The sequence below is a fragment of the Eleutherodactylus coqui genome, chromosome 7 (genome assembly GCF_035609145.1).
Source record: "Eleutherodactylus coqui strain aEleCoq1 chromosome 7, aEleCoq1.hap1, whole genome shotgun sequence".
In the NCBI taxonomy this organism is placed as follows: Eukaryota; Metazoa; Chordata; class Amphibia; order Anura; family Eleutherodactylidae; genus Eleutherodactylus; species Eleutherodactylus coqui.
In genome coordinates this window covers 34,667,254-34,811,432 of record NC_089843.1, presented here as the reverse complement: position 1 = coordinate 34,811,432, position 144,179 = coordinate 34,667,254, and the positions used below count along the sequence as shown (strand labels likewise).

Here is a 144,179-nt window from a genome sequence, read left to right as displayed (position 1 = left end):
AGATGGGAAGGCCTGGTAAAAAAAACTGAAAAATTGGGAAAAATATAGTTTTTTTTTTCGTTTTTTTCTAAAGGCATTTTTTTCTAGAAAAATTGAAAAAAGTGTGTAGAATATGTTCTTTCCAATGATAAATAATATATCTATGACATGCAGGGGCGTAGCTAAAGGCTCATGGGCCCGGGAGCAAAAAGTTTATCTTGGGGCCCCTCCAACTTCTCTTAACCCCTTAACGCAGAGGTGTAACTTGAAGCTCCTGGGCCCCAATGTAAAACCAGTAACAGGGCCCCCAACTATAATGCTTTATTCATAGTACTGGGCTCCCTTTATGGAGAGGAGAGGCCTCATGGGCCCCCTAAGGCTCCTGGGCCCGGGTGCAGCCGCATCCCCTGTAGTTACGCCAGTGATGACATGGTATTCAAACTATGTAACATAAAAAATAGCTTTGGAAAATAAAACTGGGTCTTTTTCCCAATTTTTCCAGGCCTTCTCATCTCTAGGAAGGAGGCATTTTCAATTATCACATGTGCAGCGCCATGATAAACACTGTCACATGTATAATACATGGATGGACGCAGCAGACATGGAGGTCACAATACTTGCTGTGGTACAATGGTGATAAATCAGAATGGTCTCCGCCTGTAGAACCGTCCATACTTCTGGACACCATTCATGTATAGTGATGGTTGTCGGCAGCAGTAAGCTTCTTTCAGGTGAATAGAACAGGAATGGGACTAATTCAAAAACTGTTCCTAAATATCCCTAAAAACTGCATCACCCTAATCAGCGACATGTGGGGCGATCGCCCTGAAAAGAGCGACTCTGCAGAAACCCTGTATACTACAGAGCCCTATTATGGCCCTAATAAAAGTACCAAGAACAGGGGGTAAAGGGATAAAATCCGCAATGACATGGGGACCCAATGCGTTTCATCCTACCCACGGACCCATGAGGTGACCAATAAAGGCATAAACCGAAAAAAACCAAAACAATGAATAACCAATCAGTATTGCTAAATATATGCAGTAAAAAACAGAACTCGCATGTGGTGATATTGCTATAATTGTCAGGTCCAGTGGCTCTGGGGGTCTCCGTGTCCACACTACCGGTCCGATCACCCCGGCTGTGGGGCTGCCGTGCAGAGGAGCCCCGGTCTTGGTGACCTCCCCTGGCCGCCGTTATCCGGTACGCCGGATCCGGGTGCGCACTCCTGTGCGCAGGGGGCGTGTGCCTAGTTAGCCGGGTTGCTGGAGACATGGCGGGTTACTGCGTCTCCGTTGCCATGACACCTGGGCGCTTGCTCGGCACTTGTTGCTTGATGTCTGCTCTCTGCTTGGCACTCACTACTTATGTCTGGGTCCTGCTGCTGTCAGGCTCCCCGCCAGAATCAGCTGCTGGGGCAAACGTTCTGACAGCTTGGACCCCTGCTTCGCCTGACCCCTTGTACTGTGTAGCATCCTGTTGCCGACCCGGATTACTTGACCAGCCTCTGTGTTTTGTTTGCCGTCTGACTCCTCGCCCCTTTTCCCTAGAGAGTCTAGGGACTGATGCCCAGTTGTCGCCCTGGGGCTTAGCCCAGGGGGGCATGCAGGAAAAGACAGAGGTTGAGGGTAGTTATAGGGACTTCCAGTTACCCGCGGACCTCTGCCCTTGACAGTAATAAAGCGCAGTCATTCAACATTCAGCAAACGCATGATTACAAAATGTCATTTTGCAAAGGACACCCCTCAAGGCGTTCATCTAGGGGTGCAGTGAGTATTTTGACTTCACAGGTGTTTTTCAGAAATCAAAAGGGTTGTGCAGTTGCAAACTATTGATTGCCTATCCTTAGGAAAAACCATCAAAGGTAGATTGGATGGGGTCTGCCACCCGGGAACTCTGCTGATCAGCTTTTTGCCAAGCTATTGTGCTTGTACATCAGGTTTATTTCTACAAGAAGCCGACAGCCCCGTTTTCACTGCAGTGGCCAAGTTTGGTATTACAGGCAAAGTTTCCATTCACTTCAATGGTGACTTTGTCAGTAATACCAGGCCTGGCCACTGCAGTAAGGACAGAGCTGTTTCCTGCAGATATCATCTCACCGACAAGGCAAACAGCTGATTGGTGGGTTCTGGGTGACAGACCACATCCAATCTACTATTGATGGTCTTTCCTAAGGATAGGCAATCAACAACTGCATAACCCCTTTAACTCCTTGAGTGGCACACCTGGAAATGGGAGCTGCAGAGCACGATGCCAAAGGCTGTGGCATTGTCCTCTGCCTGCACAGTCCCACAGAGAACCAGTGCAGGACTTTTAAAAACAGAAGCTGGGAGATATTACCGATCTGCCCGCAATCTCCCGCTTCTGAATTCAAATTCCTGCACTGGTTTGTTTACAAGTTGCCATAGAGACCATCGGCTTGTCAGAAGCAAGCCTATGGTCTCTGTGACAGGAAGAGCTAGTGCTTGGCTGTCAGAGGACAGCCAGGCACCAGCTCTTACAGCAGAGATCAGAGAAAACCTCCGATCTCTGCTGTGTTAACCCTTTACATGCCGCGGGCTATGTGACTGCAGCATGTAAAGGGCTGTCACCATCTGACCCCTGGGATGTGATCAGGGGGTCCTGATGGGTCTCTGTGGAAGTCCCCTAAAGGGTCAAAAAAAAAAGTTTAAAAAAGGTTTAAAAAATTATTAAAAAAATAAAAACAAAAACACTTCTCTCCCTTTACTTTGTAAAAAAATTAAAAATAAAATTACACATGTGATATCCCTGCGTCGTAACGACCCAGAGGAGAAAGTTGGTACATTATTTAACCCCTTAATGACACAGCCCCTTTTTTTCTATTTTCTCCATTTCTTGTTTTCCTCCCGCCATTTAAAAAATCATAACTCCTTTATTTATCCATTGGCGTCGCTGTATGAGGGCTTGTTTTTTGCGGGACGAGTTGCAGTTTTCAATGGTGCTATTTAATGTACCATATAATGTACTGAAAAACTTTAAAAAAAATTCAAAGTGGAGTAAAATTAAAAAAAAAAAAAGACTTTCCGCCATCTTTCAGTGCGTTTTATCTTATGGGTCAGTATGACTACTATAATACCGAACTTGTATAGTTTTTTTTTGCTGTAGTAACTTTTTTATTTTTCCGTCGACGTACTTGAGCAACAGCTCATTTTTTGCGAGATGTTCTGTAGTTTACGTTACTGCTAATTCGGAATACATACGACTTTTTGATCGCTTTTTATTGCATTTTTTCTGGGAGACACGGTGACAGAAAAAGTGCATTTGTGGCGTTCTTTTTTTTTTTTTTGGACTACGTTCACCGTGGGGGGTAAATAATGCAGTACTTTGATAGATCGGACATTTATGGACGCGGTGATACCAAATATGTATTTTTCTTTTATGATTTAGATTTTTTTATTATAGATATGGCAAAAGGAGGGTGATTTGAACTTGTATTACTTTTTTTTTTTTTTTTTTTTTTTTAAGTGTGAAAAAGTCGTGAAGTCGTCAGTAGGAATAGTGTCCCCTATATCGGTCTTAGTAGTAATAGTGCCCCCAACTTTGCCCCCATAGTAATAGTGACCTCTATATTAATCCCAGTGGCAATAGTAATGCCCACAGTGGCCTCAGTAATAATAGTGACCCCTATTTCAGCCCCAGTATTAAAGGTGACCCCCACAGTGGCCTTAGTGGTAATAGTGACCCCTATATCAGGCTCAGTAGTAATAGTGACCTCCACAGTGACCTCAGTAATAATAGTGACCCCTATTTCAGCCCATAGGCGTACCGGCAGGGGGGTGCCGGGTCGCAACGGCGACCCGGCCCTGCGCTTGAGGGGGCCCAGAGGCCGCCCTCCACCATACACGTTCACTTCGCACTGTACTGTCGGCTGCCGTGTGCTTAGTGTGGTCTATCTATCTCTCTCATATCTCTCTCTCTCTATTTCTGAATCTCTCTCATATCTATCTATCTATCTATCTATCTCTGAATCTCTCTCATATCTATCTATATCTATCTCATATCTATCTCTATCTCTGAATCTCTCCCATATCTATCTATCTATCTCATATCTATCTATCTCTGAATCTCTCTCATATCTATCTATATCTATCTCATATCTCTCTATCTCATATCTCTCCATCTATCTATCTATCTATCTATCTATCTATCTATCTATCTATCTTTCTCTGAATCTCTCTCATATCTATCTATATCTATCTCATATCTATCTATCTCATATCTCTCTATCTCATATCTCTCCATCTATCTATCTATCTATCTATCTATCTATCTATCTATCTATCTATCTATCTACCTCTCTATCTATCTAATATCTATCTATCTCATATCTATCTCATATCTATCTATCTATCCCATATCTATCTATCTCATATCTATCTATCTATCTATCTATCTATCTATCTCATATCTACCCATCTATCTATCTCCTATCTTTCTCATATCAATCTATCTATCTCATATTTATCTATCTCTCTCTCACATCTATCTATCTCTGAATCTCTCTCATATCTATCTATCTATCTATCCCATATCTATCTATCTATCTATCTATCCCATATCTATCTATCTATCTATCTATCCATCCATCTATCTCCTATCTTTCTCATATCTAACTATCTATCTCATATTTATCTATCTCTCACATCTATCTATCTCTGAATCTCTCTCATATCTATCCATCTATCTATCCATCTATCTATCCATCTATCTATCCATCTATCCATCTATCTCTGAATCTCTCTCATATCTATCTATATCTATCTCATATCTATCTATCTCTATCTCTGAATCTCTCCCATATCTATCTATCTATCTCATATCTATCTATCTCTGAATCTCTCTCATATCTATCTATATCTATCTCATATCTATCTCATATCTCTCTATCTCATATCTCTCCATCTATCTATCTATCTATCTATCTATCTTTCTCTGAATCTCTCTCATATCTATCTATATCTATCTCATATCTATCTATCTCATATCTCTCTATCTCATATCTCTCCATCTATCTATCTACCTCTCTATCTATCTAATATCTATCTATCTCATATCTATCTATCTATCTATCTATCTATCTATCTATCTATCTATCTATCTATCTATCTCATATCTATCTCATATCTATCTCATATCTATCTATCTATCTATCTATCTATCTATCTATCTATCTATCTATCTATCCCATATCTATCTATCTATCTATCTCATATCTATCTATCTCATATCTATCTATCTATCTATCTATCTATCTCATATCTACCCATCTATCTATCTATCTATCTCCTATCTTTCTCATATCAATCTATCTATCTCATATTTATCTCTCTCTCTCTCACATCTATCTATCTCTGAATCTCTCTCCTATCTATCTGTCTATCTATCTATCTATCTATCTATCTCATATCTATCCATCTATCTATCTATCTCCTATCTTTCTCATATCTAACTATCTATCTCATATTTATCTATCTCTCACATCTATCTATCTCTGAATCTCTCTCATATCTATCTATCTATCTATCTATCTATCTATCTATCTATCTATCTATCTATCTATCTATCTATCTATCTATCTATCTATCTATCCATCTATCTATCCATCTATCTATCCATCTATCCATCTATCTATCCATCTATCTATCCATCTATCTCTGAATCTCTCTCATATCTATGTATCTATCTATCTCTGTCTCTTAGGCCTCATGCCCACCTGCTGAATCCCGCAGTGAAATCCGTACATGCCCGCGGACATGGAGAGGGAAAATACATTATACTCACCTCTCCGGAGGCTGCGGGGCTCCCCTCTGTGCAGGCCTGATCTTCTTTCTTCTGGTCGGCGGACGTGCTCGACACACCGGCAGCATGCCACGTGCATGTGCACCAATATTTTAAAAAACCTCCTGTTCTCCCGCGTATCCGCGGAACAGCACAAAACAGCTACGGCTGTGCCGCGGATGCGAACGGCTTCAATAGGCTTCAATGGAAGCTGCGGGAGCCGTCCGTGTGGCAGATCCGCAGGAAAATGGAGCAGGCTGCGATTTCTTCCTGTGCGTGTGACCCACCCTCCGGGAAAGAATCCCATCTGCATGCTTTTAGCTGCCCTACCGATGCCAATGCATCCCTATGGGCAGTAGGATGCACGGATCTCCCGTGCGGGGGCCACGTGCAGATAAATAAATAAAATAAAATCTGCATGTGGACATTGGCCCTCAGACATAGGTACGGGGCGAGAGGGAAAAAGGGCTCGGGGGGGGGGCCGAGCTGAACTTTTGCACCCGGGCCGCTGAGCCTTTAGGTACACCCCTGTTTCAGCCCCAGTAGTAAAAGTGACCCCGACAGTGGCCTTAGTGGTAATAATGACCCCTATATCGGCCTCAGTAGTAATCGTGACCCCCACAGTGACCTCAGTAATAAGTGACCCTTATTTCATCCCAAGTAGTAAAAGTGACCCCCACTGTGGCCTCAGTAGTAATAGTGACTTCCACAGTGGCCCCAATAGTAATAGGGACCCCAACATCAGCCCCAGAATTAATAGTGACTTCCACAGTGGCCTTAGTGGTAATAGTAACCCCTATATCAGCCTCAGTAGTAATAGTGACACCCGAAATGACCTCAGTAGTAATAGTGACCCCCCACAGTGACCTCAGTGGTAATAGTGACAGTTATATCAGCCTCAGTAAGTAAAGTGACCTCCATAGTAACCTCGGTAATAATAGTGAACCCTATTTCAGCCCCGTAGTAGTACTGTCCCCCACAGTGGCCTCAGTAATAATACTAACGTCCACAGTGGCCTCAGTAGTAAGAGTGATCCCCACAGTGGCCTCGGTAGTAAAAGTGATCCCCACAGTAGCCTCAGTAGTAATAGTGATCCCCACAGTGGCCTCAGTAGTAAAAGTGATCCCTACAGTGGCTTCAGTAGTAATACTATTACTACTGAGGCTGATATAGGGGACACTATTCCTAATAGTGTCCCCTATATTGACCCCAGTAGTAACAGTGACCCCCCCCCCCCCCCCCCCACAGTAGCCCTAGTAGTAATACAGCCTTCCACTGAAACCATTATACTTAACTTCTTCTGGTCTTCAGAGTGCCGCTGCTGCGGGCGGAAGTGTGTGCACCTGGATGCCTCCTCCCTTCTCCTATGGAACCAATGAGGCTAGGTTAGGGGAGGCAGATCCCGGATGCACACACTGCTATCAATGTGTACATCCCGCAGCAGTGCCAGTGAGTGATTACCAGCTGGGGAGCCGCAGCACCCCGGCTTGTAATCGCGTCAAGGTGAGCCCGCATCCCGAAAGCAGGACAGACATCCCGTAATCAGGATAAATGGCTGTCCTGCTAGGGTCCTTGGGGAAAGCGGGACACACGGTCCCAAAGCGGGACTGTCCTGCCTAAATCGGGACGTCTGGTCAACATACTTTTGTGTCTACATTCTCTTGCAGCTTCCTATCCCCTTCCACAGGGGCTTCTAGGGCAATGTCACCATCTCTATCGCTCTCCGGCTGCCCAACAGTCTAGTCGTAGTGGTTTTAGGCAATGGCTGTGCGCCTACCAGAGTGCTCACAACCTGCCTTCTTCAGTGCCCTGATTCATTGCACATATATGTAACACACACATACACCCCTCTGTTCCTTATCACAATGGGGCTCCTCTCTGCCTTATCGCTTGTCCTCTGCCGGTGTGTCCTGGGTTCTCCATCCTATAAAGGCTCCTTTAATGTCTGCTGGCTGCAGAGAACTCACACGTCTGGTTTTGAAGTGGCTCCACATTTAAGTTTGCAGGGATTCAAAGAGTTTCGATCAAAGGCCGCCCTTTATCCCGCATCAAAATGACTCCTGTAGGGCACAGCGCTCTTGAAGGGCTGCCTGACACGCTGCTAACGTGGGATACGGCCGCCGGGCGTCTTACATCCGCCTCTTGTGAAGATTGTCATTGATTCATCTTCAGTCAGTGTCACGGGAGCCCAGAATAGAGGCGAACTGTTAGCAGCGGAGAGAAGTTACCCTGAAGAATCGCAGCATCCGCAGTCCTTGACTCGTCCTCTTCTGTCAACTTAGCAACAAATCCAACACGCTTTATTTTTGTTCTTGGAAAGCTGGGTGGCGATAGGTGCAGCTCACACAGGGGCTTCACCCAGCTGTCCTCGGGGTCTGAAAGACAAGTTAGACATGTAGGTAGAATGTTAGGGTAGCAGAAAGGCAGTTCTAAGCTCTCACTCACAACCTGAAGGTTGCGGGTTCAATCCATTCAGGTAGCCGGCGCAAGGTTGACTCAGCCTTCCGAGGCTGGTAAAATAAGCACCCAGCTTGCTGGGGGGGAAAGAGACGACTAGAGAAGGCAATGGTAAGAAAATGTGGTGTCACCGTAAAAGTCAGTCATGACTCGGTGCTTGCACCAGGGGACTTGACTTTAGCTGCAGTCTACCAGCAGCTGGGGGTGGTCAGATGAAGGAACGGGTGGCAGAAGCAACACTAGTACGGTATGAGTGCCTCAGAGCAGAAACACAAGTGATGCCCCCTGTGGGGGTCGTGGAGGGAGACCCCGCTGTCCCTGCTCATTGATTTACTGTTGGAGCATTATATGGTACTAATATATGGGTATTGTATGGCAGTATTATTTCGACACTGCATGGATTTACCTACTGTTTGAGCATTGCATGGCACTATTATATGCGCACTATATGGCGGCATTGTATAGATTTGCAGTTTGAGCACCGCATGAGGTCATTATATGGGGACTGTGTGACAGTGTTATTTGGGAACTGTAAGGCCCCCTGTCCAGGGGTGGGGTGGATTCTCGCGAGTGGATTTCCGCCGAGTTCATTTAAAGTCACCGGGATAAACCTATCATTATGATTAGAGATGAGCGAACGCGTTCGTCCGAGCTTGATATTCGTGCGAATATTAGGGTGTTCGGGATGTTCGTTATTCGTAACGAACACCATGCGGTGTTCTGGTTACTTTCACTTCCCTGAGACGTTAGCGCGCTTTTCTGGCCAATTGAAAGACAGGGAAGGCATTACAACTTCCCCCTGTGACGTTCAAGCCCTATACCACCCCCCTGCTGTGAGTGGCTGGGGAGATCAGGTGTCACCCGAACATAAAAGTCGGCCCCTCCCGCGGTTCGGCTCAGATGCGGTGTGAGTTAGATGAGGGACAGTGCTGTTTATACCGGAGCTGCTGTAGGGAAAGAATTGGTAGTTAGTGTAGGCTTCAAGACCCCCCAAAGGTCCTTATTAGGGCCACTGATAGCTGTGTGTTGGCTGCTGTTAGCAGTGGCATTTTTTTTTTCTCAAAATTGGCTCTGCAGAGCGTTGCACCTGGCATTAAGGACAGAAGTGCTGCATAGGCAGGGAGAGTGTTAGGAGTGAGTGTAGCCTTCAAGAACCTCAACGGTCCTTTCTAGGGCCATATTTAACCGTGTGCAGTACTGTCCAGGCTGCTGTTAGCTGTGCTGCATTTTTTTTGGGCTTCTCAAAATCGCCTCTGCAGAGCATTCCACCCTCCATTGATACTGCAGGGAAAGAATTGTATAGGCAGGGCCACAACACAGTTATTATTCATACAATATACTCATTGCTGCCTTTTGGTGGAAAAACAAGTGAAAACAAATCTATTTGTCCAGCCTCTGTCCGTCCTTACGGGCGGTGGAGACGTGTGAGCTGCGTGAAAAACATTGCTAAATCATACGCACCCAGCTACGCTTTACTGCTGGCTTCGCCATTTGCTTTCCTTAATTGGGAAAAAAAATACCTGCTCTGCCAGAGTTATAATAACTCTGCTACCCTCACGTTCTGTGACACATTAGCAGGGACACAGCACAGTTATTAAACTTCTCATGTTCATTGAATATACGCAGTGCTGCCTTTTGGTGGAAAAACAAGTGAAAACAAATCTATTTGTCCAGCCTCTGTCCGTCCTTACGGGCGGTGGACACGTGTGAGCTGCGTGAAGAACAGTGCTAAATCATACGCACCCAGCTACGCTTTACTGCTGGCTTCGCCATTTGCTTTCCTTAATTGGGAAAAAAAATACCTGCTCTGCCAGAGTTATAATAACTCTGCTACCCTCACGTTCTGTGACACATTAGCAGGGACACAGCACAGTTATTAAACTTCTCATGTTCATTGAATATACGCAGTGCTGCCTTTTGGTGGAAAAACAAGTGGAAACAAATCTATTTGTCCAGCCTCTGTCCGTCCTAACGCCTGTGGACACGTGTGAGCTGCGTGAGAAACATTGCTAAATCATACGCACCCAGCTACGCTTTACTGCTGGCTTCGCCATTTGCTTTCCTTAATTGGGAAAAAAAATACCTGCTCTGCCAGAGTTATAATAACTCTGCTACCCTCACGTTCTGTGACACATTAGCAGGGACACAGCACAGTTATTAAACTTCTCATGTTCATTGAATATACGCAGTGCTGCCTGTTGGTGGGAAAAAACTGAAAGCAAATCTATTTGTCCAGCCTCTGTCCGTCCTTACGGGCGGTGGAGACGTGTGAGCTGCGTGAAGAACAGTGCTAAATCATACGCACCCAGCTACGCTTTACTGCTGGCTTCGCCATTTGCTTTCCTTAATTGGGAAAAAAAATACCTGCTCTGCCAGAGTTATAATAACTCTGCTACCCTCACGTTCTGTGACACATTAGCAGGGACACAGCACAGTTATTAAACTTCTCATGTTCATTGAATATACGCAGTGCTGCCTTTTGGTGGAAAAACAAGTGGAAACAAATCTATTTGTCCAGCCTCTGTCCGTCCTTACGGGCGGTGGACACGTGTGAGCTGCGTGAAAAACATTGCTAAATCATACGCACCCAGCTACGCTTTACTGCTGGCTTCGCCATTTGCTTTCCTTAATTGGGAAAAAAAATACCTGCTCTGCCAGAGTTATAATAACTCTGCTACCCTCACGTTCTGTGACACATTAGCAGGGACACAGCACAGTTATTAAACTTAGATTATTCATTCACTAGAGGCAGTGGGGCCTTTCGTTTTCCAAAAAGGGAAAAAATTATATTTGGCCTGCAGTCTTGCGCCAATTTATTTCCTGCCTGTGAAATCAAATCACTGGTAATACAGCATGCTGAGGGGTAGGGGTAGGCCTAGAGGACGTGGACGTGGCCGAGGACGCGGAGGACCAAGTCAGGGTGTGGGCACAGGCCGAGCTCCTGATCCCGGTGTGTCGCAGCCGACTGCTGCGCGATTAGGAGAGAGGCACGTTTCTGGCGTCCCCACATTCATCGCCCAATTAATGGGTCCACGCGGGAGACGGTTATTAGAAAATGAGCAGTGTGAGCAGGTCCTGTCCTGGATGGCAGAAAGTGCTTCGAGCAAACCTATCGTCAACACGCAGTTCTGCGCCGTCCACTGCTGCAAATCCGAATCCTCTGTCTGCTGCTCCTCCTTCCTCCCAGCCTCCTCACTCCACTACAATGACACCTGCTCAGGAGCGGGAACACTCCCAGGAACTGTTCTCGGGCCCCTGCTTAGATTGGGCAGCAGCGGTTCCTCTCCCACCAGAGGAGTTTATCGTCACTGATGCCCAACCATTCGAAAGTTCCCGGGGTCCGAGGGAAGAGGCTGGGGACTTCCGCCAACTGTCTCAACAACTTTCTGTGGGTGAGGACGACGATGACGATCAGACACAGTTGTCTTGCAGTGAGGTAGTAGTAAGGGCAGTAAGTCCAAGGGAGCAGCGCACAGAGGATTCGGAGGAAGAGCAGCAGGACGATGAGGTGACTGACCCCACCTGGTGTGCAACGCTTACTCAGGAGGACAGGTCTTCAGAGGGGGAGTCAAGGGCATCAGCAGGGCAGGTTGCAAGAGGCAGTGCGGTGGCCAGGGCCAGGGGTAGAGGCAGGGCCAGACCGAATAATCCACCAAGTGTTTCCCAAAGCGCCCCCTCGCGCCATGCCACCCTGCAGAGGCCGAGGTGCTCTAAGGTCTGGCAGTTTTTCACAGAGACGCCTGACGACCGACGAACAGTGGTGTGCAACCTTTGTTGCGCAAAGCTCAGCCGGGGAGCCAACACCAACAGCCTCACCACCACCACCATGCGCAGACATATGATGGCCAAGCACCCCACAAGGTGGGACGAAGGCCGTTCACCGCCTCCGGTTTGCACCGCTGCCTCTCCCCCTGTGCCCCAACCTGCCACTGAGATGCAACCCCCCTCTCAGGACACAGGCACTACCGCCTCATGGCCTGCACCCACACCCTCATCTCCGCTGTCCTCGGCCCCATCCAGCAGTGTAGTTCAGCGCACCGTTCAGCCGTCGCTTGCGCAAGTGTTCGAGCGCAAGCGCAAGTACACCGCCACTCACACCCGCACGCTCAAATGTTAACCGTCCGCATAGCAAAATTCATCAGCCTTGAGATGCTGCCGTATAGGGTTGTGGAAACTGAGTCCTTCAAAAGTATCATGGAGGCGGCGGCCCCGCGCTACTCAGTTCCCAGTCGCCACTACTTTTCCCGATGTGCCGTCCCAGCCCTGCACGACCACGTCTCCCGCAACATTGTGCGCGCCCTCACCAACGCGGTTACTGCCACGGTCCACTTAACTACGGACACGTGGACAAGCACAGGCGGGCAGGGCCACTACATCTCCCTGACGGCACATTGGGTGAATTTAGTGGAGGCTGGGACAGAGTCAGAGCCCGGGACCGCTCACGTCCTACCCACCCCCAGAATTGCGGGCCCCAGCTCGGTGGTGGTATCTGCGGAGGTGTATGCTTCCTCCACTAAAGCACCCTCCTCCTCCTCCTCCTCCTCTGTCTCGCAATCAAGATGTGTTAGCAGCAGCATGTCGCCAGCAGTCGGTGTCGCGCGGTGTGGCAGCATAGCGGTGGGCAAGCGTCAGCAGGCCGTGCTGAAACTACTCAGCTTAGGCGATAAGAGGCACACGGCCCACGAACTGCTGCAGGGTCTGACAGAGCAGACCGACCGCTGGCTTGCGCCGCTGAGCCTCCAACCGGGCATGGTCGTGTGTGACAACGGCCGTAACCTGGTGGCGGCTCTGCAGCTCGGCAGCCTCACGCACGTGCCATGCCTGGCCCACGTCTTTAATTTGGTGGTTCAGCGCTTTCTGAAAAGCTACCTACGCTTGTCAGACCTGCTCGTAAAGGCGCGCCGGCTCTGCGCACATTTCCGCAAGTCCCACACGGACGCTGCCACCCTGCGCACCCTGCAACATCACTTTAAGCTGCCAGTGCACCGACTGCTGTGCGACGTGCCCACACGGTGGAACTCTACGCTCCACATGTTGGCCAGGCTCTATGAACAACGTAGAGCTATAGTCGAATACCAACTCCAACATGGGCGGCGCAGTGGGAGTCAGCCTCCTCAATTCCTTTCAGAAGAGTGGGCCTGGTTGGCAGACATCTGCCATGTCCTTGGTAATTTTGAGGAGTCTACCCAGGTGGTGAGCGGCGATGCTACAATCATTAGCGTCACCATTCCTCTGCTATGCATCTTGAGAAATTCCCTGCAAACCATAAAGGCAGCTGCTTTGCGCTCGGAAACGGGGGCGGGGGAAGACAGTATGCCGCTGGATAGTCAGGGCACCCTCCTGTCTATTTCTCAGCGCGTACAGGAGGAGGAGGAGGAGCATGAGGAGGATGAGGAGGAGGGGGAAGAGACAGCTTGGCCCACTGCTGACGGTACACCGGCTGATTGCCTGTCATCCTTTCAGCGTGTATGGCCGGAGGAGGAGGAGGAGGAGGAGGATCCTGAAAGTGATCTTCCTAGTGAAGACAGCCATGTGTTGCGTACAGGTACCCTGGCACACATGGCTGACTTCATGTTAGGATGCCTTTCTCGTGACCCTCGCGTTGCACGCATTCTGGCCACTACGGATTACTGGGTGTACACACTGCTCGATCCACGGTATAAGGAGAACCTGCCCACTCTGATTCCCGAAGAGGAAAGGGGTTCGAGAGTGTTGCTATACCACAGGACCCTTGCAGACAAGCTGATGGTAAAATTCCCAGCCGACAGCGCTAGTGGCAGAAGGCGCAGTACCGAGGGCAAGGTAGCAGGGGATGTGCGTAGATCGAGCAGCATGTACATCCCAGGCAGTGCAACAGTCTTTAAGGGCCTGGCCAGCTTTATGGCTCCCCACCAAGACTGTGTCACCGCTCCCCAGTCACGGCTGAGTCGGCGGGAGCACTGTAAAAGGATGGTGAGGGAGTACGTAGCGGATCACACGACCATCCTTGGTGACGCCTCTGCCCCCTACAACTACTGGGTGTCGAAGCTGGACATGTGGCCTGAACTAGCGCTGTATGCCCTGGAGGTGCTTGCTTGTCCTGCGGCTAGCGTCTTGTCGGAGAGGGTGTTTAGTGCGGCTGGGGGAATCATCACAGATAAGCGTAGCCGCTTGTCAACCGACAGTGCCGACAGGCTAACACTCATCAAGATGAACAAAGGCTGGATTTCCCCAGACTTCTGTTCTCCACCAGCGGACAGCAGCGATACGTAAGCAATACGTAGGCTGCACCCGCGGATGGAAGCTACGTTCTCTCTCACCATCCAAAACGGGGACATTTCTGCTTCATCAATCTGTGTCTAATATTCCTCCTCCTCCTCCTCCTGCTCCTCCTCCTGAAACCTCACGTAATCACGCTGAACGGGCAATTTTTCTTAGGGCTACAAGGCTCACTCAAATAATTTTTCAGAACAATTTTTATAAGTTTCAATGCGCTTAAAAGCGTTGGAACTTTAACTTGAACCAATTTTTCGTTACACTGGGCTGCCTCCAGGCCTAGTTACCACTTAAGCCACATTAACCAAAGCGATTAATGGGTTTCACCTGCCCTCTTGGCTGGCCATGGCCAATTTTTGGGATGTACATTAGTATTGTTGATACAGCAATTTTTGTGGGCCCTCGCCTACAGTGTAATCAAATGAATTTTTAGGCCACCTGCATTACAGCTGACGTTACCTCAGCTGTGATGGGCAATGCAATGGGATATTTTTGTGTACCGCCGGTGGGTTCCAGGGAGCCACCCATGCTGTAGGTGCACACGGAGTTTTTAATACATGTGTCCACTTCTAAAGAACCCGTCTGACTGGGGCATGCAGTGTGGGCCGAAGCCCACCTGCATTAAGCACGACATTACTACCTCAGCTGTGTTGGGCAATGCAATGGGATATTTCTATGTACCGCCGGTGGCTTCCTGGCACCCACCCATGCTGTAGGTGCACACGGAGTTTTTACTACATCTGTACACTTATAAAGAACCCCAGTCTGACTGGGGCATGCAGTGTGGGCCGAAGCCCACCTGCATTAAGCACGACATTACTACCTCAGCTGTGTTGGGCAATGCAATGGGATATTTCTGTGTACCGCCGGTGGGTTCCAGGGAGCCACCCATGCTGTGGGTCGACAGGGACTTCACAATAGGGAGTTGTACCTGCCTGTGTCTATGAATTAAAAAGCCCGGTCTGACTGGGGCATGTAGACACCTTGACAGAATGAATAGTGTGTGGCACATAGCTTCCCCATTGCTATGCCCACGTGTGCAGCTCCTGATGGCGGTGGCACAGGATTCTATTTCTCATTGCTTCTGTACAGCATTGTGGGCTATCGCTCCGCCACTTTTAAAGAGGGTCGCTGCCTAGCCATGCCAACCCTCTGCAGTGTGTGCCTGCGGTCCCTCGTCATGGCAGACGCAATTCTAAATAGACATGAGCGTGGTGTGGCATGAGGGCAGCTGAAGGCTGCCCAGGGACAGTTTGGTGTGCGCTGTGGGGGGGAGGGGGTGCGGTTGGGCAGCATGTAACCCAGGAGAAGTGTCAGTGGTGTGTCATGCAGGCAGTGATTGTGCTTTGTTGGAGGTAGTGTGGTGCTTAGCAAAGGTATGCCATGCTAATGAGGGCTTTTCAGAAGTAAAAGTTGTTGGGAGGGGGGGGCCACTCTTGCCGCTATTGTGGCTTAATAGTGGGACCTGTGAACTTGAGATGCAGCCCAACACGTAGCCCCTCGCCTGCCCTATCCGTCACTGTGTCATTCCCATCACTTTCCTGAATTGCCCAGATTTTCACACATGAAAACCTTAGCGAGCATCGGCGAAATACAAAAATGCTCGGGTCGCCCATTGACTTCAATGGGGTTCGTTGTTCGAAACGAACCCTCGAGCATCACGGGAAGTTCGTTCCGAATAACGAACACCCGAACATTTTGGTGTTCGCTCATCTCTAATTATGATAGGTTCATCGTGGAAAATCGCAGCATGCCGCGATTTTTAGACGCGAGCGGAAAATCGCGATGGATTTCCCGCTCGTGTACATAAGGCTGCGCCTTCCATAGTTATCCAATGGAAAGTGTTTCAAGTGTGATCCACGTGCGATTTATCGCCGCAAATCACGCTATAAACCATCGCCCGTGGACAGCCAGCCTAGGCAGTATTATATGGGCATTGTATGGATTTGCCATTTGAAAACTGCATTGCACTATTATATAGCCACCATATGGCAGTATTATTTGGGCATTGCATGGATTTAGCTACTTTTAGAGCATTGCATGGCACGATTATTAATTGGGCAATGCATAGCACTACTACCCGTATGTGGGCATCATATGGCAGTATTTGGATTTGCAGTTTGAGTATTGCATGTCGCTATTTAGCTAAGTTCACACCGGCAAGTACGATATGGGAATGTGAATGCCGCCCCCATATCGTGCTCCCACCGTTTGAATTCCACTTCGGTAAAGAAGGGAATCCTCCGCCGCGGCTATCAGTGGTGGATCGCAAAGTTTCTCCCATTGTTTTCAAAGGGACACCTCGCATGGTGTGCGCCTAGCATGTGGTGTGACGCTGCCGCCGGCTCCATTGGCATCAATAGGCGCTGCGATGCGAGAGCACAAGATAGCACATGCCGCGATTTGTTTCCTGCATCACATCGCAGTGCCATGCAGGAAAACATCGCTGCTGTGTATGACCCCATTCAAAAGAGTGGGGTTCATATCTGTACGACTCACAAAGCACAAATCTCTTGCAATTTTATCGCCCGTGTGAAGCCGGCATTATACTCTTTTTCTAAAAAAAAGTCAAGCCCCTAGTTGTCGTTTTGCTGCAAAAACCTGGGAAGGATATCATCTCTCCTGAAGGAGATCACCTAGAAGGTGTGAGGAGACTTATAAGGCCATGCATGCTCCTCCGGGAAATATATGCAAATAAGGAAGATGGAACAATACCTCTGCTGCGCCACCTATTAGAAGGCAGCATTACTGCAAGTCAATGTCAGACTCTTTATTGAGTCTGACACTGACGTCAGGCATCTAACTAGCCAAGAAAACTCCTGCACACTGACAAGGGGCAAAAATGTGAGTGTATGGTATATGGTATTCAGCTTTTGGTTCTTAACTCCCAATTATTGTTATAAAGAGTTGTGTAAAAAGCCCGACATTGACCTGCAGGAATGCTGCAACAGGTACTACAGCCTCCATGCCCGCCTGTATCACATCTTGTATCCAAGCTAGACGCGGTACAACAGGGTACTAGAGCCTGTATGTCTGCGGTATCACATCTTGTATCCAAGCTAGAGATGGTACAACAGGGTACTAGAGCCTCCATGCCCGCCCGTATCACATCTTGTATCCAAGCTAGAGGCGGTACAACAGGGTACTAGAGACTCCATGCCCGCATGTATCACATCTTGTATCCAAGCTAGAGGCGGTACAACAGGGTACTAGAGACTCCATGTCCACCTGTATCACATCTTGTATCCAAGCTAGAGATGGTACAACAGGGTACTAGAGCCTCCATGCCCACCCATATCCCATATTGTATCCAAGCTAGAGGCAGTACAACAGGGTACTAGAGCCTCCATGTCTGCCCGTATCACATCTTGTATCCAAGCTAGAGGCAGTACAACAGGGTACTAGAGCCTGCATGTCTGCGGTATCACATCTTGTATCCAAGCTAGAGGCGGTACAACAGGGTACTAGAGCCTCCATGTCTGCCTGTATCACATCTTGTATCCAAGCTAGAGGTGGTACAACAGGGTATTAGAGCCTCCATGCCTGCCCGTATCACATCTTGTATCCAAGCTAGAGGTGGTACAACAGGGTACTAGAGCCTCCATGCCCTCCCGTATCACATCTTGTATCCAAGCTAGAGGTGATACAACAAGGTACTAGAGCCTCCATGCCCACCTGTATCACATCTTGTATCCAAGCTAGAGGTGGTACAACAGGGTATTAGAGCCTCCATGCCTGCCCGTATCACATCTTGTATCCAAGCTAGAGGTGGTACAACAGGGTACTAGAGCCTCCATGCCCTCCCGTATCACATCTTGTATCCAAGCTAGAGGTGATACAACAAGGTACTAGAGCCTCCATGCCCGCATGTATCACATCTTGTATGCAAGCTAGAGGCGGTATGTAGTAGATATTGTAATCACCTTCTTAGATCAATGTTGGAATCACACATATAGAGTTTCATTCGGCTCTAAGAGCTCCTAGTAAGTACTATATGTGTATATAGGCAGCATATGGCAGTATTATTTGCACACTGTATGCATTTACAAATTGAGCGCTGTATAGCAATATTACTTGGGAACTGTTTGGCAATATTAATGTGTAGTTTGAACACTGCATGACACTATTATATGGGCACTGTATGGCAGTATCATATATACCTTCTAATAGATATAGTAATCACAGCAGGGCACTTTATGTCGGAGGGTTTCGGTTCCTCTACAGCATTCTTATGGTACAATAGCAGTTTATTATGGATCTCAGTAGAACAAATGATCCATTCAACAAGGACCTAGAAAGTGCGAACATCAATGCAGCAATAATATGCTGAGACATTACCGAAATGCCTCCTCATTCTGCATACAGCCAGGAGAGAAAATGAAATGAGGATAGACAAAAATACCGCGACAAGAAAAAAAAAGAGACGGAAGCGGGGAGGGAAAGAATACAATGGCGGTTAATTAGGGCTAGTAGCTGTGATTTAAAACCCAGCAGGTTCTATGTGGTGTAGGTGTGTTGGACGCCAGCGGCTCAGTACACCGCAGCCTCCGCTGTCCTACCACCGCAGCCTCCGCTGTCCCACCACCGCAGCCTCCGCTGTCCCACCACCGCAGCCTCCGCTGTCCCACCACCGCAGCCTCCGCTGTCCCACCACCGCAGCCTCCGCTGTCCCACCACCGCAGCCTCCGCTGTCCCACCACCGCAGCCTCCGCTGTCCCACCACCGCAGCCTCCGCTGTCCCACCACCGCAGCCTCCGCTGTCCCACCACCGCAGCCTCCGCTGTCCCACCACTGCAGCCTCCGCTGTCCCACCACTGCAGCCTCCGCTGTCCCACCACCGCAGCCTCCGCTGTCCTACCACCGCAGCCTCCGCTGTCCCACCACCGCAGCCTCCGCTGTTCCACCACCGCAGCCTCCGCTGTCCCACCACCGCAGCCTCCGCTGTCCCACCACCGCAGCCTCCGCTGTCCCACCACCGCAGCCTCCGCTGTCCCACCACCGCAGCCTCCGCTGTCCACCACCGCAGCCTCCGCTGTCCACCACCGCAGCCTCCGCTGTTCCACCACCCCTACATTGTAGTCACACAGGAGTCCTACTATTTGCTGTGTCATTTGGGTCTTATTCTGGTAACTCAGAAATGTCTCTGGTTGCTGCACAATCTGCCTCACACTCTTGGGTTGTGGCCGGAGGCAGAAAATGAACGGAGTCCTGACTGAGAGTTCAGTAATATACCTTCTAGGTAACAGCAAGCCCTCGTACACAGAACTATCAGCCCCCACTTCCTCTTTACAAACAATGCACTGTTCCGGACTTGATAATTGCTCCGGCTTTTATAAGCTACTAGCTGCCATGCTGATTCTTGTGTTTCTGCATAGATTGGAACAGGGTTCTCTTCAGTTGGAGAAAAACACGAGAGTGTTATAGGGGATAAAAGCTTACCTGTATCTGGGTATAGCCCTACCAGGACCTTCCATATCACCACCGTAGAACACAGTTCCATGCACTCTCTAGTATGGGGGCTTCAAAAGAGAGCTCCAACACTGCTGTTAGAAGTCAACAGAGCTATTAGATACATGGATGTGATATAAGGATTGATGCAGTATCAATCAGCTGCCGTTCAGGACACTGGGAAAGTTGAACTGACATCCTCCCCCCTTGTCTCCCCCCTCCGTCACAGCTGCCAGGCTTTTGATGACCATGTGGCCTTAGGAAGTTAATTACTCCCCTGCCAGGAGGGTGTGACACCTTGGATGGATCCTGCAGACTCCCTGGCTCCAAAATTTTTATTAAGGGAAAATCTCTTAATAAGGGTTATCAGTCATGTGAAGGTCCAGCTGTATATATATATATTTGGAATCAGATGGGCCAGCTGAATGAAACACATCTATACATGTTGCGGTATGGGCCCCGTATCACCACCAAATAGTACATCCGTGTACTTGGTTATAATTTATGTGTCATGCTTGATATCACTGAATAGATAAAATCATGACCAGAAATATGCCGGACATATATTCCCGATTGGAGCATCTCCGGTGGAGATACGGGCAAATGGGGAATTATGGTTTTTCCAGGTAACTATGCCTCTACCCTTCACTTCTCCCTGAATGACCTCAGAGAGGGTGGGGGGCAGTGTGTTCTAAGGAAACCGTTAAGAACTAGGGGCTCACAGAGACCAAGTTGTCAGACTTCGGAGATACGCTACTGCCTAAGACTTTCCATTTGCTTCAGTCCATCCACGAACAGAACCTTGGACGAATATCCCAAATCTGGTATGTTTCTTTATTTTCTCCTTGCTTTATTTTAAAATACTGTCTGTTATGAATGCCTGTAAACCTTTCCTCCATTGTAACATCCTTTTCTGTATATTTTTGTATACATATCGATATTGAGCACTGCTAGTCTCTTTTAGAATAAATCTGCAATTTATTAGTCAAGCCTTGTCCGTTTTCAAATGAACCATAACTTCAAAAAAATTGTGTTCGTAGTAAATAGCAGGACTGAGAGGCAACGCAGAGCCTACTGAAGTGGGAGTAGCCAATGCCAGGAGAGCATCCAGGAGAGGCATTCACAGCCACAGGAGTCGAGTGGCCGGCTGCAGCAGGGACTGAGAATAGTGCCAGCTAGGAGAACAACCATTCCCCAGGCTGAGAGGGCATGGCCAAAGGCTAACTGACCAGAGGCTGAGTGACGCTAAAATGGCCCTGATGACCTAAGGTCTGAAGATGATGAAGCATGTGGAAGGAGACAGAGTCTTTCTTCACACATGGGACTTGGTCACAAAAGCCACTAAAGGTGCCATGAACCAAGAAAAAGAAGTCACAGCATCAGGACACGCGGAACCGGTCTCTGACAATTAAGTGGGCACATTCTGTAGGCACATTGACAGTTTGACAAATGTGGACTGGGGAGTACCTCCCCAAAGGGACTATGGATTTTGACATATTGTTATGTTGACACACTGTATAATATTTAACCAGGTATGAGGAAGTAAATAATGTCATTGATGTATAGAGCTTTTGTACTGGGGTGACAAGGCAACGGTGTGGCATTATGACCCATCAGAGGTTATGTGAGACAGGAGTGAGGAATCTCCATTAAATCCGCAACGTAACTGACAGCCTCCTATGGAGTGGAACAAAGCCACAAGTTATGTTCAGTAAAGTTCATCTTTGAGAAAAAAATCCTGCCTTTGTCTCCATAGGGCAGCTGCTGTGCCATCACATACCCTGCCACTTGGGCACCCAACCCGCAACCAGTTTCATCTGTGCAGTGTGAACTGTGCTTGCCTCCCCACCTTTATGTCTTGCTAGACCAAATAGAAACAGGGGAGCTGACCGGGGTATGAAGAGACTAAAACGCAGAGAGGCGAGCCGAGGGAACATGTTGCTGACTTGTAATTCGACAAATGACACTGGGAGACCGGACTGCAGCCCATGAGATATCAAGTGTGACACCCAGGCGAGGGTTTACTAATTAATACACTAGAATTTTGGCACAATTTGTGCTAAAAAACACCTGTCGTACATGACTTGCCCCATACTTGTTGGGTACCTGCACAGGTGAGAGAGTTGACTGAGTTGCTGAGTTATGATGCAGCTGGCAGACACACATGCACTTAGTCAGTGGAGTGACTGTAGGGGCATTGGGCATTGTGGGTCACGGGTGGTCTTCCAAGTATTCCCAGAGGGGTGTTCCCTGGGGAGGAAAAGGTGAGGGCTGAGCCTGAAGTTTGTGAGACGAGTTTGAGTCTGATCAGCCTGTGAGCTGTTTGCTGCCACAGGTAAAGACTGTAACGTTTGTGAAGGTGACCGTGTTCAGTAAAGTTCAGCAAGAATGCCGCCTCAGCCTCTTAACTGCCGCCAGCACAGGATACATAGTATGGCCGTCATGACTTAATATGCTTTCCTGCCTGATTGTATCAGACAAGCTGTAGGCCCCGTGTACCTGAGGCATGTACCTGCAATCCCAGGGTATGTAGAACCTGAGCCTGCAGATCGCCATACTGTATGCCGCTTATTATACTTTGGCGCTGTTTTACTTTGTCACTCACAGCACAACATATGCAGGTGGAGCACCAACAGAAGGTACAGCACATCATCCACAATAGGGTCATCTAGACAAAATTTCCGATGAAGAACAATAAGACAGGTAGGTTCCCTCAGGTGATGTCCATGCAACAAAATGACAGATATGATACTACTATGCAAAGCTGTAACAAGCTGGAATGCCCTAATGCCAGAAGCGCTAGACTCCAGCCCTAGTCATATATAGAGGGACGCGTGTTCTTCACAAATGTTGAACTTTATATGTAGACTTAGCTATGGCATGTAAATACATACAGATAGTCTGCAGAGGTGGGGATCCCTTTAGAGGGGTTATCCAGGCACAAATACTACTGATGACCTATCCTCAAGTGCTGAGAGACTTCATGCTGACCGATTACCAGCAATTCCTTATACTGCATAAAGCCGAGCGTCCCACAGATTTATGCCTCTTAGGCAAATAATGCTGATAAATAAAAGTCAATTTCGGTCACTTTTAGGGTGACTACCCACTACAGTTTTTTTTTACTGTGAAATTCGCAGCATTTTTTTTCTCCAGGGGTCTATGGGACTTGTAATGTTAAAATCGCGATCGCGATTTTAACATTACAAGTCCCATAGACCTCTGGAGAAAAAAAATGCTGCGAATTTCACAGTAAAAAAAAACTGTAGTGGGTAGTCACCCTTACCAAAGGGGATCACTAAGGCTGGGTTCACACAGGACGGATTTGGCATGGAAATTCAGATCGGAATCTCGATGCGGCAAATCCACCTGCAGCCGCTAATCCCTAAGTTAGCCAGTCATGTGGACGAGATTTGTCAAAAATGGACAATCCGTCGTAGCACAGCCAGAGCTGCGACGCAGATTCTTTTTTTTTGTATTTTTTTTTCCATTGCACCTGCGCTTCTCTCTATGGAAGCGCCGTCCGAAATGGAAAGGCATGCGGTCAAGCTGCTCCAAAACCCACGGCTAAGTGCCACTGGTTGTGAAGCTGTGCTTTCCTGGTGAGAATCTTGCGTTTTTTTGCTACAGAAAAACTGCAAGACTTCCAGCGGGATTCCACCCTGTGAGAACCCAGCCTAAAGGGCACAATGATGGGATACAGAGGGGGCGGCTTAGCATAAAAGCGCTGCTGTTAGCCATAAAGATTGGCTGTGGCCACTGTCCCTCTTTTTGTTGGTTAAAAGTTGGGAGGTGTGCGGCTGTGCGCAAGTAATGACACCTGCACCTCCATGGAACGTGTCACTGCTTTATGTATTCCACAAGTGTACATGCAGTGTCGCCATCCGATGGCTGGACTGCGTACCTATATACACTATTCTAGTATTTAGTCCCCACTATCAGTAGAATGGATCTAGTGTTATTAGCATGTCTTGTCCTAAACCACACTACATAAGGTGTAGACCCCTGGAGATGTCAGCCATAGTTTGTGACCGGACGGCACGCTATTGAATATATGGGTTATGATGCTGCAACAAGCCATCCATCACTAAGTGCATCGGCCCGTCTACAAGGGTGCAAGGGGCATCGTCATTGGACAGTAGAGCGATGGAAGAACGTTCTATGGAGTGATGAATCACACTACTCCATCTTCCCATCAGATGGATGTACCCGGCTGTGGAGGATCCTGGGGAAGCCTTCTACCTGAGCGTGATGTGCCAACAGTTATGTATAGTGGAGGTTCCGTTACGGTCTGGGATGTGTTACGTGGCATGGTCTTGGTCCGTTGGTTGTAGAAACAAGAACCATGAACATGGAGGTGAACCCTGACATTCTAGACAATAATGTGCTGCTGACAATGTGGTAATACTCTGGGAATGGTCGGCCATACTTCCAACAACACTAACCTGCCAGCATTATAGACAATGGAGTTATTTCATTTCTCTCCATCGTTTCCAGCTGCCGTTCCACCAATATTTCATGTTCCAGGATGAAGTTTGGATGGCATCTATATAACTACAGGGACTGACGCCTTCCTGTTGTCCGAAGATAGGTGCCATAATACCCAGAGCTGCTACAATGTAGAACCCATACTGCAACTGTGGCTACCGGGAGCACAAAGACTTTACACTGTACTCCCATTCACTGTCAGCAAGCAGAGGATTATAATATGAAGTATATTAAGAAGTTGCAGAACGGGTCGGGACAATGGAGGCGCAGCAGGGTGTGCGGAAGCAATCAGCATCCATCCTATATAGTGAAAATCCGTGCAGTGGGAATATCTGAGGCAGCGACCGACTGACGGCTAATTCCATCCACCCATCGCTGGAGAGGTGAACAGACCAGCGACTACACCCAGTAGGGACTCCACATACTGAGGCTCGTCCGTCACTCAAACACATCCTCCCTGATCTTCACTACTCCGCGCATCATGCAAGGAAGATGATGGGACAATTGTCCCAGGCGATGGGAAATGGATTATGTGGGGTGAGGCAGGATGATGCAAGAAAGCTGCTAATATTAACCCTTTAAAGGGGTTATACCAAATAGACTTTTATCCCTTATCTGTAGGATAGGTGATAAAAGTCTGATCGGCAGGGGTCTCACTGCACAGGCCCTAACCGAACAGGAGTCCGATGTTCCCCTCGTATCATCACTGTGGAGTGATTGAATGGATCACTGGCCAAGTATGTGTGGCCTCCACTACATTCATTTCAATGGGGCTGGCGGAAATAGGCGCTCCGTGCAATTACCTCTTCACTGTGGGGGTTACAGCGAGCCTCCAGTGAAGAAGACAGGGAAAACAGGACCCCCATTATCAAGATTGGTGGTGTCCCAGTGGTGAGACCCCCATCGATTAGCCTTATATAACCTATCTTGATAAAACCCCTTTAAGAACATGCCCAGTTTTGCTTTCTCTTACCCACTTTTAAAACAATCATAACTTTGTATTTTGTTTGATGAGGTAGTGGTCTGAGGTTTGGTTTCTGTGACACAAGCTGTATTTTCCACTGGTAACACTTAATGTATTATATGATGTGCTGAAAACTTAAAAAAATTTTAAGTGGGGTGAAATGGAAAAAAACCCTAAATTTCATCATTTTTGGGTGGTCTTGAGCAAAACTTTTTGCTCAATGGCGCTGCTCATGGGCTTCTAGTAGAACCATTTTGGGGTATATATGACCTTTTAATCATTTTTTATTACATTTTATCTTGGAGACAGGATGACCAAAAAGGCACAATCCTGGCGTAGTGTATTTTTCCCCTACCGTGTTCACTGTGCAGGAGAAATAATGCAAAATTTTAAAAGGTTAGACTTTTATAGATAGAATATGTTTATTTATTATTTTCTAATGTAAAAATTTGGATAAGGGAAGTTTTTTTAAACTTTTTATTTTTTGCAATTGAAAAACTTTAACTTCATTTAAACTTGAACTAGTGATCATTTCTTCAAAATGCTGCAATACTTCAGTACTGCAGTAGGTTGTATTCCTGCAGGCATTCTTTTAGGTCCTGTCAGTGATGGCTGCAGGCAGACAGAATTGTATCATTGAAAACTATAACTGTGTGCAGAGAAGAAAAAGACGTGGAGCTCCAAGCCTGCATGCAGGACCCCTGTCCAATTGGAGGAGCCCCGATCCCTGCCACTCCAATCCCAGAAGTAGATGGTGTTCATTGTACAACTGACTGCTCAGCCAATCACAGGCATCAGCGGTCACATGACAATCATGTTAAATCCCCACTGAAGATTGGCTACTGATCCTAAAGATGACATGTTGTCTAAGAGGGATCTCTGTTTCAGCTGAGAAAAGCAGCATGAGAGTTGTCAGCAAGCACTTATCTCTCTCCCTACAGAGGTACCGTATCATTATGGTGTCCTCTCATGTGGCAGAGGGGTATTGGCCTCCCTCAGATACTAGGGCCTAAGTGCGAGTGCAACCTTTGCGCCCCCTAGAGCTCAGCCCCTGGCTGATAGCAGTTGTTTATCTTATTCAGAAAAAGTTACAAAAATAATTATTGAACGGCTTAACAGACTTTTTAACAATCTGCCACAAGAGGGCGCTGCAAGGACTCATATTTACTGGTGAGTTTCTTACTTTTAGAGGCAATGCCCTTTAGGCCACAGTAATGGGTTAATGCGAGTGTGGCTGCTCATACAGATAGTAGACAGGGCTCCTACGCTCCGGTGGCATCGCGCGTTGGACATGATGTGAATGTAATAGAAGGCAGAACAGACTTTTCTATTGATCATTAACTGCCTGGCTGTGTATTATATTGTGCATGAAGGTGCGAGGAGGCAGCGGAAAATGCTAAAGTTTCTAAGAAAGTTTCCAAACTAATGAGATGGAGTCACCGCCAAGCGTCATTGGGGGAGACTTGTGACCTCCACCAGACTTGTACTCATAAAAGCAGCCATGCGCTGCCAGCCTGGAGAGTGCTTACCTGGCATCCCCTGCCCCTTCATGCAGTCATTGTCTGGATGCATCATGAATATTCATGCCGAGGTCTGCAAATGTATTGTGCAAGTTGTAGGAAAATCAGTGTCAGCCAGAAGAGCTGTTATTATGGCGGTAGGGTAGCTATAGGGGTTGGTGCCCACCCGGGGCCCTGACTCTCCTGTCCCAGGACGATGAGTGATGGTCGCAGGGCCCGCTGCAGAGTCTGTATCGGGGCCCGGGAGCTTCAAGCTACTTAGAACTTTCGTTGTTTCTGCATATCGTTGCAGTATCTTGTACATTGGCATGGATATGGACCAGAGGAGAGAACATGGCTGCCAGCCGCGGATGTCAGTGCCCAGCGTCTGATTAAAGGCGATTTCTGGGCACAACATGGAAATTCTGGAAATGCTGCAATCTAGGAGTCACAGCTAAGTGGAGGCAACCTGTATGTTCTATCTGTCACTCTGGACCCTCTGTGCAGCTGCTGATCTGCATCACTTCCACAGTAACGACCACAGACTGTTACCTACAACTCCCAGCATGCATAGAGCTCGTTTACCGGCCCGTAGCTCCGCCCACAGCTCATGGGTCCTACAACTTACCACCCTCCCAGAGTGCTGATGAAGCAGACAGACAAGACCTGAGCTGCACATAAGAAATACAGCTCAGTGCTTCCGCTCCTGTCCTCCCATCATGCACTGCTCACAGGATGTTAGAGGCTATGGGGAGGGGAGGAAATAGCAAATGCAGACAAGATGTCAGAGGAAGTGGGGATATTTTTCAGGTGAGATAGATGGAAAATGAAGAAAGCATCTAGACCGGGGAGAGTGACCCTATTACAGAGTGACTTACTGTGGTGATGTACATTAGACTCCTATATGTCAGTCTGTGCCCGGAATAGCCCTTTAAAAGTCTTCATAAAGGAAACTCTTTGAAGGAAGGTCTGAGAGTCTGACCGCATCATGACTTCCTGCTTCTCAGTCTGGCCAGGGTGACATCACCACAGCACCCCGGACCACCCGGCACACCGGGATTCAGCAGTGGAGTAACATCTCCCTCTGGTGCCGGCACTGATAGGCTGACTGGGTTGTCTTTTAACCCAGTCAGTGGTTAATGTGTGATATATAAGCCGGCCCCTTAGTTCTAAAGACATCAGTTATACTGCTTGTATTGCTGGACACTTGCTGTGCTAAAAATTTGTTATTACAGTATCTAGTGGTATTGTTGTACCTTGATGCCACCGGAAGTGGTGGGTGTAGCCAACAGTTAGGGAGCTTGACAGCCAGGTCAGGCCCCCAGTGTCTGATTGGCTGCACTGACCACTCCGGCGCGCGGCTGATAGCCTGGACTCGCCCCTCCGCCGCTGTGGATTCAGCTGGCCTACACTGAATGTTCCCCGGCGGCAGCGGTGAGTAAGGCCTGCGCTCAGCTGCTGTTCTCTCCCCTTAAGCCATGCATGGGCTCCAGGGTGCGGCTACTAACCCCCCCTACTTTCTGCCTCAGTAGCTCATGGACGTGCCCCATTACCTGATGGCGCAATGGGCAGGGCCCCCCGGGTGCAGCACTCCCCTCCTTCCTTTCCGCCTTAGTAGCAGACGGCTGTGTCGGGAGGGGGGGAGGGCTTCACACCTCAGGGGACATTACTTCACATGACCGACAAGGTGGTGGCGGCAGCGCCGCAGGCTGCCGGGGGTTCTGTATGCAGGGGAAGGCTGCACGGACTTTTGCCGTGGGATTGAGGGTTAGGGGTAGTTTCAGTGTTAGGCTTACATTTTTAGGTGTAATCATGTAAGTCTAACACTGAAACAACTGCTAAGGCCTCCTGTCCACGGGTGTAGCGATATCCCGTGGCAGATCTCCACTGGGGGAGCCGCCGCTGGGAAGCAGGGGAGTGCTAACAGCTCTGCGCTCTGAGCCTGACACAAAGGATGACCAAGGAGAATCGCGGCAAATCACAGCATGCTGCGATTTAAATCCTGCGAGCGGAGAATTGCTATGATGCTCTGCTCGTGGACAGCGGGGCTATGCTTTCCATAGTAAGTCTATAGAAAGCATTTACTGCATTTCCCACGGCCGGATTATTACCGTGGGAAATGCAGTGAAAAAAATAAATAAATAAAAATTGCATGTGGATAGGAGGCCTTACCCTCCATCCCACCTCAAAACTCCTTGCACGCTGCTCTCGGCCCCCTGCTGGGTCGGCAGCCAATCGGAAGCTAGGGGTGTGACAGGGTCATTCCTCCATGTAAGCCCTATCAAACCCTTAGCTTCCAGTGGCGTCAAGGTACACCAGTACCATATCCAGTTATTCCAGGACTCAGGGTTTAGTCAATATATTACACCCGTTCAGTTAGATCCAGAGGTTTAGGGTGCAGGGTGTAGTTATTGCCAGTTTTTTTCTGACACATAAAAACTTCAGGCGTGCTCTAAAAATGCACCTCTTCAGGGAGGCATACCATATCTCCCAAACCAAACCCCTCTGTACGCCGCCTCATATCATGCTCCCTTTCCTGCTGACTGCAATCCCTGCCAGACGCAATCAACCGCCCCCTGCAGTCATACTGAATCAGCCACCACACCGCTTAAGTCTGACCATTGTCTATGTGTATAGCATCCCTCACTCTCCACCTTGCCATACCGCGCACATCTCCAGACCCTTTACCTTCTGTATCACCCCATTATCTGTAGTATGTAAGCTCGTTGGAGCAGGACCCTCACCCCTACTGTCTCCATCAATTGATTACTACATGTAACCGTGGTCTTGTGTTATTTCCCCAGTATTGTAAGCACTGCGGAATATGTTGGCACTATATGAATAAAGATATTATTACTGGTTTCCAGTCTCTCTCCCATGGCGGGGTCACCCTTTTCAGGGAGGGTGCTCTGCTTGAGGGACCAGTCTGGTTCAGATGAATCTGACAAACTGGTCCATAAAGTCCTCCATATATTATCTTGGTATTATTTGCTAGTGTGAAAAGACCTGTATTATCGGTTACTGGTTTCATCCTGTCTATTTCTCCATGACTAGGCACCTTCAATTATGCAAACCCTTCGAACCAGAGCTGACACAAATCCATCATGGCTCTGCTAGAAACAGAGGTCCTGACAACAGTGTGTCACAGTCAGTCACTGACTCACTCACTGACTGACTGACTTGCCACTAATTCTCTAACTTTCCGATGTCATACAAATGTGAAATTTGGCAGGCGCATTCTTTAGGTCCTAGATAGGAAAAGTAAAGGGTTTAGAACTTGATTATTCAATGCTAATTGCAAAAGTATTGGCACCCGTGTAATGTATCTAATCTAATTCTCTAACTTCCCGATGTTGTACAAACATGAAAATTGGCATAACCATTTTCTAGGTTCTAAATAGCAAAAGTAATGGGGTCGCAACTCGATTATTCAATGCTAATTGCAAAAGTAAGTGCACCCCTATGTAATGTAACTTCTCGGTGTCGTACAAGTGTAAAATTTGGTGCGATCATTCTTTAGGTCCTAAATGAGGAGAATGGGAGGGGTGGCACACTCTGCAGAGAGCCATAGGTACATGCAGCCTGAGGAGAATCTAACGCTCCTCTATGTGTATACATATTTTATTCCTCGTGTCCTCTGAAGTAACCTTGACTTCATAAAATTTTCTGTGCAAACAACACATAAACACCTGTATCGAATTAACTTGGACGAGGTCGAGTATATCTGCTAGTGTAATTATATATGTACAGCTAGTATAAGTTATACATCCTACATATACTGATATGGACTATACTAGTATAACCTGGGTATCTCCTGTATGTAAATATATATGTACAGCTAGTATAAGTTATACACCCTACATATAGTGATATGTGCAGACGGCTTCCATTGAAGTCAGTGGAAGCTGTCCAATCCGCGGCCCATCTGCAATGACACTGCGGAAAGGTTGCAGATTCCGTGTCATTGCTAGGCGATGACGCGGGAAAAGCAGGAGTTAAAAAAAATCTGTACTGCGCATGTCCGACAGCGAGCCGTGCGGACCATCCACAGTACAGATGAAGAAAAGAGAAAGCAGGTGCTCACAGGCGCCCCTACTGACAGGGTTGGGTTATTGCACGGCGGGATTTTGTATTCAACCCAGCCGTGTGCAAGTGGCCTAACACACAATAAAAAAAACGCATCAAAAACCTGCATTCGGTTTTATTGTATTGTTTAAAACCACATGCAATCTCTTTTAATACCGCATGCAGTTTTTTGGTGTCTTTTTTTAATTGTTGTTCGAAAATGCAAATAAAAACCTGAACGCAGCCTAAAGGGCTACAAACAGATTTTCATGTAGTCCAGGAATCGAGTCGTGTTTGGAAAGCTTATGCCAAGTGGCAGATCATGTATGTCAATTCATTTTGCAGCTGTATGCAGCACGGTTTAGGTACGGGTACGGGTGCAGAGGGGGCTGAACTTTTGCACCTGGGCCCCTGAGCCTTTAGTTCCACCTCTGCTTAAGACAAGAGCCTTCTCCCCATAAGATGTCCTATTCATGCTAAACCTTGCAGTGTAATTATTTCCTTCCCTCTCTGAGCCGGGCACATTGTAATTCCCAGCATCATCAGTCAGATGCCCACTGGCACAAGCAGGCAGACTTTACAAGGAGCTGCAGACACATCTTACATTTGTATTGCAGTGTAAAGCATTCCTAGACTCGTTCGTCATATCCAATGCTGCATTCACAATTCTTCATGTTTCCAGGTTATAGACTGCAGGAACCTGGCATGGTTGGCAGGGTATCTGTAAGAAGTATGCACTGCTCTGGTGCATTGTGGGAAGTTTCATAAGTACACCAGTCACTATCTTATAATGTGACAACATCTGCAAAAGAGTTGAATGCATTTGGGCATGCGAGTCATGTCTGTCTGCCAAGTGCTGTCAGATTTCACTGGGAACGGGAAGAATAGTGAATGTACCATCATGTGCAAAGTGGAGTAACCCTTTCATGTATGACGGGAGGAATGATGGGAGTGCATATACACACATGAAGCTGCCTCGGTAGTGCTGGCATGGCGCTCCTGTCCAGTTGGGCTCCCGCTGGCAGCAATGCCCACTCGTACAAGCTGTATCTTTTCATTCACATTAGCGTATATCCTGTTCATGTGCTGGCTATGGATTTCACGGACTCACACATTATAGCTAATTAAGCTACAGAAACTAACAATGTTAAACATGGACCATTGGAAAAAAATCACAGCATGTCCTATGCTGGTCCGTATTATGAACCAGGGTCGCATGCGCAATGTCCGCTGATGCAGGTATCGCGCAGCACGCAGTCATGTGCCTTTGTGCTATCTAATGCATGTTGCATCAGAGAATCCCTGGTACAACTAACATAGACACACGTGAATCAAAATAAGGTAATCTTGTAGATATGATACCTTTCAATGGCTAACAAAAATATATAATGTTATAGCGAGCTTTCAAACCTCTCAGGGTTCTTCTTCAGGCAAAATACAATTGATCTGAAGATATTATATATATATATATATATATATATATATATATATATATATATATATATATATATGCATACTGTCACAGTGCAGTAACAAGAGTGGCCTGTAGAGGGCCTCTGAGCACAGTCACTGTGTTTGGGTTAGTTAACCTGCACCTGCAAGGGCGCGGCTACACAGTTTAAATTTCCCCTCCCTCACAAGCTCAGGGTCCTTGAAGCCTGTGGAGCTTAGGTCCATGGAGGCCTGAGGTCTATGTAGACCTGGTGCTGGTCTGTGAGGGACCTGGAAGCACGGAGTGGACAGGGGGTAGTTGGCCCCTCGCTCATCACCTGTCGGGGCAAAGTCCCCTTCCTGGAAGGTCCACTTGAAGAAGCGGTACGTGTTGCTGTGTACACTGTGACGGACAACAGTGTGAAGTTGTACATGACATGCTGGACTGTATGTTTACTGAATATGTTGCTATGCTGAAATAAACGCTGGAGGAACCAGAATTTGGACTTTACCTGGTGTTTCTGGACATCATTGCGGTGCTGCCACCCATGGGCAGAGGAAAGTAAGCAGGAGATCCTGGGCAAGTAACTCCAACTTGCCACAATACACACTTACTTATGAGTATGTGTATATATATCAAGGCACAGTCATGATGTGATTAATTCACACTTCAAAGGATACTACCACAGGATGAGTAGAGGAATAGAAGCATACTTAAATAGTCCACTGATGGACATGAAAGTTTTATGGTCCCTGAATTAGTGTTGGGGGGTTACCAGGCCAGCAGTGTTATCTGTGTTATAGATGTCTCGTACTTCCCAGTCACGCATTAATCGTCTTGAGGAGTTTAACCTTTTGTTGAAAGAGTCACAAGCTGTTATAAATTTATATTCCCAAATTCTTCTATGGCTTTGTGATTTGAAATTGCCTTTAAGTATAATAACTTTTAAATCTTCTATGTTGTGCCCGAGACTAGAAAAGTGCTCCGCCACAGGGAATTCTGTCTTTCTCTAGCTAATCGTGTGGTGATGAGACCTCATCCTCGCTTTAAGTTTTCGTCCTGTTTCTACAACATAAAGGCCCCCAACAGGACATTCACTGCACCGGATCAGGTTCACAACATCGGATCTTAAAGGGGTTCTGACACAAATAATGTTTTTATGCTTTAGCAGCCATTGTTCCCTGGTCTGCCTAATGGACCCAGGAAACCCATGGTTTAATGGCTGCTAAAGCATAAAAAGATAACACTTACCTGTTCTTCTGTTGTTGTTGACATCGGGGGGTAATCTCCCGGCAGGTAGTCTTCTTCCTCTACGAGCCGCGCCGCTCCGGGATCGCGCGCATGCGCAGTGGAGAGGTGCCCTCTGACAGGAGTCAGGACGGGCTGCGTCTTCACTGCGCATGCGCAGCACTCCGGAGTTCAGCAGGACAGACGGGCCGCCCACAGCAAGCACTGTGCGGTCCGTCCGTTCACCTCGGAAGTGCCGGACGGACCAGAGCAGGAAGCTGTCTTTTTGACCGCTCCTGCTCTGCTTTAAAGGCACAGGAGAAGATGCCGGCTGGAGGGGACATGCCTGGCGATCGGGCCAGGCCAGGCAAGGTGAGTACAAATTTTTTTTTTTGATGTCAGAACCCCTTTAAAGTCCTGTTGTGTGTGGGGATTTGTATGCTCCAAAAAGCCGTGATGTCAGCAGTACTACATATGAACCCAATACGGGGAGGCACATAAGCTTGCACGCTTGGCAATAGATTGCACTCCAAAAAACCATAGAAGTCCTACAAGCAGAAACCTGGGCTGAGCAGCAAACAAGTGCAGGAAATTCTTCACATCACCAATAGGACATTTTATTTGCTCCACATAGACAAGCGCTTGTGTATGAGGGGCAAATAACATTTCCTATTGGTAATATGAAGAATTTCCTGCACGCATTTGCAGCTCATCCCGTGTATCTGCTTATGGGGATCCGTATCCTGTCGTTGGTCCGTACATGTCAGCAGGTCTTACAGCTCCTTACATTACAGGGATAGGTTCTTTTTTGTGTGTCAGAGGGCAATGCACTCCTGATTATAAGGCTCCTCAAATTTGGGTGTTGCCTGTAACACAGAAGGGGAGGGTCCAGGAATATGGTCTTCAGACGGTCATCCTTGTGTAGGGCATGGTGGAGTTTCTTTGCAGAGTTCCTTAGTACCTCCAGCTGTGAGTCGTACGTCCCTACTAGAGGTACACAATCGTTCCCTTCCTTCTCCTTGTATCGGAGTAGTTGATTCCTGGGCATCCTGGTGGCTCTGGTGATTTGGTCATCAGTTGAGGTGGGATGGTAGCCCTGATTTAAAGATGTCCTTTTAAGATGGTATAAAAAATTCCTCTCTGTCTGTTGGGTTGGAGCCGATCCAGTTGTATCTGATGGCCTGGCTGTAGACAAACCTTTTTGATGTGCTTAGGGTGGAAACTGTCCCATCTGAGGTATGTGGGCCGATCAATCGGTTTTCGGTATAGGAATGTCTGTATTGAGTAGCTGTGTTCTTGTACATAGGAGCAGTATTATAGAAGTTATATTTTTGTACATAGGAGCAGTATTATAGTAGTTATATTCTTGTACATAGGGGGCAGTATTATAGTAATTATATTCTTGTACATAGGAGCAGTATTATAGAAGTTATATTTTTGTACATAGGAGCAGTATTATAGAAGTTATATTTTTGTACATAGGAGCAGTATTATAGTAGTTATATTCTTGTACATAGGGAGCAGTATTATAGTAGTTATATTCTTGTACATAGTCGGCAGTATTATAGTAGTCATATACTTGTACATAGGGGGCAGTATTATAGTAGTTATATTCTTGTACATAGGAGGCAGTATTATAGTAGTTATATTCTTGTACATAGGAGCAGTATTATAGTAGTTATATTTTTGTACATAGGAGCAGTATTATAGTAGTTATATTCTTGTACATAGGGAGCAGTATTATAGTAGTTATATTCTTGAACATAGCGGGCAGTATTATAGTAGTTATATTCTTGTACATAGGGGGCAGTATTATAGTAGTTATATTCTTGTACATAGGGAGCAGTATTATAGTAGTTATATTCTTGAACATAGCGGGCAGTATTATAGTAGTTATATTCTTGTACATAGGGGGCAGTATTATAGTAGTTATATTCTTGTACATAGGAGGCAGTATTATACAAATTATATTCTTGTACACAGGAGGCAGTATTATAGTAGTTATATTCTTGTACAGAGGGGGCAGTATTATAGCAGTTATATTCTTGTACAGAGGGAGCAATATTATAGTAGTTATATTCTTGTACATATGAGGCCACATTATACAAATTATATTCTTGTACATAAGGGCAGTATTATAGTAGTTATATTCTTGTACATAGCGGGCAGTATTATAGTAGTTATATTCTTGTACATAGGAGGCAGTATTATAGTAGTTATATTCTTGTACATAGGAAGCAGTATTATAGTAGTTATAGTCTTGTACATAGGAGGCAGTATTATACAAATTATATTCTTGTACATAGGGGCAGTATTATAGTAGTTATATTCTTGTACATAGGGGGCAGTATTATAGTAGTTATATTCTTGTACATAGGAGGCAGTATTATAGTAGTTATATTTTTGTACATAGGAGCAGTATTATAGTAGTTATATTCTTGTACATAGGGAGCAGTATTATAGTAGTTATATTCTTGAACATAGCGGGCAGTATTATAGTAGTTATATTCTTGTACATAGGGGGCAGTATTATAGTAGTTATATTCTTGTACATAGGGAGCAGTATTATAGTAGTTATATTCTTGAACATAGCGGGCAGTATTATAGTAGTTATATTCTTGTACATAGGGGGCAGTATTATAGTAGTTATATTCTTGTACATAGGAGGCAGTATTATACAAATTATATTCTTGTACATAGGAGGCAGTATTATAGTAGTTATATTCTTGTACAGAGGGGGCAGTATTATAGGAGTTATATTCTTGTACAGAGGGAGCAATATTATAGTAGTTATATTCTTGTACATATGAGGCCACATTATACAAATTATATTCTTGTACATAGGGGCAGTATTATAGTAGTTATATTCTTGTACATAGGGGCAGTATTATAGTAGTTATATTCTTGTACATAGGGGGCAGTATTATAGTAGTTATATTCTTGTACATAGGAGGCAGTATTATAGTAGTTATATTCTTGTACATAGGAAGCAGTATTATAGTAGTTATATTCTTGTACATAGGAGCAGTATTATAGTAGTTATATTCTTGTACATTGGGGGAAGTATTATAGTAGTTATATTCTTGTACATAGGAGCAGTATTATAGTAGTTATATTCTTGTACATAGGAGGCAGTATTATAGTAGTTATATTCTTGTACATAGTGGGCAGTATTATAGTAGTTATGTTCTTGTACATAGGAGGCAGTATTATAGTAGTTATATTCTTGTACATAGGAGGCAGTATTATAGTAGTTATATTCTTGTACATAGAAGGCAGTAATATAGTAGTTATATTCTTGTACATAGGAGCAGTATTATAGTAGTTATATTCTTGTACATAGAAGGCAGTATTATAGTAGTTATATTCTTGTACATAGGAGCAGTATTATACTAGTTATATTCTTGTACATTGGGGGAAGTATTATAGTAGTTATATTCTTGTACATAGGGGGCAGTATTATAGTAGTTATATCCTTGTACATAGGGGGCAGTATTATAGTAGTTATATCCTTGTACATAGGGGGCAGTATTATAGTAGTTATATTCTTGTACATAGGGGGCAGTATTATAGTAGTTATATTCTTGTACATAGGGAGCAGTATTATAGTAGTTATATTCTTGTACATAAGGGGCAGTATTATAGTAGTTATATTCTTGTACATAGGGGGCAGTATTATAGTAGTTATATTCTTGTACATAGGAGCAGTATTATAGTAGTTATATTCTTGTACATAGGAGCAGTATTATAGTAGTTATATTCTTGTACATAGGGGGCAGTATTATAGTTGTTATATTGTTGTACATAGGGAGCAGTATTATAGTAGTTATATTCTTGTACATAAGGAGCAGTATTATAGTAGTTATATTGTTGTACATAGGGAGCAGTATTATAGTAGTTATATTGTTCTACATAGGGGCAGTATTATAGTAGTTCTATTCTTGTACATAGGAGGCAGTATTATAGTAGTTATATTCTTGTACATAGGGGGCAGTATTATAGTAGTTGTATTCTTGTACATAGGGGTAGTATTATAGTAGTTATATTCTAGTACATAGGGGGCAGTATTATAGTAGTTATATTCTTGTACATAGGAGCAGTATTATAGTAGTTATATTGTTGTACATAGGGAGCAGTATTATAGTAGTTATATTCTTGTATATAGGAGGCAGTATTATAGTAGTTATATTCTTGTACATAGGGGCAGTATTATAGTAGTTATATTCTTGTACATAGGGGGCAGTATTATAGTAGTTATATTCTTGTACATAGGAGCAGTATTATAGTAGTTATATTGTTGTACATAGGGAGCAGTATTATAGTAGTTATATTCTTGTACATAGGAGCAGTATTATAGTAGTTATATTCTTGTACATTGGGGGAAGTATTATAGTAGTTATATTCTTGTACATAGGAGCAGTATTATAGTAGTTATATTCTTGTACATAGTGGGCAGTATTATAGTAGTTATGTTCTTGTACATAGGAGGCAGTATTATAGTAGTTATATTCTTGTACATAGGAGGCAGTATTATAGTAGTTATATTCTTGTACATAGAAGGCAGTAATATAGTAGTTATATTCTTGTACATAGGAGCAGTATTATAGTAGTTATATTCTTGTACATAGAAGACAGTATTATAGTAGTTATATTCTTGTACATAGGAGCAGTATTATACTAGTTATATTCTTGTACATTGGGGGAAGTATTATAGTAGTTATATTCTTGTACATAGGGGGCAGTATTATAGTAGTTATATTCTTGTACATAGGAGGCAGTAGTATACTAGTTATATTCTTGTACATAGGGGGCAGTATTATAGTAGTTATATTCTTGTACATAGGAGGCAGTATTATAGTAGTTATATTCTTGTACATAGGGAGCAGTATTATAGTAGTTATATTCTTGTACATAGGGGGCAGTATTATAGTAGTTATATTCTTGTATATAGGGGCAGTATTATAGTAGTTATATTCTTGTACATAGGGGCAGTATTATAGTAGTTATATTCTGGTACATAGGGAGCAGTATTATAGTAGTTATATTCTTGTACATAGGAGGCAGTATTATAGTAGTTATATTCTTGTACATAGGGGGCAGTATTATAGTAGTTATATTCTTGTACATAGGGGGCAGTATTATAGTAGTTATATTCTTGTACATAGGAGCAGTATTATAGTAGTTATATTCTTGTACATAGGAGCAGTATTATAGTAGTTATATTCTTGTACATAGGGGGCAGTATTATAGTTGTTATATTGTTGTACATAGGGAGCAGTATTATAGTAGTTATATTCTTGTACATAAGGAGCAGCATTATAGTAGTTATATTGTTGTACATAGGGAGCAGTATTATAGTGGTTATATTCTTGTACATAGGGGGCAGTATTATAGTAGTTATATTCTTGTACATAGGGGGCAGTATTATAGTAGTTATATTCTTGTACATAGGAGGCAGTATTATAGTAGTTCTATTCTTGTACATAGGAGGCAGTATTATAGTAGTTATATTCTTGTACATAGGGGGCAGTATTATAGTAGTTGTATTCTTGTACATAGGGGTAGTATTATAGTAGTTATATTCTAGTACATAGGGGGCAGTATTATAGTAGTTATATTCTTGTAAATAGGAGCAGTATTATAGTAGTTATATTGTTGTACATAGGGAGCAGTATTATAGTAGTTATATTCTTGTATATAGGAGGCAGTATTATAGTAGTTATATTCTTGTACATAGGGGCAGTATTATAGTAGTTATATTCTTGTACATAGGAGCAGTATTATAGTAGTTATATTGTTGTACATAGGGAGCAGTATTATAGTAGTTATATTCTTGTACATAGGAGGCAGTATTATAGTAATTATATTCTTGTACATAGGAGGCAGTATTATAGTAGGTATATTCTTGTACATAGGGGGGAGTATAATAGTAGTTATATTTAGTGACTATAATAATGCCTCCCATTTTACAAGAATATAACTGTACTATATTATTCACATAGGGGGCAGTATTTATGTATTTATATTTTTCTCGGTCTGATTATACAGAATGTGAAGTTTATGCAGTATCATTAGCAAACTTAATGTGGGAATATTTATAAAAATAAATATCTATCTAGAACTCCTCAACTGCTGCTGTTGAATCAACTCTGCAAATTTCAGTTCAATCGTTTTCAAAATATGTATGATTTAGACTATTATTATTGGCACAACATATGGTAACAAGCTGCTCATGTACTGAAAATATGCCTCCAAATTGGCGCTGCTTGTTATAAATATTGATTAAATAAGTCACTTTAATGAATAATCTTCTTTTTTTAATATGGCAGTGAAACCTGGTTTCTTTCCTTTGCTACCACCTAGTGGCCACTTTCTATATTTCTAGGTAAGAATCTCACATGAGATGACGAAAAGTATGTGCAATCCCCGACAATCACACCCATGCTCCCTTGGTGTTCGAAAAACATACATATTATTAATTATAGGGAGTTGTTCCCTTCTCTGTTGGAATGACGGCCTCTGCTCTTCTAGGGATACTTTCCACATGATACAGGACATGGCTGCCAGATGTGCCCATTTACCCACCCTATGTAGGTGAGGATGGGCAGTGAGGCTGGGTGCTGCATCTATTAGGCTGAGGAGGTTTTGTTCAGGCTTGTCGGGTACTAGAGAAAACCATGCAGCATTAGTTATGGCCCTGGCGTTGTGCATTGCGTGCTGTACGGGAACAGCCTTCACCAAACTATCAGTACTTAGTATGTAAGAAGGTTGGAAACTGTTGTGGACTGCCAGTATGCCAACCGCCCACCGCTGTGTGCCCGAACTGTGACTAGCTGACACTTGGCACGTTTGCCACTGTGATATGCCGCCACTCACATTGACTTGTAGTGTTGATATCCTTGCAGTCCCAGCGGGCACCTTATTGCAGACTGGGGGCAGAGGAATGATGATAGTTTTACAATGTACCCTTCATGTATTTGTGACACATCCTGGCTGGGTGTCTGCCCACACCTGTGTACATACTAGGATAGTGCGGCATGGCATGTGACAAGGGCAGTTATATACGGAGGTTGTGCCTTCTGATAGTAGACATAGTGAAAGGGAGAGAGGAGATGCACGGCTACCGGATCGCCTGGGAGTAGCAGCGACTTCTGTGCGTCAGACTGTAAGTTAGGCCGGCCTCAGCTGAGACTCTAGATGGGCATGCAGAATGCTCTATTTCTCTGCTCATGCACACAGTGTGAGCGCTATATATTTGTATAGGCTGCGTATGACACGCTGTCCATACACAATATATTAATTTTTTTTTTATTGCACTGCGCATGTTGGTAAGCGTGTGATGGGCATGGGCAGTGCAATGCGCGGACTATGCCAGCAGGGTGTATGGCTGTAAAATACTGCAGGGAGACTCGCAGTGTCGTACACATACTGCCATGGGCACGAGCCCTCAGACTAGACCGTAGTAAAACGCCCCACAGTTATCACAGTACGCTGAGTGATAAATAGGTTGAGTTTTAAAGCACATTTGACCCCCTACTTTATATCCCCCCCTCTGCTTCCTGTCACTGACCGGGTACTCGCCCACTTACACACATTCTCACCCAGACCAAGCATTCTCATCTTATATACCAACCTATGATGTGGGTCAGAAGGGGTGTCGTGCCTCCTTAAGAAGAGCACCCAAAAAGTGTGTGGAGACACCTAGGAGGTGAGTGGGTCAGGGGATGGTATAGCCCCTCCCCAAGGAGAGCACCCAGAAGGGCACCTAAAAGATGAGTAAGTAGACCTAATAAGGCAATGCTCCTCTGGGAAATTTATGCAAATAAGAGTGATTAAAAAAATACCTCTACAGTGCCATCTATTGGATGGGAGCATTCCTTCAGATCGTTGGTTCATCAAGCTCTGCAGTGATTAGCTGAGCCATGGCGTTCGAGAACCAATCAGAGCCAGCGCTTCCTGGAGGCGGGATTTTTGAACCTCCAAACCAGGAAGCGCTGGCTGGAGACAGAGGCGTAGTGCGGGGAGCAGACTGCACCTGTTAGGTGATGCAGTGTGGTTTTTTTTCATGCAGATAGGGCTTATTTTTGGGGAAGGGCTTCTATTTCAAGCCCCCCCCTCATGAAAATCTAGGCAAAGAAGTGCTATAACATCGTGCGACTTTGTAGCGACACAAAATTGCGGTATCGCCGTGAGAAAACGCAATATCGCACAGAACACGCTGCAATATCGCTGTAGGCCGTGAGAAAGAGGCCTGAATCTACAGCTCAGATATCATGCCCTCAGATGGAGGGGTGAGAGCCGCAGCAAAGACACACCAAAATCCACAGCAAATCCTCAATATGTGAATATCCCCTTGTAGTAAATACCGTCCCTCACCACTAGGGCTTATTCAGATGAGGGGGGCTGATTTTGGCTGAAGAGGCGCCATTTTTTCTCCTATTGCACAGCAATAACCCATGAAGAATGGAGCAATACTTTACACAGTCCATGTAAAGAAACACGTTTGTGTGGCGCCATTGTTTGTACTGGGTCAGTGCGCGGTCCGTGTGCAGGTGTGATTACCAACACTACTGCCGGCTGCAGACGGCCATGTCCTGTCTACTACTGCCCAGTAGATCAGATGATACTTGGATCTGCCGTGGTCATTGAGCGCTGGGTGTAATATATGGACATACTCTATGTCTTACTGTGATAGACATGATGATTAGTCAGTGTAAAATGTCTATTGATTTGTATAAACCAAATGTATTATGCTATTGTAATGACTTCAGCCTCATGTGGAACTCTGCTGCATAAGGAAAGAGTTAAATCACAGTGTTATATGTTATTGCTTGTGTTCATCTTGGATCTTTCTCCAGCCCTGCCCCCACACAGAAACTTCTTAAATAACACAGAGACCTCTCAAACAATGACTTGTCACGAACACAGAAATTCCTTCAGCTAGGACAAAGTCCAAGCTACATTGGACTTGAGAGAGGTGTGGGGAGGGGGAGGCGGGGGTTCTATATGATCCGACAAATGAGAATCTTATATGTTACTGATGTAATCTGTTGCACGCCCATTAAAGGGCGGTTATCATGTGTTATAATAAAAGCCTGAGACTCTACACATTTGGGTAGAGACTCTCCCGGTTTAGACCAGCATTTGTGTCTGATCTGGTCGATGATGTGTGCACACTATACAATTTGGAAGCTACAGAAATACCCCGAAGCCTGCTGGAGAAAATATGATCTAGCACATTACTAGGATGATAGAGGGGTCTTCAGCCCGTGGGACCCCCAGCATTGGCTGTTTTTTGTGTATGGATCTACAGTGACGTCGTGGTCATATGTTATGGCCACTACAATAACACCGTATACCACAAGGCCGCTGTCAGACCAGCGTATTTCACCTCCATGTTTTGCGGACTGTAATACAGAGATGATATAAGTCCGTGTATCTGTTCACATGGCTTTAGTTTCACACTGTTTTCTTAAAGACGCAGCATGACCTATGTTTGGGGTCCTTACCTCCGTATTGGTATCCGGCTCTATAGGGAAAATACTGATCAGTAGACATTAAAAATAATACGAAGGCAAATATTGCAGAAATACGGCTGTAATGATATATGGATCCATATTACGGACGGGTTACAATATGTACATTTGAAATTGGGGAAAAAAGAGTCAACTGGATGGCTGTACAAGTCAGATTGGGAGGGGGTGATCCCTACTCCATCCCTGCCACATACCGGTGGATATACAGTCCATCCCTGCCACATACCTGCAGATATACAGTCCATCCTGCCACGTACCTGCAGATATACAGTCCATCCCTGCCACGTACCTGCAGATATACAGTCCATCCCTGCCACGTACCGGCGGATATACAGTCCATCCTGCCACGTACCGGCGGATATACAGTCCATCCTGCCACGTACCGGCGGATATACAGTCCATCCTGCCACGTACCGGCGGATATACAGTCCATCCTGCCACGTACCGGCGGATATACAGTCCATCCTGCCACGTACCGGCGGATATACAGTCCATCCTGCCACGTACCGGCGGATATACAGTCCATCCTGCCACGTACCGGCGGATATACAGTCCATCCTGCCACGTACCGGCGGATATACAGTCCATCCTGCCACGTACCGGCGGATATACAGTCCATCCTGCCACGTACCGGCGGATATACAGTCCATCCTGCCACGTACCGGCGGATATACAGTCCATCCTGCCACGTACCGGCGGATATACAGTCCATCCTGCCACGTACCGGCGGATATACAGTCCATCCTGCCACGTACCGGCGGATATACAGTCCATCCTGCCACGTACCGGCGGATATACAGTCCATCCTGCCACGTACCGGCGGATATACAGTCCATCCTGCCACGTACCGGCGGATATACAGTCCATCCTGCCACGTACCGGCGGATATACAGTCCATCCTGCCACGTACCGGCGGATATACAGTCCATCCTGCCACGTACCGGCGGATATACAGTCCATTCCTGCCACGTACCGGCGGATATACAGTCCATCCCTGCAACGTACCTGCGGATATACAGTCCATCCCTGCAACGTACCTGCGGATATACAGTCCATCCCTGCAACGTACCGGCGGATATACAGTCCATCCCTGCAACATACCGGCGGATATACAGCGCATCCTGCCACATACCGGCGGATATACAGCGCATCCTGCCACATACCGGTGGATATACAGTCCATCCCTGCAACATACCGGTGGATATACAGTCCATCCCTGCAACATACCGGTGGATATACAGTCCATCCCTGCAACATAACTGCGGATATACAGTCCATCCTGCCACATACCGGTGGATATACAGTCCATCCTGCCACATACCGGTGGATATACAGTCCATCCTTGCAACATACCGGCGGATATACAGTCCATCCTTGCAACATACCGGCGGATATACAGTCCATCCTTGCAACATACCGGCGGATATACAGTCCATCCCTGCAACATACCGGCGGATATACAGTCCATCCCTGCCACATACCGGCGGATATACAGTCCATCCCTGCCACATACCTGCGGATCTACAGTCCATCCTTGCAACATAGCGGTGGATATACAGTCCATCCTTGCAACATACCGGCAGATATACAGTCCACACCTGCAGTATCTTTACTTTGTGGGCTGAGCTGTATCCACCCGGGTCATCTGTGAGCACCAGTCAGTATATAAGATCTGTTAGGCGTTATTTCCATGCGAGTGCCTCTAGTTACGATATGATTGGACCCACACGGGAGAATACCGCATTGATCTTAATGGGCTAATTTCCATGAATGATTCTCCGCTCACGCCGATCGTACGAGATCGCATTGTGTCGGGTCGTGTTATTATATTGGCGGTGATGTGAAGATGCCCGTACAGACAGGCCGCTCGTATAAAGGCCAGCGCCATATCCGGGACCGACGGGCCGTACGTATAAAGGCGAGTGCGATATCCGGGACAGACCGGCCGCACGTATAAAGGCCAGTGCCATATCCGGGACCGACCGGCCGTACGTATAAAGTCCAGTGCCATATCCGGGACCGACGGGCCGTACGTATAAAGTCCAGTGCCATATCCGGGACCGACCGGCCGTACGTATAAAGGCCAGTGCCATATCCGGGACCGACGGGCCGCACGTATAAAGGCGAGTGCGATATCCGGGACAGACCGGCCGCACGTATAAAGGCCAGTGCCATATCCGGGACCGACCGGCCGTACGTATAAAGTCCAGTGCCATATCCGGGACCGACGGGCCGCACGTATAAAGGCCAGTGCCATATCCGGGACCGACCGGCCGTACGTATAAAGGCCAGTGCCATATCCGGGACCGACGGGCCGCACGTATAAAGGCGAGTGCGATATCCGGGACCGACCGGCCGCATGTATAAAGGCCAGTGCCATATCCGGGACCGACGGGCCGCACGTATAAAGGCCAGTGCCATATCCGGGACCGACGGGCCGTACATATAAAGGCCAGTGCCATATCCGAGACCGACGGGCCGCACGTATAAAGGCCAGTGCCATATCCGGGACCGACGGGCCGCACGTATAAAGGCCAGTGCCATATCCGGGACCGACGGGCCGCACGTATAAAGGCCAGTGCCATATCCGGGACCGACGGGCCGCACGTATAAAGGCCAGTGCCATATCCGGGACCGACGGGCCGTACGTATAAAGGCCAGTGCCATATCCGGGACCGACGGGCTGTACGTATAAAGGCCAGTGCCATATCCGGGACCGACGGGCCGCGCACTCGTAAACCTGCCGTATATTGCTGCAGTTGTGATGCGTTTTCCTGAGCGCGGACGTTACATACGGCTTCGTTAGTAGAGCTGGAGAACACGCCGCCATCGCAGACGTTACATCCACAGGCCGCGCCATATTTATGGCTCCCAAACAAAACGATGGGCGACTCCGGAAGAGAATGGCCACTAGTATAACCGGCCGCTGCGGGCTCCGGCTGGCATCCTGGCGCTGCAGAAAAACTCATCATGGAAATAACCCACTGAACTCAATGTGACTTCCATGGGCGATCCCCGTGCCCAGAACCACCCATGAGTTATAAACACGCGTGTTACATGCGGACTCACTGCGTGTCCAGGACACCATGTAAAAAAGGGACATCAATTGGTCCTTTGTGTGTGAAAAAACAGTCAATATGCAATTATGCAGTAAAAGACCCGCATGCGCACTAAATGTACAGGGAACACCGCAACCGCATGATCCGTGTGAACGAGCCCTCACTGAGCATTATTAGCGCTGCTAGTGACCTCTAGCGGCCGCCGCCAGCACTGCAGCAGCACACAGCAATGACAGTAAAAAGTCACACGGAGTAGCTCTGATTTGTTTATATGGGAATGTACCACGGTGACCTGAGGAGCGGGGAGGCAAGAAATAACATCCTCTATTATCCCTGTTCTGAACCTCGGATATGAAATCTCACACTACAGCATAAGATTTAGCCAAACACTTACTGGCAGCATACTAAAAGGGATGGCTGTACCGGCGGCTTCAGTGACATTGCTCCCCCTCTCCATCTTGGGAAGTGGTACGGGCCGTCGCCCGGGTTGCAGCTATTTGCATTCCCGCAGCGGCCGTTACTGGGTGGGAGGTCGGGGGCGCGCGGGCTGTCGGGGGCGCGCCTCACACTTAACTCCATCCTGCCCGCAATGACCGCGAACTGAAAACGGCCCAGTGATAGTACATAGCGGATAAACCTCGCCATACGGGTCTCCTCCCCACATCTGTAGGACCCCCGCTGACACTCACTACAGAATGTATACTAATTCTAGGGGGATTCGTAGAGTATGGAGACCCCGTATACAGGGGTGGAGGGCAGGCGCCCCTCGCGGTGGGCAGTGTACCGCTTTGGGTGCATTCACACGGGCGAGAAGCTCGTGCCAGTCTGATCGTCACCCCTTATTTACAATGCGTGCCCACGGGCGAGTTACCCCAGAGGCCGGCTTCACAGGGTCCAGAAGATCGCGCCAGATTTGTGCGTTGCGGGGGGCATGAATCTCGCACGAATATGAATCCATTCCCGGCGGCGGTGGGAAACCCCCTGCGATGCTCCACCGTCAGCCAGATCAGAGGATCGCCACCCCACCGAAGTGACGCATAAACACCTCGCATCCGCGGCACAATCGCATGTTGGCGAGCGTGACATCAGGCCGTGATTCACACCCCAATATCGCCGTCCCCCGCCGCGTGACGTCAGCCTTACAGCCATGTGGGTGTGACTCGCTGTCGCCTGTACGAATGTACCCTAAAGCGGTGTGCCCATCTCACAGTCATGCCATACAACGCTGTATGATCAGTGGGGGTCCGTCCTCCGGGACCCCCAACAATACTGAGAACAAAGGGGCCAAAGAGCCATTCTTGTATTGCAGCCCTTTGACTGCTCAGCCTCCATCCTGTGGCCCCTCGCTTTCAGCCTCCACCCTGTGGCCCCTCGCTCTCAGCCTCCACACTGTGGCCCCCCCCCCGGCTTTCAGCCTCCACCCTGTGGCCCGTCACTCCCAGCTTCTACCCTGTGGCCCCTCGCTCTCAGCTTCCACACTGTGGCCCCTCGCTCTCAGCTTCCACCCTGCAGCCCCCCCGCTCTCAGCCTCCACCCTGTGGCCCCTCGCTCTCAGCCTCCACCCTGTGGCCCCTCGCTCTCAGCCTCCACCCTGTGGCTCCTCGTTCTCAGCCTCCACCCTGTGGCCCCTCGTTCTCAGCCTCCACCCTGTGGCCCCTCGTTCTCAGCCTCCACCCTGTGGCCCCTCGCCCTCAGCTTCCACCCTGTGGCTCCTCACCCTCAGCTTCCACCCTTTGGCCCCTCGCCCTCAGCCTCCACCCTGTGGCCCCTTGCTCTCAGCCTCCACCCGGTGGCTGCTCGTTCACAGCTTCCACCCTGTGGCCCCTCGCTCCCAGCCTCCGCCCTGTGGCCCCTCGCTCTCAGCCTCCGCCCTGTGGCCCCTCGCTCTCAGCCTCCGCCCTGTGGCCCCTCGCTCTCAGCCTCCGCCCTGTGGCCCCTCGCTCTCAGCCTCCACCCTGTGGCCCCTCGCTCTCAGCCTCCACCCTGTGGCCCCTTAGTCTCAGCCTCCACCCTGTGGCCCCTCGCTCTCAGCCTCCGCCCTGTGGCCCCTCGCTCTCAGCCTCCGCCCTGTGGCCCCTCGCTCTCAGCCTCCACCCTGTGGCCCCTTAGTCTCAGCCTCCACCCTGTGGCCCCTCGCTCTCAGCCTCCACCCTGTGGCCCCTCGCTCTTAGCGTCTGTTGGGCCTCAGCGCCTATGAACTGATGGCAGTTGGCAGTGTAATGGCAGCACTTTGGAGGATGGTTATCTCTGACCGGCGGGTACGTTGCCCATCATGCAGACGTGTGGTAACACATATGGGTCAGCTGGGCCTCTGATGCCCGAACACCCATCCGTATTTCTGCTGGTGGACGACCGGATGGCGTTCACACGTAGCGGCATTTGGTGCGGATTTTGCTGCAGATTGCTCCGCAATGCGAATCCGTCCGTGTGCAGAGGGCCTTACTTGGGCACGGTGTGGGTATTACCTGGGTAGTGAACGGTGGGGCTGTCTGGTGGGACAGTATATGGGGGTATGCGGTACAGTATGGCGGGTTTATGTTACACACTAAATCATTGAAGAGAAGTCCTGACGCTTCTCCAGAGAGACGGCTCACAGTTCATGAGCCGCACCGCGCTTCTCAGCCTATGCGCCATGTTGCCAAACCCAGTGCATGCCACCTACAACTGACTGGCAATATACTGGACCTCACAGTGCTGTGCCATCTGCATGCCACATACAACTGACACTGCTGGCAGTATACTGGACCTCACAGTGCTGTGCCATCTGCATGCCACATACAACTGACACTGCTGGCAGTATACTGGACCTCACAGTGCTGTGCCATCTGCATGCCACATACAACAGACCTCCGCGGTACTGCTGGCAGTATACTGGACCCTTACAGTGCTGGGCTATCTGCATGCCACATAAAACTGACCCCCGCGGTGCCGCCAGTATACCGCACCTCATAGTGCTGTGCCATCTGCATGCCACATACAACTGACCCCCGCGGTGCGGCTGGCAGTATACCGCACCTCATAGTGCTGTGCCATCTGCATGCCACATACAACCGACCTCCGCGGTACCGCTGGCAGTATACCGCACCTCACAGTGCTGTACCATCTGCATGCCACATACAACTGACCCCCACGGTGCCGCTGGCAGTATACTGGACCTCAGAGTGCTGTACCATCTGCATGCCACATAAAACTGACCCCCGCGGTGCCGCCAGTATACCGCACCTCATAGTGCTGTGCCATCTGCGTGCCACATACAACTGACCCCCGCAGTGCCGCCGGGAGTATACCGCACCTTACAGTGCTGTGCCATCTGCATGCCACATACAACTGTCCCCCGCGGTGCCACCTGCAGTATACCGCACCTCACAGTGCTGTGCCATCTGCATGCCACATACAACTGACCCCCACGGTGCCGCTGGCAGTATACTGGACCTCACAGGGCTCGGCTGGTGCCATCTACTTGGGTGCCAAGCAGAACTCTGGCGCTCAAGGGGTTATTGTCTTTTAATGGGCTGTAAAACCACAAAACTGACAAAAATTGCGGCAGCCAGCCATTAATCCCCAGTCTGTGTACAGTTTGCTACATATTTCACCTCACATGTACCAGTAAACTTCCACTAGGGGGCGGTCATCAGCCGCCTCTCACTTGTGAGGTACTCGGGGCCGCGCAGGGCGTCCCGCTCTCCGTTCTCGGCGTTGCAGCGCATGCGCAGACCAGGCTGAGGAGACGGCGCCGCGCTTTTGTGAAGGGGGCGCGCCTGGCGAGAGGTCGGTCAGGAGAAGCGGGTAACGGGGCGATGCCAAGCTGTTTGCCCGGTGCCAGGGCGTGATCCGGAGCCAGACATCATGTCCCAGAGGAAGGAGACCCGCTACCAGAGCTGCTCCCCGGCCGCCAGGTAGGTGCAGCCCCGCGGCAGGCTGCGGCCATTGTCTGCTTGTCCCTTCCCTCGTCCGTGTGTCTGCGGGCTGTCAGTACTGCGGCAGGACCACAAGTCCCAGCAGGGCCCAGCATTGTTGGGGCCTCTCCTAGGAGACCGACGTCCCTCGCCACCCGCCATATAGGTGATAAATGATGGCGGCGCGGTTACGTCACGTAGCAACAATCGCCGTGGCTGCGGCCGTCACCGGGGCGAACCGCCGCGTCTGCAGGGAGGCATCGGCCCTCTCCAGTGACCTCCATGATGGCGGCACTGAGTCCACGGTGAGGAGCGCACCGCGGGGTACAGAATACGTGGGCCGGCTCCGTAATGATGGCGGCGGTGAGGAGCGCACCGCGGGGTACAGAATACGTGGCCCAGCTCCGTAATGATGGCGGCGGTGAGGAGCGCACCGCGGGGTACAGGATAGGTGGACCAGCTCCGTAATGATGGCGGCGGTGAGGAGCGCACCGCGGGGTACAGGATAGGTGGACCAGCTCCGTAATGATGGCGGCGGTGAGGAGCGCACCGCGGGGTACAGGATACGTGGCCCAGCTCCGTAATGATGGCGGCGGTGAGGAGCGCACTGCGGGGTACAGAATACGTGGACCAGCTCCGTAATGATGGCGGCGGTGAGGAGCGCACCGCGGGGTACAGACTACGTGGCCCAGCTCCGTAATGATTGCGGCGGTGAGGAGCGCACCGCGGGGTACAGAATACGTGGGCCGGCTCCGTAATGATGGCGGCGGTGAGGAGCGCACCGCGGGGTACAGGATACGTGGCCCAGCTCCGTAATGATGGCGGCGGTGAGGACCGCACCGCGGGGTACAGGATACGTGGACCAGCTCCGTAATGATGGCGGCGGTGAGGAGCGCACCGCGGGTACAGGATACGTGGACCAGCTCCGTAATGATGGCGGCGGTGAGGAGCGCACCGCGGGGTACAGGATACGTGGCCCAGCTCCGTAATGATGGCGGCGGTGAGGAGCGCACCGCGGGGTACAGGATACGTGGCCCAGCTCCGTAATGATGGCGGCGGTGAGGAGCGCACCGCGGGGTACAGGATACGTGGACCAGCCTCGTAATGATGGCGGCGGTGAGGACCGCACCGCGGGGTACAGAATACGTGGACCGGCTCCGTAATGATGGCGGCGGTGAGGAGCGCACCACGGGGTACAGGATACGTGGCCCAGCTCTGTAATGATGGCGGCGGTGAGGAGGGCACCGCGGGTACAGGATACGTGGACCAGCTCCGTAATGATGGCGGCGGTGAGGAGCGCACCACGGGGTACAGGATACGTGGACCGGCTCCGTAATGATGGCGGCGGTGAGGAGCGCACCGCGGGGTACAGGATACGTGGACCAGCTCCGTAATGATGGCGGCCGTGAGGAGCGCACCGCGGGGTACTGAATACGTGGCCAGCTCCGTAATGATGGCGGCGGTGAGGAGCGCACCGCGGGGTACAGGATACGTGGCCCAGCTCTGTAATGATGGCGGCGGTGAGGAGGGCACCGCGGGTACAGGATACGTGGACCAGCTCCGTAATGATGGCGGCCGTGAGGAGCGCACCGCGGGGTACAGGATACGTGGACCAGCTCCGTAATGATGGCGGCGGTGAGGAGGGCACCGCGGGTACAGGATACGTGGACCAGCTCCGTAATGATGGCGGCGGTGAGGAGCACACCGCGGGGTACAGAATACGTGGCCAGCTCCGTAATGATGGCGGCAGTGAGAAGCGCACCGCGGGGTACAGGATATGTGGCCCAGCTCCGTAATGATGGCGGCGGTGAGGCGCGCACCGCGGGGTACAGGATAAGTGGACCAGCTCCGTAATGATGGCGGCGGTGAGGACCGCACCGCGGGGTACAGAATACGTGGACCAGCTCCGTAATGATGGCGGCGGTGAGGAGCGCACCGCGGGGTACAGAGTACGTGGCCCAGCTCCGTAATGATGGTGGCGGTGAGGACCGCACCGCGGGGTACAGGATACGTGGACCAGCTCCGTAATGATGGCGGCGGTGAGGAGCGCCCCGCGGGGTACAGAATACGTGGACCAGCTCCGTAATGATGGCGGCGGTGAGGAGCGCACCGCGGGGTACAGGATACGTGGACCAGCTCCGTAATGATGGCGGCGGTGAGGAGCGCACCGCGGGGTACAGGATACGTGGCCCAGCTCCGTAATGATGGCGGCGGTGAGGAGCGCACCGCGGGGTACAGGATACGTGGCCCAGCTCCGTAATGATGGCGGCGGTGAGGAGCGCACCGCGGGGTACAGGATACGTGGCCCAGCTCCGTAATGATGGCGGCGGTGAGGAGCGCACCGCGGGGTACAGGATACGTGGCCCAGCTCCGTAATGATGGCGGCGGTGAGGAGCGCACCGCGGGGTACAGGATACGTGGACCAGCTCCGTAATGATGGCGGCCGTGAGGAGCGCACCGCGGGGTACTGAATACGTGGCCAGCTCCGTAATGATGGCGGCGGTGAGGAGCGCACCGCGGGGTACAGGATACGTGGCCAGCTCTGTAATGATGGCGGCGGTGAGGAGGGCACCGCGGGTACAGGATACGTGGACCAGCTCCGTAATGATGGCGGCCGTGAGGAGCGCACCGCGGGGTACAGGATACGTGGACCAGCTCCGTAATGATGGCGGCGGTGAGGAGGGCACCGCGGGTACAGGATACGTGGACCAGCTCCGTAATGATGGCGGCGGTGAGGAGCACACCGCGGGGTACAGAATACGTGGCCAGCTCCGTAATGATGGCGGCAGTGAGAAGCGCACCGCGGGGTACAGGATATGTGGCCCAGCTCCGTAATGATGGCGGCGGTGAGGCGCGCACCGCGGGGTACAGGATAAGTGGACCAGCTCCGTAATGATGGCGGCGGTGAGGACCGCACCGCGGGGTACAGAATACGTGGACCAGCTCCGTAATGATGGCGGCGGTGAGGAGCGCACCGCGGGGTACAGAGTACGTGGCCCAGCTCCGTAATGATGGTGGCGGTGAGGACCGCACCGCGGGGTACAGGATACGTGGACCAGCTCCGTAATGATGACGGCCGTGAGGACCGCACCGCGGGGTACAGGATACGTGGCCCAGCTCTGTAATGATGGCGGCGGTGAGGAGGGCACCGCGGGTACAGGATACGTGGACCAGCTCCGTAATGATGGCGGCCGTGAGGAGCGCACCGCGGGGTACAGGATACGTGGACCAGCTCCGTAATGATGGCGGCGGTGAGGAGCGCACCGCGGGGTACAGGATACGTGGACCAGCTCCGTAATGATGGCGGCGGTGAGGAGCGCACCGCGGGGTACAGGATACGTGGACCAGCTCCGTAATGATGGCGGCGGTGAGGAGCGCACCGCGGGGTACAGGATACGTGGACCAGCTCCGTAATGATGGCGGCCGTGAGGACCGCACCGCGGGGTACAGGATACGTGGACCAGCTCCGTAATGATGGCGGCACCGAGTCTGTGGGGGGGAACGCACCACGGGGTACAGAATACGTGGACCAGCTCCGTAATGATGGCAGTGGTGAGGAGCGCACCGTGGGTACAGGATACGTGGCCCAGCTCCGTAATGATGGCGGCGGTGAGGAGCGCACCGCGGGGTACAGAATACGTGGACCAGCTCCGTAATGATGGCGGCGGTGAGGAGCGCACCGCGGGGTACAGAATACGTGGACCAGCTCCGTAATGATGGTGGCGGTGAGGACCTCACCGCGGGGTACAGGATACGTGGCCCAGCTCCGTAATGATGGCGGCCGTGAGGAGCGCACCGCGGGGTACAGGATAGGTGGACCAGCTCCGTAATGATGGCGGCGGTGAGGAGCGCACCGCGGGGTACAGGATAGGTGGACCAGCTCCGTAATGATGGCGGCGGTGAGCGCACCGCGGGGTACAGGATACGTGGACCAGCTCCGTAATGATGGTGGCGGTGAGGAGCGCACCGCGGGGTACAGGATATGTGGCCCAGCTCCGTAATGATGGCGGCGGTGAGGAGTGCACCACGGGGTACAGAATACGTGGACCAGCTCCGTAATGATGGTGGCGGTGAGGACCGCACCGCGGGGTACAGGATACGTGGACCAGCTCCGTAATGATGCGGTTTAAACTTTTGCGCACGTTATGTTTTTCTTAGGATGTGATAGGTCAGGTGTTGGCATTGCGTTGCCACGGTGATGTCACTTGTCTGCCGGTCTCGGCTGCCCGTCCCGCCGCTAGATCTGCGCCAATCCCAGCGGCCGGCGGTTTGTATGTGTCGTTATTCTGGGATCAGTTAGAAACCGTGGGCGCTGCGGGGGTGGCACGTGTGTCCACGGGGGCCGTACACTCGCTCCTGGCATGTGGACCCCTCCATGATATTACCGCGCTCGGTTACAGCCCGGCGAAGGGGCCCTCCGTTCTCCAGGGACAACATCTGCTGCTGTCAGTGAATGGAAACTGCATCGATGGCTGCAGTACGGCCGGTGACCTCCAGGGGCATCACCGGCTGCGCTGGATCCAGCGGGGGTGGGGGGTCACTGCTCGGGTTGTTTTAGTACAGTTAGCCCTATTGGATGTCCTCCGATACCCGGACCTTCCCTTTAAGGCCTCCGACACACTAGTGCATCGGGGTCAGTTTACGGTCTCTGTTAAAGGGGTTTTCCAGACACACCTATTGATGACCTGTCCTCAATCACTGGGACCCCGGCGATCACCTGATCCCTCGGCCCGCTGTCAGTGCAGCCGGTCACACGGGTCTGGGGGAAGGGGCGGCGTCACCACTGACCTCAACGGCAGCTGAAGCAGGTATTACACTTCGCCCACTGTGCCGCGTAAGTGTCATGGCCGCTTCAGCTCTGATGTCAGTGGTGGTGACGCCGCCCCTTTCTCCCAGACCCCTGGCGCCGACGCTCGGGGCTCGGCCCGGGCCTCTGGGACGGCGCCGACGCTCGGGGCTCGGCCCGGGCCTCTGGGACGGCGCCGACGCTCGGGGCTCGGCCCGGGCCTCTGGGACGGCGCCGACGCTCGGGGCTCGGCCCGGGCCTCTGGGACGGCGCCGACGCTCGGGGCTCGGCCCGGGCCTCTGGGACGGCGCCGACGCTCGGGGCTCGGCCCGGGCCTCTGGGACGGCGCCGACGCTCGGGGCTCGGCCCGGGCCTCTGGGACGGCGCCGACGCTCGGCCCGGGCCTCTGGGGACGGCGCCGACGCTCGGCCCGGGCCTCTGGGGACGGCGCCGACGCTCGGCCCGGGCCTCTGAGGACGGCGCCGACGCTCGGCCCGGGCCTCTGGGGACGGCGCCGACGCTCGGCCCGGGCCTCTGGGGACGGCGCCGACGCTCGGCCCGGGCCTCTGGGGACGGCGCCGACGCTCTGCCTTGTCCTTGGTTTGTTGTGGAGCCCTAAGGAGCTGGCGGGGGAGGGGAGGAGGAAGTCACCAATTAGGGGGCTGTGAGTCTGGCAGCCGCTGGAGGTCTCCGCCACTGATCATGTCCCGCTCTGGATGGTCGGGTCAGCCTACCACCTGGGTGAATGGAGAGGTCAGCGGCCATGCTGGCGAGGGGTCAGACCCCGTCGGGGGTTACAGGGGATTTCCAGTGATCTCGCTGCTAACAATAAGCTGATTGTTCTGATATGTATTCCGGGACGGGATATAAACAGCGCGCCAATGTGATTACTAACAGATGTAGCAGAGCCGAGGGAGTCACAGCTTCAGGGAAAGTGCAGATTTACACGGCACTAACTGCAGTGAACGGAGATCTGTATAAACTTCCCTCCACATAGTCAGACGCATCGCGCCGTCTAGCCTCCGCCGGGCGCTATATACCTCTGTATACTGGTTGTACGCTGTGCGACATGGCGCAGCCTGCTGCGTATAGCGGTATGTCACAGCCAGTATACAGGTGAGCCTGCGCAGCTGTAACATACCGTGCGAGTGTAGTGCAGTTACCCCACCTGTGGACCCGCTGAACCTCGGGGGCTCTACTGTCGCCATCCACACCTGCTGGGCTCCGCTGCCCTCGTGTTCTTACCTGGCAGCATTGCCGCTGCAGACGTTCATTAGCGGGATTGGAAGCGGGAGGTTGGCAGCGCCCGCTGCAGGAAGACTGCGCAGCATGAATGACACTTGCGGGCGGCTCATATCCACAATGTGTCGATTTGCGAATTTTCGGTGAAGATTTCAGCCTTTAAATGAGAGTCAAATCCGCGTCCGGGCGGCGCAGAGTCCGAAACAACCGCAACAAAATGCAGCGGAGACGTGGAATGGGAATTCAGGAGACATCATTACCCGGGCAATAAAAAGTGTGTCCAAACTAGATGCAGGGCGCATGACTGAGCGTGCCGCGCCCGCTGCGCAAAAGACACGGCGACGGGCTTTACATCTGCATCTGAATGCTGCGGATTTTCTTTGTCCGTGAAGGGAACCTGTCAGCACTTCATAAGACCGTAAACGAGGGCTGCGCGAGGGGCGTACGGGCTGCGCGAGGGGCGTACGGGCTGCGCGAGGGGCGTACGGGCTGCGCGAGGGGCGTACGGGCTGCGCGAGGGGCGTACGGGCTGCGTGTGCTGCTGATCGCGGCTCTAGTGTTTCGATGGTTTAATGCTGTAACCTAAGACCTGCAGATTTGTTGTTGAAGCCTTCTGCCCCCTGAAGACGAGTTGTGATACACTTGTAGTGTCACGCTGTGATTCCCGCCATGTCCGGCCCGGGCGATGGCAGCGTGTGCAGCACATGTTGTGTAGTCTGGTGACCGCACGCCTGGCACAGCTACAGACTACACCGACCAGTTATGGGGATGAACGTCTCTGCCCACACTCGCTCGCCCGACACTCGGGCCGTGTAAAAGGACAAGCAATCCGCCAACAGGCGAGTGAGTGGTTGTTCATTGGCTGACCGTGCTGTTTAGGTCGCTGGTTGGCTGCGCATCTCCCTGAGGGGGTGTGGCTTTCCCAATAGAGGGCGTGGCCTAAATGTGCTCTTCTGCTACAAAAATTGTGCCACGTTTTGGCATTATGTGTCCTACACGAAGCCAACTAATAGGTGGTATAAAGATAGACAGGGCAATATAAAGATGCAGCGGAGTCCCTGGCTGTAAGTTTACTGTGTGGTTAGTAGGTGATGGCATTGCTCTGTGCAGCGGGCAGAGCGCCAGGCGGTGCGTAACCTGTGGCATAATTACCCGTGCCCTGCAGCTTGTACGGAGATGAGGTCTTAACAAGATACTTTTATACCTCTTTATGTTTTATGTTATCTCGTAACTGAGTGTAATTACTTAATGAGAGGAGTCACATCCAGGAAACAGCGCTCTTAAAGTGATAGTTACCTCCTAGCCGCCTTTTGTATGTGGACGGCCCGTCAGTCCTGGATGTTGTATCCCCGCAGGTACTACAGGTCTGGTCTGAGGCCCCCCCCCCCCCCCAGCATTACAGCCTATTCACTGTAATAGTAGCTCTACAAGGTAGGATTGGGGGTGCGTTAGCCCCGACAGGAGTGATAGTAACCTCCCAGCCGCCATTGTATGTGGATGGCCCGTCAGACCTGGATGTTGTATCCCTGCAGGTACTACACGTCTGGTCCGAGGACACCCCCCCCAGCATTACAGCCTATTCACTGTAATAGTGGCTCTACAAGGTCTGGAGCCCAGACAGGAGTGGTACACTTGGCAGTGGATGGCGGCGGAGAGCCCCGGTATTGATCTCCTGGTTACACGACCCGACTGTCCGCTGGTTTTTAGCTCTGATAAAACCCAAGTGTCCTCGACAAGTGAGCGCGGTGCGCAGTCGGCAGCCGCGGCTACATGGAGGATGACCTCCAGAGTTGACGGTTTCCAGCGATAATTTGGGCAATGACTGCCTGTGTAAAGGCGCTTTCATGCGTAATCTCCCTGCGGAGGAGCTGCTGGAAAGTGAAGACTAAAGGGCCATTTACTCATAATGATCGCTCAAATAAATGAAAATGAGCGCTAATCCTCGTGTGAATGCGAAGCCATCGGGCGCTATTCGGTTATTTTTCATTTGTCCCTCAGTTTCTACCAACATAATAATCATCGTTGGATCACTTCTCACTGCGTGTAAACTCGGCGGCGATCTGCACGAGCGCGAACAAGCAGCGGTGACGTCACCCGCTCGTGCCCTCGTTTAGACGACAGTCGTCCCCTGTAAATGTATCAGTGCTGCTAGTTGTAATGAAAGGGGTTTTACGGGATAGTTACAATTGCTGGTAAATCCTCAGGCTATCGGTAGTTGATGGGCGCGGGTCCATCGCTGCCAATCAGCTGATTACCGGCACCGCTGTCAGTGTGGGCAGTGCTGGAAGCAGATAGCGCTGTCAGCATTGCAGCAGCCCAGCTTGGTAGGGCAGGCACATTGATTCAGTAGGAACTGTGCCTGCAGTACCAACCAGGGCCACTGAAGTAGGGACAGTGCTGTCTATACTGACAGCAGTGCTAGAAATCGGCTCATCGGAAGGGATCCTGAGTGACAGGGCCCCGCTGATCAACTATTGATGGCCTTTCCTGAGTGTAGATCATCAGTAGTAAGACTCTTGGACGACCACGAAGTTGTGTCTCTTAGTTCATCTATTACCCCCACTCCCACCACCTCCGCTTACTGTCAGTAGTTAGCAGAGCCTTAATTGACATCCAGAGGCTGAAAGCCTATACAAGCCTAATGCCGATGTTATAGCAGGACTGACCGATAATCAAATGTGTATGGGGTGTCCCTGTCCCCCCTGACGGGGCAGTTCGACATGCCCAATCCTCTTGCTCTCTAGGGAGATAAGCGGCTGTCAGAGGTGCTGGAGGGTCTGGCAGTGGCTTATTCTTCTCTTCCTATGGAGGGTACATGCCGGCTCAGCTGAGAACGTGTGTGGGGGTCCGGGACCAACAGCGATATATGGTCCACCGTTAGATCTGATGTGAGGGATGCTATACACATAGACAAGGGTCAGACTGTATAGTGTCTGAATCAGTATGACTGCAGGGGGCGGTTTATGATGGCTAGCAGGGATTGCAGTCAGTAGGTCAGGGAGCATGTTATCAGGCGGAGTACAGAGGGGTTTGTTTAGGGAATGCGGTATGCCTCCGTGAAGAGGTGCGGTTTTAGAGCCCGCCTGAAGTTCTGCGAGTCCTGGATTGCTCGGGTAGCCTTTGGTAGTGCGTTCCAGAGGACCGGTGCTGCTCTGGAGAAGTCTTGGAGGCGGGAGTGAGAAGTTCGAATTAAAGGGGCGCTCAGTCTGGTTTCGTTAGCAGAGCGGAGAGCCCGGGCTGGGTGATGGATTGATAAATCATTGGCTTTTCGTTCATTCTATGCAGGACTAAAACTTGTCCTTGCTTCGTTCACTGATTGTTCGAGTTATATACCCGTCGTTCAGTCATTCTCTTATACAGCGAATGTGACGACTGAAGGATTTCTTGTGTGAACGCGCCAACGATGTATCTGCTGTATAAACAGTAAATTCTGACATCGTTCAAATTAGAAATGGTTTGGTGTAAACAGACCCTAAATAAGACAGCGACGTTATATAAAGTAGACGGGGGCCGTTCCAGATTCTGCAGCGCAGCTTCCAGTTACCAGGAACCCATAATCACCCGTAACCACTATAAACTAAAGGCCCTTTTACACTCAACGATTATCGCTCAAAATTCTTTTTGAGAGATAATGGTTGCGTGTAAATGTGCCCATCTTTAACTTTTCTGCTGAACGATGACTTCATGTTCGGCATAAAATCCATCCTTCAGCAGAAGAGCTGATAGCAGGGACTTCACGCTGTGTACTCCGCAGGGAGCGCTGATAACATTGTCTCAGCTGCCGGCCCCACAGGGAATGTATTCAGAGAACAGACAACCCGCTGTTCTCTGAATATAGCTCCTGGCGGCTCACATGCATTAATAAGCTACTAATCGGCATTACTACCAATCAGTAGTTTATGCAAAATGATTGCTCAAAAGCCGGCTATTGAGCTCACATCTTTGTAAAAAAAAAGCCCTAAATTTATGGGCTTGTAGGACGGGTGAGAAGCCTAGGGATGACCTTATCATGCTTACCTGGCCGCCCGCTGTCAGCCTGGCACTCAGTCTTGGCATCGCTCCCATAGAGAACAATAAGCATTTGGTCCTCTTTATTAGCGGAAGTCTGGAATGGAGGCTCCAACCCAGATGTGAGCGCAGGCTGGGCACTATTTTAGTTAATTACCTGCTACGAGCTTCTATAATCCCACCCGGGCGGGCCCCGGGCCCCGTACAGCAGACTATGTACTTGTCTGTCAGTACCTGCAGCTGGGGCTCGTTAGATAAACGCAGGGATATGTTTCTTGCCTCTGGGGCAAGTGCTGATCTGTACACAACCCTGTGCAAGCCCAACGCCTCGTTAGTGGGACAACACAGGAGCTGCCACTAATGACCCCCTGCGCTGCCGTCAGCTCGTCTTGGCAGCAGTTGGCAGTTTCATAGTTCTTGGACTTAGACCAAGGCTGAGCGTCACGTTGGCTAATTGGGGCCTCATGTACAATTATAATAACTCATCCGTCCTCGTTACAGTGATGGCTTCTCTTCTATCCCGGCGAGCGCCGATCCCTGAATGATTTAATTACGGATGTGAGACGGGCCGTTAGAGATGAGCGCAGACTTACCGCTCGTTGATAAATCCCTCCCGGTCTGTTACAGCCCCGGTAATCCGCCACTCCGTCTCCTTCCGGTAATATCGGGGTGTTGACATCACAGTGAGGGCTCTCACGGGCGGACCGGATCCCGTCTGAGCCCGGCTGGCGATCCTGCGTACCTGATTTTCCTGCGTGCCGGACAGCCTCCATGGCAGAATACGACATGCTGCCATCTTTCTCCCACTCGCGGAATAAGCAGTTTGTATCCGCGAGTGGGAACGAAAAAGCGAAGTACATGCTTTCTAATGTGCGTGATTTGCCGCGGATCCTCCACACAGCCGCTGGTCGCAGATTCCTCTATTGGAGTCCGCCCTCGTGCGCCCGTCCTACCGTAAGGGTCGTCACGGAATAAGTAACCGTTGGGGCGAGCGAATGATAAGTCATTATTCTAAAATACAGTCAGTTTACTTGCGCAGATGCATTGAAATGTATACGCCGTTCGCTCGTTGGCTCTCGGGGGACCGCACTGCGAATGGGAACGATTGAATGAACACGTCTTACACGTAACACCTTGCAGATGACCGGACTATGATTTTTCTGCGTATGACTAACGATAAATGACAAGGCGATGATTTGCCGTCAGTCGTTGGCCGTGTTTGGACTGAACGACTGTCGTTGGGTTTCACGCGGACCAACTGGTCTTTGGTGATCACTCCGTACAGAAGGGCCTTAAAGGGCCGGTTCTTCTGGAAGCTTCTGAAAACTTTACTATTCTGGGCTAACTGTGGATGGTCCCAGTGTCCCAGGAAGCTGAGATATGAGGGCTGTTTGATGAGATCACACTGTAGACCTGCTGTGTCTGATGTTCTCTTCATTAATAAAGGAGGTTTCCAAGTTACTTCCTTTCCTTTTCCGCCTCCTGTGACTAAAAACCATATAAAAGTAATGGTTAGTCAGTGGGAGCCGTCTGTGAGCACAGCGGATGTATCATGGGATTCTGCGTCCCAGCCCCGTGCCGGCGCCTCATGCCGGTGTGCGAATCCGGAGAGGTCAGAATGGGGTCTCTGGAGGGCGTCGGGTCTAATTCCCCTGCGAGATTTCGCATGCAGAATCCGACCTGGCCGTGGACATGAGGCCTGAACTTGGGTTCAGAGGGGGACACTGGACCTCTATTCTCGGGATCGTGGGGGTCTCGGTGGTCAGACACCCACTGATCATACATTTCACCTGTCCTATGGAGTTGATTGTGGTAGGACCCCTTTAGTTTCCCACAGCGCCATCGCTGGTAAAACGATGCTTTGCGTGGCTCATATTGGACATGTATGGACAGTCAGTATGGTGACTATATGGACCTCCAGGGCAGGTGACCCTATATAGCGTCCTCTGTAGATGGACCCCCGTTACTAACCCACAACACCTAATGGGGCACATGAGATGTGTGGGACCCCTCAGGCCGTAGCCCCCTCGTCATCACCTAGTGCTGTCTATATGATGGAGCCAAAGACGGAACAATTATCGTTCCAAAAATCGTTTAAAGGAACAGAAGTGGACGATAAGTCTTCAAACACGACCGACCGGCGAACCAGAATCGTGCGCTTTTTGTTCGTCAGTCAGTTTCAGTCGGCATAAAGATCGCTGTCGGCTGGTTGCGTGTAAACGCTGATTGTTCACGACCCCCAACAATGATTTGGCTGTGTAAGCGGGCAGCACGAGCGCCCGGGCTGGTGGTGACGTCTCCGGATCAGGCAGACCAGGGTTCAGTGTAGAAGGCCCTGGGATTGCTGCTGGCCCGAAACTTTGTGTTGTCTTTACTTGGCCAGAACGTTCTTCACCGTCGGCCTCTTTGTAGTTGTTGGCCTTCGTTGCCGCGGATCCTATATTTGGCGCTGGTTCTGAAGCGATCATTTATAACCCTTTCCTGGCAGCGTCCACCATGTGCATCATGAATCACGTGGGGCGCGGTCGGCACCGTACCCATCACTTGTGGGGGCAACAATCCCGTATTGTACTGAGTAACAATATTGTGTTTGTGCTGCGGCTGTCGGTGGCGTTCTGGATACATCGCCGTCCTCTGAGACTAATTAGTCATTTACCGAGGGTGAAGAATATGGTTAGAGATTACTCCGCTACTTCTGGGGACAATTTCTGAATATCGTGTCTCCCCCGTCCCTCAGCGACGTCCCCCCGCTGCCATAACGCTGTCTTGGAGAGCGGGCGCTCAGCCTTGTGTCACCTGTAATGTGGCCGGATGGCCGTCCCACTGCTTTCCTTGTGGCTTGTTGTGATGGAGAGTTCATGTTACATTCTCATGCTACCTATGAAGATGTGTCCCGTACATACACTCCTCGTAAGACATCCCGCCCCCAGAAGAAGTAGGTGTTTAGCTGCAGAACGTGGCATGCAGTTCCATCTCAGACAGATATACAAATATATATACAAAGAGGTGTGGTGATTAGATGAACAAAGGCCACAGTGGGAAGCCGAAACGGCGCCATTTATTAACGATACGGGAGCCAATAAAGATACCTCTTTGGATGTTATGTTGTTTCATTGTCCACCATCCAGAGACAGGGGGCGCCATTGTTACACCCCTGTGTGTCTAAACCATTTCCAGGCATACAACAGAATACTAGAACCTCCATGCCCTCCGTATCACATCTTGTATCCAAGCTAGAGGCAGTTCAACAGGGTACTAGAGCCTCCATGCCTGCCCGTATCACATCTTGTATCCAAGCTAGAGGCGGTACAACAGGGTACTAGAGCCTCCATGCCTGGCTGTATCACATCTTGTATCCAAGCTAGAGGCGGTACAACAGGATACTAGAGCCTCCATGCCTGCCCGTATCACATCTTGTATCCAAGCTAGAGGCGATACAAAAGGGTACTAGAGCCTCCCTACAAGGGGTCGGTTCTCCTCAATAAATGATGCTTTTGCTCTGATATGTAATCACTTATAACGTTACAATCACACAGAGGAAGTTCCATCCGACAACTGGGGGGGGGGGGATGTTACTGACTGTGTATATTCTACTCCATCTAGGGGGGATTGGTTTTGATGATATGTATATGTACTGAATTGAACGCTTTATTAGAGACCCCCTTCTAGTAGTGTTGGACCTCTTTTGGCCTTTAGTACCGCAGTTAATCGCTGTAGCTTCCATATTCTGGTATCAGAGAAGCCAGGGTGTGAAAACATTCCCCATACTATTACTGATGACCAGACCTCCTTGACAAGTCGCTCAGATCGCTGGATCTTCCCATCTAATGTGGATTCACACTGAAGCTAATCAACAGGAATACTTGTCACGTGATTTAGTGCCGCACTCCGCGGCCACGGGGAGAATTTCCGTACAGGGAAGCGCCAATCCTAAAGGGCCGGGGCCTCTAAGTGGCCATTCTGCGTAGTCACAGGTGTGAGATGCTGAGAGGTCTCTGTGGAGCTCGTCTCACCTGTATTGTACTTACATGCTTGTATGTTATTATTTCCTGTCTTTTGTGGTTTAATAAACAGAATATTTTGTTCTTTAGCTGCAGTCGTCTAAGGAAAGTTCAAGAGATCCTCTCAAAGTCCAGCAAATCCACTCCAGATGGCATTCTGTGTATACTAGGTAAGTGGCCCAGAGATCAGTATTGGGAATAATTAGTGGGGTACACGGGCCCACCAATGTCTGCAGGAACACAGGCTGGAAATGATGAATGACGTACCTTAGCGCCCTCCTTAGGCCGTGCAGACTAGCTATAATGGGTAACCAGACAAGCTATGATGAATGGGGTACAGTGATCAGCGGGCTATGCGGGCGGTCTGTGATGAACACTGTACCCTCATGAGTGGAGTCCCTTTGCCGGTTATGATGATTGGGTCTATGGGTCGGCTATGTGTAGCAGTCTAATGCAGGCAGCGATGAGTAGTGTACACAGGACGGACCCCTCGGCTGTGTCTGTCTCCGTATGTGATTGTCTAGAGCTGCAGCCCTCCATTGTCCTACAGGGTGTTTATCTTTGTCTTCCAGGCATTGACAGTCGCTACAATGAAGGATGCAGGGAGCTGGCCAATTATCTGCTCTTTGACTTGTACGGGCAGCAAAGCATTGAGTTCGAGGAGATTGGCTTTCCAGAAGAAGTTCTTGATGGTAAGACGGTGGGATGTCGCTTGGGGAGTCTTGGCCTTCCAGGAATGCTCGCACTGAAGGAGTCCTTGTGTTTTTCTGCAGATGTCATAGTCCTGATAAAACGGGACAGTGTCCACCTGTACTGTAATCCTGTGAACTACTCCTACCTGCTGCCATATGTAAGCTGCTGGAGGAACCTGCATGTCCACTGTATGACCCAAAGTGAGGTATGTCTTGTTGGCGACAAGTAAGCTCCTGGCTGTAGATCACAGGATGTCTGCTCCTCTGAAGGGCTGACCGTTATTCACATGAGGGGGGTACGTTTTAGCATTCTGTTCTCATGACATTATTTACTGTCCACAGTATGAAGATGAAGAAGCAGCAGAAGAGTTCAAAATTGCAAGTTTTGTCAACATGGTGCGAGACTGCAGCCGCATCGGGATTCCTTACAGCTCCGAAGGTCAGCCATGATATGTCAATCACTGTCAGCTGGTATTTCCTCCTTAGGGTGCGTTCACACATAATGGATTTTGGTTCAGATTCACATCAAAATTTGCAGCATTTGCTGACTATTTTGGTTCAAATCGGCAGCAGATTTCACCCTATCACTTGAATGGGCGACGTCTGCTGCAGATCTGTGTCAATATCTGCAGTAAATCCTCGACTTTTGAACGCACCCTTAATGATGTCTGTATCTTACTGAAGAGTGGTTGTCATTTCTCAAGACTATGCAGCTATTCAGTATTTGTGCCTTAAAGGGGTTGTCCCGCACCGAAACGTTTTTTTTTTTTTATTCAATAGCCCCCCCGTTCGGCGCGAGACAAACCCGATGCATGTGTTAAAAAAAACAAAAACGTTTAGTACTTACCCGAATCCCCGCGCTGCGGCGACTTCTTCCTTACCTTACTAAGATGGCCGCCGGGATCTTCACCCACGATGCACCGCGGGTCTTCTCCCATGGTGCGCCGTGGGCTCTGTGCGGTCCATTGCCGATTCCAGCCTCCTGATTGGCTGGAATCGGCACACGTGACGTGGCGGAGCTACGAGGACCAGCTCTCCGGCACGAGCGGCCCCATTCACCAGGGAGAAGACCGGACTGCGCAAGCGCGTCTAATCGGGCGATTAGACGCTGAAATTAGACGGCACCATGGAGACGGGGACGCTAGCAACGGAACAGGTAAGTGAATAACTTCTGTATGGCTCATATTTAATGCACGATGTACATTACAAAGTGCATTAATATGGCCATACAGAAGTGTATAACCCCACTTGATTTCGCGGGACAACCCCTTTAAGTGGGCTAACTTGTGTCTGCCTAGCTCAAGGATATTATTGGAAATGTCTGAGGACGGACACGGAGAGAATATTGCTACAATGGGGCATCACAGGCCGACTAGTGGTTGTCCGACTGCATTAGGAAAGCACTGATCCTAGAACTTACTGATCTGTACCAACCCAACCCGTTTAGTTCAAGTACTAGAATACTGCTTCCTATGCACAAAAATAGATCTGATGGTCTAGGTTGTGAAGTGGTTAATGCCGGGGTCCCTTGCGGTCTACAGTGGTGGAGGGGGTTATTATTTCCTTCCTGTTGGTTCAGAATAGTGCGGTGGTTACTGCCTGCTTCTCTGTTGCACTTGTAGGATAGTGGAGCGGTTAGTTCTGGCCTACTCCATGGTCTAGGCCAGTTGAGAAGAGGTTAAGGTCTGTCTTCCTGGTGTTTTAGGGTAGTTTAGTGGTTAGTGTCTTCTTCCCTGGCTATCTAGAGTAATAGAGAAGCTAAAGGGGTTTTCCAGTCGTTAACTATTGATGGTCTACCTTTAGGATAGGCCATCAATAGTAGATTGGTGGGGGGTCTGTTATCCTGGACCCCCTCTGATCAATACACATCTATCCGGATCCACCGCGAGATCCCTGCCCGGCGAGCATGCGCAGTGCAGCTCATAACACGCCGGCAGTGGGTGGTAACGCGTAAATACGCGATACGTCCGCTGTGCTCACGTGTGTCATCGCGTAACAGACCGTATGTTTTTTCGCTGCAAATGGCAGTTGCTACAATTTCTTTTACGCTGCAGAATTCCGCAGCGTTAACATTGCAGGGCAAATAGCTGTTAGGTTCAATAGAACCTAATCACTATGGAATAACTCCGCGGATTTCCGCTGCGTAAATCGCGGCCGAAATCCATACGTGAGAATCAGCCCTTAGTTGCACTGATTACTGTACAGCTGAACCGGCCCCTCTGTTATAGGGATGGCATAAGATACTGCTGTCAGTGTCCCGTCCTGGATGGGAGAGTTCATGTGCAGCGGGGTAAGGGGGGGAGCCTAACAATACACTGCCTGGAAAACTCATGTGCAGCAAGGCGAATTGGGGCGGAGCCTAACGTTAACCTGTTCTAGTGCTAACCCCTCCTCTCGCCACATGAAGTCTCCCATCCTAGGATGGTTTTCCACAGGCTGCACTGACATTCACGGACAACCCCTTTAAGAAAATAGTTATGGGAACCTTGATTAAAAAAAAAAGTGTATGTTATAAGCCGTGACCACAATGTAACCGTTTCCCCACTTCTCACCCTCAGGTCACCTGCAGACATTCGACATGTTCATAGTGGAGAAGTGGCCGATCGTGCAGGCGTTTGCGTTAGAAGGCATCGGAGGCGGTGGTTTCTTTACAATGAAATACGAGGTATGTGATGTACTGCGGCTCCTGTCCCCCGAGTTCGGTCCTGTGCGTTACATGTCTCTCCGACTACTGGCCGGTGACAGCCTTCCTTATACATTCTCCCTTTCTGTTTACTGTGTGTGGTAGGAGGGTGGGGGAGTCATGGACACTTGGTGCTTTAGACTGCAGTGTTAGGAGGAGACGGAAGACTACTGTCCCAGCCTCCTGCTCTGTTGGGGTAAGACGTTGTGGTGTATTGTGGCCTGCTGTTCACCACCCGGGAGTAACTTTGCATGCGGCACATGCTGAGAGCAGGACTGTATTGTGTCACCGTCACGTCCCTCAGTCACTGTGTCTCTTACAGCTGATGGACGTGAGTGAGTCTCTGTGGAAGGTGTTCAGTGCCATGGACCCCGTGTCTCTGGAAGTGCTGCTGACGGAGGTATGTTTATAGAGCATTCCCTGTAAGAGAAGTATAAAAGTCCTGGAAGTGCTATAAATGCTATTTATTCTGATTGACAACCAGAGTGATGCTATTAAAGATTTTGCCCGCATTTTCTAGCATCCATAAGGACACTGCAGGGAAAATGTACAGCAGTCCATTCAAGTAAATGGGGCTGAGCTGCAGTAGCAGGAAACCGCATGACATAACCTGCAACAACATGAAGGTTATCATCTATGGGGGAGAATTCTAGCAGCAATATACAGCTGGGGTTACTATTTAAGCTATTTTCTATTACATATCTTCAATATTGTGCAACTTAACATAAAAAGGTATCTACTCACCTTGACCCAGGACCTGTGAGATATTTCCCAGGGGCTTACTGACAAATTTCCTGCCATTCAGTCCAAGCTTATTACACATTGTAGGATGGACAGTAATATCAAGATGTCTGGCACCCTTGTTATTTACACATGATACATGTACTGCTCCTGAGTTATATCCTGTATTATACTGCAGAGCTGCACTCACTATTCTGCCGGTGGAGTCACTGTGTACATAGATTACTTATCCTGTACTGATCCTGAGTTACATCCTGTGTTATACTGCAGAGCTGCACTCACTATTCTGCTGGTGGAGTCACTGTGTACATACATTACTTATCCTCTACTGATCCTGAGTTACATCCTGTATTATACTTCAGAGCTGCACTCACTGTTCTGCTGGTGGAGTCACTGTGTACATATATTATTTATCCTGCACTGCTCCTGAGTTACATCCTGTATTATACTGCAGAGCTGTAATCACTATTCTGCTGGGAGTCACTGTGTACATACATTACTTATCCTGTACTGATCCTGAGATACATCCTGCATTATACTCCAGAGCTGCACTCACTATTCCCCTGGTGGAGTCACTGTGTACATGCATCACTTATCCTGTACTGCTCCTGAGTTACATCCTGTATTATACTCCAGAGCTGCACTCACTATTCTCCTGGTGGAGTCACTGTGTACATACATTGCTTATCCTGCACTGATCCTGAGTTACATCCTGCATTATACTCCAGAGCTGCACTCACTATTCCCCTGGTGGAGTCACTGTGTACATGCATCACTTATCCTGTACTGCTCCGGAGTTACATCCTGTATTATACTGCAGAGCTGTAATCACTATTCTGCTGGTAGAGTCACTAGATACATACTGTCTCTGGTGCACAGATGATAGTGTAGAGAATGGCAATCACCAGAGCCTGTTCTGTGCACCCAGACCCAAAGACATGCTGGACCATTTATGATAGGACTGTGGTTTCCTTGATGCTGTTGTGTCCCTGCTCCAGCACAAGGCATTAACCCTTCTGGATTTTCTTGTAGGACTTGATAACATTTCAGCACCAGTGGAGCGGCTTCCTGTCAAACTTTGAGACTGAAATTCCTTTCCTCCTTGAATTGTCTGAATCGCAAGCAGGAGAGGTAAGAAGTGATGATGTGAGGAGCTGAACCGATCAACCCAGATGTTCCCTGCTTGGAGCTACAGTGAAATTCCTGATACTTCAGCGCTTGTCCTCAGTAGAGGGCTGCAATAACATGTGGAATCTTAACTGAGAGAGAGGGAATCTAGTGTTTGTGTGTGTTTTCTCTCTTAACCCCTTCCCGCTGCAGGGCGTAAGTTTACGTCCTGGCAGCCTGGTACTTCCCGCAACAGGACGTAAACTTACGTCCTGGAGATAGCGCGGGATCACATATGATCCCGCGCTATCCCGCAGTGGGAGCCGGCTGTCAGTCACAGCCGGCGTCCCGCTGCAACAGCAGGGGGGCATCGGAGATACGCCCCCCGCTGTTAACCCCTTCCCTGCCGCGATCTAAGTAGATCGCGGCAGAGAAAGGGTTCACAGAGGGAGCGCGGCTCCCTCTGTGTCTCCGGCCGGAACTCGCGATGTCATCGCGAGAGCCCGGCCTGTCACCATGGCAACAGGACGCCAGACACCGGCGTCCTGTATTGCCTATGCCTGAGATCGCTGTATGAGCGATAAGGCATGGGAGAGCAGTAGCTCTGCCATGCCTTATGACAGCGATCATCAGGGCAGTGGTTAAAGTCCCTCAGAGGGACACAAACAGTGTAAAAAAAACAAAGATTAAAAAAAGAGTAAAAAACCCATTTTTTTTATACTTTTTCTCAGATTAGCATAAAAAAAAGGTAAAAAAAAAATAAAATCACACATCTTTGGTATTGTCGCGTCCGTAACGACGTGTACAATAAGTTGCACATGCTTTTGACTGTGCACGGAAAAAAACGCTAAAAAAAAAACGCTAAAAAACTGAGGCAAAATGCTAATTTTTAGCATTTTGCCTCACTAAAAACGCAATTAAAGTGATCAAAAAAGCCGTATGTACCCCAAAATGGTACCAATAAAATCTACAGCTCGTCTCGCAAAAAATAAGCCCTCACAGAGCGCCGTACATCAAAAAATAAAAAAGTTACAGGACTTTGAATGCAGCAATTTAGAAAAAAAAAAGATTTCCAAGAAAAAGGGTTTTTATTGCAGAAAAGTGGGAAAACCTAAAAAAATGTAAGAATTTTGGTATCGTTGTAACCGTACCGGCCCGCAGAAAAAAATGGAATGTCATTTATGCTGTATGATTAACACTGTAAAAAAAAAAAAAAAAAAAATCTATGGCAGAGTTGATGCGTTTTCTCTCCCTGCTATCATTAAAAAAAAAAAAAGTTTTACAATATAGTTAATGTACCCAAGAGTGGCACCGATAAAAACTACAGTTCGCCACGCAAAAAACAAGCCCCCATACGACCGCGTCGACGGAAAAATAAAAAAGTTATGACTCTTGATAAACGGAGAAGAAAATCCGCCAAAAATTGTTGCGTCCTTAAGCCTAAAATAGGCCATGTCATGAAGGGGTTAAAAGGGTTGTCTCGCGAAAGCAAGTGGGGTTAAGTACTTCTGTATGGCCATATTAATGCACTTTGTAATATACATCGTGCATTAAATATTGGCCATACAGAAGTTATTCACTTACCTTCCCTGCGCTGGCGTCCCCGTCTCCATGGCTCCGTCTAACTTCAGCGTTTAATCGCCCGATTAGACGCGCTTGCGCAGAAGGGTCTTCTGCCTTCGGGTCTGTCCGGCAGCAACGGCGTTCTGGCTCCGCCCCCTTCTACGCGTCATTGCGTAGCTCTGCCCCGTTATGTGTGCCGATTTCAGCCTCCTGATTGGCTGGAATTGGCACGGGGCGGAGCTACGCTATGCCGTAGAAGGGGGCGGAGCCAGAACGCCGTTGCTGCCGGACAGACCCGAAGGCAGAAGACCCTTCTGCGCAAGCGCGTCTAATCGGGCGATTAAACGCTGAAGTTAGACGGAGCCATGGAGACGGGGACGCCAGCGCAGGGAAGGTAAGTGAATAACTTCTGTATGGCCAATATTTAATGCACGATGTATATTACAAAGTGCATTAATATGGCCATACAGAAGTGCTTAACCCCACTTGCTTTCGCGAGACAACCCCTTTAAGGTTCTGCTGCCAGTCATGATTTGCCTCCTGGTAGCAACAGTACTCTAGTAGGCGCCCCTCATTCTGTAATTGCCCTTTGACACAGGCCGACAGTCATTTAAACGACTGCAGGAGCGCTGACGTCACCTCCAAGGCTAGAAAAAAGTCACAGCGGCACTACCAAACTACCACAGTGGTGGGAGGTAACTGAAATTAGGATGCAGAGCTTCACCAGAGAAAGGCCAGACTCCAATGAGTCCATGTAGTGTAAATCAGTAAAAGTGAGCAGCATCACAAGTGTCTGCAATAAAACCGCATCCCGATGACTCCTCTTTATTTACTCCATGGTAGTTGTGCTATTTGTCTACTATGGAGTAAATAAAGAGGCATCATCGGGATGCGGTTTTATTGAAGACACTCGTGATGCTGCTCACTCATGTTTTTTAAGCTGTCTGAAAAGTCAGCTGAACGCACTGCTAACGACAAGTGAGCGATTTATTTATTTATTTTGTGCGATTACACTGTGCAACACAGTTTTTGTAACTGATAAGCAGATAGGCGGCTTATAGTAACTTTAGTGCGCTAAATTCAAATATGATATGCAATTCTTTCTACAATATAAGGTTTTCCAATTATGGGGAATAATGTAATCCAATTGCCGTTGAGTTGTATTTTTTTAAAATCTGCCTCTACAATAATCCAGTCGGCTCGCCATTAACCTTGCTGAATAAAAAGAATAACAAAAGTGATTGCACAACTTTTTCACAATCGCTGTTACACACCGCGTGCTGCCTGCACACTATAAGGGTAGGTTTATGTAACCTATAGGGTATGTGTCCACGTGGTGGAAACGCTGCAGATCATCCACCATTAAGGTGTAATTAATGAACTGTGTTTTTACAGGTATTGGTTATACTAAATAAAAGAATCAAAATCATAAAACAAAAATATATGTTTAGTATTGCTGCGTCCATGAAGGTCCGATCCATCAAAGTAACGCATTATTTACTCCGCACGGTCAACGTCGTCAGAAAAAATTAAAACCGCCAGAAATTAGCTTTTTTTTTTAGTCATTCTGTCACCAAGAAAAAAATGCAACAAAAAACGATCAAAAAGTTGTATGTATTCCAAGGACATCCTGCAAGAAATGAGCCCTTTGCGCAACTATCTGGACAGAAAATAAAAAAAAGTTATGGTGCGCAAAAAGTGTCGGAAGGGAAATTATTTTTTAAAACTTAAAAAGTCTTAGAAAAAAAATACTGCAAGCTCATTGTGATTTATTTATTATTTTTATTTTTTTCAGTTCACTGCAAAAATGATTAGAATCTGTGCTTTGCAAACACGTTTGTACCAGTTTGTCATAATCCTCAATGGATACATAGTTTGGTCTCATAAGTCACTGATACTGCCTGCCTCCTTCAGGGGGTGGAAGCCAGGCACCAGTGTTAAGAGGAATAGCGAGTCACCGGCTGGCAGATTACTTTGTTAGCTGGGAGGTGGAGGGACCTTAAACATAATATGGGGGTGCAGCAGGTAGAGATCCTCGGTGTCCTATAACAATATGGAAACCTCATGATGCAGCCCTGGAAGCATCACAAGAACCTATAAAGCTGTTGTGAGAGATTTACCAATGCACGTAATTCCCTATTCCACGGCACTCATCCCAGCGTGATGGATTGCAGAGGGAGCCGGCCTGCCTCAAATTAACACTGGGTAACACATAGGTGACAAAGAGGAAGTACAAGGCTCTGCAACGCATGGTTGCCAGTTCTGTATGGGGCTATCAGCAGCTGGAAGATAAACTTAAGGAGGTTGGCTAATTTGCAGTAAAAATTGTATTTCCTCATATGTGTAATGACTTAAAGGGGTTGTCCCGCGCCGAAACGGGTTTTTTTTTTTTTTAACCCCCCCCCCCCGTTTGGCGCGAGACAACCCCGATGCAGGGGTTAAAAAAACAAACCGCTCAGCACTTACCTGAATCCCGGCGGTCCGGCGTCTTCATACTTACCTGCTGAAGATGGCCGCCGGGGTCTGCTCCCTCCGTGGACCGCAGCTCTTCTGTGCGGTCCATTGCCGATTCCAGCCTCCTGATTGGCTGGAATCGGCACGTGACGGGGCGGAGCTACACGGAGACGGCATTCTGCACGAGCGGCTCCATTGAAGAGAGCAGAAGACCCGGACTGCGCAAGCGCGGCTAATTTGTCCATCGGAGGGCGAAAATTAGTCGGCTCCATGGGAACGAGGACGCTAGCAACGGAGCAGGTAAGTATAAAACTTTTTATAACTTCTGTATGGCTCATAATTAATGCACAATGTACATTACAAAGTGCATTATTATGGCCATACAGAAGTGTATAGACCCACTTGCTGCCGCGGGACAACCCCTTTAATAAACTGGAGTTAATAAAACTTGCTGCTTTCTGGTAGAAAACGGGACAGAAAAGAGCAGTAAGCAGCGCTATGTTGTCCTGTAAATAAAAAGCGAAATGCCAGACCGCTTGCTAGAAATCGAGCAGACCCTATTATAGTCAAGGGGGTCCATTCAGCGTATTTCGGTTCCGTAATAAAATGGAATTTTCGGCCAGGGGGTGCCATTTTCCTGCTTCTCTAACAGAATAGGAAACAGAACTCTTTAACGCTGATGTGAACAAGCCCTTATTATTAGTAGACTTCTTTAATGAACTGTTGTTTTGTCTGTGTGGGCAATTTTCCACTGGGCATTCATGGCTATCGGCCTTTTTCTGTTGGCATTTTTCTGGCCACTGATATTAGTGAATGCATTACATTATAATTATTCATATATATTTCTATAACCTTGTCTTATCTCTTGTTACCTTGCAGCCATTCAGAAGTTACTTCAGCCATGGAATGCTCTCCAGCCATATTGCAGATAACAGGTTTGTATCTTAATTTTCAGAAAGAATTCACTGAGTTACAGAGTAACCTCAGCCGCTATCAGTCCTAATTTATATGTCTCCTATGTACAATTATATAACTGCTGTTCTATGACACTGCCCCTTATGTACAAGAACATAACTACTATAATACTGCCCCCTATGTACAAGAATATAACTACTATAATACTGCCTCCTATGTACAAGAATATAACTACTGTAATACTGCCTCCTATGTACCAGAATATAACTACTATAATACTGCCCCCTATGTACAAGAATATAACTACTATAATACTGCCCCTATGTACAAGAATATAACTACTATAATACTGCTCCCTATGTACAAGTATATAACTACTATAATACTGCCCCCTATGTACAAGAATATAACTACTATAATACTGCTCCTATGTACTAGAATATAACTACTATAATACTGCCCCCTATATACACAAGAATATAACTGCTATAATACTGCCTCCTATGTACAAGAATATAACTACTATAATACTGTCCTCTATGTACAAGAATATAACTACTATAATACTGCTCCCTATGTACAAGTATATAACTACTATAATACTGCCTCCGATGTACAAGAATATAACTACTATAATACTGCCTCCTATGTACAAGAATATAACTACTATAATACTGCCCCCTATGTACATGAATATAACTACTATAATACTGCCCCCTATGTACAAGAATATAACTACTATAATACTGCCCCCTATGTACAGGAATATAACTACTATAACACTGCCCCCTATGTACAAGAATATAACTACTATAATACTGCCTCCTATGTACAAGAATATAACTACTATAATACTACCTCTTATGTACAAGAATATAACTACTATAATACTACCTCTTATGTACAAGAATATAACTACTATAATACTGCCCCCTATGTACAAGAATATAACTACTATAATACTGCTCCTATGTACAAGAATATAACTACTATAATACTGCCCCCTATGTACAAGAATATAACTACTATAATACTGCCCCCTATGTACAAGAATATAACTACTATAATACTGCTCCCTATATACAAGAATATAACTACTATAATACTGCCCCCAATGTACAAGAATATAACTACTATAATACTGCCCCCTATGTACAAGAATATAACTACTATAATACTGCCCTCTATGTACAAGAATATAACTACTATAATACTGCCCTCTATGTACAAGAATATAACTACTATAATACTGCCCCCTATGTACAAGAATATAACTACTATAATACTGCCCCCTATGTACAAGAATATAACTACTATAATACTGCCCCCTATGTACAAGAATATAACTACTATAATACTGTCCCCTATGTACAAGAATATAACTACTATAATACTGCCCCCTATGTACAAGTATATAACTACTATAATACTGCCCTCTATGTACAAGAATATAACTACTATAATACTGCCCCCTATGTACAAGAATATAAATACAGTAATACCGCCTGTTGTATGTCATTGTCACATGTGGTTGGCATGATGCTGCATTCTGCATGGCATGCTCGTTAATGGGGATGAGATGATTTCCTATTACTCTGCGGTTGCTGCTGGCTTGAGCGTTCTCTTCTCAGTGACTGGCCTCCTTTGTGGTTTGCCGTGTCGTGGGAATTCTTGCAGTTGTGTTCACGTTCCTGGGATTCCTTTTGTATGTTTATATGTTCTGCAGCCTTCTTGAGCCTCCAGTCATGTGACAAGCAGCTGCCGGGCCTCCTCTAATTGTGTGATCTCTATGTAGTCCTTGCAGGCAGCCTTTTGTGCTTTTTGGCAGTCATTCCACCAAAGAGAACTTGAAACCCGGCAGCTTTATATTCCCATCAGAAGGACACCTGGTCAGAAACACGGGGCCTGGAGGCGGCACCGCTAAGCACATGGTAAGGCACGCACCGCTTATAATGCTTTATAGCCACAGCATAATAGAATCTACATAAAAAGCTGAGTCCCTGTTTACATACGTGATAAGTAATGCATGGGTCCGGAGTTTCAGATGCAGCAAACGTTAGCGTGACACTTAAGGCCTCCCTCACAGGCGCTTTTATACAGCATTTAGAACTGCTTTTTCAGCGCTGCGCTAAACGTTGTAGAACGCTCCCATTCATTTCAATGGGGCTTATCACACAATGCTGAAAACACAGCGTCTTCAAGGCTGCACTTTGACAGCGTTGCATGCTCTATCTTTGGCCGTTTTCAGCCCTGTGTTCCCTATTGAAATGAATGGGTAGCGGTTTCAGCGCTGCCGAAAGCACAGCACAACTTGGTACCGCGCTTTTGGCAGCGCTAAACGCTTTAGCTACACTGCCTGAATTTAAAAAAAATCAATACTCGCCTTGCAGGTGATGTCGCTGTCCCCGGCTGCGCTCTCGAGACTTGTCAGCTTTCAGAGGAACTTTCGCTGGTAACGGAGATTCTAAATCCCCGTCTCCAACGAGAGATTGCTCTGATTGGCTCCGCCGGCTGTCACTCAGCCAACTCAGCCAATCACAGCAACCGGACGGCTTCACAAGGTCCTGACAGCGGTGCTGGGGACAGCGGCTTCACCTGCTAGGTGAGTATTGATATTTTTTTCTTTTATCAGCAGCCTTGGCTGTGTTTTCCTCTGTGAAAGCGGGCGGAATCTGCAGTAAACGCGCAGCGTTGAAAAGCACTCTGTTTCTGCAAAGGCCCGTGTGAGGGAGGCCTTAGGCATCATGATAAATTAACTACAATGTACGACTATGCTGTAAATCAAGTTATCGCGATGCACCAGTCAACTTATTCAACTTAGAATTAGTACATCTGTATATCCTGTTTTATACTGCAGAGCTGCACTCAATGGCAAAATAGGGAGTGCAGCTCTGGAGTATAATGCAGAATAAAGCCTGGTTTAGACACAACGATTATCGCTCAAAAGATGTCTTGTGAGCGATAATCGTTGTGTGCCTTTACAGTGTAATGTGATCACTCTAACGCTTGTCGTCTTCATCCAGCTATTCTCTGCTCAGAGTGCCCGGCTATTATACAGCCGAGTGCTTTAAGTGGGGCATGTAGAACACAGCTGGACCGCTGTGTTCTTCATACCCTGGCTATACAGCTGTGCTCTCCCTGTGGAGTATGAAGAACACAGCTGGACCGCTGTGTTCTTCATACCACACTTCTGTTCAGGGAGCAGGATACAGCTGAAACAATAGTATCAGCTGTATCCCGCTGTGAACTCCTGATAAGGCTGATGGTTGTCCTTCAGCATGCTGAAAGACAACGATTAGCGACTGGTTAACGGAAACTGCAGGATGACAGTGCAGTTAGACCCAACGATTATCGCTCAAAAGATGGCTTTTGAGGGATATACGTTGTGCCTAAATGGGCCTTAAGTCACATATATACACGCTGACTCCTCCAGCAGAATAGTGAGTGCAGCTCTGTAGTATAATACAGGATGTAAGTCAGGATCAGTACAGGATAACTAATGTATGTACACAGTGACTCCACCACCAGCAGAATAGTGAGTGCAGCTCTGGAGTATAATACAGGATGTAACTCAGGATCAGTGCAGGATAAGTGATGTATGTACACAGTAACTCCACCAGCAGAATAGTGAGTGCAGCTCTGGAGTATAACACAGGATGTAACTCAGGATCAGTACAGGATAAGTAATGTATGTACAAAGTGACTCCACCAGCAGAATAGTGAGTGCAGCTCTGGGGTATAATACAGGATGTAACTCAGGATCAGTACAGGATAAGTAATGTATGTACAAAGTGACTCCACCAGCAGAATAGTGAGTGCAGCTCTGGAGTATAATACAGCATGTAACTCAGGATCAGTATAGGATAAGTAATGTATATACATGGTGACTCCACCAGCAGAATAGTGAGTGCAGCTCTGGAGTATAATACAGGATGTAACTCAGGATCAGTACATGATAAGTAATGTATGCACACAGTGACTCCACCAGCAGAATAGTGAGTGCAGCTCTGGAGTATAATACAGGATGTAACTCAGGATCAGTACAGGATAAGTAATGTATGTACACAGTGACTCCACCATCAGAATAGCGAGTGCAGCTCTGGAGTATAATACAGCATGTAACTCAGGATCAGTATAGGATAAGTAATGTATATACATGGTGACTCCACCAGCAGAATAGTGAGTGCAGCTCTGGAGTATATTACAGGATGTAACTCAGGATCAGTACAGGATAAGTAATGTATGTACACAGTGACTCCACCAGCAGAATAGTGAGTGCAGCTCTGGAGTATAATACAAGATGTAACTTGGGATCAGAATAGTAATGTAATAATTTACTTAGCTACTCATAATATACGAAAGTGTTGTTGTGTAACCCTTCTCCTTACTATGTAGATATATTGTATAAATTGAAGTGTGCTGGAGAGTCTCTTGGCTACAGACCTCATCACTATGCCAGCACATGAACCAGTGATTCTAGTTTTGCCAGTGGCTCTGGCCTGATGGGTATCCATTCTTACTATGCAAACAAATCCTTTCAGGACTCCTGTGAGGAATAAATAGTCTTTGTCTAGAAGTCATTGATAATGTTTACTTGTAGATACTCTTATACCTTATTTGTGTTCACAGGTAGCGCAGTGTGTTTCTCCCAAGGGGCCCTTAGCCTGTTCCAGGACTTACTTTTTTGGGGTCACCCATGTTCCATATTTGGGTAGGTTTCCTCATCAGGTACCTGTTATGTATATTCTTACTACACAATCGTGCATGGGATTTTCCATGATCAATATTTTGGACATTATTCATAAGTAGACGGCAGCATAGAAGGTAGGTTAAAATATCCAAGTCTTTATTGTTAAATATATTAAACATATTAAAAATGGATCCAATAAAGACCTGGATCTTTTTTAATCTACCTTCTATGCTGTCGTCTACTTATGAATACTGGACTGATATGGCGACTTCTTTAGTTTATTATCCGTTTTTTACGGCTTTGCATTGCTTTTTCCTCCCCACCCTGACTGGGTCGCTATAGAGGAGTGAGTGCTGCTGAATTCCATGCCTGCAGACAACATTTTGGACGTATCCGTTTCTAAGGCTTCCTGCAGACTGCCAGGTCAAATCCCGCTGCGAGCCGTGCCCCTGCTGTGACCACCGCGGCTCACCTCCTCACAGCGTCTTTTCCGCTCTGCTATGTGCGGCTGCCCCATCAGCCGTGCCGTTTCTGTGCGGGCCCTCTCTCCCCAAAGAGAGCCGTCAGCAGAACGGACGATAAAATTGACATGCCGCGGCTTTGAATTCCACGCAGCGTGTTCGTTCCATTGCGGCTTGAGCACAACGGCTTCTCCGCAGTGCGTGGGCGGGATTTTTGCAAATCATCCAGTTTGCTACTTTATTCCGGAATAAAAATTCCCGGCGGAATTACAGTGCAGGAAGTCTGTAGGCCAATTCCACCCCGTGGGAACCCAGCCTTAGGGGGTTCAGATTGGGGATCTGCAGAGAAATGCTTCTGTACAGCAGGCACCATGTGTTGTATCACTGAGCTGCATCTGGCATCCTGGCTGCCTTTCTGAACAGTATTGTCTGTGTTCAGACTGCTGTAAGCCACAGGGGCTTCTCACCGTATCCCAGTGCTGCGGAACAAACTCGGCACCATTAGGAAGACGCACTGCCCACTTATCTGTAGTATCACATTATCATGATCTTGTTTCGACACGCATTGATTCTTCCTCATTTTGGGCACAAGTACATTTCGTTATCATTTTATCCTTTTTCTTTTTTCTAGGTTGTGACAATGAAACCCACAAGAAAAATGAGCAAATGTAAGTTTGCCTATGATAAAATCTCTTTGTGCACCACACTGCGCATGGGTGAAGCTTCCACACCAGTACTGATTGGCCTCTATGCTGTATTCTGCATTGGCTTCCCCTTATTTTCTGCACATTGTTATACATGGTGCACGCAGCATAGTGTCTGGGCTCCTCCAACTAAACTAAGCACATCTTCTAATGTACACCGGGAGCAGAGGCCTGCAACTAAGGACTCTCTGCATTATTGGATCACAGTGTATATTAGAAAGCCGTGTACCCGGCTGTTCTGTTTATAGCAGTTTACGATTGGTTTATGACCCCCTCTAACCTGTGGAAGGAACATTGAGCCAGCAATGTCACTGGGCAATCGTATAACACGCCACAACTGTGACGCTTCACATTGAATGGTTATTTGGGTGAAGCGTTGAGTTTTATAACTGAGGGACCCTTAAATTCTTTATTTTCCATTACCAATCAATTACAAACGTTGTACAGAAAATAAGAATATAAGTTGAGCAGGACCTCAAGTAGAAGAGGAAAATATTTGGGTCCATGTGCCCAAGAAACATAGATCAGGAGGATAAATTGGTGAACAAAGCAAGCTTAAACAGAAATATCCTGGATCTTAGCAATTTGGGGCCAAAAGATGGGGGAAACCCCTTGTACAGCACATCAACCCTACAAGAGAATGTCAGCATAAATTACAACACTGAACTGGATTATAAGCATATGAAGTAAAGAAAGGATGGAAAAAAATCCCCCTGCAGGGCCTGAACAAAGGGGCGCCTCATACCCTATGGTGCACGGCCCTCTCTCCACCCAGTAATTTTGCTATACACCTTAAAACGTTCCACGGAGTCCAGGCTGTATACCAGGCATCAGATCACCCATACAATAGCGCACTGAGGTCTTACATCCTCTGAAAATCCTCTGCTTTGTAAAACGAGGGCATCAGTGAAGGGGTAAAGTGGATTTCCAGAGAGCTGGGATATAGGACCTAGCTGCATTAATGAGGTGTTTTAGAATCGACCCGCGGTAGACCCATACTGAGGGATCTGAAAGATGCAGCAGGAATGCTGTTAGGAAATTTAAAAAGTGAAGGGCCTTACAGATAATGTGTTGTATCTCTTCATAAAAGTAAGGCAATCCCAGAAAACCTGCAGGTGAGTACCTATCCTTTCACCACAACGCTAGCACAGTGTAGATTCAGACTGCTGTATAGCATGTAATCTAGAGGGGACAGAATACCACTGGGACAGAAATTTATATCCCACCTCTTGCTACTTGTTAGCCAATGAAGACCTGTAAGTAAGCTCGAAAATCCTGTCTCTCGGGCCGGAGTAAACGGGATCTAGATCGCCCTCCCATTTAAGCAAAAATGGCGGGTTAAAGTCTTGAGCTGCGGAGATCAACAGTGCGTAGAAAAATGGAAAGAGAATGATGAGTAGTGCCCAGTCCCATACAGGCTTTGTCAAAAGGCGTCATTTGTCTACAAAATCCTTCAGATGTGGATAAAGAGTTCAAGAAATGGGAGAGTTGCGTAGTCCTCCAAGGACCCGATGGGACAGGGTCCAAAATGTCATAAAAATCCAACTGGGAGAACCGATCAGCTTCAAATATAAAAAAAAAAAAATGAGGCCGAACACCTATCTGTAAGGCGCTAAGTTTTAAATGAGCCAGAGGATTAGCCCACAGGAAATTGTAAATTTCCCAAAATGGGGAACAATTGAGAAAGGGGAAGGAAAGACAAGATCTCTTGGAAATAAGGTGTTGCAGAACATCAAAGTGGGTCTTGTAGTTGGGTGAGACTTTAAAAACCATTGCGATAGGGAAACTCATTCAAGGGAGAAAGTGTTCTTTCGATGCAGATAGCTTTGTAGGCTGATGGCTGCACCAATCAAGGACAGATTGTAAAGGCCCTTTTACACACAAAGATGGTGTTTGAGCGATCATTTTGCATAAAGTGCTAATTGCTCCTAATGCCAATTAGTAGCTTATTAATATGTGTGAGCCGCCAGGAGCTATATTCAGAGAACAGTGAGTGGTCTGTTCTCTGAATACATTCCCTTTGTTCTGCTCTGTGGCTGACAGCTGAGACAATGTTATCAACACTCTCCGCAGAGAACACAGCGTGAAGTCCCTGCTATCAGCTCTTCCGCCAAACAAGGGATTTTATCTCGAACATAACATCATCATTCGACAAAAGTGAAAGATGGGTACGTTTACACACAACGATTATCGCTCAAAAGATGGCTTTTGAGTGAATTTTAAGGGCTAATCGTTGTGTGTAAAAGAACCTTAAGAGGGAAGCATGGCAATAACCATGTATGTGTGGTAGACCAATCCCACCACTAGTCTTCAGCTGAGAGAGAATCAAGTGCACTAGAGACCAAGAGAGACTGGGAAAAGCTGAAAGTTAATGAGAGAAGTGATGAGGATGATAAAGCAGCGGCCGCATCAAACTCGCAGCTTGTGTTCTATGTGGTGTCTGGCTAATCCAAGCACAGTATGAGAACAGAACAGTGAAGAATTTCACTAAGGCTACTTTCCCACGAGCGTATATTGGCTCGCCATTTTCACGACTGATCGATATACGCTGTGATCTGATGTATAGAAAAAGACTTTCATCCCACCTTAGACGGCTTCTAGCTCCTGGTTCCATACAGCAGGTGCGTCTCCAAGTGCTCATACAGCCTTAGGGTCACTTTGGATTCCAATGCATCAGATCACAAGCCTGTATTCTCGTGACGTAAAAGCGGCCCGCCAATGTAGTCGTCTGGCCTAAAAGATAGTCTTGGAACTATCTTTTTGGCCGGAATACGTCAGCCGCTGCATGGGCTCCTATGGGAGCCAATGACAGCGTCCAGAGGTGGGAGGGAGTTTAGCAGCGTGGCTTCTAAACTCGCTCCCTCTGCTCTCCTCCCCACTTGCTCTTTCCAATGGGAGGGGGTGGGACAGGGGTGGAGCTAAGCGCTGCGTTGCTTCGTCCCGCCTCCTCCCATTGCTGGCTGCGGACATGGGGTGGAGCAGGGAGGAGAGCAGAGGTTAGCCTGCGAGAGGGAGAGGAAAGAGGAGATGGCATGGTAGCCTCGGCGTATATGTGCCAGGGCCCATGCTGTGTAAACGGGCGCACAAACGTTAGATTTGTGCGCCCATTCAGGAGCTTTTTCGCCCCAGATGGTAGCTTATATCGGCCGACCGTAAAAAACAGGGGCCGATATACGATCGTGGGAAGGAAGCCTAAGGCTGGTCCTGGGCGCCTAGACAATTTTCCAGCAAGTCCAGGAGCTACGACAACTACTTGGGGACAGTGGAAGAACCAGAGCTGTAACCGCATGGCTAGACCAAAGCAGAGCAGCAGAACGGATATACAGTACTCCATGTATATAGTATGGAGGAGAGGGCTTATGGATCAGCCAAAACATTGAGAGTTTGAGATATCCTGTATATAAAGAGGTCGTAAATAATATGCGTTTTAAGCCCATAAAGCCCAGCGAGTCTATGTATAAGGGCTGGGAGTCCAGGATGGAAATGTAGTGCAGGTATAGGGCTCTACACCTGAATGTGAAGCATGAAATCCCTAGCAGACAGTCAGCGTAAACAGAGGAGTACTAATTGGTCTCGTCCCGAAACAGCGGTATTTAAAGTAAGTCCCGTGGGAAAGTAAAACCTCTGGGGTCTTGAAGAGTACTGAGATCTCTCAGCAGCAGCATCTAATGGTAGGTGATGGAGTCTTGAAAGGGATTTCTGATGGGAGCGTTGTGACAGAGGTTGTCACTAAGAGACGGAGATGAAAGGCGAACCAATCTGGGAGATGTAGTTCTGCCAAACCAAGAGCTGGGCTAAGGCTGGAGCCTGGTCTGGAGAGTGTAGGAGGAATTGTAGAGCCATTCCTACGGACTACCAGTTGGATGGGGTGACCTCCTCTGTATGTCTCACCCACCTTTTTGTACACTTGTTTAAAATGGGTTGAGAAGGTGCCTCGTTCCCTTGGTGCTTCCGGATACCTCTTGGAATAGCTGTAGGGTCATACTTTGATACGAGACGCAGCCTTGTCTCCATGCCTGTTTTAGAATCTTCCCTCGTTCCTTTAAAGAAATTTACTCTACAAAGAGCATCTTAAGAAGATGATGAGTCTATGCGAGGGGACCCAGCAATCCTACGGAGCCTATCAATCTTGATCTGTATTGATTCAGGGTGAGAGAAGAGCTCATTAAAAATGGCCGTCACGGTGAGACGGAGATCATTGGTTGAGATGGTTTGGAACAGGCCATATAGCTTGATGCTCTTCCAGTGCCCACTATTTTCTTGGTCCTCTACTTGTAGCAAAAGTTAGCTATTGAGAACGAGGTAGTAATTATGTGGTGTGCTCATGAGTAGACAATTGGTGGGACATGGAGCGAGTACCTCTTTAAAAGTTACCAGGACCTTCTGTCGCAACGCCACACGCTGAATGATGGATTCAAGGTCCCTTTTAGTAGGTAACTCATTTCAGAGAGCCCCAAGATCCTCAATCTTCGTATGGGTGCAGGGATCCTCTGGTGTTGGGGATCTGGTGAGAGGAGAGAGGGGAGCTTGGATAAGAGGGAGGATAATGCAAACTGGGGGCTACTGAGGGTGACGGCAGGCAAGCACTCCAAGGGTGCAGGGCGGGTGGGTAAGCCGTGCAGGGGTAATGTAGGCCATTCCTCAGCAACCGGGCTAGGGGAGGGGAGGGATTCCCCTGGAAACCCGGCTGAGAAGTCTCCTCAAGATCCCCCTACTGGGTTAATAAACAAGCGGCAGAGAAAAGCAGTGGGGTTTGCTACCAGGTGACAGGAGGAGAGTAGTAAGGCCTCATGCCCACGGACATGCACGAATTCCCTGAGCAGAATCCCACAGTGGATTCCAGCTGTGCCCGCAGCCATGAGGCTAGAAATGACATTTTCTCACCTATCTGGACGTGGCGTGGTTCTCCTTTGTCACAGGCGGATCTTCTTTCTTCGTCCAGGTGCGGCGGTGGCGTGCATGCACTGTGCTGCTTGCTTTTTATTTTGTTTTAAATCTCCTGCGGATGCGCGGCACGGCTGTGGTGTCGCGGATCAGATGGCTTCCATTGACTTCAATGGAAGCCGTCTGCACAAAATGGAGCAGGCTGCATTTTTTTCCCCACTCGTGTGATCTGCACACCAGGGAAAAATGACATCCATAGGTATATAATTACCTGCGGATGCCCAATGAATGTCTTTGGCATATTGAACTGCGGATCATCCGTGCGGGTTCCACAATTCTATTATGCCCATGGACATGAGGCTTAAGTGCAGACTTCTCACCGGATGAAACGCCTGGGAGTGGTGTGGCGGTGCTACGTTACCTCTGCGATCCTGCTGCAAGGAGACCAGAGGGGAGTGCAGAAACTCGGAAATGCTCCTCTGTGCCCAGATCGCCTCCCCTTCGTTACTGCTTCCTGCCGGGTGCTTTAGTTGAGTGAGTGCTGGCTGACATAGTCTAAAACAGGATGCCTGAGCGCAAACGAGCTGAGGATGACATCACCAACTCATTCGCTTGGGAAACGAGAATCGTCAGATTCTCGTTGTGTCTAAAAGGGCCATATGCCCCTAGGGACCCCTCTCTATTAACAGGCAACTGCTACTGCAAAGAGCGCCCCCTGCTCTGGAGCACCCAGTAGGCATTGCAGTCAATGAAAGCCATATTGCTGACATTTCCTGCTCTACTTGGGAAATCTTGATGAAGGAAAAAGGTTCTCCAAAGTGGAGTGCTGCTACAAGCCCCCATATTGACATTCTGCTAATATTACGTGACTGCTTGCAGGAAGAGCCCTTTGTAGAAATGTCACTGATGCGGCCTTCGTGCCTGAGCTTGTACGGTGCATCCTGAAAATGCTTCTCATGCAGGTTACTATTCTCTCATTTACATATTCTACCCCGGAGGCTTTCTGATCCTGCCTCGTTAGGCTAGTGATACCTGCACCTCTCCTGACATACTGTCACATTGTGGAGCTTACATTTCTAACACTAGAGCCACGACTGTCGCCCTCACATATTAGTATTGCAGCATTTCTTTGTACATTCTTTGTTAAAAAGCAAAACTTTAGCAGAAAAAGTTTGACCTCTGCTTTAATACTTCTGTACCTTTTTAAATACAGGTGATTTGTGCAGTAACCAGTATCTGTCCTTTTATAGTGCCTTGCTGTCCCAGATCTACGCCGCTGTGGTGGAAGCTGTTCTTACGGGGATTGCAAGTTACATTAAGTGTTCCAGTTTCACCAAGGTAATGCTTGTGTTCTGACTTTGAGCTAGGTTGGTCACCACATGTGACCTAGGGTTGTGGTCAGCCATCTCTGAAGGTGCATTTACACACACAGATGATTGCTCAAAATTCATCAGAAACTGACAGCTTTGAGCAATCATTTTGCATTGGTACTAATTGGCTAATCAGCGCTTTAGTACTTCGTTTGCATGTATTTAGAGAACAGCAGGTGGTCTGTTCTCTAAATACATCACTATTGTTCTCCAGTGGGACAGCAGCTGTTAAAGAATGTTATCAGCACTGCCAGTGGAGAACTCAGTGTCCGGTCCCTCTTATGAGGGACGATGGATTTCATGCTGTCCTGCAGTCAGCAGTGGATGGTATGTGCACGATGGGCGCACATTTACACCCAACGATTATTGCTCACAAGATGGCTTTTGAGCGATTTATCATCGTGTGTAAAAGGGCCTTAACTCTCTTACTGATGTAAAACTACTCTGGCTGTCGGGTTATGCTGGGTGTTGTAGCTGCACAACAGCTGAAGACCCGGAGGACCCATGTGTGCCCTGAGGCTGGCCTGTACATGCCATAATATCATGTAACTGAAGACATCGGAAGACTCAAGAAATCTTCTCAGGATTTATGCAAATTAGCAATGAGAAGGTTTTAGGTCCTTACTGCCATGTTCACATCTGTATTAAGGTGTTTGTTTCCCTGCTCCATTATGGGAGCAGGAAAATGATATTCCTTGGCCGAACAGATACGCTTCACAACTAAACCAAACGATGCACAATAGCCCCGTTGACTATAATGGGGTTCATTTGGTTCTTGTCACCCTGTCTGGTATTTTACTGGCTGAAAACCTCCCACATGCACGACTTTCTGTCTGACATTTCACACCCTATTTGTCCCGGAGGCTCCAAGTGGAGCCTCTACTGTAGATGTGAGTACAGTCTAAGGGAGAAACTACGTTTACCAGCTCACCGCATAGATGATCCGTCTTTGAAGTACCAATGTGTGGATCCCACACTGACCGAGCACACGAACAGGGATAAGACCTTCATTATATCCGATGAACACAGATACCTCTGGCATCATTAAATGCATTTCGGACGCAATTTGCTTCTTTAGTCGTTTTGTTTAGGCAACACACCCCACCATCAATTTAAAGCAAGTTCTGTCCTATCACAGACCCTCAGATCACATAATCTATAGGCCATTGTGATGCTTGCTGAATGAATATTCATGAAGGAAGTGGTGATATAAGGCCAGAAGCAAGTACCTGACTGCCTATTAACCCTTTCCAATCCACTGTCTGACATCTAAAGACATTCTGATTGAAGGCTGTACAGCTCTGATGTCGGAAGACATCCGGCAGGGTATTCTTACTGTAGATTACTGGCTGCTCAGTTGTTGGGGGGCCTCTCTGGCATGTCACATACTGCAGTACTGGCACGAGCCAGCAGACGGCGCCATTGTATAATGGCAGAAAGAGAGAGCCCCCTAGGAAACCCTGAATCCAAAGTTGGATTGCAAAGGGTTAATGCGTAAGCATTTAGTGAATGGTGCGTTAACTGCAGTATCCACAAAGCTCAGCAAGAATCGTATAGACTCGGACTGGACATATGTACCCATTCATATGAAAACAAGTACAAAAGCTAGCAAACAAAATCTCAGCAGGTAAAGTACATTATAATGTGCATATATTATATCTGTTGACAATTTGTGGGACACAGCTTTACATGTCTTGTCACGTCCAGCATCACGCCTCTCCTGTTGTGATAAATACTGGCATCGTAGTAAGAACCCGGGGCATGGATTTACATCTATATAGAAACAACAAAGTAAAATCCGTAATATGGTGGGTGAGTGGCATTAAGTACAGTTAACGGGCGGCTCTAGAGAAAACCACAATTTTCCATCCTTGCACCTTTCACCTGATCGCCTGTCTCTTCTGTATATTTCAGCCACTTGCATGCAGTGCAGCCCCCTGTCTGATAGTTATCAGCCACCATCTTGAGATTTAGAGGTTTTTTTTTTACTTTGTTTCACATCCCATAATGCATCAGCACCGCATTAGAGACTATACCATACTGTCTGCTGGGAGAAGTTTAATTATCAGAAACTTCTATATTCACCTAAATAAGTTACAGCACATAAGTATAGAGTCAGGAGGATGAGCCGTGATCGCCTCTATTTTACTGTGTGACAGGAGCTGTATGACAATCAACAGTAACTGTGATAGGAGTTCTGTATCCCCCTCTAGACAGTTTCCATGGTAGGATTCATGCAGCATAACACAGACTGAGAATCTGACTAATTTCAGACATCATAACCCCAAGCAAATCTGAGCTGGTTAGAATTGAGATCACATGACCGTCTGAGGAAACGAGGCCAGGAGCCTCAGACAGACGGAAAGAAATAACTAACCAAGGTAACGCTAGCTCATTCATATATACTGGGGTGATAGGTGCATAAGGAATGAAAAAATCTGTGGATTGGCCTTTTAAAGGGAAGCCGAAGATGTCTCTGGGGGAAGGGGGCAGCCACAGACGACTGCAGCGCTTATAGGGCCTCAGGCCCTAATTTAGGCCCCGGCGTCGGCCAAGCATGGTGCACTTCACAGAGCCGCTAAGCTCTCCTCTCTGGTTGATAGCCTGATAGTGGCGGTGAAGGAGACCCTCCAGATGACTTTTTGTTGTAAACACCTGAAACATCCCCCAAAAGTCTTCCCCTCATATACTGAGTTCGAAGACGGTTTAGCCTGGGAATGGAGCACGCCCACCCCACCCCCCTTTCCTCCTTCCTGAAAAAGTTGAATAGATTTGTCAAAGTTCAACACTTCCACAAGGAATTGTTAAGGTTAGTCATTGCTTCCATAGAACCGCGGGAGCTTCTGTCATCCGTCAACACCAAGGATGCCTATCTTCATATCCCAATATGTCGAGTGCAATAGCGATTTCTCCACTTTCCCATCCGCTAAGATTACAACCAATCCACAGCCCTGCCATTCGGGTTGACCATGGCTCTTGCACATTCACAAAGCTTCTGGCATCTGTGATAGCTCTCCCCCACTCCAAGGGAATAGTGGCCATTTACCCCAACGACATTTTGGTGAAAGCTCTGACTCAGTCGAACAGTCTCCACGTCACTCTGAACACTTTGTTTCGGTTGGGTAGCTCATCAGCCACGTCAAGTCTTACCTTTCACCATCTCAATGTCTGGTCTTTTAAAGTCTCCATTCAACATGGCATGTGAACAGGTTCTGCTCCCGCGCACATAAATTGCATCGCTTTCAGGTGTGTTCTCTGCAAACGTAGTCTCCGGTGACCCTTCATCACTGTATGGGAGTACTGGGACTTATGGTCTCATCCTTCGAGGCCATCTATTCGGACAGTTTCACGCTCTGCCTCTCTAGTGGGCCATTCTCTCCCGGTGGTAGAAATATATGGACTCCTTCGATCGCAGATCAGACTACCTCGACAGTGTCAGTGTGCTCTCCCCACAGATTCATCTGGGTCGCTTCTTTTTGACTTTTCACTGGCAGGTTCTCACCACAGATGCCAGCCTACTTGGCTGGGGTGGTACACTGCAGAAACTCACAGGGCGCTTGGACAGTATCGGAGTCTGCCCTTCCGCTAAATGCCTTGGATCTTCGAGCTGCTTCAGCACTTAGTGTTTGCCTCCTAGTGGCAGTAGCTATACTCAGTCCTAAGCTGTCCCCCAATGAACGAGATGAGAAAGAGATTTTATAGGAAGTACAAAAATCCAATTATCCGGCACAATGGCAGCCTCCTCAGGGGTGAATACTTCAGGCTTCCTCTCGTGTATTTATATTGCGCTCACACACGTTCTGACGATTGGGCCCGCTCTGAGTGTCTGGGACTGGGCCCGCTCTGAGTGTCTGGGACTGGGCCCGCTCTGAGTGTCTGGGACTGGGCCCGCTCTGAGTGTCTGGGACTGGGCCCGCTCTGAGTGTCTGGGACTGGGCCCGCTCTGAGTGTCTGGGACTGGGCCCGCTCTGAGTGTCTGGGACTGGGCCCGCTCTATGACTTACTGTGTCTCTTCCTCTTTCCACAGGCAAAAGAAGTAGCGGAGCACAGTCTCTGGATGCTGCTGGACTCCTCTAATCTCATTCAGATGAAAGCTGCTCTGAGGTTCGTCTGATAATTTCTCCCATTGTGTAGAATAAACATCGGGGACAACACAGGGTTGAAGTAATTGCACTGCTGGGTGCTGTAATTATGTGAGGAGGGTGACAACAAGTCACTGATTAGACAGGAACCGTCGCTGCTGACAGAGGCGCCGCTTGTCGCTGGGGATGGGCAGGGTTTGTTTTGTAACATAACAAATTGAAAGTTGCAGAACTTCTCATTATAAAATGACAGACGTGAGTGTTCGCCCAATCTATGGCCAGCCGCACATGACCGGATTTCAATTTGCGGAATCCATGATCGTCACCCGCACGGACGATCCGCAGTACTCCGTGCCCATTGAAAAAATAGAACATTCGCTTGTCCGCTCAGATGAGCTGATAGCGATTGCGATTTCTGCGAGCGGATTTAAAATTGCAGCATATTCTATTATTGTGCGGACTCGGCAAGGTCAATAGAAACTGTCTGACCCGCCGCCCACACACTATGGACATTGCAGATTGGCTGCAGGTACCTGCATCTTCGCCTAGTGATGGCTTTGGAAAAACTAATATTTGAAAAAAAAAAATCTGAGCTGTGCATGACCAACGGCGAGCGTCCGCGGTCATCCGCCGTACAGAAAGCGAAGGTGCGCAGGGTCGCCTGCCGGGGTCAGATGGATTTCACTGTGGGTTTCCGCATGCGGAGTCTGACTCGTTCGTTTGCAGGAGGTCTAAGGCTGGGTTCACATCATGTCTGGAGCCTACAATGGAGGTAAATGCTGGGAGAATCTCAACATATACCTCCGAGAGAAGGTTGCAAGCATCCTACTGTAAAGTGGGACATTTTGCTTATAGGTTCTAACTGTAAAACATGGATTTCCACCCAATATGTGGTTTTTAATGTATACCTTTGTTTCGAATTGCATAATCTACTACACTATCGTATACTGGCCTGACTGAGACCAAAAGGGCCCTTTTTGGCCTAAGTCAGATGAATGAAGCCCTATGTATATATTTGGCATAGACTTCGGAAACTTTTTCTTGTGTCTACTCCACAGACTCTAAAGAATGATGTCAGCAGAGCCTAAATAGGGTCACAATTTTGTGCTGATGAATGTCATAATGCCATATGTTTATACGGGTCTGAGCGCACTTTTTATAAGCAGGAGGCTCCCTCTACTGGGGACTTCAGGAAACCAGAATGACCCCATTTTGTTTTATTAAAAGACAGGACCTGAGGCCCATTTACACGGGACGAACTGTCGGGCAAACGATGCCCGACACTCGTCCCAGTGAAGCTTGCTCCTGCGCCGTTACACAGCAGCGAGGATCGCTCAGAGCGCAGCCAGCATGGAGGTGGGGCAGCCGGGGAGCGGTCTCCTCCCACCCGTCTCCATTCACCGTAAGCAGATAGTCATTCAGTCTCTGCATGCATTTACACAGGACGACTATCGGTCATATTCCCGGGCCATTACCTGGTATCGCAGGTTACCCTGACTTCCATGTAACATGTGTTGCCTTACTGACAGTCTCACTGCAGGGATACACCAGTCAATAACACTGATTGTTACCTCCATATAACACTCTTCTGTACGGTGTCTTGTTTTAGGTCCAAAGTCTCATTTCAGATTGAAGCTGTGACTAGTCTGGGCAGGTAAGGGCTTACCCCTTTCTTGTACTTCGGGTCTCCTGTTTCTCTTTCTCATTGTTTTCCAGATCTATGATTGTTGTCAAAAAATAGTTTTTATTTATTTTTTTAACCCCTTTCCGCACCATGACGTAAGGGTACATCATGGCAGGCTGGTACTACGCGCAAAATGGCGTACCCTTACGTCATCGGGATAGCGCGAGATCGTGACTGATCTTGCGCTATCCCACAGCGGGAGCCGGCTGTCAGTGATAGCCGGCGTCCCGCTGCAACAGCGCGCGCGGGGGGGCATCTGAAATGCACCCCGCCGCTGTTAACCCCTTCCCTGCTGTGATCTGTGTTATCGCGAGAGCCCGGCCTGTCGCCATGGCCACTGGACGCCAGACACTGGCCTCCTGTAGTGCCATTGCCTATGATCGCTCTATAAGCGATAAGGCATGGCAGGGCAGTAGCCCTGCCATGCCTTATCACAGCGATCATAAGTGCTGTACTGCAAGTCCCTCAGAGGGACTCAAATAGTGTAAAAAAAAAAAAAGAAAAGAAAAATGTAAAAAAACCTCTTTTTGTGCTTTTTCTAATATTAGCATTAAAAAAGGCAAAAAAAAATTAAAACACCACATATTTGTTATTGACGCGTCCGTAACGACGTGTACAAAAAGTTGAACAATCTTTTTATTTTGTACAGCAAAAAGCGTTTTAAAAAAAACGAGGCAAAATGCGAATTTTTTTCATTTTGCCTCCCAAAAAATGCAATAAAAGTGATCAAAAAAGCCGTATATTCCCCAAAATGGTACCAATAAAAACTACAGCTCGTCTCGCAAAAAATAAGCCCTCATAGAGCGCCGTACATAGAAAAATAAAAGTTACGGGACTTTGCAGCGATAGAGGAAAAAAAAAAAAGATTTCTAAAAAAAGGGGGTTTTTATTGCAAAAAAAAGTGCAAAAACCTAAAAAAAGTAAGAATTTTGGTATCGTTGTCACCGTACCGACCCGCAGAAAAAATGTAGTGTGTCATGCTGCATGATTAACGCTGTAAAAAAAACCCAAAAAAATCTATAGCAGAATTGACGTGTTTTCTCTCCGTTATCATAAAAGAAAATAATAAAAGTTTTACGATATAGTCTATGTACTCAAAAGTGGCACCGAAAAAAAACTACAGTTCGCCACGCAAAAAACAAGCCCTCATACAGCTGAGTGGACGGAAAAATAAAAAAGTTTTTGAAAAATGGAGATAAAAATCCGGCAAAAATCATTGCGTCCTTAAGCCCAAAATAGGCCATGTCCTTAAGGGGTTAAAGTAGTTGTGCCAAGATGGCAGCCCCTGTTCACAAGTCCTATTGGGGTTTATGTCATACAGAAGAGGGTCTCCCTCTCATCACCCCCTACTATATACCAGAACGGAGGGCTGCTCAGTCGGAGCAGCTGCCATCCTATCGTTACAGGCATGTCATTCATGTGATTGGCCGTCCGGTAATACTATGTTTTCCCTGCAGCAGCTTTCCCTGGCAAAGTCAGCTGATTACGGGGGATGCTGAGAGCGGTCCGTGAGGCGATCAGCTGATCATATCTAGCCCTGTGTTCTCAGATGAGTTCTGCATCTTGGCGTGATCTCTTTTAATTAGTTGTGCTCACACAGCTGAGAGACTGTTGCAATGTATCAGTTTAGGCAATCCGCTATATGTTGCACACACAGCTGTATCATTCTAGGGCTCTCCAGGTATTGTAAAACAACACCACCAACATGCGGCAGCAGAGGAGTCCTCCTATATAAGCTGAACACAGAAGTGCGCATCCCTCCCCCCCCCCCCCCCCCCCCCCCCCAAACATTCAGCTGTGTGAACAGGTGTGACCAGTTTTATACATCATTACTGCGCCCCTCACCATATTGTCTGTCACTCTGGAGGTCTCCAACCACTTGCATGGAGTGCAGACTCCTGTCTGATGCTTGTCAGGCACCATCTTGAGAGTGAGATTTTTTTTAAACTTTTACTTTCAATCAATCCCATGATGCATCAGTGCAGCATTAGCTGGAGACTATACAAATTCTGCCAAATGCAGGGACAGTTTAATACCTTGTATAGTTACCTAAATAAGCTACAACCCGTAAGCATACAATCAAGAGGATGAGCTGTGATCTCCTTTATTATAACTGTATGATAGGAGCTGTGTGATCATCATCCATAACTGTGATGGACTGTCTGTTTCCCTCCCTTTAGGCAGTTTCTGTGGTAGGCTCCATGTAACCGCATTACGCATAGTGAGTAATTGACTAGAACCTTCACACAAAACTCAAGTAGATCTGAACTTCTCAGAACTGCGATCACATGACCATCCGAAGAGAAATAACTAAACCAAGTAAGGGCTCATTCACATGATGGTATTTCAATAGCGTATTAAGCTCACAATGTATATGTGTATAATCCGCGGTTCATCACGGCAATTCAAATACATTGATTTTCACTGTTCCGTTCACACATGCGTATAATACGCACGTAAAAAAAAAGCTGCATGTTCTATTTTACTGCGCAATACTCACAATAGAGCCCTATTGTTCTCCATGGGTGCGTAATAAACCATATACGTACGCAATTACATTGTGTATTACACGCAGCAACACTAAGCTACACAAAGGGAAGTTTAAGGAAAATGAAACCAGGAAGACTGCGTATGGCAGCGTGTGTGGGATACGCCGTCACGCACAGTCCAAAATCGCTACCGTATTGTAAACCGCTTTTGTGAATGAGCCCTAACAGTTACTCGCTTGTATATACTGGGGAGCTGGGGGGATAGCTACATAATGAATGAAAAAAAAAAAAACACAGCAGTGGCCCTTTAAAAAAAAAAGGGATGTTCCTGACAGCAAGCATAAATCTCAAAAACAGTGAATTGAAACTCGAGCATGAGAACTCTTCAGTATACAATAATTATTTACATAAGACCGCATGACACCTTTCCAATGCTTTCTTTGTCTACTTCCTTCAGGAACGTCCCATTGGACCATGACGATAGTAGACACCTGATTAAAACTGTAAGTACAAGTCAGGTGCATCTCCTATGGCAACAGTCATGTTTGCAGAATCGGTGCTCCTTGTGCTTTTCCTCGTCACGCGGTCTGTTGTCATCCTCCCGCACACAATACTAGCCGGCCTCCTGGAAATAAGGCCGTGGCTTCAAGCAATGGGGGACAGCTGTGCGCTGAGATTGTGCCTGTGTATGGGGGTATAGCTCTATCCTCTGGTCAGATGAGTAATGCAGAACCTCTATGAGGAGCTGTCACTTCAGGAGTTCTGAGATCTCTGCTGACTGATATGTCTCTTACTGCTAGTGGGAGCGGCATAGAATATACCCCCTTAAAGGGGATGTACCAGAACCACAAGTTGACTATTCACCTTGCCTGACCTGCACTATATTCAGTCTCCTCCTCGCCAGAGGGGGTGCATTAAGCCCGCAGTGAGGAGAATGGGATAAACGGGTTCCCCGTTCCTGAGACCAGCTGCGATCTCAGCGGTTTACCCCACCAATCAGCACATTATCCCCTATCCTGAGGATAAGAGATAGCTTTCAGTTCTTGTGCAAACCTTTTAATGGCTGGCAGTGCTTTCTAATGACCGCCGAACGAATGCTTAAAAGGGGGTTTTCTGGACTAAAATTGATGCCCTATCCTCAAGATAGGTTAACAATATCAGATCGTTGGCGGTCCCTGCCAATCAGCTGATCGCTGCGCCCGCTCTCGGTGTGGACCACGCTGGAAGCAGCGAGCAGTGATCTTTCTGATCTCTCATCTGTCTGCATGTTCTCTGCAGGCGTCTATGACCATCTATGACATTCCTGACCTGCAAGGCGGAAGAGGGAATTTGGGATCCATCGTCTTCTCTGAATCCTTTTTGAAGTCGGAAATCCTCGTTAGAGACAAAGGTGCACTTATGTAGTATTTACTTCACTCTTCCTCTAGCGCTGCAGGAGAGCGGTATGTTTATTTCTCCTGGGGTGTCGCTGTTTATTTTGGGGCCGCCTCATTTTGGGCGTCTGAACATTCCTGCTAGGATGTTGTGTTATCAGGTAAACATGGAAGCGGGAGGGTAGATACATAACCTGGGCTTGTAGAGACTTAATTACAGGCTAGTCAGTGAGTTACATAAGTGTCTTCTGTGGGAGGTGAAATAAGCGGGTGGTAGTGAGACGCAGAACACTCTTCCATCATTCAGTAGATACTGGGGATATGCACAGCAGGGCTGTCATACCGGAGGCTCCGGGCGGGTAGGGGATTGGGGCGGAATTATTGTATAATGCTAAGGGCCCTTCTAGACAAGCCGATCTCTCGTTAGAGCAAATGACATCATTGTTAGCTCGTTCACTCCTGCACTCTGTTTATACGGGCAGATGCATCGTTGGCTCGTTGAAACCAGAAATCATTTAGAATCGCTCAGTCTTCCACTTTCACTGTGTAAACCGAACAAGAAGCGAGCGAGCCAACAGGGATTTGTATGCCTGCCTAAATTGGACGAGCAAAAAGCGAACAATTATCGCTCAGTCGTTGGTTCACGATAAGACCGAACGATTATTGTTCATTTTTGCTTGTTTTTAAAAAAATGATGATTGTTCCGCCTAAAAGCACCTTAAGGGGTGGATTTGCCGCAGAAATTCCGTCCGAAATTTCGCCGCAGCAAATCCACCTGCGGACGTTAATCCCGGGATTCACCAGCCATGTGGATGAGATTTCTCACAAATCTCATCCACACGGGATAGCGAATCCGACACAGCAAAGCCTCCTCTATGAGAGCGGCAGCCGCAACAGAAAAGCATGCGCCCAAGCCGCTCCAAAACTCAGCGTATGTGGCGTATGAATGTTCCCTCGGTTATAATATGATGAAGGGGCATTAGGCACCCTCGGTGGCTGGCTTACATAATTTTCCGGTTGGCCAGTAAAGGTGTCGCCTCTATAATACTTTAGTCTTTCTTTATACAAGAGTATTTAAAGGGCTCCTGTCATCTGCCTAAAACATAACTAACTTATGGTGCTGTCAGGGCAGGTGACAGAGCCGGGCCGTGGTTTTCATACACACCTGCTTTCTGGTTCTCACCTGTAAGGTGTGTGTGTGTTGGGGTGGGGGGTGGGAGAATATTTATATGTTGCTGTCAGAATTGACAGTTGCATTTAAATGGTTAACAGCTGTGATTGGGGAACAAGTGTAACTGTCAAGAATGGTCGACGCCTGTCATGTACTGGGCCAGATTGGCTCCTGAGTCCGCTGCATACAATAACATCAGATGTGTACCCTACATGTGAAGCTTATACCGGTGACTCCATGTCTCCCTGCACACACGTAGTAGAATACAGACTCGTCCAACTCCTTTCTTTTTCAGATGGAGCGCTGACATCAGACAGTAATTACATCATCCTGACCGCTGCTGTGCCTCGCTTTATATCATGGCTGGTGAGCATGCTGTCTTATGATGAGGATGGGGATGTGAGCACATGGAGGGGTTGGGAGGTTCTGCCGCTCACTTGTTTGAAAGAGTTTGTCTAAAGTGGATGAGGGGATGCCCCTTTAATTCGCATAAGGTTAAAGCTTTTGGTTCTTATTGTTCTATATTTTTCCCCTAATACACTTTATTTTCATCCCGCAGGTGGAGGAGAATGAAGTTAAGCTTTCTGAGAAAGCCTTGAATACTGTGAAGGTGAGGCGCTTTGTGCAATGAAAACCTGGGCAGATTTCTAATCTGTTTTGTATTTCAATTTTTCTTTATGTTTAAGAGTTTTCCTTGCTAGTTGGAAGCATTCTTGTGGGTCCTCTTATTCCTTGTGAGGCAATTAGGATGAGTTCTCAGCCTTTGACTGGAGTCGTCAATGTTTCCAGTGGCTCGTTCATAACACTGCGGATGTGAAACACAAACATGTACATGTGTACGAAAAACCTAAAATCCAATAGAGATAAAGGAACCATAAAGGTTGTGATATACATTTACCACCTCCGGTGCAGCAGCCGTTCGTCCAGGCTGCAGTCATGTAAATCTGCACATTAGGAATGCTTTATAACACACAATGCAGATACATGTTATGGACATCACTGTGTGGCGGGAGCTTGTATGATTAGTAACTGTTGTCTTGTAGGAACAGGAATCATTTCTTGGGAGCTTCCTGTCTGGCGGTGATGGGGCGTACATGTGTTCTAGTAGTCAGCACATCACACCTGAAGAAGGTAAGCCTGCTAGATTACAGCCAAGATGGAGTCTTTAAAACCCTTCCGGGATGGATGTGTGTGCGCCACACAGACAAGCCATACGGGCACAGCAGCTAGTAAGGTATATGGACAAGAGACGAGCGCTCCTTAATGGGGACCTGCAACATTCTTCATGCTGTGAGGGCAGCATGAAGAACGCAACAGGTTCCCTTTAAATGCGGCTATTAATTTACTTGTGATGTTAATGGGAGGAGGGACCGTTTTCATGAAGGGGTGCCAGACTACATCACAGGGCAAGGTGTGACATAGTATGAAATTGCTGATGATGTTGACGATTATGGTAAATACCACCATTGTTGTAATGAGCATGATCTGTGAGATCCGGCTGCTGGAGCCTCAAGTGTGAGCAGCGAGACCTCCAGGAGTTTCCATTGATTGGGAGGCTCTTCTATAGGATGATGAACCAAGTACCGTTCTAAAGAGCATTTGTGATCAGATTATTGTCTTTTCAGGTAAATTGTATTTCTTCTCTGATGGTGTCCTGTTCATTCACCCAAATCATGGGAGCGTTACCATATCAAGGAGTCATATGGGCTCTGCAAAGTTTTATGATGGGGTAAGTACTGTTTAAGTGATCACAGGTAGTTGGTAGAGATTTATAAAAGCTGTTTCAGGTACCAGGCTTTCTTAGCCCGCCACAGGGAGCTCATCTACTTCCATTGTCTAGCTCGCACAATTGTTGCAAGGCTGAACATAAATCACATCCCGACACAGTCCTACAGGCCCCAAAATACATACTGCCACCGCTTTTTGAATAACAGGCAGAGTCCCCTATGTCCACACTGCTCCCCAGCAGGGAAGGGGTAAATGATCTCATCAGAGACACAAGGTTCTTGCAGAGCAACAAGAATCAAACGTATTAATACAAGAGGTGCCAAATTTACAAAAAGATAATCTATAAAGGACATGCGTACAAGCAGAACCGTAAGAAGAGAAGGGCAGAACTTTCAGTTATTAGATTGGCTTAGATACTGAAGCTTCTGGACAGTCCTGCAAAGTTGGACTGCAATCCCCTGGAGTCTGGCAATAGTCTGTGGGACTTAATAGCTTTCTAGCCTTATCTCCTAGATCACGTGAGAGCGGCGGGCTGAATACACGCACGTTAACATAGATATGAAGCCATTCTTATTGGGTTTTGGTTCCCCATAGGAGGACCTCTAGGGTCTTTTCAAGAGCACATTTTTTCCAGTCCATAGATGTCAAACATGATGAAGTATACTGAGTTTTGGGGTTCCCCGCTCCCCACTCTTGGTGCTTGGGACATATGAAACAGCTGAATTCCCTGGGCACAACATGTAACTGAATTACTCAGAAAATGAATTATGTCGGGAAATCTTGTATTTCTCTTGCTCTGTAAAGCCATCTGCTCAGGGCTGCTGTTCGGGGAGATGAGGTCTCCCTTCAGTCTCGTTATATTTGCAGTATTTACAAATTCTTTACAATTGCACGAGCGCCGGACTCTGGCCGCCAATGAAGTTTGCAGAAATTCTGCTCCTCAAACAAAGTCTCAACCCTGCGTGCCGTATGACATGGTACTCGACATGTTGGTAGAGACATGCAGCTGTACCCAAGTATTACCACAGGGTAGGTGATGCCACATTGTCCGGAATGTCTCTGTACCAATTGGCGTTTAGGGTGGACTTTACTATAAACTATAGCGCTAGTCCTTCCCAGCAGAAACCTCCCACACCATAACAGAACCTCCTCCAAACCTCACTGTTGGGGCGACGCAGTTGGGTAGAAACCGCTCTGCAGGCGGCTGTCACACCCAAGTGTAGCCATACAATTGGAGGATGTTGTACCGTGATTCCTCTGTCCACAACATTGGTTCCAATCATTTACAGTCTAAGAACAACACTCCAGCAGGCGCCGCTGTGCATTCACTGCTGTGATGTGTGCAGCCGCTCGTCCATGGTAACTCTTCTCATGTAGTTCCCTACGGAGGGTTCTGGTGCTAATGGATGTTCCAATGGCCTGTGGGACCTCCTGAGCGAGGGCAGATGATGTACATGATGCCTTCACAGCTCCTACAAGGCTTTGTTGTCCACGTTCTACCAGTTTATGAGGCTTCCCTGAATGTGACGGCACCGCACACACCGGATGGTTTCCATTTCTGAATAACATTGCCAACAATGGACTCTAAGGTTCGAAAGTGCTGCGACGTCCCATACTGATTAGTTGCTCAGGTGTCTTATCGCTTACTTGCAGTCAGCATAACGACCATCACTGGATCGCGGGCTGCTTGTTTCATGTAAATGCTGTTCGTCTCACATAGGAGGTGGAACGCTGAGCGAGAAGCCCACGATCGAGCGGTAATGTCTGTCAGTGTAAACACTCCGCACGAGCACAGACGACCTTAGCGGGGACATCCGCGCTCCTGCAGTCGTTTACCCAACCGTCGTCCCATGTAAAAGGGTCATTAGTCCACCTTCCTGCCCAAGAAGTCTGTGGGTATTGCATGGGTTAATCCCAGCTCACGCTCCTGGATAATAGTCTCAGGAATAGGAAGAGGAGATCTACTGCAAGCAGAAAACAGACAATAGCGGTCATGTGTTTTATCCCTCGCCGGCGCTGACCTTCCTGTTGTTGTCATTGTGAGGGCATGCGGTGGATATTTCTGGTAATCCTGGTCCGCACAGTGCCAGCTCTCCGCTCCTTGAAGATAATATTAGTATCCTTGTGTGCGACAAGGAAGGGAGATAAGGAGGTGTCCGCGGCACAGAGGAGCCTTTTATTAAGGATTGTTTTCATGGACTCTGTAGCTTATATAGCGGCAGCATGTTCTGCAGTTGTGTAAGTCTCTGCACCCCGGGGCTCATGATGCTCAGACGGGCCGGGTCCAGAAGAAGCCGGGTAACCTGTCGGGCCACGTGTTTTGGAGTGTGGGAGGAAATCTGAGAACCCAGAAGAAGCCTTGATATAGTTATAAGCCCCCAGCGGGCCGGGAGACGCCTTCAGGTCACATTGTGTTTTGTGCAGTACGAGGGAGCTGTCATGTTTCCTCTCCGTCTCCAAGTAGTTGAAGCTCTTTGTGTATCACGAACAGCTTCTTTAGGTCGATGACTGATAAGTATGCTGGGAGCCAACAACTGGAAGAAATCCAAACCTGACAGACGTCTTGTGATTGTTGTGTTGTCACAACCTGTGACTTAGGCTGCCTGTCCACCGGCGTTTTTGAATTGCGTTCCCTGCGGCGATAATCCGGCCGCGAGGAACGCAATGCACGCTTTCCATAGCGTTGGAAAGCGCAGCCCCCCTGTCCGCGAGCAGAGAATCATTGCGATTCTCCGCTTGCGACCAGCAATTCGCAGCATGCTGCGAATTGCCGCGATTCTCCACAGTCAGCCTATCTATCAGATAGGCTCACCGTGGAGATCCGTGTGCCGGCTCCTGCTCCCCAGCGGCGGCTCCGACAGCGGAGATCCACCGCGCCCGTGGACGGGGGCCTTACAATACAGCCATATGTGCTTCTACTAGGATGTAATGTAGGAGGTCCTTCGTGCGATCCTTGGGCGGGCGATGTGTGTCATGCCCTAAGTCACCATGCAGCACCAACCTAAAGGTGCAGGAGCAAAGCATTGTGAAATTGCAAACGTTTGCTGATAAATGTTTAATGTTAAGTGTGTCATCAGTTATGGCAGCCAGGTTGGTGCTGTGCAGGGGTTAGGATATGCCTGTAATAATGTCAGCTACCAGAACTTATGGACGTAACTCAGACACACATGGCGGGCCACACAGCAAGGGGTCAGGAGTTACATATGGCCCCTGAGCCAGTGGTTGGGGACCACTGCTCAACATTGTTACATGAGAAAACCCCACAGGTTCGGCAGGGACATCCCAGCTAGTCCAGCACTGATGACCCGGCCTTGTTGGAAGTCACTCGGATCGCTGAATCTTCCCATCTAATGTGAATTCACACCGATACTGAGCCAAAGAAAACTTGTCATGTGATATTATGCTGCATTCCGGGATCACGGGGAGAATTCACATAAAGGAAAGCTCTAATCAGGGACGGGACGGCGTCTTTAGTGCACATCTTACATGTATTACTATAATTGTACTGAAACCCTTTAACATAGTATCCATGGCTGAAAAAATACTTAAAAGGGTTGTTTCGCGCCGAAACGGGTTTTTTTTTTCCATAGGCCCCCCGTTCGGTGCAGGACAAACCCAATGGATGTGTTAAAAAAAACCAAAAACATATTACTTACCCGAATCCCCGCTCTGCGACGTCTTCCTTCTTCCTACTTCTTCCTTCACCAAGATGGCCGCCGGGATCTTCACCCACGATGCACCACGGGTCCTTTCCCATGGTGCACTGTGGGCTCTGTGCGGTCCATTGCCGATTCCAGCCTCCTGATTGGCTGGAATCGGCACACGTGACGGGGCGGAGCTACGAGGACCAGCTCTCCGGCACGAGCGGCCCCATTCACCAGGAAGAAGACCGCACAGCGCAAGCGCGTCTAAAAAAGCAAGAAGACACCGAAGTTAGACGGAACCATGGCAACGGGGACGCTAGCAACGGAGCAGGTAAGTGAATAACTTCTGTATGGCTCATATTTAATGCACGATGTATATTACAAAGTGCATTAATATGGCCATACAGAAGTGTATAGACCCACTTGCTACCGCGGGACAACCCCTTTAAGTCTATACAGTTTAGTCTATTGCCCCTCCATGTTCATCCAAAGAAAGGCAAAAAAAACACAATGAGGTAGAAGCCAATTCTCCTCATTTAAGGGGGAAAAATCCTTTCCAACTCCAATCTGACAATTGGAATAATCCCCGGATCACCGACCCTTCTAAAGTAATTAGTGATATAATATGTAATATTGTATCAGCCAAGAAAGGTGTCCAGACCCCTCTTGTACTCTTTTATCGAGTACCCCATCACCACGTCCTCAGGCAGAGAGTTCCATAGTCTCACTGCTCTTACAGTAAAGAACCCCTCTCTATGTTGGTGTAGAAACCTTCTTTCCTCTAGACGTAAAGAGCGCCCCCTTGTTAGTCACAGTCATGGATATAATAGATGATGGGAGAGATCTCTGTATTGTCCCCTGATATATTTGTACGTAGTTATTAGGTCGCTCCTCAGCTGTCTTTTTTTCTAAACCTAATAGTCCTAATTTTGATGACCTCTCTGGGTATTGTAGTCCGCCGATTCCATTTCTTACTTTAGTTGCCCACCTTTGTACCCGCTCAAGCTCTGATATGTCCTTTTTGAGTACCACTACCCACAACTGTCTACAATATTCCATGTTTGATCTGACTGGTGACTTGTAAAGAGGAAGTACAATGTTCTCATCATGTGCCTCTAGATTTCTTCTGATGCCCCCATGATCCTATTTGCCTTGGCAGCAGCTGCCTGACACTGGTTGCTCCAGTTAAGCTTACAGTTAACTAAACCCCCCCAAGTCCTTCTCCATGTCAGTGATTCCCAGTCGTTTCCCATTTAGTGTGTAATGGTGACATCTATTGCCTCTGCCCATGTGCAGAACCTTACATTTATCAATGTATACCTCATTTTCTGCCCCCAAGTTATCCAGATCCATTTGCGATCTCCTTGCACCCTCTATTGGTGTTTATATAATTTTGTGTCCTCTGAAAATATTGATATTTTTACTGTGTAATCCTTTTACCAGCTCATTAAATATATTAAAAATATAAAAAGAATAGGACCCAGTACTGCCCCCTGTAGTACCCCTCTAGTAACGGTGACACAATCAGAGTATGTACCATTCATAACCCCCCTCTGCTTTCTATCACTGACCAGTTACTTACCCACTTCCACACGTTCTCGCCCAGACCAAGCATTCTCATCTAATATACCAACCTTTTATGCGGCTCAGTATCGAACACACTGGAAAAGTCCAGATATACAAGATCCAGTGACTCCCCGGTCCAGTCTAGCACTTACCTCCTTAACTTACCTTTTAATCTTTTTTAAGACCTCTCTGCATTTCTTCCTGGGTTAAACTGGTGACATTTAGTGGAGAGTTTACTTTATCACTCTGCATCTCATCTGACATTTCATTTCTCTCTGTGAACACACTGGAGCAAAAGCTATTTAATAGACTTGTTTTCTTCTCATCGCCGTCTACAATTTCTCCTACATTATATATTAAAGGGCCAACACTTTCATTAATCTTTTTACTATTTATGTACTCAGAACAACAGTTTACTGTTAGTCTTACTCTCAATCAAAAAGTCTCTCCGTCTCCATCTTTGCTGCTTTTATTTCCTTTTTACGTATTTTTTTCCTTACAGGTTGTTAGTGTTTCTTTGCTGCCTTCTTGGTTTAATAGTTTAAACGCTTTCTTCTACTGTTTATTGCCCCCGTTACATCTTTATTAAGCCCCATTGGTTTTCTCCTATCACTCAGTATTTTATTCCTGTAAGGTATTACGCTCACAGTGAGTAATTTAGGATGTTTAAACGTTTCCCATTTATTGTCTGTACTCTTATTTTTGAGGACATTGTCCCAGTCAATATGGTTTAGGGCATCACTAAGCTGATCGAACTTGGCCTTCCTAAAGTTGAGTATTTTTGTAGCTCCCCTATAAAACTCCCTTTCGAAATAGTGGAAATGTATTATATGATGGTCACTATTTCCCAGGTGCCCCCAACCTGCACCCCTGTTATTCTGTCAGGTCTGTTGGTTAGTATTAGGTGGCCGTCCCCCTAGTTGGGTCCTGTACAAAGTATTCTCTTTAGTCATTGGCAGGAAGTTGCTACTTTATGAGATCCGCAGGTTTCGGCTTCCCACTTTATATCCGGATAAAGTCTCCCATGATTCCCTCATTGTGGCTGGACAGGGCCGGCTGCTTTGTATCAGTCACTGCAGACTGCCAGAAGTCCTTTGGTAATTGACGTATGTCTCCTCCGTGTCTAACACACTTTATTTTCCTCCCGCAGGACTCCAGCAGTACCACCGCTGTTCTTTTCATCGACTACAAAAGTTCGCTCCTCCCCCACTTGCCGCTGCATTTCAACACTTCCGGCAACTTCCTTGCATTCGCACTTTTCCCCAAGTCTAAAAGCTACCGGGGTTTCTACTCGCAGGTGATGCATAGGAGCGCTCCATTACTTGGCTGTCTGCAGGTTTACATTTGGCGCAGGCACCTGGATGATGTCTGCCCATCAGACATTAATCTGACATTCACTTGTATTCTTCCATTAGCAGTAAGCTGCTGGGGAAGCTCTACAACTTTCTTGCAGAGAAGGGTCATTAAACTTTACCTTTGCAGTATATTGTGTAGAGCAGACATTGGGTGGAGCTTCTTAAAACTGGGGCAAAGGAAAAGTGGAACAGTAATACGTGGTAGCCAATCGGCTCGCAGCTTTCCTGTGAATTATTGGTGCACACTTCCTTGGCCCCAGTGTTGCTCAGTGGTCCCGGCTGTATACACAGACAGAGCCCTGGTATATCCATGACAATCTGTTCGAATGCTTCCAATCTTGACATCTCTATCCTGCAATCAGTGAGCCGGAAGTCATGCAGGATAGCGATAGTGATCATATAACGGTCCCCTCTCAGCTTCATACCAACAAGTTGTCCCAGAGTGGACTTTAATCATCCATCCATAGGACAGGTGAGAAGTATGATCTCTGCGAACAGGGGTCCTGCGTATACCCTCCTTCACCTTGATCTCCCTGCACCACCCTCAGGGAGGAGGAGATTAAATGGAGCTGTAGTCTCGCATCCGCGGTGCCGTGCCATTCTTGTTCGATGGGACTCTGGGACATTGCCAAATGCTTGTACTCGGCCTTTTCCATGAGCCCCATTTAAATGACTGGAGTGACTCTGCACATGTGCGACTGCTGCTCCATTCAATTTGGTGTCACTGTAGGTGTATGCAGCAAGCACACAGTGACGAGCAGAGGGGACACAGGTTCCTGTTCTTGGGATCAGTGGGGGTTTTGGCGGTGAGACCCCCACCAGTCAGACTGTTATCACCTGCCTTATGAATTGGTGATAAGAATCCCTTACTTGTACAACCCCTTTAATATCTCGTTCCTTCTCAGCGCTGATGACTTTATTTCTTGTAGGTGTTGAAGACCTGGCAGGGGCAGACGGAGAGATCTGGAGTAACCCTACAGTTAGCGCAGGAGCACCAGCTCTCTGAAGAGCAAAGGAAAATGTAAGTGACAGACGCAGAAGCGCTACGAGTCACTCCATTATACACTTCATGCAGCGGCCGCGACCGCTCAGATCAGAGTTATAGAGCATAATATTACTGCGCCCGTCCGCCCTGAAACACCTCGTAATGTTACACCCCTCCCAAGTGGGCCTCATGTAGGGAGAAAAAACCCAATTTCAATACAAGCCCCTCTGAACTAGAAGATATTAATAGACTTGCATGAATTAATGTACTCGATTTCCAGCTATATATTGTATTTGCTCCATACAGTGGAGGACATCTTGCAGTGAGCATCACCAGTAATGACACCACCACGTAACATACTGGCCCGGCTTACCACTAGGGGGAGCTCACTGAATATGGATTTCTACAGCTCTCGAGCTTTGGGCAGGCAGAGGTTTATTATTTGATGGGAAGCAAAGAATCTGTGTAATTCTTAGGCTCTCGACAAGTACCCTGCATTGTAGACAAGTGGTTGGTTGACTAGCAGATCTAAACTTGTTATTCCCATTGTGTCCACTAGATGGCACAGCTCTGTTATGATACCTGCTGACGGGTTCTGGAGGAGGATAGGCTTCTTGTTTATTTGTGTTGCTTGGTATCTTAGAGATATTGTGCTGAGCGAACAACTGTTGGCCATTGCCCCTTGTTCAGATAGGTAGCTTGTATAATGCGGATTTATAAACAGATTAAGTGTGTTCTGCCACAGACCTTATCAGAACATATGAATGTCATAGATCGGGGTCCCCGGCTCAGGACTTCCCTCTATTACCAAGAACGAGCAGCGCCTCCTGTTCTAGCGGACCTTCTGCCGACTCACTGTTGCAGCCGTTGCTGGTAACATGTAGCTGTTTGCGGCTCTCCCCTGACTGCGAGGACCCTATATTCTGGGAGGGTCTCTGCATCTTGGCACAATCCCTGTAACCTTTTTCCTCCGCAGCCCTTTTTCTTTTTTCATCTTTTTCAACAATAATGTGTAACTTTTATTTCTGCAACGACATGGCTACATTAGGGTGTGTGTTTTGCTTGCGGGGTGAGTTGTATGTTTCACATTAACGTACCATATTATGTATTGGAAAACATCTGAAAAATTCTGAGTGGTGGCATGGAACCGAATAGTGTCACCGTGTTGAGAGGGGCTTGTTGCTCATGGTGCTTTCTGTTCTGCGGATCAGTACAATTATAACCGCACCAAATTTCTCTTTTTCAATTTATTTAGTAGCTAAAAAGCAATTTGCCTTTTAAAAATATTTGCCGTTGTCATTTCTTGACCTTCACAGCTTTTTTTCATTTTTCCATCGATGAAGTTGTGCAGACTCGTTTTTTACAGCGTGTTGGTATCCTTTTGGGGCACACATAACTTTTTGATCACTTTTAATTAATTTTATGTTGATATGATGGCTGGGAAAGAGAATTTTAAACATTTTAATATATATTTTTTTATTTACTAATAATTAAGCAAAACTTTTATTAATCTCAAGTGCTCCTTGAAACGATCGACCGTCTGATCACATATATTTAGTACTGGTACTGCAATACTTCAGCTTTGCAGTATATTGTACATTTAATATATTCGTATTAAAGGGGTTGTCCGGCGCCGAAACGGGTTTTTTTTTTTCCAGCCCCCCCCCCCGTTCGCCGCGAGACAACCCCGATGCAGGGGTTAAAAAAGAACACCGGACAGCGCTTACCTGAATCCCCGCGCTCCGGTGACTTCTTACTTACCTGCTGAAGATGGCCGCCGGGATCTTCTCCCTCCGTGGACCGCAGCTCTTCTGTGCGGTCCATTGCCGATTCCAGCCTCCTGATTGGCTGGAATCGGCACGTGACGGGGCAGAGCTACACGGAGCCCCATTGAGAACAGAAGAAGACCCGGACTGCGCAAGCGCGGCTAATTTGGCCATTAGACGGCGAAAATTAGTCGGCTCCATGGGAACGAGGACGCTAGCAACGGAACAGGTAAGTGAAAAACTTCTTATAACTTCTGTATGGCTCATAATTAATGCACAATGTACATTACAAAGTGCATTAATATGGCCATACAGAAGTGTATAGACCCACTTGCTGCCGCGGGATAACCCCTTTAAGCTCTGCCACATTCAGGGCCTAATACAAAGAAATCCATGGCCGGCCTGGATGCCATTACTATTCCCCAGGCTGCCATGGTGAGTGAATCGTATTCTGTGATCTCGGGGTGGTGATGGTGGTGGGGGGTGATATTTAAAAGCCCCTCCCCGTAGTGTCGGTGGCATCTAAATAGTTGAACTGCTAGGATCAGCTTTATCCCTAATGCCAGGCACTGCGTGAGGCTGTAGGGAGCCCGCTCCACACTCCGACACCCAATGGTCACCGGTCCTGTATAGTGGATGTTGGGAAGCGATTAAGCTTCATGTTGACGGAGGATGAGACCCAAGACCAGTGATGTTGAACCTTAGTAACTGGCATCAAGCACAGCTCTGTAGAGTTAGGATAATGGGACAGTAGAACATAACTGATAGACACAAAGGGCTGTGCATATGAGCGTATGAACTAACACGTCATCACCCATTACGGGTCACTGGGTTGTTTTCTAGTCTCTGGCTGCACTCTTTATAATGTAGGTTCAGAGTCTGATCAGACGTTTTCTGTTTTCTTCCCAGTTACTTGAACATGCAGAATCTATATGAGACCGTGTCCTATTCAAGCACCGAAAGATGGGGCCACCGGAAGACGATACCTGCCAACCTCCCTGGCCTGGAAAGGTAAGTTATAAACCAGCTGTGTAATAACTACTGTTATCTTACCAGATCCGTCCTAAGTAATACCTGGGGACACATGGTGACGTTTGTCTGGATCCCGATTGTATGTGTTCATCTCTGTGATATCATGCTTAATGCGTATAGAGAGTATCAGCAGGGGAGGGGAGGTTGTATCTGCCTTGGTTGGGCTAATTACTAATTATTATGCTATGAAAGAATCTTACAAATATTCTTTGTTGTTTAATTGCTTATCAAGATTTATGCTTGCTGTCAGTGAACAGCAGCACAGGCCCAAGGGTTTCCTCACACTAGTGAAGGCGATACCGCAGTTGCCACCATAAGAAAGCCTCATGGATGCGAGGCGTTTTCACATGAAAGCAGCCTCACATCACTGCAGATCAGAAGGTAATCCCCGCTGCAGCTGTCACGGCCGCTGCAGAGGATCGCTGAGTTCTCCTATTGCTTTCAATTGGGGCCGGCGCTGCTGCTGCCGCTAGCCCCATTGAAAACAATGAGCGATCTCGCAGAAAGATAGGACATGCTGTGATGTGTTTAGTGCATAGCATCGCTGTGCCGTGCAGGAAAACATCGCTAATGTGAATGAATGCATTCAAAAGAATGGGTTTCATATTTGTGCATCTCGCAATACACAAATTACTCGCGATTTTCACGCCACTGTGAAGGCACCCTTAGGGTTCAGGTCCATGGGTGGGTCAGATTCCGCATGTGGGAGTCCTCAGTGGAATCCAACCCTGCCCACGGCGCAGGACCCGGCTTTACCCGTCCGGGTCATCTTTTTTCTGTACTGTGGATGTGTACATGTGCAGTAGATTTTCTTTCTTTCCAAACTCCTGCTTCCCCGCAGAATCCGCGACCGCGGATCGAGAACTGCACTAAAATGGAGCATGCTGCAATTTGATTTCCGCACCCAAAGGTCCACAAAGCAAAACCGCATGCTTTAATTCGGTTGCCGATGCCCATGTTTCCCTGTGGGCGGCTTGAACTGCGCATCATCCGCTCGGGACATTCCACAATTCAGATCCGCCCGTGGACATTGGGCCTTTAGGGTATGTTCAGGCATAATGGATTTGTGGCAAACATTTGGTGTCCGCACTGAGGCTTTGTAACCTACATCCAGTACCATGCTAGTGAATGGAGGGTTACAAGGTCCTGCTGGTACGCAGCAGGTTTGGCACTGTGGATTTTAAAAGTCTACAGCAAAATCCACCTCTACGGTAGTACTTGTAGATTTAAGCATACTCTATGTCGTAGAGCTGAGGGTTTGTTACAGTTGTATGCTAGTCTAGACAGTCACAGAGGATGTAGTTGTAATGAACCCTCATCTGTAAAAATCTGGTTGGTGTTAAAATAGTCGATCATTGAGGCGAAGTTTGCAGTTGCTGGATGTTTTATGCAATCACTGTTTTATGTTGGGCCAGAGGCGTAACTTAAAGCTTCTGGGCCCCAATGCAAAACCTGTAACAGGGCCCCCAACTATAATGCTTTATCCATAGTACTGGGCTCCCTATATGGAGAAGAGGCCTTATGGGCCCCCTAAGGCTCCTGCGCCCGGGTGCAACCGCATCCCCTGCACCCCCTATAGTTCCGCCAGTGTGTTTGTTTAGATACGCACAGAGGGGTTTTCTTTTAGCTCCTGCGTTCGCTGTAGATCCTCACGTTAGATTCTGTTTGACCATTTGTATGGAGTTCCCTGGTAATATTTCCACTTTGTGCCCTCAGCTTCTTCCAGCACTTGGCCGTCAGCAGCGTGAGCCGAGAACCTGTCCCAAGAATACATCTGCCAGCGCTGCTCCAACACGCCGACACCATTACTGGGAGCCAAGTACAAAGCGACAAGGTGATTACTGCTTGGCCTCGGGAATTTGGGAAAGGCTAAATTTCCTGGTTATAAGAAGTAATGTAGAATCTTATTTTTAAAACTGTCTTCTTAATCCCTTAATGACTGTCAGTGCGGCAAGAGATTATCCAGAATTTTCATAAAGCTTGGCTGAGAATAGCAAAAGATATAAAAAGAGAACCATTACTTACCCGTTGGCTCTCCAGCTCTCTGCCAGTCCTGCAGCAGCGGCATGAGTCCACCATTCACATGACTGCTGCATCTGTCTAATGACAGCCGACCTCCCGTTCTAGCAGCAGGAATCGGGGAGTGCGGCGCCTCAGTTGGGTTCCCACCTGCGCAGTCAACCCCGGGAGCTTAGAGGGGACCGAGGGCTGTCTGTTGGGGCACACTGAGTGTCGCCCTATCCCGCTGTGTCATAGTGATGCAGAACCTAATGTATATGGGAGGATGCAAATGCATTATCAGTGTGAAGTAAAGATGTTAGTGAATCGTCTATTGTTAAAATAAAAACTGGAATACAATCACTTAAAAAAAGTGATTGTTTGGTGTAAAGTACATGTGACTGCACATTGCGGAAGAGCAAATAACGTAAGCGTATCAAGTATCCTGATGACTGTTTAACTGGAGCAAATAATTTAGTGGGATATTCAGTGTGAAACGTGAGCAGAGAAAAAAAGTTGAGATTTGCTATTTCCTATATTTGCAAAATATAATAAATTACAGTCCTTTATGTCTACCCCCTAACAGAGCGGAGAAAACCCAAAATGCAGGATCTCCTATAAAACCCGACTTTGTGCAAACTAATAATAAAAAACCTTTATTGGTACAAAAAGCCGAAATGAAAAACTACTGTTGTTACAGCCAAACGGGCACGTGGGGTTAAGGGGGCTATACTAGGATGGAAGATTGTTCTCTGTCCCTAGGATCAGGAGAGGGCTTTCTTATTGTTGGGTTCCGACCGCTGAGACCCCACTGATTCCATGAGCAGCGGTCCCAAAGGGCTCTGTATGACCGGGGTGGCAGTCGTGCGCGCTGCTGCTTCATGCATCTTAATGGGAGCCCTGGAGACGGCAGAGGTAAGTGCACAGTCATTTCCATTGCTTCCATAGATCTGGAGACCTTTAGGACCCCCATTCTCAGGATCATAGGGGTCCCAGTGGTCGAGTCCCTGCTGATCAGAAAGTTATCCCTCATCTTATGGAAGGGGATAACTTTCTATCTTTGTGATGGAGGATTAGGACCCTATACTGTACCTTCTGAAGCTATACTTACTAGCATGCAATGTGTCATACAGGCGTACCATAAGAAAGTGGGATGTAGGAGCTGAGACCGCTACTGATCACAAGGACACAGGGGCCTCATCTGCTCATGTTACCCATATGTTATAGACTAGAATGGGATGACGGCGTGAGCCTCAGTAGGAAACGGACATGGAGAGCTGCAGCCACTTCTGTCTTGGTGATCACGGAGCGGATTGTCTGGTTGACTATCAAGTTCTGTCTTCTGATATGTCTTGAGGATGTGTTCCTGAGTGAAGTGCCTAATGTACCTGTTTCATCCTGTAGGTGACAATAAACATCATCACCGGGCTGCCCGGAAGTCATTGCAATGATCTGTGTGATTTCCTGGTGTCCTTCCAGAAGGAGTACGGAAGGTGGGTGATCATACGGGGGCTGCTCTGGTGGTGTGTGGAGTAAATGGACACAATGTAGTACTTGGATGTAACGGTCACCTGGTTTTCGTCATTCTCTTGTTCACGTGATCGTTGGTATTTCTGGTGATGGTGCCGGCGAATGGGAATGATTGCTTTTTACATGTAACGACTTGTGAACTACAGAACAGCATAAAATGAATGATAAGAGCCTGAATTATCGTTGGACCATCGGCCGTGTTCACACTGAACAATTATGTTCATTTCGCACAATCCAAGGATTTTTTTTAATCTATTTTTTTTAAACTGATGATGGCCCTTGTACCTCCATCACACCCTAAGCTGCCTGCACAATACGTCTGTCTGCCCCTGCGCAACGGGTATTTACATCTCACAGAATATGCCGCACGGACCGGGATGCTGCAGGTCGCTGCTTGCAGCTTTAGGTGTGACTGCAGCATAAGACATGAGGTACCAGGTAAGAATACCAAAGGAACTGCAAAGCAGCAGAGTCACCCCCGGGGATTTTAAAAAATTAATTTACTGTGTAGCTATCCCCCCCAGTATATATAGGAGGTGCTGATACTATGAAAGCTCTGTCTGTGTCTTTCTATTGGACATGCAGCATAATTTATAGACCCTACTAGCTGACTATTTCCTTCCAGGTGGATGGTATACCGTCAGCCCACGGACGGCACTGAAGAGTTCAGCAAAGCCCAATTCCAGAGGTTCCTGTCGAGCATCCTCGAGGCACAACGCAACCGTAGTGCCCGCCAGGCTGTCTATTCCAGGAGGAAGATGAGAGTCCTCGCTGCGCTAGAGGGGTAAGGACCGCCTTGTGCTTGATTGTGGTGATGGAAAGCCGTTCTGCACTTGCTGCCTGCTGGACAATATAAGCAACCATTTACATCACACTTTAACCATCCGTTGGGCGTATTTATGTTTAATATAAAACCGTGTTCCAATGTATTCCTTGTACATCTATAGACTGTAGTTTGACTACGTTTGACCTCCCTTATGGTTTGTGCGCTCTTTTGTTTTCCGTCTGTCCCACAGTAGTGAGGGGGTTCACCTTGTACTTTGCAGCGTCTCTTAGCTGTTTGTACCTGGGAGGCTCCTGACACATCAAATCTATCTAAAGCGCCCTCTTGGCCACTGTGGGTTGGGCATATGTCAGTATAAGCCCCCTCCTATATGGAATGGTGCAGCCTGTTGCTCTACTCCATACAGATGCAACCAGTACAGAAACAAGTATGGTGTGCTAGGTTTATTTTCTTTTGTGAAACATTGTAAAGTTGTGTCAGATGCCGCAGTATGGCCGCACAGCGGTGTTCTTTGTAGGTATGACCCCGCGGCACACTACACACACTATGAAAGCCACCGTAGTTGCAGCAGTCCCTGCTGGTCCTCCCAGTTTTTGGTCCCTGTGGCACGCTGGGTACAATATCTCCCGCTCTACGATGAGCCACATCTGCTTCATTTATGTTGACATGAATTACTAATGATTGTTGATGGAGCCTAACAAGGCCGCACTTCCAGCATCTGGTGTGTACATTAACATATGTGCTGCTATTACCAAGAGGGATGTGGTGATTATACGGCAGCGTGCACAGAGAACTGGAACGCTCCTGCTGTATAATGACTGCAGTCGGCACACATACATCCTTGTAAACAAATGCTCTGTGGCCGCCTTGCCGATGTAGTTGTTCCATTTGTAGTGTTGATAAATATGATTGGAAACCATCAGAAAGTAGGATGCTGGCAGATCATCTTTTGGATTTCTGTGTATTGTAATTAAAGCTTGTGTAAGTCCTTCATTAAACAGGTTTTCCAGGACTTCAGTACTGATCTACCCTTAGGATAGATCATCAGGACTTGATCGGTAAGGTCCGCTGCTTGGGATCCCTGCCGATCAGCTGATCTTGCGGCCCGCTGTCAGTGCAGCAAGGTCAGCCTTCCACTTTTGGCCAGGATGGAAGTATAATATATTGCTGCAGTCCCATTGAAATCCATGTGAGTGAAGCCTTCTACTACATTTGAGGCTCTGACCACCAATATAGACGTCTGGCTCAGCTGCACTGACGGCAGGTCAGGGGATCAGCCAATTGGTGGGGATCCAGAGTGGCAGACCACCACCACCAATTCATGACACATCCAGAGGATAGGTCATCAATAGTAAATGCCCCGAAAACCCCTTCAACACATTGGGTAATTTGTTTTGGACCAAACCAAGCCATATGTGTGAGGTGCTGTTCCCAGGACTGCAGTGAGGGAGCTGGAGGGCTCCGTCATATTGTACTGGAGTATGACCCGCACCCATCACACATTGATCACATTGGTACTTTTAAACTGAAAGGTTCCACTGACCCAGTCAGACCTGTTCCAGGAGGACACTATTATGTACTTGAGATAGCGAATGGCAGCGTCCAGGTATATTATATTTTTGACGCTACTCAGGGTCAGCAAAAATCAGAAAAACAGAGTAAAAGGTAAAGAAGAGATGATGCAAGAAGATTGAAGTTAAAATAGCTGTGTTTATAAAAAAAAATCAAGATTTTAGTTTTTGGTAAAATCCGCAGCCTTGTTATAGACACACTGATACATTGTAACAAACTATTACGGCAGGAGGGCAATCTGTGCTGCTGGTGTACTGACTAGATGAGGATAGTGTCTATTGTACATGTGTGTGAAGCATCACGGTGTCTCCCATGACTGTCGCCTGATTTCTGTTCTTGCTTCCCGTGGCGAGACCCCGCGTTCTGCAGGCACAGAATCTAGCAAGTGATGCAGTGTGCCGGGCGCTCCATGGTCACCCTTCACACCTGCAGTCCTCTATTGTTTCAGATACGCAGATGTCATTGACGTAGTACAAGCCGTGCAGACTCACACAGACCCTTTCGTCAAGTCCTCCTTCGTTATTGGCGCTGTGAGCATGTGTGTGGATCCTCTGAGCTGCAGCATGGAGCACAGGTAGGCCTGGGTAGATCTGATATCGGGGTTCTCCATTCTACTATTGGATCTCTCATGGCTATGAGATCCTAATAAGGTATCTCTTTCTTTATGTTTCAAGGTTTTATTTCCCCAAGTTCTTGGAGCAATGTCCTCAAGGTATGTATCTCCTTATCCGTGACCTGACCTCTCATTACTGGTCAGCAGTGCATCATGCTTGTTTCTCTTGTAGGCATAGTCAGCAACATCATATTCACAAGCCTAACCTCAGAGCAAAGGCACCCGTCGCTGGGACTCGTCCAGAAGCTGCTCCGGACTGTGAACCCTGGCGCTGCGTTTATTCTAGCAGAGAAGGGGGTGATCACCAGGTAAGGAACCCTGGACCCGGGTATATACTAAGATAGCAAGTCCTTAAGCTATAGTCATGCTAGAGAAGCGCCTGTAAGGTACCCTATTCTGTAGTCATGGCCATTCCTGAGACGACATCTGACCACCAGGTAATGCACACCGGTGCCAAGTTCATTTAATGGGAAGGTTTCCCTGCAGACTGCGGTCAATTATTGGTGCCTCCTGCATGCTTATTATCAAGGGACCCCTCTAAGAAGTAGGGATTGTCTAAAGCCGGGAACTTCTTTAAAGGGGTTTGTTCTAGAAACAGCCCTACTCCTGTCCATGGGTTTTGCAGCTCAGCTCCACTGAAGTGAATGGAACTGAGCTGCAGTACTGCATACTATGGGAGAGATCTATGAAGCCTTTTTTGGTGTATAAAAAACACAAAATTTGACAAAGACTTGACAAAGACCCCATGCTACAGGGTGAAACGTTGTCTGTTGGGCACAATAAAGTTTTTCATATTTTTGTAAATTCCCTGGAGTGCTGCTTCACTTCTCTTTGGCTATGCGATATTATTGATCCAGGATCATATTGGAGCCTGCACTCCGTTTTGGAAGACGATCCTCTCTGCTTACATAAGGTTTGGTGTGTGCTGTGACCTGTACATTTGTTTGTTAGACAATCACAAAATTTGGTGCAAGGCCTACTTGTGCAAAAATGTTGCGACTTTTTGGCAGGTACACTTTGCTACGCCACTTTACCCAAAAAAATGTGGCTTGTCAGGAGGGGGTGTGGCTGCCCCAAACTGACATGTTTCTGTGTAATTTACACCAAAATCTGGCATCAATTATACCAAAAATCTACACCTGCTCCTAGCTAACATAGATTTCTGTGTAGGGGGGGCACGGAGCAGCCGAGATGCGCCTGATATTTGAAGAGGAGTGTTAAAAAGAAAGAAAGCCTTGCGTTTTTAATCCTGGAAACATTAAACCGGTATCCCCATCTCATACAGACATGGCTGTGATGGAAACGCCTCTCTGTTCGGGTTCTGGACTCTTATGGCGTATCATGTGCATATGCAGAAGTCCAGATGGGAATATCCCTTTAATTCTAGGAAAGGATGGTGGCCAGCAGGTACCATTCCCTGAAGCTGTGCTCATTTTAGAGCTAGGAAGAACCAAGTATCCCTTCCCCATACATAGGGGAGCAACAATAGCATGGCCATATGTATCTATGTATAGAAAAGGGAAACTCATCAGGTACCAATGTAGCAGAGCTGAGTTTGTTCAGCAGTTTCTTTTGAGCACTAGGACATTTAATAACAATCCTGGAGCATTTATAATAACAGCCCTTCATGCGACACAAGTGATGTGCTGATGGTGCTTTTACACGGAACGATAATTATCGTTTGGATTCCCGCAATCTAGCAAGAATTGGAGCGATTATCGCTCAGTGTAAATGCACGCACCGACTGAACGGCGTAGGGGACTTCTTTCACTTCTGCATGCACAAAACTAAACAATGAATAAGAACACTTTAATGTGTATCGCTCTGTGTAAGCAGGCAGTGTCACTTATAAACGACTGAATGGAAGCGGACGGGCCGGACGATCCCCGACTCACTCCTTCTCTATTCAGTCAGCAATGTTCCTTCCTGTGTAAAAACAGAAGAACGATTATCGCTGGGACGACCCGTTTGGCATCTGTTGTCCAACAGGTCGTGCCATGTAAGAGCACCCTCAGCATAGAAAAATGTGTCCAAATGTCTTGCATCCCATATAAACACATTTCTAAGGCTGCAACTTCTCATACATCTGCCCTGGGATCCTGATAACGTTGCAGCTTTGTGCGAGTCCACATTACTTGGGCACTAGGCCTTGCCATGTTCAGTACAGACATGTGACTGGCACGGGTCGCCGTGCAGCAGGGTACAGGCTGGTTATTTCAGACACCCCTCTCTCTTTGTCTCTCCTGCAGAAATGAGGACATGGAGCTCGTCCTGTCAGAAAGTAGTTTCTGCAGTCCCCAGATGTTAAGGACGCGATACTTGATGTATCCGGGCTGGTGAGTCTCTAATTCTACAGGTTTTTTAAATCATTCCTTTGATGGTGGAGCCCGTAATTGTGTCTGCCTCAGATCTCATAGACAGTCATTGATAATATATACACATGGGGACAAGATGTGATGGTGATCAGGGCAGTAGCGGATTATAAACCTTACTCTGTGATCTCTGCTGGCTATTGGGACATACGATTAACCCCTTTAATGCAAAAGGGTGTAGATGTCTGTAGGATGTGCTTGGGGTTTGTATGGAGCACACCCGAGAGTCTTTGACCTCTGACACCTGGCCGAAGCAGCCGCGATCAGAGATCACTCCAATCACTGCTGTTAGCCATTTGGATGCTGCTGTCAAATCTGACAGTGGTGTTTAATGGCCCGACGGAGAGAGGGAGTACTGATGGAAAAAGCAAATTTATTTAGGTCTATGTCAGCTGAGCATGCAGGTGGAGGAAGATGGCTGTCAGCTGAACTAGACTATCTGATGTGTATGACCAGCTTGAAGCTGCTAGCAAGTAACCAGTGGCACTCCATAGAACTGCATCAGGATCCACGTTCACCGTAGTATTAGGGGATTACCCAAATATTAATTCCCTGTCCCACCATTATCAGGACCCACTGGAGCAGATCATACACATTGTTTCTTTAAGGTTTTACTTTTCTACCATCATCCTTAAAAGGTCATCCCTGAATTGACTTGTATCACATATCTAAGGGATTGGTGATTAATGTCTAATCAGTGGGGGGTTTACCACTGAAACCTGAGAATGAGGTGCTGCTCCCCCCAAACTCTAGATAGGAGCATGGCTGAACATGCGTGCTTCCGCTCCATTCATGTCAGTGGGACTACTGGAGTTAGCTGAGCGCTTAGAACTCCCATCTCCGGCAGTCCCATTGACATGAATGGAGCAACAGTGTGCACGTTCAGCCGCTGCTCAGTCAGGCTCCTCCTCGCTGGTTCAACTACATTCTCTTTTCATAGGCCTCCTGATATCACTGTTAGGCAATTGCCAGTTAAGCAATTCCTTGATTCTTGACTCATCTCAGGTGAAGCGACATCGGCTTCTAATGGCTTTTGTAGGATCAACCACATAAATAAAGTTTTCCTTTGCTTCGAAATGGCCGCATCCTGGTTCCCTGGGATTTTGTATAATTCCTCTAGAGGCGGTTGAGTTTGATGAACACACGGCTGCTGCTGTAAAGCTGATAAACTTCTCTTCTGGATTAGTCCTGCTTTTACTAAACCCGTAGGCGCACATCCCTGGGATGGAAACCTTCCCGGCTTTGTCTACATGGACTGATTTGATCCTCGGCAGATCCTCCTTGAGTCGCTGCAGGGTCGCTGTAAAGTTTCATTAGTTTAAAAGAAAAAAAAAAAAAAGTTTAGCTAAGAAAAAGCTTTCTGGAAAGTGGAAACGACAGGAAAAACTATATATATTATTAATTACAGGTATGATGGGAAATTCTTAGCCGGACCCATCTCACCGAAAGTGGATCGTATCTGTCTGTGGTTCAGTCGCCCACTGGAGAAGGCACGCTTCATGACGAACTGTAAAAGTGAGTGTGTGTGTGTGTGTATATGTATGTATGTATGTATGTATGTATGTATGTATGTATGTATGTATGTATGTATATATATATATGTGTATATATGTGTATATATGTGTATGTGTGTGTGTGTGTGTGTGTGTGTATATATATATATATATGTGTGTGTGTGTGTATATATGTGTGTGTATATATATATATATATATATATAAAATGAGAACGGTATTCTATATGCTAGTGGTAATAAACCGTGCGCCCTAGTAAGATGCACCTCACTTATTAAGAGGTAAGACCTCCTGCAGTGGTTGCTAGTCGTTGCCTCTCAGCTCTCTGAAACAAAAAGAATCCTGAACAACTCCTCGTTCAGCGTACATAAAAGTCATACAATCCCTGAATGACTCCTGTTTGCTGTCGGTGGAGGCGGCCGGCTGGAATAGAGCTCCGGCCCCTCCGCCTTCATTCTCTGACAGACCGTCGTTCCTCTGTAAAAGCACAGGAACTGTAGCCGCTGGTTCAGTGCCACTTGAATAAAGTAAACTCCATTAATGTGGCCTGGTAGGTGCCGGATTATCAGATGTTCTGGGTAATCACACGGTCACAGAAAAGCATTAAAATTCCAGCACTGTAGGATGCTGGGTAAAGTGTTACTGCTGTTCTAAAACTGAAACTTTGGGTTTCAGGATTGAATGAAAGAGAAAAACATGTTTGATGCAACAGCCCCCTACAGCAGTTGTACTATAAATCCCAGCATGCCCTGCTATCATCCCTCAACCACAGCTTGGACTATCCACATCATGTCTTATCATTTTATTTCTTCAGCCATCAAATCCTCCATCAAGTCATTCCCTTTTACCGGAAACATCTATCATATTGTAGGCAGAGTCAAGTTCTCAGGTAAGTGATATTTTATGCCCTTCCTATGTATTTGCTGCTTCTATTTGTCGGAGCTTTTAAAGGAGTATTCCCTCCTTATAAAGTGATGAGCGAACTTTTGAAAAGTTCAGTTCAGCCGGTTCACTGAACTTTTGCAAAAAGTTCTGTTCGTGTTGAAGTAGTTGAAACCATACTGGAAGTTCACCAAAACCCCTAAACCTGGTGTACTACCCTGTGTAAGAGCCGTGACAGCCCTGTATAACATTCTGAGGGTATTGTACGGGGCTTTTATGGCTCTTATACCATCTTATACACCAGTGTTCAGGGCTCATGTTGAGCGAAGCGAACCAGTAGAACTTGCCTAAAAGTTCAATTTGGGTTTGTGCCGGACCAACCTTTTAGCAAAGTTTGACCTGAAGCCGTGTTCTACTGTTTGGTTTGCCCAACACTAATCCGTAGGATACACCATCACTTTATGATCAGTGCTGGTTCGACCCCTGGGACTTCGCGCTATTCTAAAAATGCAGGGGCCACAGTGCTCATTTAGTTTGACAATAGTGATTCCATTTTTCTTCTATACCAGACTCGGAGCAGATGGTAGAAGTTTGCCACAACACAGTGACCAACTCGCTCAGTCTAATCCCATTGGTAGAAGGACCAACACCGCCTCCTGACCCTAGACACGAGCTGAGAGAGACGAGCATACATCAGCAATGTGTCCTGGTGTTCACAGGCTGCAGCCTCAAAGAAGACGACTTAAAGGACTGGCTCCGACAGTGTGCCAAGCAGGTGAGCAGGAGAGCCCGCTGCACCCCTGTATAACATTTCTACTTTACATAAGGATGTCACATAGTAGTAATAAGCCTGGACAACAATGTAATCCTCTTGTGTTCATTGCTACATAGAAACCTCAGAAAAAGACTTCACGAACAAGGAGATCATTATCGCTGCAGGAGATCCGGAACATACATGTAAGACTGTCTGTCTCTGTCTGTCTGTCTGTCTAGACTGAACAGACACTTTATTAGAGCCCCCAACCCTCTCATGATTGGCGCTTCCCTGTATGTAAATTATCCCCATGACCCCGGAGTGCGGCATTAAATCATGACAAGTTTTCTTTGGATCAGTTTCAGTGTGAATCCACATTAGATGGGAAAATCCAGCAATCTGAGTGACTTCCAACAAGACCTGGTCATCAGTGCTAGACTAGCCCGGGCTTCACTGCCAACCGTGGGGGGTTTACTCATGTAAAGGTGTGGAGAGTATACAGAGAATAGTGTGATTGAGGAAAACATCCAGCCAAAGGAATGTAGACAATTCGACAACACGAGGGGTCAGAGGAGGATGTCAAGAATTGTCCTAATGAACAGGCGCTGCATGGTTGTGCAGAGAGTGCAACACTAGTGTTTCATCTAATGTGTCCGAAAGCCCCACTTATCCATCCTTGGCATGGATGGACTATAACAGCCGATGGCCAGTTCCATTGTGTCTAACAGAACAGAAAGATGAGACTCCAGCGGGCAAAAGGGCACAAACATTGTGTCACTGAGCAGCGGAAAAACAACTCCTGGTCAGATGAATTCAGATTTTTGTTGCCCTGTGCGGATGGGAGGTCAGAATTTGGCAGAAGTAATGATGTGGGGAATGATTTCTTGGCACACCATGGGTCCCCTGATACCTTTGGATGGACACCATGATATAATCCTGCGGTTCTGCATTCCAAAGGAGGTCTAACATGCTACTAGATGGGGGTCTCTAATAAAGTGGCCATTCTGTCCCTTTGATTCTTATCTCTTCATTTAATCTCTTTGGTTGCACCCGCAGGCGAAGCGTCACCTGGATCCTCTTCCAGAAGGATATTTCTACAATGGAACTCAGTTTGTGAATTTTCTCGGAGAAAAGATGGATTACCATCCCCGTATCCTTATTCCAAGCACCTGAGCACCGATGGGAAGGATAGTCATGTTCAAAGCAATTACCTTTATAGACACGGGCCTTGTCATAAGCCTCATCGGGGCACCTAATAGTCAGTGACCCCTGCTTACACCCGTATTCTGTGTGATTGGGTCGGCCTTCTCTGGGCATCCAGTTATCTTCCATCATTTTTGGGAGAGGACCTGTCACAGGAGCAGGGTATGGCTAAAGTGGACACTTTAAAGGGAACCTATCATCACCTTTGAGCACCATAAACTACGTTATGGGGCTCAAATGTGAGGAAACAAAGTCTGGGCAGCTGTGCTTCATACTCAGCAGATGTTCGTTCCTACGCGGAGCCGGGCGTGCACACAACGTGACTCTTCAAGCATGCTCTCCCATAGAGATGGACTTTGCAGGGACACAGTGCTGGAACGGGGGACCCGAGGAGTATGAAACACAGCATCCCCTCACCTTTGAGGAACATGATATTGTTTATGGGGCTCAAAGGTGATGATAGGTTCCCTTTAATTAAAGGGAATCTGTCATCCACTATAAGCACCATAAGCAAAGTATAGTTATAGTTTAGAAGACGTGGAGTCTCTTTTCATACTCACCTGGTCCCTCGTTCCTGCTTTGTCCCCTGGCGAAGTCCACGCATCCACAGCCAGCATTGACGCTTTTCAGAAGCCTGTGCACGCAATTCCATTAGTCTCTATGGAAGAGCAATATCATAGAGCCATCTGAAAAGAGTCACTGGAGATACTGCAGTAATGGGGAACCAGTTGAGTACCACAAGGAGCTCCCCGGATTCCACGTCATCTTAACTATAAGCACCATCGTTTAGTTTGTGGTGCTTCTAGTTGATGACCGTTTCCCTTTAAGAGAGAGCCGTAGCCGGCACCACTCCTGGCATCCCTGGACCATAGGGCACTCGTTGAAAGTAAGCCATTTAATTGGGGGTCTTACTTTACCATTGAGGTTCCCCCAAGGTTGACTGTATTATATTGAGCTGCTTCTTGCTGGATAGTGCCCTTTAAGATAAGCCGATCATGATGTACGGACTTCCTCCACAGGAGCCTTACCAGCTTCACCTTATCTAATCCCTTCATGCATCATGCCTTGGCCATTATTAGGGCAGCCATGTTGTCTTGTTACATTTTTCAGACTTGCCCTTAACTCCGGACCCTCAGTTATGGATCAGTTCATATACGATTATGTCATTGAGGCAAACAAAGAGATCGAGAAATACAACCGAGAGCTGGAACAGCAGGAGTATTACGACGTCTTTGGGCAGAAGCTGTGAGAGCTCCGCCATCTCGTTGATGTAGCGTTCGGCATCTCTTGCCATTAGTGAAATAACTGCAGAACCACCGTAACCATCTGTGAGCCGCGTCTCCCTCCTGTTTAGATGCCATTAGTATTCTCCTACAATCTGCTTCATATTCCAAAATGTTGGGGGGGTGGCGGCTGTAAATCAATTTGCACCTTATGTGTTCAGTCTGCTCACAAGAGCGCGACTGCCGAGAGCCAATTACCTGACTTATGTCAGATTTTAATGAACCACTTAGTTACTGCAGACCTAATAGAGTCTGCATCTGTTGTTGGCTTATAGTAAAGCTTGGTCTAGCCAAAGGCACATCTCGGGACTCCGATTGCGGGATGCGACTTCACTCAAATCCCATGTCCGTAGAAGGGAATGAAGAAACTAGCGCAACTAACTTGGTCTTCATTCACTTCTATTGTCTAGCAGTCAAGACTTTAACTCGATAAGACGGGCGATGGTCTACCGTTATCCTGGGTCTTCAGCTTGCGATGACTTGTTCATAGTTGGGTTGGTCATATCATCGGAGCTGCAGGTTCCATTACTTATTCAACACCGCTTATTCCATGACAGTGGCCAGTGCTAGCCTCAATATTTGCATCAACCCTCCCGAATGCAAATGCTATAAGGCAAAGTGTAAAAGTTAGTGACTTTGTCCTACTGGACTTCACTAATATCCATGGGACCGACAGTGCAAGCACTTACTATGAGGCCACTGGTGCTCTGCCGCAAGTTGTCGTCATGTACATTTCTGTTACAGTATTGTTTGTTTTTACTATTTGCGCTTTATAAGAGGATTTTATAAGTCATTCCAATTCAGCAATACTGGGGAATATCAAAGTTGGGTTAACTTTCCACACCCAGCAAGCCCTGGTAGCCATGTTATAGGCAGACATTCCCTTTGATGTGATCCATTGCCTATGTTTTCATATACACTACATTGACGCCTTTACAATGGCTGCTGGCCTTGCTATCGTGGGGTGCACTGACAACCTACCTTTTAAGCTTGTCAGTGATCTTCTTGTTCTTAAGCCATGCTAGATCTCGATAGCAAAACACTCCAAGTTAGCAAATCTCTACAATGTACCCTATAAGCTAGTTGTAGATATCTAATTATTTTAGAAGAAACCAGGATCTGAAAGATTTTGACCAGTCCAATTCTTAGTTTGTGCTCTGCACCTTCTGGCAGCCACTAACCCCCCACCCCCTTCCTCCATGTAATATGTATGTTTGAATTCCATGTTTAAAGGGCCACTCCAGTGAAATTATCTTTTCATTCCTTATGTAACCAATTCCTCGGATAGTATTCCCATTTATTGGAGACTTCCCAATATCCTCCTCAGGTCATGTGACCTCATTCTGATCACCTATTACTTGACTTTATGTTCTCTCAAGAAGTCAATTTTTCAGGCTGCCTAATTTTTGTGTGATGGACAAGCTCTTAAGAGGGGCACACAGAAACTGCTATTAGAGTCATGCCCAGAGTACAATAGGCAATGAGGTGAGGAATGCCGGGGTGTAACAATATGTTTTTGCCGGAGTGGGCCCTTTAAGGAGGTATTTACGGTCAGCTGGACTCTATTCCAAATCTATAGTAGATTTTACAGTGTGACTACTTGAGCTGTAATAACGCTAATGGTTGGATGGTAGCTGTGCTTACAGGTGCCGCCCGGCAATTGTCAGGCATCCACTAGAGCTCATGTTATAGCACCCATACCCTTTTTCTTTTTTAATCTTATTGAGTGAAGACTATTTCATTAGAGGTAGCGTCCTGTATCATTCAGGGAGATTAACCTGAGACGTTCTGGGTTCTGACATGCAGATACCGGGTCTGCTGTAGTATAGCCCCATGGGGCATTGTAGCGCAGCTGTCGCCCACTGATAGAGTGGTTATTTCCAGAAAATTATCCACCGCTGTCAGTAGCTGGACCCGCCGTAGTCTGTACACAGGGAGCATTTAAGGTGGTATTTCCCTTTTCTCACACAGTAGCCTAAAAACCCCACAAGAGCTACTCAAAGCAAGTGCCCGGTTTTATGAAGGGTCCAGAAACTAAAATGTAAAGCTAAAACGTCAAAAGGCGGGGGAATGTTTACTTTAACATATCGGAGATACTTCCTATGGGGAGGTATTTCTGGGTGCGCCTTCAGGGCAGAACACAAGTTTCTTCTCCCAGAGCATGGAACTTGTCTTCACCCTGAGGCGCATGGAGCCATGTTTACAGCAGACGTCTATCCCAGACACTCGGTGTACGCAGCCTTTCTGCAAGCTTGAAGCATCTTTTCTTAGACACTACATTCAGTCTTCCGTCAGCGAAGGAATTACACAGAGGGACGGGCGCATCTCACTTGCTGTTATCGGTTTCATACAAGTGTGTCGCAGGAATCTATCATCTCGGGTCACTAGAACCGTGGTTACACCAGGACACTCGGCCGCGACATGGGTGCAAAAGCGTGCCCCTAACACTCTTGTGCGAAAGCAGAGCGCTTGGGGGGGCTTCAGCTGGAGCAAAGCCACCTCCAGACAGCAGTTACACCCCACCCATTGCCACCAATGTAATACTTGTGCATCAGGATGGGGAGATCCCTCAGACACTTCTAACCTCTGACTCGTTGCATTGGAACTTGGTGCAGTCCCTTTAACTTTGTGACGCCTTCCCCCCAAGCCTTCACCCGTTTAACACTACAGACCCCTTTAGTGACATATAAATGTGCCTTTGCAATGTCACTGGAATGGACAGATAGGACGTTGGATACTACAAGGTGCTTCCAGTGGCATCCAATCAGATTCCAGCATTTGTATAACTAGTTTGATATTCGGGTTCATCGTCATCGTACCCCAGACCTGTCATCTGCTTGCTAACGGCTGCCGCACATCCCCCCCCCCCCCCCCCCCCCCCCGGTCTCTGAAAGCATGGCTCCAGGAGGTCCTATATGATTATCCTTTATTACTCTGTGTTCCTGTGATATGTTTCTTTCAGGCTCTTATTACTAGACTAGAGATATTATAGTGTGTTGTAACGTAGATTTAGGTTTATTACTGATTTGTCTTTTGGGGGATTGAACATGGTGGCTTGTGGGAGGACAAGCCGCCATGTTGTAACCTCCTGGTAATTGGAGAGACATGTGACTTATCTATGCATGGTCTTGGATGATACAGTGCCTCTTAGAATGGATAGGGATTAGCAGACGATGCAAAGCTATCAGTAGGGCTGGACATTGGCATTACTTGGTCCTTCCAGGTCGTCTGTGAAAGGGACATTGATCAATTCTGTAAAGGGTGATAGTTTTGAATTTAAAGCCTAACTCTACTTCTAATTGTAGCGTGCCCATAAACGAGCTTCTTCAGCTTCCCCAACAAGCACCTTGCTGAAGGTTTTGGTACAGGCTTCACTTACAGTTCCAAAGTTGTACCCAAGCGCAGGTATGACAGTCGCAAATATCCCTTAAAAGGGTTTTTCAGCGCTCCACTATTGATGACCTGTCTTCAATAGTTGATCGGTAAGTGTCCGCCACTCACCACCTGATTCAAGTGACAGTGGCACTTGGGTGAACTGTCATTTCAGTGCATAACAGGCACAGCGCCATACATTGCATAGTGGCTGTGCCTGGTATTGCAGCATAGTCCCATTCACTTGATCGGTGCGGAGTTGCTCTCAAGCCATGTGACCGATAAACATGATGTCACAGCCCTCACTCAAGCCCTGCGGCTTCTTCAAGTCAGCTGATCGTTGGGTATATCGAGGCATGAACTTCTACTGATCAACTATTGATGACCTGTGGTCCTGGAAACCCCCTTTTAGTGTCTGCAAGGAGCATAGCCTACAGCCTACTTTCATGCTTAAAGGTTTTGTCTATTTTCAAAAACTAATTTTTGCTGATCTCTGTATGCCCTACTGTCGGGAAACCTGTTATCAGGGGTCTGATCTCCTTGCAGCGCCACCAAAAGGAAATGTGAAGCATTACATAGTGCCAGTAAATTAAATTGACCATCTATAGTATCTGATGCATGTACAGGCTCTGTCTTTCAGACCCTATCGGATCACTCTTGTAGATGAGGGTCCTGAATAATGCCTCTTGGCAACCCCTTTTTTCCCATTAGTCCGGCATTGCGATCATCATGGATCGACTATTGAAACTCCTGACAAAGTTGTGGCCAGCAATAACTTTTTACTTTAGAGGCCATACACGAATGAGCAAGGAGTGGTTGACACTTGGGGGTCCTTTTTACTATGAGCATGTCGGTCAGCGCTCGTTACCTCCGTGGACACAGCAGATTCTGCATTCAATGGGGCAAGCGATCACTGCTAGGATCATTCGTCCCCACTCAGCTGTCATTGATCAGCTGCACAGCTCTCCATTTACATGAGGGGGCGTACGGCTGACCAGCAAGCATATTTGTGCTCAACTAAATGGATCAGCCAACAAATTAACATTTGCTCGTTCTTCGGCCGATCGTCTGTCCTTTTACAGTCCAGTTGTCGGGCGAACAAGCATTTGTAGGCACTTTCAGGCCCAACAATTGACCCGTGTAAAAGGACCTTTAGCCACTCTCTGCATCTGGGAACCAGAGCGGAGAGCATGTATAGACCCCCTCCATGATGTCTATACACCCTGTTAAGGCATATAGAGAAGTCTGTGTACCCTGTAGGTGCACAATGGTAGACGTAACGTCATGCAATAAAGTAGTGGTCACCCAGACGAAAGTTAGGTAGTTGATGGGTGACTTGGAGAGATGAGCATAATCCACATGGTATGTGATGGTACGTCTCTCTACAGTACGGTGGAGTTGGGCTTCTCGTCGTCCTGCTTTCACACCGCTGGTCCCTGAAGGAGGATATTCCGCTTTGTGAAGCCATACTGACATAGAATAGAGATGTGTAGTTTAATCGTAGAGACACGGATTGTATAGAAGAGTGTCTCCTTTGTTTTGACCACTCTAGAGCGCTGCATGTAATCCGTCGCTCGCCGGTCTCTCTTTATAAAGGGCGCTGCTATTAAAAAAAGGAAAAATTTGACGTTTGGGCAAATTTTTTTCTTGTCTAAACGTATGAAAAATAGTAAAGGCTGAGTAGAACTTAGAAATCGTAACCCATTGCCTACATCGTTGAATCAAAGTGGCACACGGTTCCTCGGCACCGCCACAAGCTTCCAGCGATTCAAGGGGCATATCCGGGTAGGCTGTTGGGGGACACGTTAATGATGAGCACACATTAGCTGGTTTTTAAAGGGACAGAACCCATTTAATAGCTAGTGCACTTTGTATCATTTGTAGCTGTTGAATACCTTTCACCAGACTAGTAGTTCTATCGAGAAATTCCGATACCGCGTCGTATCGATCAGCTTACCTCAGAATTTTTTTTTTTTTGTTTTTTAACTAAAATGTTGTTTTTTTTAATAGATACTGATAAGTTTAAGGATACTGTGATGGTGCTATCCCAGGCGAGACAGCAGTGCCTTCCAATCACAGCACAAACAGCCTGTGAGCTGCACCCGTATCAATTCCAATGGATCCTTCCCCCCAGATTTTAAGGGGTTAATAGCGCTGGTGAAAGGATATAAAACTCCTCCGGTTATTATTTTTTCTTTGTACATTTCCAGCACATTCTATATGTATAGGAATTAAAAAAAAAAAAGTTCAAGAAACTCTTTGGGGACTGAAGTTTTAGAATAGGATTGTAAGAAGCCGACTGCGAGCGGCGCCCGCGGGGTGGAGCTCAGACGGTTTCCGGTTAGGATGGAACTTTTAAAATGTTGTTTTTTGTAGATACTTACTGTACCCACGCAGAAGAGGCTTCTGAACAGAGTCCAAAAATCTGCGTCTATTGAATTGCTAAAATGACTGACTGAATGAAGTGCCATTACACTGTGCGATGGCCGTCTGGGTGACCGGCCGCACATAGCGTCCTCAAGGAGTTTACATGCTTTGCTGACCTTATCTTTGGCAGCTTGTGTTTCTATCACAGAGTGAGTGTGTCAAGAGTTGCTGAAGTTATTGGGGCAGAAGGAACAGTTACTGCAAAACCTTTACCCGTTAAAAGGCGTGGCGCCACTTCTGAACATTTAATTCCAAGATGCTTTGCTTTTATTATCTTGTACTGATCTTGGGTCAACCACAGTGCTGCGCTTAACTATTTCTAAAGGGTTTTCCAGGATGACCTATCCACGGATTTCACTGCTTTGGAATCCCGACGGTCAGTGGGTGAGCACACGAGGCACAGTGCTGTACATTGTATAGTGGCTGTGTCTGGTATTGCTGCTCATTCATTTGAGCTACTCTGGCCATGTGACCAATGGACATGGCCTGAGAAGGGAGCTGTAATGTTCACCCACTATCAGCTGATCGGCAGGGGTCACAGCGCAGCTGACCCCCACCCACCAGATATCGATGACCTTTCTTGAGAATAAGTCATCGGTATTTTAGTCCTGGAAATCCCCTTTAATTATTGTTGTTCTCTAATCGCATATAAAGCTGCAATCACTTTTCTGCTAGGTCTCGGTCTGCAGGACCCCACTTGTTGTTGCTGCCCCCTACTGACTATATAAAACATGGTGACTATAACGGGCAGTGGTTATTGCACTCTGGAGTGCAATGATAGAAAAGCTCAGCTAAGACTTCTGTGGATGTCGTCCGTGAGAGCTTAGTGCTGCTTATCGATTTCGGGCAGCCTATAGATTTGTGACTGCAGCTTTGGATGTGAATGTAGTGTGAGGCGGTGCAGCTTTATGTCTAGAATTATCACTCAAAATAATCGTTGTGTGTAAATGCTACCATCGTTAGCTTTTTGGCCTAACGATTTTTAGTTCAGCATAAAAACCATCCTTAGGCCAGCCAGCTGGTAGCAGGGACCGCACACACTGATTTTCCGCGGGAGCACTGATAACATTGTTTTCAGCTGCTGTCCCATGGGAGAACAATGGAGCTGAATGCAGACAACAGACCACCCGCTGTTACTTGCATTCAGCAAAGGGAGGCTCATTTAAATCCAAGTGAGGCTAATAAGCTACTAATAGGCATTAGCACCCATTCGTAGTATTTGCAAAATAAGTGCTCAAAACTGTCACTCAAACTGTCTTTTGAGCGAATTTTGAGCGATCATCTTTTCGTGTAAATGGGGCTTTAGAAGTGCGTCTTTTAGGAGGCAATCAGCAGATTGGTGACTGCAGCTTGGTATGTGAATGGAGTATAAAATATAATCTAACACAAGATCAGACATGTGTTGAGAAGTGGCGCTGCCGTCTATGTTGGGTTCACATGAAGCGCCGCCCTTCTCTGGGACCTATTCCTGCTTTTTCGGAGAAAGTATAGAGAAGAGAAGCGCGGAGTGTGAACCCGGCCTAACTGGAGAGCGCTGGCCATACATACAACGGAAGAAAGGTGATGTGGAGCATGACCGTTCTGTGAAGGATTATTTTTTTCTATTGTTTTGCACATTTGCGCATATTGTTGGATACCCGCCGGTATTCACAAAAAGGGAAAATCCTAGGAGATTAAAAACTGTGACTTAGAGATGTGATATTAAGTTCTAGAATTATTTTTTTTTTTACCTCAGCACTAGAGAGATGTAGCTACAGTTTGTTCACCACTGTGAGGCGCTAACATGCTGAGCTCTCACTCCACAGTGTGCCAAATTCACTTTATTTTTGTTTTATTTTATTTTGCGTCGATTTTAACTATTTTACTTGATTTTTAAGTTGTTTTTACTCTCGTCCACAGACACTACTGTAACTTCAGTAAAACTGAACTGTGTGATTGCAGCTTTTGCTATAACTATTGTATTTATTACGACTTAGTATAGAGAGATGTTATGAAATGACCTTTCCATTTATTTTTGTATTGCTTTTAATGTTTTTACTTGCCATTGTGCAAATCTGATTTTTACACTTAACTCCAATGTATTGCTAGATAACAATAAAGTATTTTACGTCTGTTTTTTGCGTCCTGTTTATTTTTATAGCGCTCCACAGCATCGCCTCGCCCTACATTGCGTCCCTCATCTCAATTCACCACCAAGCCCGCGCCCTCCGCCCTAGCAAAATCAGATTAAGTGCTCCTCTAATTTGAACCTCTTATTCCCACCTCTAAGACTTCCCCTGAGCAGCATTGGTCCTCTGAAGCACGCAACCAATAGCTATCCGGGCAATCACTGGCGCACTAAACTTCAGGCGTGCTCTAAAAATGCACCTCTTCAGGGAGGTATACCGCATACCCTAAACCAAACCCATCTGTACTCCACCTGATGACATGCTCCCTGTCCTATTGACTGCTAGCCGTAACTAACCGGCACCTGCAGTCATACCAATTCAGCCACTATGCGGCCTGACCATTGTCTGTGGATATAGCATCCCTCACTCTCCACCTCGCCATACTGTGCACATCCCTAGCCCTTTTACTTTCTGTATCACCCCACTATTTGTACTATGTAAGCTTGTTGGAGCAGAAACTTCAACCCTACTATTTCCATCAATGAATTACTTAATGTAACCGTGGTCTTGTTTTTATTTCGCCTGTCTTGTAAGCGCTATGGAATATGTTGGCGCTATATAAAAATTATTATTATTGCATACGCACAAAAGTAGAACAACCTTTTTCACCACCTCAATCTCCTTTCTGCCCCCTTTCCCTATGTTTGCCCTCTACTAGCGATGTTATATTTCCAAAAGGTTTAATAAAAAAATATACTAGAATACTGCTCCCTATGTACAAGGATATAACTACTATAATACTGCTCCCTATGTACAAGAATATAACTACTATAATACTGCTCCCTATGTACAAGAATATAACTACTATAATACTGCCTCCTATGTACAAGAATATAACTACTATAGTACTGCCCCCTATGTACAAGAATATAACTACTATAATTCTGCCTCCTATGTACAAGAATATAACTACTATAGTACTGCCCCCTATGTACAAGAATATAACTACTATAATACTGCTCCCTATGTACAAGAATATAACTACTATAATACTGCCCCCTATGTACAAGAATATAACTATTATAATACTGCCTCCTATGTACAAGAATATAACGACTATAATACTGCCCCCTATGTACAAGAATATAACTACTATAATACTGCCCCCTATGTACAAGAATATAACTACTATAATACTGCCCCCTATGTACAAGAATATAACTACTATAATACTGCCTCCTATGTACAAGAATATAACTACTATAATGCTGTCCTCTATGTGCAAGAATATAACTACTATAATACTGCCCTCTATGTACAAGAATATAACTACTATAATACTGCCCTCTATGTACAAGAATATAACTACTATAATACTGCCCTCTATGTACAAGAATATAACTACTATAATACTGCCCTCTATGTACAAGAATATAACTACTATAATACTGCCCTCTATGTACAAGAATATAACTACTATAATACTGCCCTCTATGTACAAGAATATAACTACTATAATACTGCACCTTATATACAAGAATATAACTACTATAATACTGCTCCTATGTACAAGAATATAACTACTATAATACTGCCTCCTATGTTCAAGAATATATTATAATACTGCCCCCTATGTGCAAGAATATAACTACTATAATACTGCCATTTATGTGCAAGAATATAACTACTATAATACTGCCCCGTATGTACAAGAATATAACTACTATAATATTGCTTCTATGTACAAGACTATAACTACTATAATAATGCTCCTATGTACAAGAATATAACTATTATAATACTGCCCCCTATGTGCAAGAATATAACTACTATAATACTGCCCCGTATGTACAAGAATATAACTACTATAATATTGCTCCTATGTACAAGAATATAACTACTATAATACTGCCCCCTATGTACAAGAATATAACTACTATAATACTGCACCTTATATACAAGAATATAACTACTATAATACTGCTCCTATGTACAAGAATATAACTACAATAATACTGCCCCCTTTGTACAAGAATATAACTACTATAATACTGCCTCCTATGTACAAGAATATAACCACTATAATACTGCCCCCTATGTACAAGAATATAACTACTATAATACTGCCTCCTATGTACAAGAATATAACTACTATAATACTGTCCCATGTACAAGAAAATAACTACTATAATACTGCTCCTATGTACAAGAATATAACTACTATAATACTGCCTCCTATGTACAAGAATATAACTACTATAATACTGCCTCCTATGTACAAGAATATAACTACTATAATACTGCCCCCTATGTACAAGAATATAACTACTATAATACTGCCCCCTATGTACAAGAATATAACTACTATAATACTGCTCCCTATGTACAAGAATATAACTACTATAATACTGCCTCCTATGTACAAGAATATAACTACTATAATACTGCCTCCTATGTACAAGAATATAACTACTATAATACTGCCCCGTATGTACAAGACTATAACTACTATAATATTGCTCCCTATGTACAAGAATATAACTACTATAATACTGCCTCCTATGTACAAGAATATAACTACTATAATACTGCCCCCTATGTACAAGAATATAACTACTATAATACTGCTCCCTATGTACAAGAATATAACTACTATAATACTGCCTCCTATGTACAAGAATATAACTACTATAATACTGCCCCTATGTACAAGACTATAACTACTATAATACTGCCCCCTATGTACAAGACTATAACTACTATAATACTGCCCCCTATGTACAAGAATATAACTACTATAATACTGCCCCCTATGTACAAGACTATAACTACTATAATACTGCCCCCTATGTACAAGAATATAACTACTATAATACTGCCCCCTATGTACAAGAATATAACTACTATAATACTGCCCCCTATGTACAAGAATATAACTACTATAATACTGCCCCCTATGTACAAGACTATAACTACTATAATACTGCTCCTATGTACAAGAATATAACTACTAGAGATGAGCGAACGTACTCGGTAAAGCACTACTCCGTCCGAGTAATGTGCTTTATCCGAGTACCTCCCCGCTCGTCCTGAAAGATTCGGGGAGCACCGCTGCTGACAGGTGAGTTGCGGCGGGGAGCAGGGGAGAGCAGGCGGGAGAGAAGGAGAGAGAGATCTCCCCTCCGTTCCTCCCCGCTCTCCCCTGCAGCTCCCCGCTCCGCGGCGCTCCCCGAATCTTTCAGGGCGAGCGGGGAGGTACTCGGATAAAGCACATTACTCGGACGAGTAGTGCTTTACCGAGTACGTTCGCTCATCTCTAATAACTACAATAATACTGCCCCCTATGTACAAGAATATAACTACTATAATACTGCCCCCTATGTACAAGAATATAACTATTATAATACTGCTCGCTCTGTACAAGAATATAACTACTATAATACTGCCCCCTATGTACAAGAATATAACTACTATAATACTGCCCTCCAATGTACAAGACTATAACTACTATAATACTGCTCGCTCTGTACAAGAATATAACCACTATAATACTGCCTCCTATGTACAAGAATATAACTACTATAATACTGTCCCCTATGTACAAGAATATAACTACTATAATACTGCCCTCCTATGCACAAGAATATAACTACTATAATACTGCTCGCTCTGTACAAGAATATAACTACTATAATACTGCCCCTATGTACAAGAATATAAATACTATAATACTGCCCCCTATGTACAGGAATATAACTACTATAATACTGCTCGCGCTGTACAAGAATATACTATAATACTGCCTCCTATGTACAAGAATATAACTGCTATAATACTGCCTCCTATGTACAAGAATATAACTGCTATAATACCGCCCCCTATGTACAAGAATATAACTGCTATAATACCGCCCCCTATGTACAAGAATATAACTACAATAATACTGCCCCCTTTGTACAAGAATATAACTACTATAATACTGCCTCCTATGTACAAGAATATAACTACTATAATACTGCCATTTATGTACAAGAATATAACTACTATAATACTGCCCCCATGTACAAGAATATAACTACTATAATACTGCCCCCATGTACAAGAATATAACTACTATAATACTGCCTCCTATGTACAAGAATATAACTACTATAATACTGCCTCCTATGTACAAGAATATAACTACTATAATACTGCCTCCTATGTACAAGAATATAACTACTATAATACTGCCCCCTATGTACAAGAATATAACTACTATAATACTGCCCCCTATGTACAAGAATATAACTACTATAATACTGCCTCCTATGTACAAGAATATAACTACTATAATACTGCCCCCTATGTACAAGAATATAACTACTATAATACTGCCTCCTATGTACAAGAATATAACTACTATAATACTGCCTCCTATGTACAAGAATATAACTACTATAATACTGCCCTCTATGTACAAGAATATAACTACTATAATACTGCCTCCTATGTACAAGAATATAACTACTATAATACTGCCCCCTATGTACAAGAATATAACTACTATAATACTGCCTCCTATGTACAAGAATATAACTATTATAATACTGCCCCCTATGTGCAAGAATATAACTACTATAATACTGCCCCGTATGTACAAGACTATAACTACTAGAATATTGCTCCTATGTACAAGAATATAACTACTATAATACTGCCCTCTATGTACAAGAATATAACCACTATAATACTGCCCCCTATGTACAAGAATATAACTACTATAATACTACCTTCTATGTACAAGAATATAACTACTATAATACTGCTCGCTCTGTACAAAAATATAACAACTATAATACTGCCTCCTATGTACAAGAATATAACTGCTATAATACCGCCCCTATGTACAAGAATATAACTACTATATTACTGCCCCCTATGTACAAGAATATAACTATTATAATACTGCTCCCTATGTACAAGAATATAACTATTATAATACTGCCTCCTATGTACAAGAATATAACTACTATAATACTGCCATCTATGTACAAGAATATAACTACTATAATACTGCCCCCTATGTACAAGAATATAACTACTATAATACTGTCCTCCTATGTACAAGAATATAACTACTATAATACTGCCTCCTATGTACAAGAATATAACTAGTATAATACTGCTTCCTATGTACAAGAATATAACTACTATAATACTGCCTCCTATGTGCAAGAATATAACTACTATAATACTGCCTCCTTTGTACAAGAATATAACCACTATAATACTGCCTCCTATGTACAAGAATATAACTGCTATAATACCGCCCCCTATGTACAAGAATATAACTGCTATAATACCGCCCCCTATGTACAAGACTATAACTGCTATAATACCGCCCCTATGTACAAGAATATAACTGCCATAATACTGCCCCCTATGTACAAGAATATAACTGCCATAATACTGCCCCCTATGTACAAGAATATAACTGCCATAATACTGCCCCCTATGTACAAGAATATAACTGCCATAATACTGCCCCCTATGTACAAGAATATAACTGCCATAATACCGCCCCCTATGTACAAGAATATAGGTACAGTATGCAGCTGATAGGGCATCAGTATGACTGGAATATACAGAGATTTTGGGTATAGGCAGAGATTTTTATTTTTTTTTATATCACATATCATAGAATGGTTGAGTTGGAAGGGACCTCCAGGGTCATCGGGTCCAACCCCCTGCTCATTGCAGGATTTACTAAATCATCCCAGACAAATATTTACCCAGCCTGTGTTTGACCACTTCCATTGAAGGAGAACTTGCCACCTCCCATGGTAACCTGTTCCACTCATTGATCCCCTCACTGTCTAATATCTAAACCAGTTTCATCCCATTGCTTCTAGTCTTTCCTTGTACAGATGAGAATAAGGCTGATCCATCTGCACTGTGACAGCCCTTCAGATATTTGTAGGCAGCTATTAAGTCTCCCCTCAGCCTTCTTTTTTGTAAGCTAAACATTAGAGATGAGCGAACGTACTCTGTAAGGCCGATTTCGCAATTGAGCACCGCAATTTTTGAGTACTTCACTACTCGGGTGAAAAGATTCGGGGGCGCCGTGGGTGAGCGGGGGGTTGCAGAGGGGAGTGTGGGGGGAGAGGAAGAGAGAGAGCTCCCCCTGTTCCGCTCTGCTACCCCCTGCTCCACCACGCCCCGCCCCCCGGCGACCCCCGAATCTTTTCACCCGAGTAGTGAAGTACTCAAAAATCGCGGTGCTCGATTGCAAAATCGGCCTTACCGAGTACGTTCGCTCATCTCTACTAAACATTCCCAGATCCTTTAACCAAGAGTAAGTAGAAAAGACACTCTGTGCTCAAAACGACAAAGGGTACCTTTTTACAGTCAATCACATTCAATGTTCCGTCCGTTAATACACTTCTTTATTCCTGATTGCACCTGTATTGGCACTACATAATGGGCTTTTTTTCAAGCATGTTACATAAGCCTATAAATAATTGCAAGTAAATGCCTAATAATGTGATATAGAAGGAGGTCACATAAAGGTGCATTTGCTGCACGTCCCTACTTCTACAGCACCACCGGGGGAGTGTCTTTTCTACATACTCTTGGATTATTGAATGGGCTCTTGGTTACCCGGGGAGCCTTCACCAACTCCAGATGTCTCTTCGGTTCAGTCCGGATAAGTGGATAAAGGTACCTTGATTCAACGCCTACGTGGATGACGGGTACAGGTTGGGTTGCCCTAGGTAGGGTTAACCCACCATGCACCAGGTGAGTTAATATTCACCCAGACTATTCATTTGAATGAAAATTAGTACGAGACGCTTTTCTTATTTTTCTTCTTTTCAGATCCTTTAACTGTTCTTCATAGGACATGATTTGCAGACCGCTCACCATCTTGGTAACTCTTCTCTGGACTTGTTCAAGTTTGTCTATGTCTTTTTTAAGGTGGGGTGCCCAGAACTGGACACAGTATTCCAGATGAGGTCTGACGTGGGCTGCATTCACATGAACGTATATCGGCCCGGGAGCTCAGTTCCTGCTCCTGGCTTTTCCATCGCCCCCCTCGTGAAAACCGAGCCGATATACGTTCATGTGAATGCAGCCTAAGGAAGAGTAGAGAGGGATAATGACCTCACGTGATCTAGACTCTATGCTTCTCTTAATACATCCCAGAATTGTGTTTGCCTTTTTGGCTGCTGCATCACATTGTTGCCTCACGTTCAGTCTATGATCTATTCGTATACCCAAGTCTTTTTCACATGTGCTGCTACTTAGACCAATTCCTCCCATTCTGTATGTGCTATCTTCATTTTTCTTGCCCAGATGTAGGACTTTGCATTTTTCCTTGTTAAATACCATTCTGTTAGTCGCTGCCCACTGTGAAAGCTTTTCTAGATCTTTTTGAATACTCTCTCTCTTCCCTAGTGTTAGCTATCACACCTAGCTTTGTGTCGTCGGTAAATTTGATCAGTTTCCCATCAATTCCCTCCTCCAGATCATTTATAAAAATGCTGAATAACACTGGGCCTAGGACAGAGCCTTGTGGTACCCCACTTGATACATTCTTCCACTTGGATGTGCAGCCATTTATGACCACTCTTTGAGTACGATCACTCAGCCAGTTGTGAATCCACCTAACAGTTGCCTTGTCAATCCCATATTTGGTCATTTTTTCAATAAGTACAGTATGAGATACTTTGTCAAATGCTTTACTAAAGTCAAGATATACTATATCCACCGCATTTCCCTGATCAACCCAGTCGGTGATTCTGTCATAGAAGGAAATTAGATTTGTCTGGCATGACTTGTTTGTTACAAACCCATGCTGGCTCTGGTTAATTACTCCAAACGGTCAGGAGTGGAAAGAGCTCTGGTCCTGACTGACCGGTCAACCCCTTACATGCCGTAATTAGTAGACCTCACGGCATGTAAGCGGGTGACAGGGAAAGGTAACTCCAGCTGTCATCCAATCGCTATGTGATTACAGGATGCTGATGAGTCCACATGGCAGTCAGAGGCCTGGTAAAAGTCTCTGGATCTGCAAGGCATGCCAGCCTATCCGAACCTTCCTCCAGCAAGGTCTGATTGCTGAGATGTCCAAAGTACACCGCATTACATAAGTAGTGCAGTGTAGTACAGCAACAATTCAAGTCCCCTTGAGGGACAAAAAAAAGTGTATAAAGTTCATTAAAAAAGGAAAAAATATATTCCATTTTATTATAAAACAAATTGTATGTATTGCTGCCTTCCTAATGATGTGTACTATGAATATATTAGTTATCTAGTATGGGCAACTGTGTGGAAAAATTGAACAAATTAGGTTCCAGAATTGCTATTCTTCATTCATTCAGATCCTAAAATAATGCAATACAAAACTATCAAAAACTCACGGACCCCAAATCGTACACATGGGACTAAACAGGGCCTCCCTCAGCTCATTGGGCCTAATAGTGTTCTGGGGCCTGAAGATCGGCGATGCAAATACAGTTTTTTCTTTGTATATGAGGGGGTTTTATTGTGCCGAAGTAATTCTACTGGTACATCTGTGGGTGTGATCGTACTACAGAGGCAGGTTGGCACATCTTATGGTGCCCTGTAAGCACAAACACGCTGGAATGGCTAAAAAAAAAATACCACTTAAAAAAGTCACCTTTACCCCCCAAAATGTTACTAATGGAAACTACAGCTCCTCTGGCAGCAATCTGTGCCTCACATAAGTGGAAAAATATAAGTATCGTGGGTGTTAGAATGCGGAGGTGCAAATACAATGACAGGGGAAAGTGTGATCAGAGAATGACCTGCTCTGCAAATTACCTCTTGGTGTTGAACAGATTTTTAAAGACTTTTTGCCCCCCCCCCCCCCCCCCAATTTTTTTCTTTTTAACTTTTCGAGCCGAATCTATATATTTTTTTAAATATTGCATTTTTCACACTGACCCCCGAGCCTCATGCTAGTCTGATAATTCCTGTTCCAATGAGAAGCCTTTCCAGCAGTCATCTCACTAAGTTTCCGCTCATGTGCATGAAGAATCATCTCTCCATAGCATGCTATAGAGGGTTATTGCTGCGGAATCCAGAGATGGACGCCCGCTCCGGATCTGCCCGTGTGCATGAGCCCCATGAATCCCACCCCCATATCGCACGCCCCACCTTATCTCAAAATAGCCTGGCATCACTTTGGGGGTGTAGCAGAGTTTCTCCTTTTCAATGGGTGCCATTGCACTGCGTACAACTGGCATGTGGTGTGATGCTGCTGCCGGCCCCCATGGAGAACAATGGGCACTGAGATCAAGCAGTAAGATAGAACAGGCTGAGATTTGTTTGCTGCATCGTGGTGCCATGTAGGAAAGCATCGCTCCTGTGTGTGACCCTATTCAAAAGAATGGGGTTTACATTTGTTCAAGGTTTGTGTGTCGCAAACGCGATTTTAGCGCCCGTATGCAGGCAGCCTGAGGGCTCATGTCCTTGGGCGGTTTTACACCGTGTGCTCCCCGCTGAATGGAGTCGCTGAAAGTCAATGGAGTTTTATTGATCCATGCACGTGTGTAGATACGCGCTGTGCATGCTCAATACATTGCATACGGACCGCGATTTCACACGCACCTAGTTATAAAACAGAGCGGGGAATTAAGAATCGAAGAGACCGTTACACTGCGCATGTCTGCGTGCGTGAGATGCGCGGTACACGCGCTGGCCATACACGGTCTCTGTTGGCAGACCCGGTAGTTGCAGCGGTTTACCGGTACGGCCGCGGACATGAGGCCTAAGGCTGTATCCACATGGGTGTCACACGTATAAACCCGCGATTCTTGATCTGAGCAGGATACGTTTTTGCTTAAAAAGCGCACCGCCTCGAATCTCTGTACTTGCAGTACAAAATGTTTCTCTTTCTGGTTTTAATTAAGAAAATTAACGGACGTCGTCCTTTTTAAGGGTTTTCAATGTCACTTTCCCACTATATAAAGTTTGTATAACTGTATTCCCATCGTTCCGCCTCATAGGGTAACATTTTAGTTATGGCGCTTGGAAAGCGATTATTAAAAACGAGAAAAATGTGCAAAATAGGCCGGTCACTAAGGGGTTAAGCAATCGCAGGTTTTACAGCCGTTTAAAGAAAAAAATTGCTAGAAATCTGGAAAGAGACAAATAGTGTTTTTATAGCAAATATAAAAGTATCAGAAAAATATTGGAAGTAGAAGCGGAGATGACAGCGAGGGGTCAGGCGGGGGCACATGCTGTCCTCGGCCCTGGAATGTGGCCCCTTATCTGCTCATACACGGACCCCCTTACCTATTAATACCCTTGTGTGATGTTATCGGCGGTGGGGCTGAGTGATAGGAGATGTGGGAAACATCCAGTGTGACTGTTCCCTGCAGCGCTGCCAACCCTCCGGCGCCCCTCGGCCTTCAGCCGATGTAGGGCAGGTTTATTTTTGCCCTGGTTTTCCGGGAGAGTACATTACTGTAAATATCTCCGACTTCGCATTGTGTAATATGATCACCCCAAGTGCTGCACCGCAATGATTAACTCATGCTGCTCTATCACTATTGACCACAGCATTTAATGGGTTAAAAAGACGAGAATCACGATCATTCCAATCTTAGTCGTTCAGGCAGAACCTTGGCTGTATTGTACACTCACTATCTGATGCCCAAAGCCCGTGCCATCCTCGGAACGTACCACTGTGTCCTGCGGTAAGGGCGCCACCACGTGCTGTAATAGTACCTCAGATATGCAGGATGGCTAAATATCATTTTCTCCAATGATAAAAGTATCTCCGGTAAATAGAAGTCTTTGCTTCGTCCTCTTCTGCTCCGCTGCTAAAGATCTGTATCACTTTGTCTTATAGGTCTTACTTGTTTTATTTACTGAAGACCAACATGGCTGACCATGGGCAAGCTTAAGGGGGAAACTTAACGTAGTATCCATACTATGTATTATACCCCAGAGCTGCACTCACTATTCTGCTGGTGGAGTCACTGTGTACATACATTACTTATCCTGTACTGACCCTGAGTTACATCCTATATTATACTGCAGAGCTGCACTCACTATTCTGCTGGTGGAGTCACTGTGTACATACATTACTTATCCTGTACTGACCCTGAGTTACATCCTATATTATACTGCAGAGCTGCACTCACTATTCTGCTGGTGGAGTCACTGTGTACATACATTACTTATCCTGTACTTATCCTGAGTTACATCCTGTATTATACCACAGAGCTGCACTCACTATTCTGCTGGTGGAGTCACTGTGTATATACATTACTAATCCTGTACTGATCCTGAGTTACACCTTGTATTATACTCCAGAGCTGCACTCACTATTCTGCTGGTGGAGTCACTTTGTACATACATTAGTTATCCTGTACTGATCCTGAGTTACATCCTGTATTATACCCCAGAGCTGCACTCACTATTCTGCTGGTGGAGTCACTGTGTCCATACATTACTTATCCTGTACTGATCCTGAGTTACATCCTGTATTATACTCCAGAGCTGCACTCACTATTCTGCTGGTGGAGTCAGTGTGTCCATACATCACTTATCCTGTACTGATCCTGAGTTACATCCTGTATTATACTGCAGAGCTGCACTCACTATTCTGCTCCTGGAGTCACTGTGTACATACATTACTTATCCTGTACGGATCCTGAGTCACATCCTGTATTATACCACAGAGCTGCACTCACTATTCTGCTGGTGGAGTCACTGTGTACATACATTACTGATTCTGAGTTACATCCTGTATTAAACTGCAGAGCTGCACTCTCTATGGATGAGAATTGCTGCACCGCTACTGGAGACATTGTAGCCTTCAGCAAGGATGGAATGGAGCTGCTGGCAGGTGGCAGACACTTGGTTCTCCCACTCCTGAACTGGTTGTTAATACTGGGCTGAAGGCAGTAATTGGAAGCTTTAGCAGATTAATGTATAAGCACTTTATTCCACCAAGGAAGGATGCGGGGTCAACAACATTCCTACATTACAAAAAATCCCAAAAATGTCCCTAAATCTACAAACACCCTTTAGTATTTTATCACCTCACATGGACCTTGGGAATCCAGTAAAGGGTTCATCTTCAGCACCTTTATTTAACACTACAAGTCAATAGAGACCGGCTCTCCACGCACCAACTTCCAGATTAGGCCGTCTGCGCACAAACGGGTCGGATTGCGGATGCGGGATGTGAAGTATACAATGAAGCACAGAGTTTGATCTCAGATCCCCACACAGCACTATTCCATGTTTACTTACATTATCTACTATCCAATTAAAGCCCCATTGCCATCCGCGACATCTTCATTGTTCAGCTCCATCCTCGGGGGCTGCACGATGAAAGTACTGGAGTCACCATATCCGGCACATACCGGCATCGGATGGACCCTATTGACTATATTGGGGCCCCTCTGGTTTCTGGCATTTGGACTGCCATTTTACCAGACTAAGTAGTGCTGCATGCTGCGGTATGTC

At 47.0% G+C, this 144,179-nt stretch overlaps 1 protein-coding gene across 1 annotated transcript; it reads left to right on the top strand.

The window, feature by feature from the left end:
• The first annotated feature begins 49,962 nt into the window (after nucleotides 1-49,962).
• Nucleotides 49,963-131,697, top strand: DNAAF9 (dynein axonemal assembly factor 9). The gene is made up of 37 exons (XM_066572919.1): nucleotides 49,963-50,104; nucleotides 64,232-64,311; nucleotides 64,714-64,833; nucleotides 64,915-65,039; nucleotides 65,176-65,272; nucleotides 67,392-67,498; nucleotides 67,839-67,916; nucleotides 69,290-69,388; nucleotides 74,261-74,316; nucleotides 76,092-76,227; nucleotides 78,926-79,007; nucleotides 80,079-80,115; nucleotides 86,286-86,373; nucleotides 90,433-90,509; nucleotides 92,097-92,141; nucleotides 95,118-95,163; nucleotides 95,939-96,050; nucleotides 97,500-97,570; nucleotides 97,764-97,814; nucleotides 98,248-98,335; nucleotides 98,830-98,933; nucleotides 105,293-105,439; nucleotides 106,427-106,518; nucleotides 109,158-109,259; nucleotides 110,997-111,114; nucleotides 112,683-112,771; nucleotides 113,434-113,592; nucleotides 115,613-115,738; nucleotides 115,839-115,876; nucleotides 115,950-116,085; nucleotides 118,027-118,113; nucleotides 119,558-119,664; nucleotides 120,476-120,550; nucleotides 121,113-121,318; nucleotides 121,435-121,500; nucleotides 122,354-122,447; nucleotides 123,637-131,697. Exons 1-37 carry the CDS (start codon nucleotides 50,055-50,057, stop codon nucleotides 123,747-123,749), a joined length of 3,504 nt encoding a protein of 1,167 aa, XP_066429016.1. The 5' UTR covers nucleotides 49,963-50,054; the 3' UTR covers nucleotides 123,750-131,697.
• Nucleotides 131,698-144,179: the final 12,482 nt, after the last annotated feature.

Coding starts and splice junctions, on each gene's coding strand:
- DNAAF9 (XM_066572919.1), top strand. CDS start 50,055: ATGTCCCAGAGGAAGGAGACCCGCTACCAGAGCTGCTCCCCGGCCGCC. Junction 105,440..106,426: donor ACCGGGGTTTCTACTCGCAG/GTGATGCATAGG, acceptor TATTTCTTGTAG/GTGTTGAAGACCTGGCAGGG. Junction 116,086..118,026: donor GAGAAGGGGGTGATCACCAG/GTAAGGAACCCT, acceptor TCTCTCCTGCAG/AAATGAGGACATGGAGCTCG.